At 38.5% G+C, this 144,179-nt stretch overlaps 1 protein-coding gene across 2 annotated transcripts; it reads left to right on the top strand.

Annotated features, from left to right (window-relative positions):
* The first annotated feature begins 36,608 nt into the window (after window positions 1-36,608).
* Window positions 36,609-135,512, top strand: RADX (RPA1 related single stranded DNA binding protein, X-linked). Of its 2 annotated transcripts, none has more exons than XM_006052774.3 (14): window positions 36,609-37,296; window positions 52,791-52,933; window positions 54,868-55,060; window positions 66,665-66,770; window positions 66,969-67,060; window positions 67,168-67,290; window positions 70,207-70,311; window positions 71,649-71,813; window positions 72,993-73,153; window positions 81,762-81,934; window positions 104,189-104,262; window positions 115,762-116,052; window positions 122,950-123,117; window positions 134,377-135,512. In XM_006052774.3, the coding sequence occupies exons 1-14, from the start codon at window positions 36,654-36,656 to the stop codon at window positions 134,505-134,507; spliced, it is 2,568 nt and encodes an 855-aa protein (XP_006052836.1). In that variant the 5' UTR covers window positions 36,609-36,653; the 3' UTR covers window positions 134,508-135,512. The 2 variants fall into 2 exon arrangements, with proteins under 2 accessions (XP_006052836.1, XP_025132995.1); XM_025277210.2 differs by having other exon boundaries at window positions 115,759-116,052.
* The last annotated feature ends 8,667 nt before the right edge of the window (window positions 135,513-144,179 follow it).

Below are 144,179 nucleotides of genomic sequence, written 5' to 3'. Positions count from 1 at the left end.
TGGGGATGAGTGATGACGTGACTCTGCCCACATACATGCTGGAAAAACTCTACTGAGATCATGGGTGGTTTTGTGGGGGAGCTTGATGGGGAGAGAGGCAGAGTCTATGGTTCATGTGCTGTGTGCTCAGTCTCTCAGTCATGTCGGAATCTATGCAATCCCATGGACTGTAGCCTGCCAGGCTCCTCTGTCCATGGGGATTCTCCAGGCAAGAATACTGTAATGGGTTGCCATGCCTTCCTCTAGGGGATCTTCCCAACCCAGAGATCGAACCCAGGTCTCCTGCCTTGCAGGCGGATTCTTTACCAACTGAGCCACCAGGGAAGGCCAGAACTACCATATGATCCAGCAATTCAACTTCTGGTTATCTATCCAAAGAAAGTGAAAACATTCACTTAAAAAGATATATGTGCCCCATGTTCACTGCAGCGTTATTTACAATAGACAAGACTTGGAAGCAACCTAAGCATCCATCAATAGAAGAAGATTAAATAAAATAAATAACACTTAAGATAGATAGAGACAGATAGATAGGTATACATAGATAATAAACCCAGCAATAAATAAGACTCTTAAAGAAGATAGAAGTTTATTTCTACTCACCTAAAGATCTGAGATAAGCATTTTGGGCTCAGAAGTTAAAGCGTCTGCCTCCAATGCAGGAGACCCAGGTTCGATCCCTGGGTCGGAAAGACCCCTGGAGAAGGAAATGGTAACCCACTCCAGTATTCTTGCCTGGAGAATCCCATGGATGGAGAAGCCTGGTAGGCTACAGTCCATGGGGTTGCAAAGAGTCAGACACGACTGAGCAACTTCACTTCAAACATCTGAGATAAGCATTTTAGGTCAACAGGAAGCTCTACTCCATGTTAGCATTTAGATATAAAGCTACTTTGGTCTCATTTCTCTGCCAAAGCAGATTGCAGAGTTTTTAACATGGAGCCCATTGACCCTTCAAGAAAACCTAAGGGTAAAATTCAAAGAATCTATAAATTTGAAAATTAAAAATTTTTATTTTTTATTTCAACAACCTCAAGCTGAGATTTAGCATTTTATTAGTTTACGAATATGGGCTAAGAACCACAGTAGTGGTAGCCGTACCTATAATTTTTGTCACAAAAAAGACAATACATATTACAGAATCATACATAACCTCAAGACATATTATAGTTGTAGAGATTTCAAAATACCATTTATACTTCCTGTTACTTTGGAAGATAGATATTGTTAGCATAAAAGCACACGTTACTGTATTCAGTGTAAGTGCCTGATATTAAGCTTTTGATTGCCAAGGCATCCAATTCAAAGACATCCATTTCAAATAAATACATTGTCAGCTACATGACAGCTACTAGCTACATAACTAGATAAGTACCCATATCACCCCCACCCATGATAACTATTAAGTTCTTCTTTTAGAAAGCTCTGGGTAACCCAGATAACTGACCAGGTAAGTGACTTCATTTTTCCCTTCCTATGCCAAATCCCCTCCTATGTTTTAAATACACCAATAAAGAGTAAATTTAGTCACCCTGCCCTTGGACCCTAATAAATGCAAACCTCAAGTTCATTTCTCTCTCTGTCTCTGTGTCTCTCTATTTATCTCTCTCCATGGCCTTGCTATGTGGTCCATGTGTGCTGTATACCCTCTAGGACCTGTGAGTAATTAACTTTGTTTTTTCAAAGTTTCCTGATGGTTGTTACTGAGGTACATGTTACAGTCATAATAAGAACCACAAGGGCCAGTCCAGCTACAACATTGGCTCTGGTTGGGGAAATGTCCATGGGAGTCTCCTCACAGGTAGTACCAGTGGGCGAGTGCTTTAGGCATTCCTAGCTGATAGGACTACTATTGACAGGATGAAACCAACCCACACTATATCACTAATTTGTCATTGTAGTATTTTTATAGTTATATTTCAACATTATCGGTGCCCTTTGTAATCCTAAATAACTTTTTGGCATTTAAAAGTTTATTCTGAAAAGAAATGCGTATTTTTCACCAGACTGCCAAAGAATTCTTCACTTACTTGGCAGTCAAAGCTGGATCCATGATGTAAGTCCATTATCTAGCTCAAAGGAGGTAGAAAGAGAATGGAGGAGGGACTCAACTGTTATACCCTGACCAGTAAATGTCACACATCACTTTCACTCATATTTAGATGATGAGAACTTAGTCTCATGGGCACCCTTAATTATAAGAAAGGCTAATAAATGTAATATATCAGGAAAGCCATGTGGCTATTACAATGGAGAGAGGAAAACAGAGTTGATGAATTCCATGAAATTCACACCACTACTGTTTTTATAAAAACTGAAGTATAGCTGACTTACAATATTATATTAGTTTCAGATGTACAGCAAAGTGACTATATTTTTGCAGATTATACTAAATTACAGGTTGCTATAAGATAATGGGTATAAATTCCTGTGCTATATACTATATTCTTATTGCTTATCTATTTTATATATACCACAACTCTTTGTATCCTCTTTCCCTTTGTTCTACAAGTTTACCCATAGATTTTTCTTGGTTTTTCTGTGTAGACAGGTTTGTTTCTCCTTTCCACAACATCTTTTATAATGTTTTTTTTTTCTTATCTAGCTAAGACCTCCAGTATAATGGTTAATAGAAACAATGATAGAGAAAATACTTGTCTTTTCCCCCAATTTAGCAGAAATTCTGCTGTAAACTTTCACTATTGAGATATTAGTAGAGATATTTTATGAATTAACCCTTATGAAGCTAAGGAAGTTATTTTCTATTCCTAGTTTGCTAGGATGAATGAGATTTACAAGGTGAATAATGGTCCTTTATGATTTGGCCACAGGAATGAATGGCTTGAATAAGGTTTAGCCTCTAACAAGATGCATAAATTATTTAAGGGACATTGTCTTGCGACTCTCTGACTTTCCTCTGGAGATACTGAAAATTCTCCCAGAACAACTTCTGTTCTTACTGGCCTCTGGGTGTAGAGTCTGTGCTAGAAAACAAAAGTCTGCAAGTCAGGGATCTCACCCTACAACCTTGGATCTGATACTGGCCCATTGTCTGATGTCAACCAACAATAGTAAAACAATATTAATAGGGCTGTTATCAGGCGTCAGGGTCAGCAATAAGCAAATTATATGCTTTGCAGCATTAGATGTTCACAAAAGCCTGATTACAGGAATGTTATTAATGTTCCCATTTTACAGATGAGAAAAATAAGATGTGCAAGGATAGAGTACCTTGTCCAAGGTCACAGAACACTGTCAATAGCAGAATCAGGATTGTAATGTAATTCCAATAAAACCAAATTCTATGTTATCAATGAATTTTCTACCCATAAGTCACTTTTCCTCTCTGAGTTTCCAATTTCTTATCCATAAAAACAAAATTTTAACTATACCAGGAGTAAGCAAACCTACATGCAAATAACACTGATGAGAAAAAAATTCTAGAAATGCTTAGGGACTACACATTTTTCTAAACAGTATATATTTATTTCAAATGGAAAGTATAATATCTGCAACAGCATTTACACATTTGTTATTGCTCTTTCTCTAAAGGGTTTCACCATAAGGCTAGAATTTCAGACAGTACATCATTAACAGTCACTGTATTATTCCTGTGTTCTGAATTCTAATACTGGGGCTTTGAATATGCATTGTCTCAGACGAAGTCTAGTGTGGTAAGTAAGGGTAGGATGGCATGCACAGGCAAGGGGAAGTTGTGGAAGGATCTAGTGATGGGAAGGTATCAAACTTTGGTGAGAGTGGAGACAAAAAACAGATTAAGTAGGACATTCATCATTGAGCAAATGGAGCGGGGGTGCACTACACTTCCATTGGGTCCACAACTTTCCCTAGAAAGTTTCCCAGTGCTTTTCTCTACAATCAACAACAATAAGGATTTATCAAATTGCATGGTAAAGTGAAAGGGAGTCATGTCAGATAGGCACAGAAAACTGACTTCAAGGATAGATTATAGCTTTTGTTCCTTTTTCACCAATATATGCCACAACACCCACTTCTCTTAAAGTCTTCACTGCCTTGAAATCTCCTGGGGTCATCCAAAGAGCTTTGTGACCCCACTCTTCTGTGGGAGAGCCAGGTTGACATCAAAAGCACCAGCAATGATAATAACAAAATAAATTGGACTACATCAAAATTAAAACCTTTGTGCATAGTATGTGCACTAAGGCCGTTTGTTACTCCAGGAGATCTTTCTGACCTAGAGATTGAACCTGTGTCTCTTGCATCTCCTGCTCTGGCAGGTGGATTCTTTATGACTAGCACCACCTAGGAAGCCCACTCCAGTACTCTTGCCTGGAAAATCCCATGGACGGAGGGGCTTGGTGGGCTGCAGTCCATGGGGTCACTAGGAGTCGGACACGACTAAGCGACTTCACTTTATTTTTTCACTTTCATGCATTGGAGAAGGAAATGGCAACCCACTCCAGTGTTCTTGCCTGGAGAATCCCAGGGACGGGGAAGCCTGGTGGGCTGCCGTCTATGGGGTCACACAGAGTCGGACACGACTGAAGCGACTTAGCAGCAGCAGCAGCAGGAAACTCTAAGGCATAAGGGTGGTATCCTAATTCAGTAGGATCAGTAACCTTATAAGAAGAGAAGGAGATAAATGTCTCTCTCCACATGCATGCACTTGAAGAAAGAATATATGAGGACATAGAGAGAAGCCAGGAAGCCACATCTGCAAGCCAGCAAGAAAACCCTCCCTAGAAACTGAATTAACTGTATCTTGATCTTGAACTTCCAAGCCTCTGGAACTGTGAGAGATAAAGTTCTGTTGTTTAAGACACCCAGTCAACGGTATTTTGTTATGGCAGCCAGAGCTGAGTTATACAATATGATAAAAATATTTATGTCATAAGAGTGCACCGAGTGTGTTCACCAAATCTTTGGGGAACTGTGATGATTTATCCAGGTGTGAGCAGGATATTCATGCCATTGTTACCCACCTCTCTGAAACTGCCTTCTCCCTTGAACTTTCCTGGATTCAACTAAAGAGTTGTATGAAAACCACCAACCACCCCCACTCACATCCATGGAAGAGCCAGCAACATGTACAGCTATGTTCAGCAGAGGAGGTCACTGTGTTATGAGGGTTAGGAGGATACCTGCTAGTGCCAAGTGAGAAGACACCATGAGCTTCTTCCTCTACCTTTAAATTATCTGAACACTGAATTTGAAATTGACATCTTAGAGTCATATTCTTAAAACATGCTTAATTCACCAAGTTTGAGGTTTGAGTATTGTCGATAAGGTCCAGCACCTTCTTTTGGATTTGCATCTCCGTTTGACTTTTGATCTCCTTCTCTGATGCAGAAACATTGGAAAGGTAGGATTTGGACATGTTTTGAAGTAATCCAATAACTTTACTATTGATTTCAGCCATTTCCCTATGAAGAGAGTGTTTCCCATTGGCAATTCCAGCTCCTACTTCAGAAAATTCAGCAACCAGATCAGTTGCTGAAAGCTCTGATGCATCTCTATCACTGGAGTATCTGTGAGGTTGAACTCCAAGCCCTCCAGGATCTCAGTTTGGGTGCCAGAACATGCCCTAAGGGATAGCATGGCCAAAGCTACAGAAATGCTCACAGAGGAGAAGATGATGCAATCCGGCATCGCCACAGTGAACTTGCAGTACAGTTGAATGCAATGGCAATCTTGTAGACTGGCATCTTATAAGAGTAGTACATTGTTGAGAGAAATGGGAGGTGGTTATTTTAACTTCAGAGCTGTTGAGTGGTACACAATGGATTGTATTTAGAAGTCCAGGTATCAAGAGAACCCAATAGAGGAAAAGATAGAGGCAAAAGCTGAGAGAATTCATCTCTTCAACAAATGCTAAAGGATCTTCTCTAGACAGGAAACACAGAACAGGTTTATAAACTCGAACCCAAAACAGCAAAGTAAATGGCAATGGGATCATACTTATCAATAATTACCTTAAATGTAAATGGGTTGAATGACCCAACCAAAAGACAAAGTCCGGCTGAATGGATACAAAAACAAGATCTTTATATATGCTGTCTACAAGATACCCACTTCAAACCAAGGGACACAGACAGACTGAAAGTGAAGGGGTGGAAAAAGATATTTCATGCAAATAGAGACTAGAAGAAAGCAGGAGTAGCAATACTCATATCAGATACAATAGACTTTGAAATAAAGGCCATGATAAGAGACAAAGAAGAACACTACATAATGATCAAGGATCAAGCCAAGAAGACGATATGACAATTATAAATATATATGCACCCAACATAGGAGCACCACAATATGTAAGGCAAATGCTAACAAGTATGAAAGGGGACATTAACAGTAACACAATAACAGTGGGAGACTTCAATACCCCACTCACACCTATGGACACATCAACTAAACAGAAAATTAACAAGGAAACACAAACTTTAAATGATGCAATGTTCGATGCATGATAAAGGATGCTCAGGGCTGGTGCACTGGGATGACCCAGAGGGATGGTATGGGGAGGAGGTGGGAGGGGCGGTTCAGGATGGGGAACACTTGTACACCTGTGGCAGATTCATGTTGATGTATGGCAAAATCAATACAATATTGTAAAATAATTAGCCTCCAATTAAAATAAATAAATTTATATTTTATAAAAATGGTGCAATGGACCAGTTAGACCTAATTGATATCTATAGGACATTTCACCCCAAAACAATGAATTTCACTTTTTTCTCAAGTGCACACGGAACATTCTTCAGGATAGATCACATCCTGGGCCATAAATCTAGTCTTGGTAAATTCAAAAAAATTGAAATCATTTCAGGCATCTTTTCTGATCACAATGCAGTAAGATTAGATGTCAACTACAGGAAAAAAAACTATTAAAAATACAAACATATGGAGGCTAAACAACAGATTTCTGAATAACCAGCAAATCACAGAAGAAATCAAAAAAGAACTCAAAATATGCATAGAAACGAATGAAAATGAAAACACAACAACCCCAAACCTATGGGATTCAGTAAAAGAGGCTTTTGAATGAGCTCTTATCAATTAATATTCCCCAGAGTCAGGAGTTCTCTGGTGTTCTCAGGTTTTGGGCTTAAGCCTCCTGCCTTTGGTTTGCAGTCTTATTCTTACAGTAGCCTCAAGACTTCTCCATCTATACAGCACCAATGATAAAACATCTAGGTTAATGATGAAAAGCTTCTCCACAGTGAAGAACACCCACATAAGTTCACAGAGTTACATGGAGAAGAGGGAAGAGGGAGATAGAGGTGACCAGGAGGAGAAATGGGGGAATCAGAAGGGGAGAGAGCAAGCTAGCCAGTAATCAATTCCCTATGTGCTCTCCACAGTCTGGAACCCTCAGAGAGGTTCACAGAGTTACACAGAGAAGAGAAAAGGGAGGAAGGAGACAGAGGTGACCAGGAGGAGAAGAGGGGAAATCAAAAAGAGAGAGACAGATCCAGCCAGTAATCAGTTCCCTAAGTGTTCTCCACAGCCCAGAACACACAAAGAGATTCACAGAGTTGGGTAGAGAGAAGGGGGTGGAAGGAGATAGAGGCAACCTGGTGGAGAAAAAGGAGAGTCCAAAGCGGGTGAGACCAATCGAGCCAGTAATCACACTCCCAAGTAAAAATGGGTACTGAAGATTGGGTTCTTAAAGGTACAAAATTGATAACAAATACCAAAAGGCAAAGATTAAAAATCTAGAGTAGAAGTTAGACTCTCAAAAATACAATATTAATAAAACAAAACAAAGTCACAAAAATTATAAAATATATATATATATGAAGTTTGCTTTAAAAAATAGGGTCTTTTTTTGCAAGGTAATAGTAGATTTTACGGAGAAGGCAATGGCACCCCACTCCAGTACTCTTGCCTGGAAAATCCCATGGATGGAGGGGCCTGGTGGGCTGCAGTCCATGGGGTCGCTAAGAGTCGAACACGACTGAGCGACTTCACTTTCACTTTCCACTTTCATGCATTGGAGAAGGCAATGGCAACCCACTTCTGTATTCTTGCCTGGAGAATCTCAGGGATGGGGGAGCCTGGTGGGCTGCTGCACTCTACGGGATCGCACAGAGTCGGACACGACTGAAGCAACTTAGCGGCTGCAGCAGTAGATTTTAAAAATGAAAATTAAATGAGTAATAGAGAACTTAAAAATAATTTTTTTTAATTTAAGAAATGATAATAGTAAAAATATATCTAGGAATTTCTCTGGAGCTGTTGCGGAGTTGTGGACAGTGTGGGGTCAGTGTTGTTTCAGATAGTTCCCTGATCCGGTTTATATATCAAGATCTTTAGGCCCCTTCCAATGTAGTCGGTGCTAACTACAGGGTTTTAATCTGTTGCACCTGTCACTTCCAAAGTGGTTCCCTCTGTTTATTTTAGCTTCTTCTATTTGCTGGTCTCTTCAGTGTCTAATTCCGGCCCTGACACAAGGGGGCGAAGGTGGTCACTTATTTAGGCTTACTTGTTCAGTCGTGCTGTGGGGAGGGAGGAACACTGCAAACAAATATCACTGGCGTGTGTGGGAAGTACTCGCAGTGTCTCGGCCACACTTTGCCCCCACTCACAGTGTGTGTGCTTTCCCAGTCTACACTTCTCAGGCTCTACGTTGCTCTTCCAGGGAACTGAGATGGGCCCTGGGTTGCGTGTACTTCCCAGGTCTAAGCTGCTCAGGTTCAGGTTCTCGGGTACTCCACAAAGGTGCAGGCTTGGTTGGGCCTGCATTTTGTGCCCTTCCCAGGTCTGAGCAGGTCAGAAGACGAGGTGCTTGGTGACTGCAGACTCCCCAGGTGGGGAGTGCATCTTATCACCCCCTTAGTCCCAGCCACTTGGTTTCCTGGGTGTCAGTTGGCGCACCTGTCTCAGGTGTGCCATGTTTCTCTTCTGGGGAGTTGATCTCTGGCTGCAACCCTCCCGGCAGATGTCAACCATCCAGAATCCCAAGAAGTCTTGGTTAGCAACTGGGTGCCTGCTTTTTGGTAGAGGATGCCTGTCTGGGGCCGAGATTGCCCCTTTCTGGCTCTGGCTGCCCTCCACTTGCCCCCCTATCTCTGGCGGGGGATGGCCCAGTCCAACAGCCGGCTAACTCTCCTCTAATATTCGCTCAGTCCTTTGTTCTGTGAGCAGGCTCAGCAGTGCCTTATGTTAGGGCTTTTTGCTGGATAGTTCTCTCTCTCTTCTCTCTCTCTCTTCTCTCTCTCTTTTTTTTTCCTCTCTCTCTCTTTTTTTTTCTCTCTCTCTCTGGTTATCCCACAGTTTGGGTTGCTATCTCACATTAGTTCCCTCAGATTGGCCTCAGGGCATTCAGGCCCCATCCTTACCCTAAGCAATGCAGTCCATGCCTCCCTGTTCAGCCCCACTTGCTGGTGGCAGATGCGAGCACTGGGAGTTGCTGTTAGGCATGTAATCTGTGGGTTTTATTTATTTATTATTTATCTTTCCTCCTGGTTGTGTTGCCCTCTGAGAATCCAAAAGTCCCCACAGACCCGCCAGTGAGAGTGTTTTCTGGTATTTGGAAACTTCTCCTCTTTTAAGACTCGCTTCCTGGGACAGATCTTCATCTCTACCTCTTTTGTCTCTCTTTTTATCTTTTATATTTTGTCCTACCTCCTTTCGAAGACAATGGGCTCCCTTTCTGGGTGCCCGATGTCCTCTGCCAGCATTCAGAAGTTGTTTTATGGAATTTCCTCAGTGTTCAAATGTTCTTTCGATGAATTTGTGGAGGAGAAAGTGGTCTCCCCATCCTATTCCTCCACCATCTTTGAACCGCTTCCCCTTGCATTCCTATACACTAACAATGAGAAATCAGAAAGAGAAATTAAGAAAACAATTACATTCACCATTGCAAGAAAAAGAATAAAATACTTAGGAATAAATCTACCTAAATAAACAAAAGACCTAAATATAGGAAACTATAGAACACTGACGAAAGAAATCAAAGATGACACAAATAGATGGAGAAATATACTTGTTCATGGATGGGAAGAGTCAATATAGTAAAAATGAGTATACTACCCAAAGCAATCTATAGATTCAATGCAATCCCTATCAAGCTACCAACAGTATTTTTCAGAGAACTGGAACAAATAATGTCACAATTTGTATTGAAATACAAAAAACCTCAAATAGCCAAAGCAATCTTGAGAAAGAAGAATGGAAGTGGAGGAATCAACCTGCATGACGTCAGACTACACTGCAAAGCTACAGTCATCAAGACAGTATGGTACTGGCACAAAGACAGAAATATAGATCAGTGGAACAAAATAGAAAGCCCAGAGATAAATCCACACACATATGGACACCTTATCTTTGACAAAGGAGGCAAGAATATACAATGGAGAAAAGACAATCTTTTAACCAGTGGTGCTGGGAAAACTGGTCAACCACTTGTAAAAGAATGAAAGTAGAACACTTCCTAACACCATACACAAAAATAAACTCAAAATGAATTAAAGATCTAAATCTAAGACCAGAAACTATAAAACTCCTAGAGGAAAACATAGGCAAAACACTCTCTGACATAAATCACAGCAGGATCCTCTATGACCCACCTCTCAGAGTAATGAAAATAAAAACAAAAATAAACAAATGGGACCTAGTGAAACTTAAAAGCTTTTGCACAACAAAGGAAAATATAAGCAAGGTGAAAAGACAGCCTTCAGAATGGGAGAAAATGAAGCAGCTGACAAAGAATTAATCTCAAAAATATACAAGCAGCTCAGGCAGCTCAATATCAGAAAAATAAACCACCCAATCAAAAAATGGGTCAAAGAACCAAACAGACATTTCTCCAAAGAAGACATATAGATGGCTAACAAACACATGAAAAAATGCTCAACATCACTCATTATCAGAGAAATTAAAATCAAAACCACAAGGAGGTAACATCTCACGCCAGTCAGAATGGCTGCTATCCAAAAGTCTACAAACAATAAATGTTCGAGAAGGTGTGGATAAAAGGGAACCCTCTTACACTGTTGGTGGGAATGCAAACTAGTACAGCCACTATGGAGAAAAGTGTGGAGATTCCTTAAAAACCTGGAAATAGTACTGCCATACGACCCAGCAATCCCACTGCTGGGCATACACATCAAGGAAACCAGAATTGAAAGAGACATGTGTACCCAAATGCTCATCACAGCACTGTTTACAATAGCCAGGACATGGCAGCAACCTAGATGTCCATGGGCAGACGAATGTATAAGAAAGCTGTGGTACATATACACAATGGAATATTACTCAGCTATTAAAAAGAATGCATTTGAATCAGTTCTAATGAGGTGGATGAAACTGGAGCCTATTATACAGAGCGAAATAAGTCAGAAAGAAAAACACCAATACAGTATATTAACACTTACATGTGGAATTTAAAGAGATGGTAACGATGACCCTATATGCAAGACAGCCAAAGAGACACAGATATAAAGAACAGACTTTTGGACTCTGTGGGAGAAGGCGAGGGTGGGATGATTTGATAGAATAGCATTGAAACATGTATATTACCATATGTGAAATAGATTGCCAGTCCAGATTTGATGCGTGAGACAGAGTGCTCAGGGCCAGTGTACTAGGACAACCCTGAGATGGGATGGGGAGGGAGGTGGGAAGGGCATTCAGGATGGGGGACATATGTACACCCATGGCTGAATTCATGTTAATATATGGCAAAAACCACTTTACAATATTGTAAAGTAATTAGCCTCCAATTAAAATTAATTAATTAATTAAAAATAAAGAAATAGACATGACTGAGCAACTAAGCAAAGCAGAGCTCAGTGGGGAGTCCTATCCCAAGGTCACAGGTGGGAGGCGCCAAAAGTGGAGCTCAGAATGAAGGTCATGTCCAGAACTGACTGAGCCCCACTGTTGCCAAAGCCCCTCTGATCATCACCAACAAGCTTCCTGACCTCAAATTAGGCAAAAATGCCTATCAAGGTACTCACCCTATAGCACCATAACCAATCACCTAATGATATTCTTCCAGCAGGAATGTTCTTTGTCTTGAGGCTATAAAAATTGGCTACTAACTCATGAAAATCACTGGCTCTCCCTTGAGCCAGTCCGCTGTTCTAACAGTGTCTGGTCAGCTCTCCCTGGTTTGTTAGGAGATTGGTCCACTGTGCTTACAGCATTATTTCTGCTCTTTGTTCTTAATAAACTCACTCCTTTCTGCAATACTCTGTGTCTAGACATTCTTTCCCAACACATATTCAGACTGCCATGACACTTAGACCTCTAGGGTTAGGAATTTGGAGCTCATGGTTATTTGAGATTCTGACTTGCTGACAGAGATGCTCAAAGTTTGAAAGGAGGAGAAAAAGATATTTACCGTATATGGCCAAGAAGCCACCTGCATCTCTCAGAAAGCAAAATCTTTCCATTTTTGTAATGTGCCATGTATTGCAAAAGTGGCGTGTTCTTAGTTACTCATCACCACCAGCATTAGCTCTGGGGTAATAGTTTCAAAGCCAATGTACAAAACCAAGGCCAAAAAGAGCAAAGTGAAAAATGGTAAGGATAGAACTTTGAATGATTGCTTTGCTGCCACATTTTTCAGCTATAACAAGAGAGGAAGAGGATGGTCTGAGCTGGCAGGGTCTGGGTTCATGCTAGGAAATGTGTCTTTTCAGCAGGCAGAATGAGGGCCAGGGGCAAAATTGCCAAGAGGCAGCAGGACAAAAACTGTTTTCCCATCACAGCCGAACAGTGCTGGGATCAGCAGCCTTTTAAGGGAAAGGTACACACGTGAAGAGACTGGGTAAGCTTCTGTAATAGGTGCTGTAGAAATTATTTATGCATTGGCTTGGAGGAGATGGTGTCAAAAGCAGCTTCCAACTCCAGACTTCCAATGCTGCACACATCTATGTCTGCTCAGGGGGAAACCAGTCCTGTCCTCTGCTTACTAAAATCCCCTGTTCTATCCCTTGGGCCCAGGACCCTAAGAAAGGATGCAGAAGGAGCCAAGAAGAGTGGAATCAAAAATTTCATCGTTAGATGTTCATTATGTACTGAACTGTGTGTTGCAAAGAAGCAGAGGGGGCCAAGAGCACTGGACTTGGTCAGGAGACCTGAGTTCAACCTTGCTTCTGCCAATTTCTAGTCCTAGTGGTAGAAGCAGTAGTAGCAGTAATAGTGAGACAGGCCTGGGACCTGGGACCCTTTGCTGGAGAGCTGGAATACTTGCACCTGGACACACCTCTCCTTGAGCAACAAAATACAAAGAAACTATATGGGACTAAAAATAACTGTGTGCACCAACAGTTGGGGCAAATTTTGGACCCAAAAGATACAAAGAGATCAAAATACCAACTGCTACTTTTGAGGGGCCTAGAGCAAAAGCTAAGGGTTGGGTGCAAAAGCAGGGTACTGCACATGACCCCAGCACTCAACTCCACCTAAGGGATGGGCAAAACACCAAAGCCACCCTTCTGGCCCACACCTGGACACACTCCTACCTTCACTCCATATAAGGAACATGTTTGTCCTTCCCCTACTGGGGAGGCAGTGAGCAACAGAACCTGCTGTTTGTTTTTACTCCCTCCTGCTGCAGCAGTTCAGTTTAGTCGCTCGGTTGTGTCCGACTCTTTGCGACCCCATGAATCCCAGCACGCCAGGCCTCCCTGTCCATCACCAACTCCCGGAGTTCACTCAGTTCATCGAGTCAGTGATGCCATCCAGCCATTTCATACTGTGTCATCCCCTTCTCCTCCTGCCCCCAATCCCTCCCAGCATCAGAGTCTTTTCCAATGAGTCAACTCTTTGCATGAGGTGGCCAAAGTACTAGTGGGATTTTAAAGAACAAAAAGAAAAGACAGGAGCTTGCATTTTTCCCTCTTCTGCTCTTACAATGTAACCATTCTTGCCTGAATTCCAGGGGCTTGCATCTCTCTCTTCTGTCTTTGCAATGTAACTATTGTTGCCTGAGCTTGAGAGGTTTGCATCTCTCTCCTCTACCTTTTGGAGAAGGCAATGGCACCCCACTCCAGTACTCTTGCCTGGAAAATCCCATGGATGGAGGAGCCTGGTAGGCTGCAGTCCATGGTGTCATGAAGAGTCAGACACGACTGAGAGACTTCACTTTCATTTTTCACTTTCATGCATTGGAGAAGGAAATGGCAACCCACGCCAGTGTTCTTGCCTGGAGAATCCCAGGGACGGGGGAGCCTGGTGGGCTACCGTCTATGGGGTCGCGCAGAGTCGGACACAACTGAAGCGACTTAGCAGCAGCAACAGCCTCTACCTTTGCAATGTAACTAATTTTGCCTGAGCTCTCAGAACTGCCTGATTCATCTGTAGTCCCCCAGACTTAAGGGAAAAAAAGGACCATTTTAAATTCAAGCAGGAAAACTATGTTCTGGTTCTACAGAAACTGGCTTATCTGGCTTCAGCTTGTGGGTTTAATTAATATAGATCTGTCTTTAGAGTCCTCAACATGAAGATTAATACTTTCACTGTACCTAGGGTTACTGAAAGTCAATAAGTGCATATTGTTTTTGTTATGAAATTTTCCAACATGGAAAACAACCTGATAAGATCAGATTTTAAAGTAAATGTAATGGATAAGAACTTTTTGGTAAACTCTATAGGATTAATTATGTTTTGGAAATATCCATCTAAAACAGTCTCTCCAAAGTTTGGTATTTGAAACTAAATTAAGTTAAATGAAAATAATTCACTGAATATCTAGGTCATTTCAACTAAGATAAAATTTTGGAACTTTAACTGCTAAATAGATCTAAATTTGCTTGCTTTTGTCTTTCTATGAGAGAGAAACTAAGGATGTTTGAGAATTTTTTTTTTTTAGTGAACTTTAGAATACTAATGTAGAAGACAGTTCATGGTTGCTTAAGGAAAGTACAAGGACTGCTTTCAGAAAAGAAGATATGAGGAATGGAAATATATTTTGCTAAAAGGAAAAAGGGTGATTTTGCTCTAGAGATGGTTATTTCTGAATGGAAAGAATAGAGGACAAATATGGCTGTGGGACTGGATTTGGTTTTTCTCTTTCATAAGAGAATGAAGTTTTCTTGGAACACTCCTTTTGATACCATATTGTGTGAGTTTCTTTAAGTGGACAGGACATCCAGCCTTTAAGTGATCTGTATTTACTTTTGATATCTTTTTTCCACCTTAGCTCAAGAAATAATGGTTTCACAGTGACCTATGATTCTATCTGACCAGATGTTTAAATTTTTTAAAAAAATTTGGACAGAATTCCCAAATATCAAATTCTAATTAAAATTCTCTTGACTTCCAGTTAAATTTGGGGTGCTTCAAGTGGCTCCTGGAATATCCCAAAGAGGTATCCTAAACTAATTACATTCATTTGGTATATTAAATTATATGGGAAACATTGTTCAAACCCACTACTGCCTGTGTCAGATGGATCTTCAGGCTTTCCCCTATCATGGCTGCCAAACAGATAGGGGAAAAGGTTTTAGATTTTTCTGCTGTCTAGTCTCTCACCTTACTTTATGTCCAAAAATTTCCTAGAGGTGGGAATACTCTCACCTCTAGGCCCTCAGGTCCTGATCTTGTGGCATTTTACACTGTGCCCAACTCCAGCTGGACTTAGAAATCTGTAAGGAGAGATTTGGCAGGTTCTCAGAGAACCCTGACAAGTTTAGGGATGAATTTATCAGGCTGAGGTTGACATCTCTCACCTGGCAGGACATCATGGTCTATAGTGACTGAGAGTTAACAGAAGAAGCCAATAGGGATAAGAGGCTAATAAAAGATAGTTCAGATTTTGGTTGCTCTGATTCACCCTCGAGGGGTCCCTGGAGGGCCAATATACATGGACCGTGCTTCCACAAGGTTTCTTGGACAGCCCCCACCTTTTTGCAAATGCGTTAGCAAGGGAACTGGGTCTTGAGAACGGAACTCTACTACATGTCAATGATTTATTGATAAGTAGTGGCCAAACAAGACTCAGTTCAAAAATACTGTTACAGTCCTAAGTTTTCTGGCAAATGGGATATAAAGTCTTTCCAACTGGATCAGAGACCAGTGGCTTATTTTTCAAAACAACTGAACTCAATGGCCCTGGGATGGCCAAGCTGCCTGCAGGCAGTAGCAGCTACAGCCCTGTTGGTTAATGAGGCTTCCAAGTTCACCCTGAGGCAACATTTAGATGAGTTAACCCCTCATCAGGTACAATCTGTGCTGGAAGTCAAAGGACATCATTGGTTGACTGAAGGAAAGTTAAGATATCAGGCCTTTCTAATGGACACCCTCAACATTGCCTTAAAGGTGTGCCAAACTCAGTAACTCTGCTTCTAAATATTGAGAATGGAAACTTAGTACCTCAGTGTATAGAGACCATAGAACAGACCTACTCCAGCAGGTCTAATCTTCTAGATGAGCCTACTGGCAGTCCTGAGGCAAATGATTTACCGATCGGAGCAATTTTGTAGAGATGAGAACCTGAAAGGCAGGGTATCCCATCGTTGGTCTAGATGAAATCATAGAAGCCAAGGCCCTGTAACCCCACACATCAGCCCAGAAGCCTAAACTAATTGTGTTAATGAGAGCTTTGTAATACTTTTATAACTCTAAGTATGGGTTCCATGTACTACATGCTCATGCTGCCATTTGGAAAGAAAGATGAATGTTAACTCGTAAAAATTCCTTTATCAAACATAAATATTTGATTCTGGCTTTTTTAGAAGCATTGCAGCTTCCCAATCAGGTAGCAGTAATCCACTGCAGGGGCCATCAGAGCAATGGGTCTTTTCTGAGCCAAGGGAACATCAGAGCTGATCAAATTGCAAAACAGGCAGCTCCAGCTCAACTGCAAGAACCTGAACAAGGTATGGCTCTAGTGATTAACCTCCTTGAGCTTCCTAGCCTCCCCCAGTATTCCCATAAGAACAAGAACATGCTGAGAAATTGGGCAATGGGAAGGTAAGCACAGTGTGGTATAAAAAGGAGGATAAGATTCTAATCCCTGAAGCCCAACAATAGAGATCCACTGAGAGCTTACATGATGCCACACACTATGGGACTTGAACTATGGGAGGCCTTTTCTTGCTTCTGACATTTTACTGGATGATGACATGAGCCAGGCCCTGAGATATTATTAATCTAGGGTAAGTTCAGAAGGCCCTGTGGGCATAGTCCTAGAGCTCCCACTAAAACTACAGAGGAAGGAACAATTCCTTCATAAACAAATACTGAGGACCAAGTTCTTCTTAAAACCTGGAAAGAGGAGTTCCCCTAACACCAACTTTTGCCAAAATGGAAGGGTCCCTATAAAGTACTTTTAACCACTCCCATTGCTGTCAAACTACAAGGGCTATCTAGTTGGGTACATTTGTCCGGACTAAAGCTTGTACCTCCAGAAACCCCGCAGGCCACAGCAGAAGAACAGTACACCTGTGAGCCCGTGGAAGATCTGAGATGCCTATTCAAATGATAGGCACCGTTAATAGATAAGTAAAATGATGGCATGGATGGGCTCCTATTTGAAACCTTAATGGGACTTGGGACCTCTCTTGTTTCCTTGGTTAATGTTCTTCTTAATTATCTGGCCCTTGATTGCCTTCTGGCAGAGCAAGGCAGAATGGTTTCATAATTTTGGCAGGATTGATATCACCTCTCTTGCCTGGTCAACAGTTAAGGAAGCTCAAAGTGGTTCCTTCCTTTATCAGGCCTTTTAATGGCTATTGTTGTTATTCTCCTTTTTAGCCCTTGTATGTTTAAACCTTTGGTTAGGTTTGTGTCTTTCAAGCTCCAACAGTTTGAAGTAGGGCTCATTCATCATGGCTCAAGGAATTCAGCCCATTCTAGCAGTAAGTGGCCCAGGTCCCTGCAGGTCCTTGGAACAGTCAGTGAGGGACTTCTGCACCTCTAGGACAGGTTAGGGTCTGTGGCCCCTGTCCCACAGGAAGAAGTTTCAGAAGAAGAGACCTTCGGCCCCTCACCCCTTACAAATAAAGGCGTAGAGTCTCTCAGGGGAATGAGATAGGCCTGGGACCTGGGACTTTTGCTACAGTGCTGCAGTGGTTATACCTGGATACACCTCTCCTTGAGCAACACAACACAGAGAAACTGGGATGAAAAATCATGCATGTGCAGCTGGGGCAAATTCTGCACCCAAACGATACAAAGAGACCAAAATAACCCAACTTCTACTTTTGAGGAGCCTGGAGCAAAAACAGGGTGTTGGGAGCAAAAGCAGGGCACTATCCATGCCTCCTGCATATAACACCACCTAAGTCACCCCTCCAGCCTGACCTCTGGACACACCCCTACCCTCATCCCATATAAGGAACAAGTTTGCCCCACCCCGAGAAATAGCGAACAAGGGAAACTGTTGTTTGTTCTCACTTCCCAATAAAGCCTTGTTCAAAGTACTTGTCTGGCATTTAGTCAACTTCTGTTGATTGCGGAAGGCCAAGAACCCTGGTCAGTCAGTGAGTGCAGTAGCAACAGCAACTCCAGAGTATTTACCATATGCAGGGTGTGATGTGAATCATCTCATTTCAGACACTCACTGCTTCAGGACTACATTAAAGATGTGTGCATGTTAAGAATGGGGGAAAGGGAGCTAGTTTGAGATAAGCCTAAGCCACAGTCTATAGTGGGACTTGGAAGTCAGGTTAAATAGTGCAAACTTTACCTAGAGGGCATTAGAAAGCCATTGGGGGATTTTGACAAGGCAGTGACTAGATAGAGGGTGATTGTACCATGACATTGTTTCTTCTCAAGCAAATAGAGTTAGTGGAAATGACCACACTTAGCACTGGGGTTTCAAAGTGAAGTTGCTCGGTCGTGTCCAACTCTTTGCAACCCCAGGGACTATAGCCTACCAGGCTCCACTGTCCATGAAATTTTCCAGACAAGAGTACTGGAATGGGCTGCCATTTCCTTCTCCAGGGGATCTTCCCTACCCAGGGATCGAACCTGGGTCTCCCACATTACAGGCAGACTGTCTGAGCACTACAGTTTACTGTCTGAGCCACCAGGGAAGCCCGGGGGTTTCAAAGCTGTATGCTAAATATCAGTAGTGAATCTGATGGGTCTTTCTATCTGACACTCACTCTCACTGTCCAAACTGAAAAGGACAGGGCACACCTCACATACTGAGGGGTCATGGGTGCATGTATCTTACAGCAAGGCAGTGGAAAGCTCAGGTCTATGATGCCATGGCAGGTTCATGTCCACTCCTAGTATACAAAACTTGGTACAGCTTGTTTTCTGCTCCATCTGATTCAGCTGAGATTTGCTAGTGGGTAGTACGAAGCAACTTAGCGGCAGCAGCAGTACCTTCAGAGTCTGTCAACATATGAGAAAGGCACATCTCCACCCATCCCCCACCCGCAGGAACCCTGTTTTGTGCATTGAAGTCAGAGGCACTGGACCTGTACAGACTTGGGATCCATTCTTATCCTGGTTATACCCTAAAAATCCCTAGCTTAGAATTTTGATGACCTTTCATCAAGAATGTCGCTGCTAGGTGCAGACTTATTGAGAATTCTACTTTGCTTCTTATATACCATTTTCATTTTCTAGGTCTCTGTTTTGCTACCCTCATGCTATCAACTCTAGTAAATATCTAGTAAGAAGATAGTATAGATGAAAAGGCATAGGACTGATATCAGGAAGATACATTGGTACCTTCCTATTTCTTTGCAAAGCATCTCTTTCAAGATCTCCAATTGCTAAATTACGTCTACCTGCAAAATGACACTGCCACATGATACTCTGTTTTGGACCTTCCTAATATTTCTTACCAGACAAGATTTTTCATATCTTTTTCTCCTTTTAGAATGTGCCAAAAGTTCCCATATGGGCATTTTTACTAACAGGAATTCTTGGATGAGAATCAGAGATAACTTTATATTAGGGACTTCTGGAAGGGAAATTAAGTAAACTACTTATAAACTAAACCCTGGTAATAGGTACTGGGCTAGATGCCCCTTTGGGATAATAGTTTAAAGCAGGCATTAATTTACCCATTTCATACATGAGAAAATAGAGTCTTAGAGAGAGGATAAATGATCTGCAAAATGCTACATGGGTGTTGAGTGTAAAAGCCAGAGTACAAATTATTCTCTGGTTGTATTTGTATTGATGCAGCTTAGGGAGTGAAGAATGAGCAAAATTTCCAGAAAGTAGAAAGTAGAGTTGCTAGTATCCTTGCAACTCTAGGACCCTCTGACTGAGAGATTTTATTGCAAACAGCAGAAATGACTCCTCAAGGACACAGGATTCCATCTAATTGAAATGTGATACTGCCACTTGGTCACTGTGGGCTTCTCACAGGTGAAGAGGCAAAAGAGAGAGCTTTGAGTAGAGTAAATTATAGTGTCATTAATTCCTGCCACACAATGGAGGCTAGAATAAATGTGGATAGAACTCAGGTTATTTCTTAGGATGCTTTTTAACACCACTATGACCAGTGTTAAAAGTATGATCTATCTGGTTCATTTAACTCAAGCACGTTGGAGATTTATCCTGGGGTTATTACTATTATGATTGTGCCTATAGAAGGGATATGAGAACCTTAAACTGGACCTCAATATATTTAATGTCTAACCATCAAACTCTGCATGCACTTGTAATTATACCAAGTTTTCTTTGATTCCTGGACCTAATAATTTTTTTCCTTAAAAATAGTTAAAGAAAAAATGATGTCAAATGGCAAGTAGGGAGTCCCAAGAATCTGTTCCTGAATGGAAGCAATTATTAAGATGCCAGAACTGTCAGAGTCAAATTTTTTGAACTCTGGTTGCTGTCCAGTCACTAAGTTATGTCTGACTCTGCAACCCCATGAACTGCAGCACACCAGGCTTCCCCGTCCTTCACTATCTCCCGGAGTTTGCTCAAACTCGTGTACATTGAGTTGGTGATGCCACCCAACCATTTCATCATTTGTCACCCCCTTATCCCTTATCCTCAATCTTTCCCAGCATCAGGGTCTTTTCAGTGAGTTGGCTCTTCGCATCAGGTGGCCAAAGTATTGGAGCTTCAGCTTCAGCATCAATCCTTCCAATGAATATTCAAGGTTGATTTCCTTTAGGATTGACTGGTTTGATCTCCTTGCTGTCCAAGGGACTCTCAAGAGTCTTCTCCAGCACTATAATTCAAAAGCATCAACTCTTTGATGTTCAGCCTTCTTTATCATACAACTCTCACATACATACATGATTACTGGAAAAATCATAGCTTTGACTATTTGGAACTTTGTCAGCAAAGTGATGTCTCTGCTTTTAATACACTGTCTAGGTTTGTCATAGGGCTTCCCTTGTGGCTCAAATGGCAAAGAATCTACCTTCAGTGCAGGAGACCCAGGTTCAATCCCTGCCTCAGGAAGATCCCCTGGAGAAGGGAATGGCAACCAACTCCAGTATTCTTATCTGGAGAATTCCATGGACAGAGGAGCCTGGTGGCTACAGTCCACGGGGTCACAAAGAGTCAGACACAACTGAGCAACTAATACAAACACACAGGTTTGTCATAGCTTTTCTTCCAAGGAGCAAATTCTTTTAATTTCATGGCTACAGTCACCATCTGCAGGGATGTTGGAGCCCAAGAAAATAAAATCTGTCACTGTTTACAGTTTTGAACTCTGGATTGTGAAAAAAAAAATAACTTAACAACAAATAGAATACTGCTTAATATGGAAAGAGGTTTCAAATTTCAGGAAATGAATGTTGTTGTGTCACCCACATTCCACCACATTCCATGGTGGATATGGGAATGACAGACTGAGTTCCTGGTACAAGTTGTTGGTACAGAGGGGAAATATGGACCTTTTTCTCATAGAATAGTAGTTGTGCATTTTGACCTTTCTGACAGTTTTCTGAGATGTCAGCTCATAGACTTGCCTTTGTTTTGCTCCCCACTTAGAAGTCTCTTAAGGCTGGGACAGTTGGTCAAAAACATTTAAAGGCATTTAATACCCACATTCACCTGAGGCAAGGGACTGGACATTTGTTTTTGTTGTTGTTGTTATTGAGTTGTAAGAGTTCTTTATATATTTTAGGTATTAACACCTTATCCAGTATATTTTTTGCAGATACATTCTCCCACTCCATAGGTTGCCTTTTCATTTTGCTGATTTTCTCTTTCTCTTGCAGAAGCTTTTTAGTTTGATGTAGTTTCACATTTTGAGTTTTGGCTTTGTTGCTTGTGCTTTAATGTCATGTCTGAAAAAAAATCATTGCCAAGACAACGTCAAGGACATTTTCCCCTAAGTTCCTTCTAGGAGTTTTATGGTTTCAGGTCTTCTGTTTAAGCCTTTAATCCATTTCAGGTTAATTTTGTGAGTAGGCAAGATAGGGATACAGTTTCATTTTTCTACCTGTGGTTATCCAATTTTCCCAGGACCATTATTGAGGAGACTATCCTTTCCCTATTGAGTATTCTTGGTTCCCTTGTCAAATATTAATTGACCATACATGCAGGGATTTATTTCTGGGTTCTCTATTCTGTTCCATGGATCTATGTATATATTTTTATGCCAGAATCATACTATTTTCATTACTATAGCTGTGTAGAATAGTTTGAAACCAAGAATTGTGATGCCTCTGGCTATGTTTTTCTTTCTCAGGATTGCTTTGGTTATTTAGGATCTTCTGTGATTCTATACACATTTTAAGATTTTTTTTTTTGCTATATCTATGGAAAATAACATTAGAATTTTGACAGGTTTGGGTAGTACGGACATTTTGACCATATCAGTTCTTCCAATCCATGATCACAGGATATCTTCTAATTTATTCGTCTTTCCTTCAATTTCTTTCATCAGAGTTCTATGATTTTTAGTGTACTGATCTTTCACTCTCTTGGTTAAGTTTATTCTTAAGTATTTTGTTGCTTTTATGCTATTGAAATTGTTTTCTTTATATCCTTTTCAGATATTTTGCTGTTATTGTATAGAAATGCAACTGACTTCTGTATGTTGATTTTATATCCTGAAGCTTTATTGAATTCGTTGATTAGTTTAACATTTTTTTTTTTTGGTGAAGTCTGTAGGATTTTCTCTATGTAAGATCATATCATCTACAAATATTCACAATTTTACTTCTTTCTTTCCTATTTGGATGCCTCTTATTTTCTCATCTTGCCTGATTGCTCTACCTAGAACTTCCAGTACTAGTAATATGTTGAATAAGAGTAGAGAATGGAGCACTTTATATGGTTATGGAGAATGTTCCATACACACTTGAGAAGAATGTGTATTCTGCTGCTGTTGAATAGAATGTTCTTTATATGTCTGTTTAGCCCACTTGATCTAAAGTATGGTTCAAGTTTAATGTTTCCTTATTTAATTTGTCTTAATGATCTGTGCATTGTTGAAAGCAAGTTACTGACACCCTCTAGCATTATTGTTTTATTGTCTATTTCTCCCTAATATCTCTTAGTATATTCTTAATATATTTAGGGATTCTGATGTTGGGTGCATGCATATTTACATTTGTTAAATCTTCTTGATGAGTCAACCTCTTAGTCATTATATAATGAACTTATTTGTCTTCTGTTAATCATTTTTGGTATAAAGTCTATTTAGTTTGGTGTCTTATAGCTTCCCACCCTTCCTTTTGGTTTCCACTTGTGTGGAATATCATTTTCTATCCCTTTTCTTTTAGTCTAAGATTGTCCATAGAGCTGAAGTGAGTTTTTTGTAGGCAGTATATAGTTGAGTCTTGTTTTTTAATCCATCCTGCCACTCTATACCTTGTGACTGAAGAATTCAATCTATTTATGTTTAAAGTAATTATTGATATGTAAGGACTTATTAATGCCACGTTATTGTTTTCTTGCTGTATTGTGTTTCCATTGTTCCTTTCCCCCCCACTTTCTTTCTACTTTTGTGAGTTGGTGCTTTTCATGGTAGCTTATTTCTCTGATTCACTTCTCTTTATATTTTCTGAAGCTGTGATGAGTTTTTGCTTTGTGGTTTTTAAGGCCTACATAAGACTTCTTATATTTTTCTTAAAAAATTACTTATTTACTTTTGGCTGTGCTTTGTTGTTGCACAGGCTTTTTTCTAGTTTTGGAGAGTGGGGGCTACTTTCTAGATGCAGCGTGTGGGCTTCTCATTGTGGTGTCTTCTCTTGTTGTGAACTTCAAGCTCTACGTGTGCAAGCTCCAGTAGTTGTGGCATGAGGGCTCAATAGTTGAGGTCCCCAGGCTCTAGAGCACAGGCTCAGTAGTTGTGGTACATGGACATAGTTGCTTCATGGCATGTGGGATCTTCTGGGATCTGGAATCCATGTCTCTTGCATTGGCAGGCTGAGTCCTTACCACTGAGTTACCAGGTAATCCAGAAACCTCTTATATTTTAAGTCTACTTTAAGCTGATAGTTACTCACTTTGATGACATACAAAAGTTCTCCCCTTTTATGTTTTTCATGTCACAATTTACCTTTTTGTATGGTGCATTCATTAACAAATTAGAGTCACTATAATTACACCTTATATTATTTTCCTTTAAATTTTATACTATAGTTAAGTGGTTAATACATCATCATATCATTGAATTAGAATTTTCAAAATTTGACTGTATATTAACTTTACCACTGTGTTGTATATTTTCACATGTTTTCATGCTAACCATTAGTGTTTTTTCATTTCAACTTGAAGGCAGGCCTCATGGTGATGAACTCCCTCAGCTTTGTCTGGGAAAGTCTTCATTTCTCTTTCATTCCTGAAGGACAACATTGACAGAGTAGTCTTGAATGGCATTTTATTCCTTTCAACAGTTTGAAGATATAATTCCACTCTCTATTGATCTGTAAAGTTTCTTTTAAGAACTATAGTGATTCTTTAATGGATATACCTGTGTGGGTTACAATCTTTTTTACTTCTTGTTTTTAGAATTTTCTATTTGTCTTTAACTTTTGACAGTTTTATGTGTCTTAGAGAAGGTCATTTTTGATTGAGATAATGGGGTGAACTATTAGCTTCATGAACTTGGACATCCAAGTTTCGCCCCAGGTTTGCGATATTCTGAGCTATTACTTCTTTAAACAAACTTTCTTCCCCTTCTCCTTTTCTTCTCCTTCTGGAACTTCAATTTTGCAGTGCTTCTTAGATCGCATAGGCTTTCTTCACCCTTTCATTCTTCTTTCTTTCTTCTCCTCTGACTAAGTTATTTTGAAGTTCCTGTTACCGATTCTATCTTTTGTTTGGTCTATTATACTGATGTCCTCTATTGCATTTTTTGTTTCATTCAATGAATTCTTCAGCTCCAATATTTCTGCTTGGTTCTTTTTTGTGTTTCTTTTTCTTTGTTAAATTTCATTTTGTTCATGTATTATTTTCCTGATTTCACTGAATCGTCTCTAAGTGCTTTTTGTACCTCATTTCATTTCCTCAAGATAACTATTTTGAATTTTTATCAGGTAAATCACAAAACTCCATGTCTTTGGGCCTGGTTACTGGAAGATTATTGTGATTTTTTGATGATGTCGTGTTTCCTTGATTTGTCGTATTCTTTGGAGTTTTCTGTTGCTGACTTTTGAATTTGAAATAGGAGTCACCTATTCTAATTTTTAATAACTGTCTTTAAGGGAAAAAAATCTTCATCAATCCTGCTATAAACTCTGAAGCTTTCTTAAACCTTATATGGATATACCTCCTCTCCATGCTTTTTGTTCTCTCTTGTGGCATAATTTTTAATCTTGTATGTCTTCATTCCATCTTACAACAAACCAGGCTGGCTGCTGATAGCCTGTTTTTGTTTTGTTTTGTTTTTTTCTGCATGGCATGTGGGATCTTAATTCCCTGACCAGGGTTTGAACTTGTATCCCCTGCATTGTAAGTGCATCTTAACCACTGGACCACCAGGGAAGTCCCTGATAGCCTCTTTTTTGTTTTCTCATAAGTGGTACTAGAGTTCACATTTGTGTTTTTTTTGTTTGTTTGTTTGTTTTTTTTGTCCCTTGCCATAGTCCATCTTCTGAGCATACTCCTTGTCTACCAGGACTTACTTTTGCTTTTACCCTTGAGAATATGGACAAGCAGCTGGTTTCAGACTGAGATGACGACTGGGCACTCAGGACATTGGGAGTGCTTGCAGGCCAGGTGGGGGGATCTTCCAGTGAGGTTTTCTCAACAGAAAAAATCCTGTGTGTTTGTAGTTGATTGATTTCCAAACAGAATCTCAAGAATGCCAATATTATCACCAAATGTGCTTCATTCTGAGGCCTCTTCTCTTAGCTGCTATCTCACTGTGTGCTCACATGACTTCTTCACTGTGCACACACAGTGAAGGAGGAAGAGAACAAGTTCTCTGGTCTGTTTTCCTGCTCAGTCACTTCAGTCGTGTCTGACTCTGCGACCCCATGGACCACAGCCCGCCAGGCTCTTCTGTCCATGGGATTCTCCAGGCAAGAGTACTGGAGTGGGTTGCCATTTTCTCCTCCAGTGATAAAGTTTTCTTATAAGAACACTAATCCTATCAGACCAGGGAACTGTCCTCCTGAGCTCCTCTAACTGTAGCTATTTCCCAAAGGCCCCATCTTCAAGTACCATCACACTGAGAGTTAGGGTTTCACCATATGAATTTAGGAGGGAAGACAAATACTCATAACGTTAGGCAACATTCAGGTGTCACATGAATTCTTTACATAATGACAACTTCCTAGATTTACCACTAAAAGGAGCTTACTAAGGAGTATTGGCAGCAGTAGGCACAAAAGTATATAATGGGTCTGTTGTACATACTTGTAAAAATGTATGGCTTTGATTAAAGAAATGATGGAACAAAATGAACAGGTAAGTTTGAATCTCAAATTAAACAGTGAAGATTCCAAATAGCAACAGTTAACTCTTACTACAAGTCATTACTTATAGTGCCCAGAAGTAAATTTTAAAACCAACTGCCTATATCTATATTGTTACTTATCTGTCTAGTGATATATACATCTTGGCATGGATGCCTTATAGGATTTTCTGAAAAGTAAACTAGTTGCATGATCATGGATTGGAATGGTTTAACTATTTTTAAAACACAAATGTTGTTACCTAAAAAAATTCATGTCAAACCTCAGTTACAGCTAAGTCTATGAGCCCCATCTAGAGTAACCTTCAAAACAAGAAACTATTAAGGAGTACTAATAACATAAGTGAATAAAACATTGGTCAATAGACAATGAAATCATTTTAATCATGCCATGAATAGTCCAATGGAGAAAAGGAGCAAGTAAAATTTTGCTATGTAAAGTGAAGTCAAATTTTAAAGAATTAAGGAAGAGGGATTTCCCTGGTGGTCCAGTGGCTAAGACTCCATGCTACCAATGCAGGGCCCTGGTTTCAGTCCCTGGTCAGGGACCTAGATCTCACATGCCACAACTAACGAACATGTGGGCTGCAACCAAGACTTGGTACAGCCAAATAAAAAAATAAATAATTAAAAAAATTTTTAATTGGAGGTTTACATTGTTGTGTTGGTTTCTGTAATACAACAACATGAATCAGCCATAGGTATACACACACACACACACACACATATATATATATATACATATACCCCTTCCTCTTGAGCCTCCCTCCCATCCCCACCTCCCCATCCTACCCCTCTAGGTCATCATAGAGCACTGGGCACCAGGCTGGGCTCCCTGTATTATATAACAGCTTCCCACTAGCTATCTATAGTGTATATATGTCAATGCTACTCTCTCAGTTCGTCCTACTCTCTCCTTCCCCTGCTGTGTCCACAAGTCCATTCTCTACATCCGCATCTCTATTCCTGCCCTGCAAATAGGTTCATCAGCACCATCTTTCTAGATTCCAAATATATACATTAATATACAATATTTGTTTTTCTGACTTACTTCAGAAAGTAAGTATAGCAAGATCTAGGTTCATCCACCTCAGTTCAGCTCACTCACATTCATTCCTTTCATGGCTGAGTAATATTCCATTGTATATATGTACCTCAACTTCTTTATCTCTTCATCTGTTAATGGACATCTAGGTTGCTTCTATGTCCTGGCTATTGTAAATAATGCTGCAATGAACACTGAGGTACTGGTATCTTTTCTGAATTGTGGTTTTCTCAGGGTATATGTCTAGTAGTGGGATTTCTGGGTCATATGGTAGCTTATTCCTAATTTTTTGAAGAATCTTCATACAATACATATTCTTTAAAAGGGAGGACTCAAATGTACAACAATTTACCCTTTGCACAACATATATGTATCTGCCTCAGTTCACCCTTTGTACTAATCAGATACACTATTACCCTATATTAAGTATACTATGATATCAAATTTTTTAAGGAGATGCAGGCCATAGTCTCTAAAATTAAGTAATTTAGGAGAGTTACTTAACAAGCTGAAGCCCCCCTGCTTGGATTAATCTTGATTGAAGACCAATTGATCAACATATTCTCTTCTATCATTCATTCTTTACTACCCTTGCTCTTGACCAACACTGGAGCTGGTTTAAGTCAATTACCTTTTGGGACAACCCAACATTTTATCTTCAAGGGGTTTGAGCCCTTTGTTGCCTTGCCATTATGATTCACTTTCGCTGTAATTGTTGTCCATTCACCGCTATCATCAGACATGGAATAAAGAGATCCCAGTGGATCATCTGAGTGACAAATATATTCTATCCTGCCTCCATTATGAAGCAGAAGCTCTAACTTCTCATGATAATCAGAGATAGTTATGCCCACTAGTAGAGTAACTCCTTTCTTTGCTTTCTCCTCTATCAAAATGAGAAGCCTAAAGTTACCACTGGTAGTTGTAGTTTCAGGTTAGGTAGAACCCTTAATGTGTTTCCTGGTGGAAGCATTCCCCGTGAGAAGCAGATTTGTGTATGTAGAAATAAGAAATACAAATTCTGTAAGTGAGTCACTGAGTTGGTTCCCGGACATGCATTCTAGATATTAGAAATACAATGCTACATATCATTTGTTGATATCTAAGTAGATATTATTCATTGTGAAGGACAATATCCCAACATTGCAAGGTGTTGTCCTCTGTCTGGTGCCTTAGCTGTGCCTTTAACCAGCCATTCAATCAGTTTATTGGACCAGTTAATCTTGAGGTATATGGTATATTAGAGGACCAATGGGTCCTTGTGGTCTTGTGGCCATTGCCACACCTTCTTCACCATAAAATGGATCCCTTGAATCAGGCATTTTGTCAATTTCACATTATGATGCCAGTAGAGAAAGCAAGCTAAACTCATATCTGGATAAGGTGTCAATTCTGTTAAGAGCAATTCACACTATCCTCCATGGCAGAAAGGTCTGAAATAATCAACTTGCCACCAAGATGCTAGCTTGTTTTGGTAGGTACTCCATGTTTTTGAGCCCATGTATAGCATCCATCCTTACCATCATGGCTATTCCACTTGTAGGCCCATTGTGCAAACACTGAGGTGGCCAAGGATGGAGGCTGGCTGACATGGACAGGACAAGTCAGAAATCAGGTTATTCAATGTTAGGCATCAAATATGTCTGCCACACCTGGACTCAAAGGTGTCTTTGCTAAATGGAGTCACCAGTCTCATATCCATGACATTGCCAGCAGCAACAGCAGCATGTCTTCCATCTCATACACACATTATGCATATCTAACAAGTCAATCTAATTGGCAGAACTGAATTTACCATCAGAACTCTAACTGCAATTAGGAAGACAGAATGGAGGTTGAGCTAATCAATCCACAATATTTACTATTATTTATTAGAAATGTATGTATTTTTACCCATAAATACAATTAGCTTATTATTTTGAATTATCTTTACAAGATTTGTGTTAAGGCTATGCTAGTTGCATAAAATTAATTCAATCTCTATGCATGTTTGTACAGGTATTATATCTGAACTAAGCATTATGGACTATGAGGGGTATGCCTTGAGCTATGCCTTGAGGGGTGTGCCTGCTTCTTGTCTATATAATTTTGGTGGCCTAAGAGTTGTTTTTAAGTCTTATGGCCTAATTTGACCCTGATGACGTAGAATTATTTTCATCCTGGTGGTCCAAGGAGTGGTATAAGTCTTTTTTACAGGCTTATGGTTTGTTTAACAGTTCCATTGTTTCAAAAACAGACTTGGTTTCAGTCAGCAACATGTGCCAATAACCACACCTGCAGATGTAGTTTTCAGATTTGCTATAGACTGTTTTTGTTTTTTCTTTCTTGCTCCCATATCTCCCCATTTCTTTAATGTGGATTAACTTGAGGTTGTCAGTCTTCTGTGGAAAAACCACATTAAGGTAATCTTTGACCTGAGTATTTTATTTAATACTAAATTAGTCTGACTTTCCCATGATACATTTTAATAATTTGAAACATTTCAATGGGTATTTGTCCTTGCAAAGATCTCTCAATCTTATTTTTTACAGTTTGAGGTTGAAATCCAGTTGGATTTTCCAACCATAAACTATTCCCCTTTATTTCTTAAAAAAGTTTTTTTATTGGTGTATAGTATGGCAACCCACTCCAGTATTCTTACCTGGAGAATCCCATGGACAGAGGAGCCTGGAAGGGCTACAGCCCATGGAGTCATGAAGAGCAGGGACATGACTGAGTGGTTAACACTTTCACATTTTATAGTTGATTTACAACATTGTGTTAGTTTCAGGTGTATAGCAAAGTGAATCAAAATCATTACAGAGTATTGAGTATAGCTCCCTGTGCTTCCTGGATAGCTCAGTTGGTAAAGAATCTATCTGCAATGCAGGAGACCCTGGTTCTCCAGTGGGAAGATCCACTGGAGAAGGGATAGGCTACCCACTCCAGTATTCTGGCCTGGAGAATTCCATGGACTGTATAGTCCTTGGGGTCGCAAAGAGTCGGATACAACTGAGTGACTTTCAGTTCACTCCCAGTGCTATACAGTAGGTCCTTATTAATCTATTATATATATACATATACACAATACTATATATATATAGTATTGTGTATATGTCAATCCCAGTCTCCCAATATTCCCCTTTATTTCTGCTTTCAAACCAGCTAATTCTTTCTTGAGCTATTCTTGTCAATTGAATTACTCAAGCTCTTCAGAGAAACAGAACCATTAAGATATACATATATATATATGTTATATGTATATATTATAGATAGAGAGATGGTGACAGAGAGAAAGAGAAACACACACACAGAGAGAAATTTATTGTAGGCTTATGCTATTATGGAAGCCATGAAGTCCCTCCATCTGCTATCTGCAAGCTGGAGGACCAGGAAAGCCAGTGATGTAATTCAGTCTGAAGGACTAAGAATTGAGGGGCTGATGGTGTAATTCCCAGTCTGAATCCCAAACTTAAGAACCAGGAGTGCTGATATCCAATGACAGGGGGGAAAAATGAGTGTTTTGTCAAAGCAGAGAGAGTGAACTGCCCTTTCTCTATCTGTCTGTTCTATCCAAGCCTTCAACAAATTGATAGATGCCTACCCACATTGGTGATGGTAGTTTTCTTCACTCAGTCTCCTGATTCAAATGCTAATCTGTTCTGGAGACTCCCTCACAGACACACCCAGAAATAAAGTTTTATCAGCTATCTGAGCATTTCTTATTAGCCTAATCAAGTTGACACATAAAATTAACCATCACACCAATCAAAGCCGGCAACTATTGATGAACAATGCCATCACTATGACAAATAGTACTAACATCTTATTTTCTAGATTATTCCCCATATTTTCCCACTAGCATTGCTTTCCAATCTCTTGGAGTTACAAATTTCTTAATTATATATGCTGAGTCTATTGCAAGTTACAATTTCACCACATTTTTGCCATTGAAAAATCCTACCACAAAACCACTTAGCCAATGTCATATTTCAGAGTTTTGTTGTGGCAGTACTCTACTTCCAGTACCAGTTTTCTGAAGTAATCAGGTTATAGTAAGCTAGGGTTTCCCAGGTGGTAAAGAATCCACCTGCCAAGCAGAATTTTGATCCCTAGGTTGGGAAGATTCCCTGGAGAAAGAAATGGCAATGCACTCCAGTATTCTTGCCTGGAAAGTCCCATGGACAGAGGAGCCTGGCCAGCTACAGTCCATGGGTTTGCAAAGAGTTGGATAGGGCTTAGTGACTGAGCATGCATACACATACAAACGTATGTTAACAAATAGTCCTATAATCTCAGTAGCTTAACAGAGCAAAAGTAGGCTTTTAACTCACACAAATCACACTATGGATTCAGGTAACTCTCCAGAGTTATCAGGTTTATTTGAATTTGAGAAGCTATAGCATCTGAACATAAAAAAAGGTGGTAAGAGAGTTGCATATTACCAATTAAGTGTTTTTACCTGGAAACAAAAGATATCACTTCTGTTCACATCCCCTTGGCCAGAACTCATTAGGTGGCCCTTACCGATTACAAGAACACTAAGAAATATATCCTTGCAATTCCGTGGACAGAGGAGCCTGGTGGGCTATGGGGTCACGAAGATTCGGACATGACCAAGTGACTAACACCACACACACACAACATGCATAAAATAGAAGAGAACCAAACATTTTTGAGCTTTCGTAATGTATACCTCAGATACTACCAGAAGCAGTATAGCTTATAGGTAAAGAGCACATCTGGAATCACAAACCTTAAATTCAAGCCCTAGCTTCGCTATTTGCCACCTGACAAATGGCTTAAACTCTGAGTCTTCGTGTAGATAATAATACCTATCTAACTGGATGGGCTTCCCTGGTGGCTCAGTCGGTAAAGAATCTGCCTGCAGTGCGGAAGACCTGGGTTTGATCCCTGGGTTGGGAAGATCCCCTGGAGAAGGGCATGGCAACCTATTCCAGTATTCTTGCCTGGAGAATCCCCATGGACAGAGGAGCCTGGAGGGCTGCAGTCCATGGAGTCGCAAAGAGTCAAACACGACTGAGCAACTAAGCACATCTAACTGGATAACTGTTTATCTTAAATGATATTATGCTTATACAATGCTTGGCCCAGTTCCTGGCACACAGGAAGCATTGAATCAATTGTTCTATACACTGCAGGGTGCACAATGACATGGTGATCCACTAAGCTGTGATTATGACCATTAACATCTGCAGCAGATAATCTCACTGACATCATGGCAGTACCACTTGTAACATACAGATTAAGACAGTTCTCTGTCATTTACCAGTTTCTGACAGACTGGGAAATTATTGACACCATTGCAACCTCTGCAACAGACTAAAGACTATGATGATTGGAATGTATTGACAAGAAGAAAATTAATGTGATAGAGGCTATTTCATTTTGCTGAAACATCATAAATTTTGTAGAACAATGGTCATTTACTATAATCAGGAGCTATTCCAAAATTGCAAGCTAAAATAGAAATTTGAAAAGGAAATACAGAGCAAAAGCAAGCAAATAACACTGAAGAGCCTCTCAAAAGAGCTGTTGGTATCATTCTTTTATCTGGCTTCTGCAAATGCTATATTACCATACCTCCTAAGTAATTTTATCCAACCGTTATCTGTCAGCAATTAGGATTTCTTTTAAATTAGAACCAATCCTTTTAATCATTGTAAGACAAAATGTTGACTGTGGTTTTCAAAATAATAAAGTATGTTTAACAATACAGAGCTCAATAAAATACTATACCTGAAGATAAATATTTAAAGGTACATTTTTGTGGCATTAATGTAAAGTATTTTTAAAACATAATTTACTTTGATTTTATCATTTTAATGTTTTGAATTTTGTGTAGGTTTTAAACGTACATAAAATTTTAGAAAAGAAATAAACATATAATTTATCATTAATAGATAAATATTTATCATCAATATTTTACCGGAAAGGGTGCATTGTTTAAAGAGTATGGAAATCACTCTTCTAATCCCAAGTTTCTAAAGTGTGTTCCTCAAAATGCCTCTGTGAAATACCAAATGATCTACGGGTGATTTCAAAGAAAAAATCATGTTTATTGCATCCATTTCACAAAGACTATATACAATGATGGAGAAAGAAATAGCACCCCACTCCAATATTCTTGCCTGGAGAGAGGAGCCTCGCGGGCTACAATCCATGGGGTCTCAAAGAGTTGGACATGATCAAAGCGACTTAGCATATGCAATAATAAATAAAACTTCATAACTCATATTATTGGAATGATGTTTGGCCCTTTTGGTGGAAGAAATGTATACTACAAATAGAAATTTTTCTGTGAAATGACTCTAAATTAAACATATGTTTGATGTTCATGTCACTGAATATTCAGGTTTATGCAATATATTAATTTTTCTGGGGCTTCCCTGGTGATCCAGTGGTTAGCAATTTGCCTTGCAATGCAGGGGACACTGGTTTGCTCTCTGATCTGGGAAAATTCCACATGCCTTGGGGCAACTAACCCCATGCACCACAACTACTGAGCCTGCACTCTAGAGCATACAAGCCACAACTACTGAGCCCAAGCACCACAGCTGCTGAAGCCTGTGCACCCTAGAGCCCATGCTCTGCAACAAGACAAGCCACCACAATGAGGAGTCCGTGCACCACAGCTAGACAGTAGGCCCTGCTTGCCACAACAAGAGAAAGCCCAAGCACAGCAGTGAAGACCCAGCACAGCCAAAAAATAAAAATATATTTTTACTTTAAGGTGATAAGTTAATTATAAGTTTTAAGCTTATATTAATAATAAATGATAATAAAATATATTTTAAACTATATATTCATATTAAATTAAAAGTTTTCAAATTTGTATATTTCTTCAATCTGTGATCAAATGTTCTTCCAGAATTATAAAATTAGCATGTGTTTACTGAAATCAATGAAATTAAATAATATGTTGATCTTATAAAAAAATATATAATTTCACCCCTTTTCCTTCTCCACCTGCAAACTCCAGATAACCTTCTATGTATTATTCCACACTTTTCTCATATTCAGTGTGTGTGTATGTATTTAGCTCAATATATCATGAATATTTCTTCTTCATTAACAGAGATATAATTCTCTGTAGTACAGAAAAGAGAAGAGATATCTTCTAGCCTTGTCATGTTGTTGAGAGCTTTGATTAGTCTTATAGGATGGGAGGAGAAAATGCATAAAAGATACACGAGCAGTCTGGCCATATTCCAGTGAAGTTCAGTATCCTTGAGACTGGCACTTTCCCTGCAGTTCAGTTATTAATAATATGATCATCTTCCTCCTGTTCCTCTGGCCTAACTAATATCCAACAACTTGGAGGTGAGACAAAATGACAGCCAATGAATAACAAATTATGATGCTTCAAAATTGGGTGGGGGGCAATTTTATAAGTAATTTTAATGGGCATTTTCTTGACTACTAAAGGAGTTAGGATACTTTTCCTATCATTATTTATTTATTTTTTTGTTTCTTTTTATAATATTTCTTTATTCATTTATTTATTTTTGGCTGTGCTGGGCATTCACTGGTGCATGGGGGTGGTGAGTGAGGAATACTCTTTAGTTGCAGTGCACAGGCTTCTCATTGTAGTGGTTTCTCTTGTCATGGAGCATGGGTTCTAAAGCACAGACTCAGTAATTATGGCACATGGGCTTAGTTGCTACACAGCATGTGGGATCTTCCTGGATCAGGGACTGAACCTGTGTCTCCTGCATTGGCAGGCAGATTCTTTACCACTGAGACACCAGAGAAGTCCTGATTATTTATTTTTCTTCTTTTTCTTCTTCTTTTTTTCGGTCATGCCATGCAGCATGTGGGATCTTTAGTTCCCCAAGTAGAGATTGAATCTGTGCCCTTTGCAGTACAAGTCCTGGAGTCTTAACCACTGGACTGCCAGGGAATTCCCTCCATTCCATTTTTAAAAAGAGGAACCAGGTTTGGAGAGTTTAGGTAACTTGGTCAAGATAAAACAAATAGTAAGTAGGAGAATGAGAATTTAAATTTGTGTTAGTCAAATTAAAAGCTAGCTTTGGCTCAGGTGGTAAAGAATCTGCCTGCAATTCAGGAGACCCAGGTTCCATCCCTGGGTCAGGAAGATCCCCTGGAGAAGGGAATGGCAACCCACTCCAATATTCTTGCCTGGAGAATTCCATGGACAGAGGAACCTGGCAGACTACAGTCCAGGGGATCACAAAGAGTCAGACACAAGTCAGACACGACTGAGCGACTAACACACTTCAATTTCTAGTTAGTTAAATTGGATGCAAACTATCAGTTCAGTTCAGTCGCTCAGTCGTGTCTGACTCTTTGCGACCCCATGAATCGCAACACGCCAGGCCTCCCTGTCCATCACCAACTCCCAGAGTTCACCCAAACCCACGTCCATCGAGTCGGTGATGCCATCCAGCCATCTCATCCTCTGTCATCCCCTTCTCCTCCTGCCCCCAATCCCTCCCAGCATCAGAGTCTTTTCCAATGAGTCAACTCTTCGCATGAGGTGGCCAAAGTACTGGAGTTTCAGCTTCAGCATCATTCCCTCCAAAGAAATCCCAGGGCTGATCTCCTTCAGAATGGACTGGTTGGATCTCCTTGCAGTCCAAGGGACTCTCAAGAGTCTTCTCCAACACCACAGTGCGTTACTGCCTAATAATAGTCCCTGGGATACAGAAGCCCGCCTGCCGAGGGGCAGGGCCAGAGAGCCGAAGCACACCCGCGTAAAGTCTTTGTAGCTCCGCGACGGGGCGGAGCCTTGCCTGCCCCCTGGGGCCGCGTACCATTTAAGGCGCGCGCGCGCAGTGTCTTATTCTTTTAGCTTCGGACCCGGCAAGCTGACTTTCGAAAGCGAAGAGGGTATGCAGCCACCTAGCAATGTCTGGTGAGTCGGGTCAGCCTCAGGCTGACCCATCCCAGGCTGGGGTCGATATGCCGCACCCTGAGAGAGCTGGGGCTGTAGTCCCGGGGCGTGTGGTTCGAAGGGTCGGTCCCTTAGGGCGCCGGTCCTGGATCCAAAAGGTTTTTCAGCAAGTAATAGATTCACCTCGCCGGTGGGTCACCCCATTGGAGGTGGTTCCTGTTGCAGTTTTGGCCGTCCAGAGATACCTGTTAGAGGATGAGCCACGTAACGTGGAACCTAAACCTCCGATTTACTGCTTTGATGTGACAATCTCAGACGGGGTGTACCAAGAGAAGTGCTACCTGGACCCCAGCCTGAATTCTCTCGTATATAAAAATATTCTCAAAGTTGGCATAGAAGTGAAAATTTTCAGAGTCTCGTGCATTTACAACGAGAGAAGAATAGGCCAGGGATTCTTGTGCATAGATGACGTTCTCTGTGGGGAGTTGCTGGAGTCTGTTTCTCTAGAAACTCCCTTCAGAAATAGTGCGCACCGAGAGGTCCCCGAGAGACCTTTAAGAGGCGGAAAAAGTCATTACCTGCCCCTGTGGAATAACGAAGATCCGTATGGAGATATCTGGCTAAACAATAAGCAACCAAAGGAGCACAATTTTAACAGTAAGTAATTGGAGGGAATGCCGGAGGGGTTAAAAAATAGTTTTTATTTGGCAAAACTAATACAGTTATGTAAAGTTTAAAAATAAAATAAAATAAAAAAAAGAAAAAAAAATAGTTTTTAGGAATTCACTTTAATGGAAAAGGAAACGAAGGTGTTTGGGTCTTGTTAATTATAAGCCGGGAGTGGTAAGAGACAAGCTTTGCAGGATGACGGAGAGACGGTCGCTTAATGAAATTTGCACAGCTTGTGTCTTGGGTTGATGGTAAAAAGGGGCCATTTCGGCAAGTGTCTTGCATGCGGTTTATTTTGTTGTTGTTGTTTATTTTTTATTTTTTTAATTTTATTTTATTTTTAAACTTTACATAATTGTATTAGTTTTGCCAAATATCTTGCATGCGGTTTAAATTTAATCTGACGAACGTAGTCTCATTGCAGTCAGTGTTCCTCATGTGTTTGTTATACATTTGACGGAGTGAAATTCATTTTAGTTCTATTCCCATTCCAGTCATGGAAGTAGTACTTTCTGTGTTGTTGGAAAGATTTGAATTCGGCATAAAAGTTGTAAAAATTTGGGGTTCGCCTTTTTAGACTTTGATTCAAAAAAGGATGTTTGGCGATTTATTCCTTAGTTTACATTTAATGAAATGCCATTTGTATACCATTAACTGTAGCAGTTACGTAAATACTGTTTTTGGAATGTGTGATTTTTGCGGAAAAGCTTGAAATTCTCATTTTTGTGTTTATTACTTACCACGAACAAAACTAATCTAAGTTCAGTTTCATAAGAAGGAAGTTAACCTGATAATGCTGGCTCCTTAGTCATCAGCCACTGCTCTAAAATACATTTTTATCTATAAGAGATGGAAATGAGCAGAATTATAGGTATGTAGGTATATGGAATGGAGAAGGCAATGGCAACCCACTCCAGTACTCTTGCCTGGAAAATCCCATGGACGGAGGAGCCTGGTGGGCTGCAGTCCATGGGGTCGCTAGGAGTCGGACAGGACTGAGCGACTTCACTTTCATTTTTCACTTTCATGCATTGGAGAAGGTAATGGCAACCCACTCCAGTGTTCTTGCCTGGAGAATCCCAGGGACGGGGGAGCCTGGTGGGCTGCCGTCTCTGGGGTCACACGGAGTCGGACACGACTGAAGCGACTTGGCCTCAGGTATATGGAAAGGGGAAGAAATAAAGTGCAAAAAATAAAGGTGAAAGTACTGGAGCGAGAAAGAAAATTTTCTGCATTTACTGCTTTTCAGGTTGTTTGTTTTTTAACATTGCAGTAGTAATGCTATAATGTGTAACAGCAACAGACTTTAAAAGATAATTGAGATGAAAATAAGCAATTAAAATAATATCCAGTTATAAGAAAAAGAAGATGGCTGTAGAAATGTGTAGCGAAGATGATTTAAAAAACTTAAACTTTAAAAACAAGATACTCATTTCAGGGATGAAATAATCAAATTATTTTTTTTAATCTCAAGCATGGAATAAAGCAGTAGTGCATTACTACTCTGTTGAATATTTTTATTTTTAGAACTGAATGTACAAATGAAAAATTGGTGCTCTAGAAGAACTGAGAATAATTTGTAAAAAGTTATTTCATTTCTCTGATTATGAAAGTAATATCTATTCATTATTTAAACCATATTTTTATTGCAAAAGGCAAGGTGCATGTACTAAAAATCCAAACTTTATATTTAAAAGTATATTGTAAGACCCAAGTACAGTAAAGTATTAATGACAAATCTAGAACTATTGGTGTTCTTTCAGGTTTGTTGTATGTTTGAAGTTTTTAATAATAAAATGTCTGTGGGAGAGGGTGAGGGTGGGATGATTTGGGAGAATGACATTGAAACATGTATAATATCATATGTGAAACGAACCACCAGTCCAGGTTCGATGCAGGATACAGGATGCTCAGGGCTGGTGCACTGGGATGACCCAGAGGGATGGTATGGGGAGAGAGGTAGGAGGGGGTTTCAGGATGGGGAACACGTGTGCACCCGTGGCAGATTCGTGTTGATGTATGGCAGAACCAAAACAATACTGTAAAGTAATTAGTCTCCAATTAAAATAAATAAATTTATATAAAATAATAATAATAAAATGGATGGAGTAAAAGACCCTTCTTACCTCCTCTTATGGCTTCAACTTTCCACTCAAAATAGGGAAAAATGATTATATTACATTTTATGATTTGTTATTTCTACTTCTCTCAAGTGTCTTTAACACACATATTTGTATACACTTTTCTATAGTGGGGGTGTACCATAATTTATATAATCATGCCCATTTTAATGGATAATTTATAGTTTTAGGCGGTTATTAGTTTTTCAGTTTTAGATCCAGTGCTGAATCTCATTAGGATATGCCCGTGTTTGTTTACTGTGTTCAAGTATTTCTGTTAAATGGACAGCTTCCTAGCAGTGAAATAAAGAGTATTTGAATTTTAAAATGGGTATTGACAAAGCGGTTTATGAAAAGATGGGTTCTTGCCTGGAGAATCCCAGGGACGGGGGAGCCTGGTGGGCTGCCGTCTTTGGGGTCGCACAGAGTCGGGCATGACTGAAGCCACTTAGCAGCAGCAACATATTTAGTAGAGTGCCCATTTCCCCATTTTATACTATTGTTTTTAATTATATCTTTAATCTAATTAATTTATAGGATTTCTTTGCTAAGGGCAGTAAATTTTTACCTGCTGTATATTGCAGGTTATTTTCTCCCACTCTCTCTTCTCTTAGATTTGTTGTGTGCTTTTGTGCTTTTTAAACTTTTCTATTCGGTATACTGTGTACACAGTAAAATAGAAAAATCTTAAAAACACAACTATATATATATATCTATGTAACCATCCCCCTAGATCAAGATATGGAGCATTTCAGGAACCCCAAAAATCTTCCTCTTCTGGTTCAGTACCCTATTCCAAAAGTAAACTATAATACGTCAGAGACAGCTTTTTAAAATGCCAAGTTAGGAGAATTCCCTGGTAGTCTAGTTGTTAGGACTCCACTTCCACTGTCCGGGTCCAGGGTTCCATCCCTGGTCAGGGACATAAGATCCTGCAAGCAGAGGGTGCAGGCAAAAAGTAAAATGGAAGTTGGACTGTGCCACTCTCCTGCCTAAACCCTTCCCCAGGGCTCCCCATTGCACTTAGACAAACATCTAGACCACCTACCGGGATCCACGTGGCCCTATGGTGGATGCAAACTCTCTGTAAAGAGATAGTAAATCTTTTTGTCTTTTCGAGACTTATGATTTCTGCTGCAGCTATTGAACTTTGTTTATGGAAAGTGGCATAGAAAATATGTAAATGTATGGGTTATTCTATTAACAAATCCTGGCTGCTGCTGCTAAGTCGCTTCAGTCGTGTCCAACTCTGTGCGACCCCTTAGACGGCAGCCCACCAGGCTCCCCCGTCCCTGGGATTCTCCAGGCAAGAACACTGGAGTGGGTTGCCATTTCCTTCTCCAATGCATGAAAGTCAAAAGTGAAAGTGAAGTCGCTCAGTCGTGCCCGACTCTTCGCGACCCCATGGACTGCTGGCAGCAGGCTGTATTTGTCCTGAGGACCACAGTTTGCGGAGCCCTGCTGTACACAACTGCAGCCTTCCTTACTTCTCTCCTGCACCATGTTGTTTCAGCATACCGGCCGCCATTTTTCCACCCCGCCCACCGGCCGCCATTTTTCCACCCCGCCCACCGGCCGCCATTTTTCCACGCCACCCACCAGCCGCCTTTTTTTTTTTTTTCCCCCTTGCCGTTTTCGGCTCAGACGGTAAAGAGTCTGCCTGCAATGCAGGAGACCCAGGTTCAATCCATGGCTCAGGAAGATCCCCTGGAGGAACTGGCAACCCACTCCAGTATTCTTGCCTGGAGAATACCATGGACAGAGGAGCCTGGTGGGCTACACTCCGTGGGGTCGCAAAGAGTCTGACACGACTGAGCGACTAACACACAAGCTTTAAACATCCAAGCTTTATCCTGCTGCAGGGACTTTGTGCCTGCTTTTTCTCTTTTTGGAAAGTTCCTTCCCATCCTCAGGTTTCAACTCAAATAAAACATTTTAAAAGGGTTATTTAAATATGTATTCCCTCCCCTTTTATTGTTATTGTGTGTGTGAGTCGCACAGTCATGTCTGACTCTTTGCGACCCCATGGGGTGTAACCCGCCAGTCTCTTGTCCATGGGATTCTCCAGGCAAGAATACTGGGGCCGGTAGCCATTTCCTTCTCCAGGGGATCTTCCTGAGCTAGGGATCAAACCTGGGTCTTGTGCATTGCAGGCGGACTTTTTACCATCTGAGCCACCAGGGAAAGAGTCCGCCTGCAACGCGGGAGATGCGGGAGAGGCGGGTTCAGCGCCTGGTTCGGGAAGATCCTCTGGAGAAGGAAATGGTTACCGGCCCCAGTATTCTTGCCTGGAGAATCCCATGGACAGAGGAACCTGGAGGGCTACAGTCCATGGCGTCACAAAGAGCGGGACACGACTGAGGGACTAACACTTTATTGTTATTACACCACTAGAACAGAATTGATAACATTCAGAAATTATTTTGTTTTCTTTCTCCTCCCTCTAATTTATAAGATCCTTGGGGGTAAGCACTCGTGTGTTTTTGGTTTTTTTTTTCCACTGCTGTGGTCTATTTTTCTTACAGCCAGGAAAATGTGTGGCACATAGTAGGCAGTTTAGAAGTGTTCATTGAATAAAGAATGAATGAAATAGATTACATTAATAGGTTTTCTGATGTTGAACCACTACTGTTTCTACTTGATCATGCTTGTTATTGTTATATCTATATATTCAAGTGAATTTGATCCATAAGTTTTGTTATATTTTAGGAAAGTACTATTTCAGTTCAATTTTGATACCAGATTAATCAATATTAGTCTAAAGAATGAGTTAGGAAGCTTTCCTGTTTTTCTGAACTTAGAGAAATAACATGTTCTTTGAAGGTTTGGTGGAATTTAGCCCCAAAACTATTTGAACCTGGGACCTTGGGTGAGCATTGGGAGTTCGGAAAATGTTTTCCTTTTCAATTTTTGAGAAAGTAGTAAAACCAGTAACGCTTCTTTTGAGTGCATTTTTGAGAGTTGACATTTCACTAGGAAATCTCATTTCACCTAAATCTCAGAGCTGTACATAATCTACATGTTTTAATCTCTATCTTGTCAGTTACATCCCCTGATATGTTCCTAATGTTCAAGTCTTCACCCTTTTTCGTGATCAGCCTTGGCAGAGGTTTGTCTACTTTCTTGTTATTCAAAAATAAAACTTTTAGCTTTACTAATTAAAAGTCTGTATCAGGGAGATGTTTCTACTTTATTTGTACTGTCCTCTTTAATTATTTTTACATCCTTTGTTCATTTTTTATTTTTATTTTTGGTACTTCCTTCTAGAGTTGAATGCTTGGTTTATTTATTCCCTTCTTTATTTCTTCCAAAAGCTTTAACAGTTCTGAAATTTAACACAGTTACTGTTTTGGCTGTATACCCCAGGTTTTGAAGTATAGAGATTTTATTACTCATTACTCATATTTTCTGATTTTAAATTTGAGCTTGTTTACCCCTAAAAGTTTAGAAAAAGTTTACTTATTAGCTATGCATTTCCTTGTTATACCAGGTTTTAAAATTTTTAATTAGAACATTCCATATCCTTATTTTAAAATCTATTTTATTTGCCCATTTCTTTGAGAGGAATATTGACTTCTTTTTAGGAAGGTGATTTTGTTCATTTCTGCTTATATTTCTAAAAGTTTTAGGTTTAGATCTTTCCGTAATACGCAAAATTTCATAACTTGAGTATATCTTGGTGGATTTTACACTTAACAACATAGAATTTCTCTTAGTCCCTTTTTGCCTCAAATTATATTTTGTCTAATAGTACTGTTTTCCACTTACATGGTCTTTTAGCATTTACAGCCATGATTCTCAAACCTGAGTGGGCATCCACATCACCTCAAAGTGAAAGTGAAAGTTGCTCAGTCGTATCTGACTCTTTGCAACCCTATGGACTATAGTCCATGGAAGTCTTCAGGCCAGAATACTAGAGTGGGTAACTTTTCCCGTCTCCAGGGGATCTTTTCAACCCAGGGATCCAACCCAGGTATCCCGCTTTACAAGAGGATTCTTTACCAGCTGAGCCACAAGGGAAGCCCAAGAATACTGGAATGGGTAGCCTGTCCCTTCTCCAGCAGATCTTCCGGCTGCAGAACCTGGGTCTTCTGCATTGCAGGCAGATTCTTTACCAACTGAGCTATGAGGGAAGCCATATGACCTCAGAAATTCAGATTGCTGGATCCTGCCACCAGTTTATGATTCTCAGTACATCTGCCCTAGAATTTACATTTCTAACACATTGATTCTGCTGGTGCAAAGGCACACTTTGATAACCACTGGCTTAGTGTATATTTCTTTGTTCATCACTTTATTTCCATTTTTTAAAAAATGGTTTTTGCCATACATTCACATGAATCAGCCATGGGTGTACATGTGTTCCCCATCCTGACCCTGCCTCCCACCTCCCTCCCTTCCCATCTCTCAGGGTCATCCCCATGCACCAGCCCTGAGCACCTTGCCTCATGCATCAAACGTGGACTGGCGATCTATTTCACATGTGATAATATACATGTTTCAATGCTATTCTCTCAAATCATCCTTGTTTTAGGTTTCTCTCTATAGCTAAGCTTTTTCTTTTTTACCCAAACAAATTCTTTTTCTTTCAAGAGATGAAGTTAATCAAGTTACGTTTTATGTAATTAATGATGTTTATACTTATTCTTGCAGTCCTACTTTATTATATGCCATGCATTATTTTTTTAAAAGTTTATTTATTTTAATTGGAGGCTAATTACTTCACAATATTGTATTGGTTTTGCCATACATCAACATGAATCTGCCACGGGTGTACACGTGTTCCCCATCCCGAACCCCCCTCCCTCCTCCCTCTCCGTACCATTCCTCTGGGTCATCCCAGTGCACCAGCCCCGAGAATCCTGTATCATGCATTGAACCTGGACTGGCTATTCATTTCACATATGATATTATACATGTTTCAATGCCATTCTCCCAAATCATCCCACCCTTGCCCTCTCCCACAGAGTCCAGAAGACTGTTCTATACATCTGTGTCTCTTTTGCTGTCTCACATACAGAGTTATCATTACCATCTTTCTAGATTCCATATATATGTGTTAGTATACTGTATTGGTGTTTTTCTTTCTGGCTTACTTCACTCTGTATAATAGGCTCCAGTTTCATCCACCTCATTCGAACTGATTCAAATGTATTCTTTTTAATGGCTGAGTAATACTCCATTGTGTATACGTACCACAGCTTTCTTATCCATTTATCTCCTGATAGACATCTAGGTTGCTTCCATGTCCTGGCTATTATAAACAGTGCTGCGATGAACATTGGGGTACACATGTCTCTTTCAATTCTGGTTTCCTCAGTGTGTATGCCCAGCAGTAGGATTGCTGGGTCATATGGCAGATCTATTTCCAGTTTTTTAAGGAAACTCCACACAGTTCTCCATAGTGGCTATACTAGTTTGCATTCCCACCAACAGTGTAAGAGGGTTCCCTTTTCTCCACACCCTCTCCAGCATTTATGGCTTGTAGACTTTTGGATCACAGCCATTCTGACTGGTGTGAAATGGTACCTCAATGTGGTTTTGAGTTGCATTTCTCTGATAATGAGTGATGTTGAGAATCTTTTCATGTGTTTGTTAGCCATCTCTATGTCTTCTTTGGAGAAATGTCTGTTTAGGTCTTTGGCCCATTTTTTGATTGGGTCATTTATTTTTCTGAAATTGAACTGCAGGAGTTGCTGGTATTTTTTTGAGATTAATTCTTTGTCAGTTGCTTCATTTGTTATTATTTTCTCCCATTCTGAAGGCTGTCTTTTCACCTTGCTTAGAGTTTCCTTTGTTGTGCAGAAGCTTTTAATTTTAATTAGGTCTCATTTGTTTATTTTTGCTTTTATTTCCACTATTCTGGGAGGTGGGTCATAGAGGATCCTGCTGTGATTCATGTCGGAGAGTGTTTTGCCTATGTTCTTCTCTAGGAGTTTTATAGTTTCTGATCTTATGTTTAAATATTTAATCCATTTTGAGTTTATTTTTTGAAAGTGTTCTACTTTCATTCTTTTACAAGTGGTCGACAAGTTTTCCCAGCACCACTTGTTAAAAGATTGTCTTTTCTCCATTGTATAGTCTTGCCTCCTTTGTCAAAGATAAGGTGGCCATAGGTGCATGGATTTATCTCTGGGCTTTGTATTTTGTTCCATTGATCTATATTTCTGTCTTTGTGCCAGTACCATACTGTCTTGATGACTGTGGCTTTGTAGTAGAGCCTGAAGTCAGGCAGGTTGATTCCTCCAGTTCCATTCTTTCTCAAGATTGCTTTGGCTATTTGAGGTTTTTTGTATTTCCATACAAATTTTGAAATTACTTGTTCTATCTCTGTAAAAATACCATTGGTAGCTTGATAGGGATTGAATTGAATCTATAGATTGCTTTGGATAGTATACTAATTTTCACTGTATTGATTCTTCCAATCCATGAACATGATATATTTCTCCATCCATTAGTGTCCTCTTTGATTTCTTTCACCAGTGTTTTATAGTTTTCTATATATACGTCTTTAGTTTCTTTAGGTATATTCCTAAGTATTTTATTCTTTTCGTTGCAATGGTGAATGGAATTGTTTCCTAAATTTCTCTATTTTCTCATTATTAGTGTATAAGAATGCAAGAGATTTCTGTGTGTTGATTTTATATCCTGAAACTTTACTATATTCATTGATTAGTAATTTTCTGGTGGAGTCTTTAGGATTTCCTATGTAGAGGATCATGTCATCTGCAAACAGTGAGAGTTTTACTTCTTCTTTTCCAATTTGGATTCCTTTTATTTCTTTTTCTGCTCTGATTGCTGTGGCCCAAACTTCCAAAACTATGTTGAATAGTAGTGGTGAGAGTGGGCACCCTTGTCTTGTTTCTGACTTTAGGGGAAATGATTTCAATTTTTCACCATTGAGGATAATGTTTGCTGTGGGTTTGTCATATATAGCTTTTATTATGTTGAGGTATGTTCCTTCTATTCCTGCTTTCTGGAGAGATTTTATCATAAATGGATGTTGAATTTTGTCAAAGGCTTTCTCTGCATCTATTGAGATGATCATATGGCTTTTATTTTTCAATTTGTTAATGTGGTGTATTACATTGACTGATTTGTGGATATTGAAGAAACCTTGCATCCCTGGGATAAAGCCCACTTGGTCATGGTGTATGATCTTTTTAATGTTTTGTTGGATTCTGATTGCTGGAATTTTTTAAGGATTTTTGCATCTATGTTCATCAGTGATATTGGCCTATAGTTTTCTTTTTCTATGGCATCTTTGTCAGGTTTTGTTATTAGGGTGATGGTGGCCTCATAGAATGAGTTTGGAAGTTTAGCTTCCTCTGCAATTTTCTGGAACAGTTTGAGTAGGATATGTGTTAGCTCTTCTCTTAATTTTTGGTAGAATTCCACTGTAAAGCCGTCTGGACCTGGGCTTTTGTTTGCTGGAAGATTTCTGATTACAGTTTCAATTTCCATGCTTTTGATGGATCTGTTATGATTTTCTATTTCTTCCTGGTTCAGTTTTGGAAAGTTGTACTTTTCTAAGAATTTGTCCATTTCTTCCAAGTTGCCCATTTTATTGGCATATAATTGCTGATAGTAGTCTCTTATGATCCTTTGTATTTCTGTGCTGTCTGTTGTGATCTCTCCATTTTCATTTCTAATTTTATTGATTTGATTTTTCTCCCTTTGTCTCTTGATGAGTCTGGCTAATGGTTTGTCAATTTTATTTATCCTTTATAAGAAACAGGTTTTGGCTTTGTTGATTTTTGCTATGGTCTCTTTTGTTTCTTTTGCATTTATTTCTGCCCTAATTTTTAAGATTTCTTTCCTTCTACTAACCCTGAGGTTCTTCATTTCTTCCTTTTCTAGTTGCTTTAGGTGTAGAGTTAGGTTATTTATTTGACTTTTTTCTTGTTTCTTGAGGTATGCCTGTATTGCTATGAACCTTCCCCTTAGCACTGCTTTTACAGTGTTCCACAGGTTTTGGGTTGTTATGTTTTCATTTTCATTCATTTCTATGCATATTTTGATTTCTTTTTGATTTCTTCTGTGATTTGTTGGTTATTCAGCAGTGTGTTGTTCAGCCTCCATAGGTTGGCATTTTAAATAGTTTTTCTCCTGTAATTGAGATTTAATCTTACTGCATTGTGGTCAGAAAAGATGCTTGGAATGATTTCAATGTTTTTGAATTTACCAAGGCTAGATTTATGGCCCTGGATGTGATCTATCTTGGAGAAGGTTCCGTGTGCACTTGAGAAAAAAGTGAAATTCATTGTTTTGGGGTGAAATGTCCTATAGATATCAGTTAGGTCTAACTGGTCTATTGTATCATTTAAAGTTTGTGTTTCCTTGTTAATTTCCTGTTTAGTTGATCTAGCCATAGGTGTGAGTGGGGTATTAAAGTCTCCCTCTATTATTGTGTTATTGTTAATTTCCCCTTTCATACTTGTTAGCATTTGTCTTACATATTGTGGTGCTCCTATGTTGGGTGCATATATATTTATAATTGTTTTATATTCTTCTTGGATTGATCCTTTGATCATGATGTAGTGTCCTTCTTTGTCTCTTTTCACAGCCTTTGTTTTAAAGTCTGTTTTATCTGATATGAGTATTGCTACTCCTGCTTTCTTTTGGTCTCTGTTTGCGTGGAATATCTTTTTCCAGCCCTTCACTTTCAGTCTGTATGTGTCCCCTGTTTTGAGGTGGGTCTCTTGTAGACAACATATATAGGGGTCTTGTTTTTGTATCCATTCAGCCAGTCTTTGTCTTTTGGTTGGGGCATTCAACCCATTTACGTTTAAGGTAATTATTGATAAGTATGATACCATTGCCATTTACTTCATTGTTTTGGTTTCAAGTTTATACACCCTTGTGTTTCCTGTCTAGAGAAGATCATTTAGTATTTCTTGGAGAGCTGGTTTAGTGGTGCTGAATTCTCTCAGCTTTTGCTTGTTTGTAAAGGTTTGAATATTTGAATGAGATCCTTGCTGGGTACAGTAATCTGGGCTGTAGCTTATTTTCTTTCATCACTTTAAGTATGTCCTGCCATTCCCTCCTGGCCTGAAGAGTTTCTATTGAAAGATCAGCTGTTATCCTTATGGGAATCCCCTTGTGTGTTATTTGTTGTTTTTCCCTTGGTGCTTTTAATATTTGTTCTTTGTGTTTGATCTTTGTTGATTTGATTAATATGTGTCTTGGGGTGTTTCACCTTGGGTTTATCCTGTTTGGGACTCTCTGGGTTTCTTGGACTTGGGTGATTATTTCCTTCCCCATTTTAGGGAAGTTTTCAGCTATTATCTCCTCAAGTATTTTCTCATGGTCTTTCTTTTTGTTTTCTTCTTCTGGGACTTCCGTGATTCAAATGTTGGGGTGGTTAACATTGTCCCAGAAGTCTCTGATGTTGTCCTCATTTCTTTTAATTCGTATTTCTTTTTTCCTCTCTGATTCATTTTTTTCTACCATTCTATCTTCTACTTCATTAATCCTCCCTTCTGCCTCCCTTATTCTACTATTTGTTCCCTCCAGAGTGTTTTTGATCACATTTGTTGCATTATTCATTATATATTGACTCTTTTATTTCTGCTAGGTCCTTGTTAAACCTTTCTGACCTCTTCTCAATCCTTGTCTCCAGGCTGTTTATCTGTGATTCCATTTTGTTTTCAAGATTTTGGATCATTCTCACTATCATTGTTCAGAATTCTTTATCAGGTAGATTCCCTATCTCTTCCTCTTTTGTTTGGTTTGGTGGGCATTTAGCCTGTTCCTTTACCTTCTGGGTATTCCTTTGTCTCTTCATCTTGTTTATATTGCTGTGTTTGGGGTGGCCTTTCTGTATTCTGGCAGTTTGTGGAGTTCTCTTTATTGTGGAGTTTCCTCACTGTGGGTGGGGTTGTACAGGTGGCTTGTCAAGGTTTCCTGGTTAGGGAAGCTTGTGTCGGGTGTTCTGGTGGGTAGAGCTGGATTTATTCTCTCTGGAGTGCAATGAAGTGTCCAGTAATGAGTTATGAGTTGTCAGTGGGTTTGGAGAGACTTTGGGCAGCCTGTGTATTGAAGCTCAGGGCTGTGTTCCTGTGTTGCTGGAGAATTTGTGTGGTATGTCTTGCTCTGGAACTTGTTGGCCCTTGGGTGGTGCTTGGTTTCAGTGTAGGTATGGAGGTGTTTGATGAGCTCCTGTCAATTAATGTTCCCTGGAGTCAGGAGTTCTCTGGTGTTCTCAGGGTTTGCACTTAAGCCTCCTGCTTCTGGTTTTCAGTCTTATTTTTACAGTAGCCTCAAGACTTCTCCATCTATACAGCACCATTGATAAAACGTCTAGGTTAAAGTTGAAAAGTTTCTCCACAGTGAGGGACACCCAGAGACATTCACAGAGTTACATGGAGAAGAGAAGAGGGAGGAGGGAGTTAGAGGTGACCCGAATGAGATGAGGTGGAATCAAAAGAAGAGAGAGCAAGCTAGGCAGTAATCACTTCCTTACCTGCGCTCCACAGTCTGGACCACTCAGAGATGTTCATGGAGTTAAACACAGAAGAGAAGAGGGAGGAAGGAGACAGAGGTGACTAGGAGGAGAAGGGGAATCAAAAGTAGAGAGATAGATCTAGGCAGTAGTCAGTTACCTAAGTGTTATCCACTGCCCGGAATACCCAAAGTGTCACAGAGTTAGGTAGAGAAGAGAAGGGGGAGGGAGGAGATAGAGGGGACCTGGTGGAGAAAAAGGAGAGTCAAAAGGGGGAGAGAGCAATCAAGCCAGTAATCACACTCCCAAGTAAAAATGGGTACTGAGGATTGGGTTCTTAAAGGTACGCAATTGATAACAAACACCAAAAAGCAAAGATTAAAAATCTAGAGTAGAGTTTGGATTTTCAAAAGTACAATATTAAAGAAAAAAAAAAGTCACAAAATTATAATATATATATATATATATATATATATGAAGTTTGCGTTAAAAATAGGGTCTCTCTTTTTTTTGCAAAGTAATGGTAGGTTATAAAAATTAAAATTAAAGGAGTAATAAGGACTTAAAAAAATTTTTTTTTAAATAAAGAATGATAAAAGCCTTTATTTTCTTTTTTTAAACTCTCCTTCTGAAGTATAGAGTGGAGTTTTCCAGAGGCTGCATGTCAAGGACATTGAAACAGACTGAATAAATGCCAAAGAAAATATGATTTATCCAGCTGTATTCTTTTAAGCTAGATACTAAAGAGATCTGCAAAAATGTAAAACAATACCACTCTTCCCACTACATTTTTGATTTTGAACAATGTAGTCATTTTTCAAAAATACATCTTTTTACTATGTATAACAGATTTATTGTTTTTGTTTTAAAGAAATTAATAAATATTTTTATTTCTTAGTTTTACTATGTAATATGATAAGTATTGGTAAATATTACCCACATACACAGAAGCTTATTGAGAAGGCAATGGCACCCCACTCCGGTACTCTTGCCTGGAAAATCCCATGGACGGAGGAGCCTGGTAGGTTGCAGTCCATGGGGTCGCTAGGAGTCGGACGTGACTGAGCGACTTCACTTTTACTTTTCACTTTCATGCACTGGAGAAGGAAATGGCAACCCACTCCAGTGTTCTTGCCTGGAGAATCCTAGGGACGGGGAGCCTGGTGGGCTGCCATTTATGAGGTCACACAGAGTTGGACACGACTGAAGTGACTTAGCATAGCATTGAGGTCTTCAGTAATTTTTTAAGACTATAAAGGGGTCCTGAGACCACCAAGTTTGAGAAACACTATTGCGTTGTTTACTAATTTTTATATTGACTATGTAGTCTATTATTTTCATTGTTTCTTTTGATAAAGAATCCACTTATTTCTATGAATTTACATGGATTCCCCATTGTCTATGTAATTTCTTTTTAACTTGTAATTTTTTTTAGATTTTAGAGATATGTATATTCTATGAAGTTAATGAGGGTTTTTTGTTGTTGTTTTTACCCAATCTGGGAAAATGTTCTCCAGGCAGATGTTTGATCATGGCTGTCTGGACTCAATTATAGCAGAAATAGTAGCTCTTACAGCTCTGGTTTTATAAAAGTGTGTAGCTTTTGAATTTATTCCACTTGTAAAGGAGGTGTATGTGCCTTCATTGGTCAAGAGTGTTCCACATACACTCTAGATAATTCAGAGCTGAGGTACAGTTTGTTTCACCATATTAAAAAGGAAATTACTTAATTGTGTCAGATCAAATACTAGTCTCTGTGATCCTGGACTAGTAGTTTTGGGAGAATCTGGAGGGAAATTTATACAAGATACCTAATACTGAAAATGGGGTGGGTATTAATGGTAGTGTTGTAATTATAAAAGGCCATTTAAACTCTTACTGAAAACAAATTACGAGAATACTTTTAATACCAAAGTTGAGGTGGTGATACATTATATAAATAAAAATGGAAGTGGAGGATGCCTTAGAGAAGTAAATGAAATGTTTGAACAAATACCAGTTCAGGTTTTAAAAGCTGGGACTGTAGGCTATGAGAACAAAATGTGGAGAAAATTGCAGATGGAATCCCTCTTAGCCCAAGGAAGAATAAAATTAGAAATACAAATTAATCTTCTAAAGATGATGAATAGCTTTTAAACAGTTTTGGCACTTACCAACAGGCTTGGAGATTAAAACATTTCCAAGTAAATTATATGGCATATAAAAATGTAATAAATGCCATTGGTAGGTAGAAAAATGGGATGGAGATAAGTAAGGGGATTAGTTTTCTATAGGGGGGTTAGAGCTAGCATCACTAAGAAAGTGACCTTTGAGCAAAACTTGAAGGAGAAAAAGTCACTCAGATATCTAAGAGAAAGACATTCCAGACCCAGGGAACAGCAAGTGCAAAGGCCCTGATACAGGACCGTGTCTGGAATGTTTGGGGAAAATTGAACTTACACATATGAGACTAAGGTGGGGGCAATAAAGAAATATATCATGAAAATTCTACAAATTAAATGTATAAGTGCTAAGTAGTGGGAAAATATTCCATGGTTTTGAGTTTTTTCTTAAGGAAGGTAAGTTTTGATCCAAGTCTTCCAGGAAGTAATTACACAGTTTGACAAGATAGAGAGTATTATAGATGGACAATTCCATCTAAATGTGTTAGTTAGCATAGGTATTTACCTATATTCCAGTAACATAGTAAATCATGGGTATGTGTGTGTGTGTGTGTGTGTATATATATACACATATATATATATTTAACCATTATTATTAAGGTTACTGTTTATTGCTAAGTTTTGTATGTGGGAAGTATATAGACTGGTTTAGCTGGTGAGAAGGAGTTGCTTTGGGTCTGATCTGGCTACCATTTTTAACTAATAAAATAGAATTTTGAAATCACTATGACATATTTTTTCTTTTTTGTATTCTAGATACCAAAATAATTTCCCTTTCTCACCTTGAGATGACCTGGTCTAAAACAAAGAATTTTCCTCCATTGCTTGTGAGAATCTTATATAAATCAAAATTGCGATACTATGGAAAACCCAATAAAAAGATAATTGAGCCATACCAGGTATGAATAGTGATAAGATGTTATATGTTAATTTATCAATCATAAATTATAACTTGCAGACCTGATACCTTCATTAGGATAATTTATGTTTAAATAACACGTTAAAAGTTCAACTTAGTAATGTATATAATGAACATAAATATATATTTCAGAGTATTTTTCTGTATAATTTCTTATACAAAATGGAATTATTTCTGTATTAGTGCTCTTTAGTTCCCTTGATCCAGCTAGTCTCCTTCACACCTTTTTCTGTATCTTCAGTGTTTTCCTTTTTTACTGAGATTTCTATACCAGCATATAAATATTAGTAATATATAGTCTGTGTGGGCATGCTCAGTTGCTTCAGTTGTGTCCGACTCTTTGCAACCCCATGGACTGTAGTCCTCTGTCCATGAAATTTTCCTGGTAAGAATACTGGAATGGGTTGTCATGCTCTCCTCCATGAGATCTTCTTGACCCAGGGATCAAACCCGTGTCACCTGCATCTCCTACATTGCAGCCAGATACTTTACTACTGAGCCACCATGGAAGCCCAGATATATAGTATAGTCTTCCATTTTAAAAAAGGAAAACAATCTTTGACATCAGGACACCTATATTCTCTCTCTCCTTCAGGCAAGCTCCTTGAAGAAGTAGTCTACACTAGTTGTTTTCACTGTCTTGCCTCCTGTTTACTTCTCAACACAATTAACTTGGCTCTTTTCTTCAGCTGGTCACTCACTATAGAGACCTTAATTGTCAAATCTATCTGACACTTCTCTGTTATCTTGACTGTGCATATGATGCTGATTTCTGTCCCATTTTTTTTAAACTTAACATTTTACTGTATTTCCACATTATCAAAAATTATTTTGAGTGCTTTGCTAAGCTTTTATAATAAAAGTTATACATACTTCTAGGGAATTTGCAAAGTGTATAAAGATATATAAAGCTGATAAATAATATCAACCCAAATCCTACCATTCAGTGAGAATCACTGTTAATATTAGTGTGTTTTATTCCCCCATTTTGTATGTATAGATCATATATATACATACATGTAGGTATCTCTCATAAATGCATATGTCTCTGATAGCATATGTATGTCATATATACCACATCTATGCATATATGTATTCCTGTCATGTATTTGTTGTCATTTAGTTACCAAGTCATGTCCAAATCTTTGTGATCCCATGAACTATGGCCTCCCAGGCTCCTCTGTCCATGGGATTTCCTAGGCAAGAATACTGGAGTGTGTTGCCATTTCCTTCACCAGGGGATATTCACGACCCAGGGATCAAACCCGTGTCTCCTGCATTGGCAGGTGGATTCTTTATCACTGAGCCACTAGGGAAGTCCCCTATCATATATTACATATGACTATGTAATATATCATCAGAGAAGGCAATGGCACCCCACTCCAGTACTCTTGCCTGGAAAATCCCATGGACAGAGGAGCTGGTGGGCTGCAGTCCATGGGGTCGCTATGAGTCAGACACGACTGAGTGACTTCACTTTCACTTTTCACTTTCACGCATTGGGGAAGGGAATGGCAACCTACTCCAATGTTCTTGCCTGGAGATTTCCAGGAACAGGGGAGCCTGATGGACTGCTGTCTATGGGGATCGCACAGTCGGACACGACTGAAGTGACTTAGCAGCAGCAGCATGTCATATATCATAGTAAATTTTCTTACAAAATGGGAATCATAGTATATATAACATTTTGTATCATTTAACATTTTCTTAAGTATTTTCTCACATTACTAAAAGTTCTTCATTCATAAGTTTTCATCATTACAGAGTCTCTTATATTACATCATAAATTACTCAGTGGTTCTCCTATAATTTTGCTTCCTCATTCTTAAAAAATAAAATTTGAACACCATGTAGGTAAAAGTAACTAATATGCATTTATTAGGTAAAATATGCTTTTACTTTTGTTTTTCCTAGACCTTTTTGGAAGTTGCTGACAGCTCAGGCACAGTGTCTGTGATTATGTGGAATACCCTGTGCCCTGAGTGGTACAAAAGTCTGCATGTTGGTTTAGTTCTTCTGCTTCAAAATTATTCTGTTAGAAAGAGTTATCCATTCAGGATGCAGCCTCTTCCTGTGGATCGACACATCAAACTGATTTCTACAATGGGTTAAGTATTCAGTGAATTTGTTATTTTATCAGTGTTTTGTTTGTATAAATTTGTAAAGTACCATATCAGTCAAAAGAACTTAAAAATTACTGAAGCTGTTAGAACCTGACAAACCTTTAAATTCCTTCATCCATAAAAAAATTTTGAGCAATCACTTAATAAGTGTATTTATTCATTTATTAAGGAAAAGCATCTGAGATATTTATTATTGATTAATGAATGAGTGCCACTTTGGATTTACTTATTTTTCTTTTCTTTCATTTTTGTATTAAAATATTAAATAGTGACTTGAATATAGTTTTTGTTACTTCAAGGTACCATTTCACAGGGCTTTTGTCAACATTCTATTTTGAAATAATTTTGAACTTACACACAGAAGTTGAAAGAATAGTATAAAGAACTCCTGTATACCCTTCACACAGATTCAGCAGTTGGCAACATTTACTTTATCATTTCTCCACTATAGATAGATAGATAGATAGATCTCACCTCTGAACCATTTGAGAGTAAGTGGCAGCCATCATATATACATATCCCTTTACCTCTAAACACTTTGGTGATATTTTACTCTCTATTTCCTAAGAACAAGAACATTCTATTACACAGTCACAGGTCACAGTATAGTTATCAAAACTAGGAAATTTAAAGTTGATATAATAATGCTATATAACTTATGATCAGTATTCAAATGTTGCCAATTATTGTAATCTTGAAAGGACTCTTCCTAATTAGTATTGAAATCACAGTATTGATATCTTGGCATCATCCTTAATATTTGGGGAACATTAGAATTAATATATTAAGTGATTGCTTAAGGTGTGGATATGACTTCTTTGAATTTCCATTTTTCAAAATTGTAGGACACATCAGTCAACAGTTTTAAGCACTGTTTTTGGTTTGTCATAGTTTTATATTGGACCTGTATTTCTATGTATTCTGAACTCCCTAGCAGACCTATTAAGGTTAATTACATAAAGAATGTTCAGATAATGTAGCCTTTGTTCACTGTTTACCGAAACATATATTTAGGACAATTTCATATGATTTTGTATTAGTGTCTACCGGCTATTGAAGGTAGACATCAATCTGGCTGGGTGAACAAGATATTAATTAATTTGGTACGACTAGTCCATTATCGCATTACTCTTTATCATAGGAGAAGATAAACTGATTGCTGTTGAGATTTAATTAAGAAAATGTAGTGAAAGTTGGCAAGAGGAAGCTAATTCTAAACGTGTATTATTGTGTCTGCCAACTTATAAATTCTTTCCCACAACCATGCATCTCCAAGTGACAAAATTGCTTTTTAGTAAAAATTGAGACATTCTTTGTCAATAGCAGATAAGGTAAGTGACTTTGTTGATGTCATATAATTGATCACTGGCATAGTGAAAATTGAAACCTAGTTCTCCTGATACCTAACCTAATGTTCTTTTTACTAAATACAGTGTTTTCTGATATAAAGAAAATTAACTTCAATCACAGTTTCTATGTGGCTGTGGACAAATCTAAAAATGAGTCTGTACTAATAGCTGCTTCTAAACCTTAAAAACATATGGAAAGTGGGCAATAGGCAGCATGTGGTCAGTAGATAAATAGTTATTAAAACATAGCAGTGAAAGTGAATTGAGCTCTATGCTACCTCTGCTACACAGAATTATAGGGCCAGATTTTGATAATATAAACTCTCTTTTTAAGATATGCTGCTGCTGCTGCTAAGTCGCTTCAGTCGTGTCCAACTCTGTGCGACCCCATAGACGGCAGCCCACTAGGTGAAGCTATTTTTACTTTTAAGTGAATAACTACAAATACAGAAATCATTTTTAAAATGAGAGCCTTAATGAGAATATGTTTAAAATGCACCTTTTAGTCTTTAGAACAGTTTTACTTATCAGTGTTAGCATCAGTCTCTGTTATCCCACACCTTTTTAATAAGTAACAGGACTTTTTCCCTCTTCATCAAGGGTCAGTGAGCTATTTCTACAAATAGCTGAATAGTAAATATTATAGGATGTATAAGCAGTATAGTCTCTTTCACAACAACTCAGCTCTGTCTTTATTGAGTGAAAGCAACCAAAGATAATATGTCAATGGATGGGCATAGCTGTATTACAGTAAAACTTTTATTTGCAAAACACAGGCAGCCATCTACAAGCCATAGTTTGCCTAGTGTTCCTGTATAAGTGGATCTCAATACTACTGATACATTAGTATCATTTCAGGAGCTTTAAAGAACCATGACCACCCCACTCTCAGAGATTTTGAATTATTAATAATTATTCTGAGGAGGGGACCACACATTGATGTATCTCTGAAACTCCTCAGATGGATTCTAATGTACAACCAGGGTTGAAAACTATTGATCTATGATTTTTAAAAATCTCAGTGTGATTAATCATCTTTTAAAGGGAAAAAAAAGTTCTGTAAACTGTGGTAGGCACAGGAAACACAAAGATAAGTAATATAGAATTCTACCCTTAGAATTAATCTAACACATAGATAGAGAACCTGTGGACACAGCGGGGGAAAGAGAGGGTAGGACAAATTAAGAGAGTAGCATTGAAACATATACATTACTCTGTGTAAAAAAGATAGCTAGTGGGAAGCTGCTGTATAGTACAGGGAGCTCAACTAGGTCCTCTGTGATGACCTAAGGAGTGGTTAGGAGGCTCGGGAAGGAGGGGATATATGTATACTTATAGATGACTCATGTTGTTGTACAGCAGAAACCAACACAACAATTATCCTCCAATTTAAAAAAATAATTAGTCTAGCAAGGTAACAGATATGTAAGATGAACAAATTACATTAACATGAAAGACTGCTGACAGTAAACAGTAAGAAAAGGATGAATGGAAGGGGAGAGGAAATGAACAGAAATGTAGTTGAGGAAAGAGTGAATGGTCTGGAGAGTAGGAGAATGGGTTGAATTGGAGAAAACGTAAGTAAGGGTTAGGAATAAGAACAGGGTAGTTTAAATGTTATGAGAGAATACATGAGAAAGAGTATGCAACTAGGGCCAGTTTGGTCAGTACAGAAATAAGGATCTGTGATACTATCACTGCCTTCTAGGTGTTGATGTTGGAACACAAACCATTGGGGTAATTTAGCTTGGTTTAGTTTTTCATGCTTACACATAATAGTTGTAAGTTATAGAAACTAATGTAATTTTAAAGAAACTAAATAAATGGAAGCTTGTGAAGATGAAAATTCTATTGTAAAAAAAAAGGACGTATTTGCTGGCAATGTATGATTTTTGTATATTGTCTTTTTGTTTATTGTTCTGTCCTATCTTATACAAAATAGTGTTCAGTTGACATACACAAATGATAAACCTTTTAAAGTCTTGAGATTTTCAGACTGTATTACATAATACATATTGAGGTAATAACCTTAGGTGTTTTGGGTTTGGGGTGAAGGAAGTTCTTAATTCATTTGAAATCCTAGCATTTTAGAGCTGGGAGGGACCTTGAGTATAACTGAATAACTATGGCTATGAAAGTGCTTTGTAAAATGCAAACTATTTTCTAGGTACAAGGTAATACCATGTAATACAAACTTTGTTCACTCATATGTGAAAAGGTAAAAGAGAATTTTGTAGTCACATGTTTGGTAATATGCAAAATGAGAAAGCAGTCATCTTCATTCTGGTTTAATCTTTGTTTGCTACATAGCAAATCCTTAGAAAAATATTGACATTAAGAAATAAGAAACCCAGATAGTTCTATAACTATTAAAGTGAATCAGAGGTTTAAAATAATCACTCACACACCCACCACCCACCCACCAGGCAGGTATCATTGTATAAGCAAATTCTAGCAAACATTGAAGGAATGTATCATTAGAGAATAAAGTAAGAAGGTATACTCTCTGACTTATTCTTTGCTACCAATATAACCTTGATAATTGAAACCAAATAAGAATTTTATGAATGTGGAAAACTAAAGGCTATCTTCAGCTATGAACATATATACAGATATACAAAATTGAAGGTTAGCAAACTGAATTGTTATATGTAAAAAAAAAAAATGATTACACATTGTGACTAAGCTGTATTGTTTTCCAGCAATGCAAAGTTGATTTTACTTACAAAAATAGACAAGTGTCACTGCCACATTAATAGATTAAAGAAGGTTGTCCTAGCAGAGCCATAAAAGTCATTTGCTAAAATTTTACACATATACATAAATTTTAAAAAGAAAATACCAAGAAAAGGAACTTTCCATAACTGATAAAGGATGTTTGCAAAACCAAATGAAAACAAACACAACTCTTAAGGGGAAAATTTAGAAACACTCCAAAATTTTTTTTTGTGGGGGGGCATGCCTTGTGTCATACCAGATCTTAGTTCCCCAACCAGGGATTGAACCTGAGCCTTCTGTAGCAGAAGGGCAGAATCTTAATGACTGGACTACTAAGGAAGTCCTGAAACACTCCTTTGTAAAATGGGGACCATTGATGGTCTCTTATTACTATTTCTCTTTAATGTTGTACAGGCTGCCCTTGCCAATGTGGGGATGCGTGAGTGCCTGTGTGCTCAGTTGTGTCTTGATTCTTTGCGACCCCATGGACTCTAGCCCACTAGGCTTCTCTGTCCTTGGAATTCTCCAGTCAAGAATACTGGGGTGGGTTGCCATTTCCTCCTCCAGGGGATCTTCCCAACCCAGGGATCAAACCCGCTTTGGCAGGTCAGTTCTTTACCACTGCACCACCTAGTGAGAAGATAAAATCCATTAAAAGCATAAGAGCTTTTTATTGAGGTATAGTTGATGTATTGGCCTCCTGGATAGCTCAGCTGGTAAAGAATCTGCCTGCAATGCAGTAGACCCCCATTTGATTCCTGGGTCGGAAAGTTCCCCCGGAGAAGGGATAGGCTACCCACTCCAGTATTCTTGGGCTTCCCCAGTAGCTCAGATGGTAAAGAATCCTGCAATGCAGCAGACCTTGGTTTTATCCCTGGGTTGGGAAGATCCCCTAGAGGAAGGCATGGCAACCCACTCCAGTATTCTTGCCTGGAGAATCCCATGGACAGAGGAGCCTGGCTGGCTACAGTCCATGGAGTTGCAAAGAGTCGAACACAATGGAGCAGCTAGGCACAGCACAACACAGTTGCTGTATTGCTGTACAATATGTTAGTTTCAGGTGTCCCACATAGTGACTTGACATTTGCATACATTACAAAATGATCACCATAAGTCTAGTGACTACCTGTCTCCAAAGCAAGTTATTATAATGTTTTTATAAAGTTATTATAACTTCTTATTTTGTATATTTGGAGAAGGCAATAGCACCCCACTCCAGTACTCCTGCCTGGAAAATCCCATGGACAGAGGAGCCTGGTGGGCTGCAGTCCGTGGGGTCGCTGAGGGTCGGACACGACTGAGCAACTTCGCTTTCACTTTTCACTTTCATGCATTGGAGAAGGAAATGGCAACCCACTCCAGTGTTCTTGCCTGGAGAATCCCAGGGATGGGAGAGCCTGGTGGGCTGCCATCTATGGGGTCACACAGAGTGGGACACAACTGAAGTGACTTAGCAGTAGCAGTATTTTGTATATTACATCCCCTTGGCTTACTTATTTTATTATATAACTGCAAGTTTGTACCTCTTAATTCCCATCACCTATTTCATCCCCCAACCCCTGGCAACAGCTGATTTATTCTGTGTATCTGTGAGTCTGTTTTTGTTTTGTATGTTGAATTTATTTTAAGATTCTGCACATACGTGAGACCATATGGTATTTATATTTCTCTATCTAGCTTATTTCACGTAGCATAATATCCTCTAGATTCATCCATGTTTCAAGTAGCAAGATTTCATTATTTTTGATGGCTGAGTAATATTCCACTGTGTGTATATGTGTGTGTGTGTGTGTCTGTCTGTGTGTGTATGTTTGTCACACACACCACATCTTCTTTATCCATTAGTCTGTCAATGGACATTTAGGTTGCTTCCATGTCTTAACTATTGTAAATGACACTTCAGTGAACACTGATGTGCATATACCTTTTTGAATTAGTGTTTTTGTTTTTTCAGGTAAATAGCCAGAAGTAAAATTGCTGGGTCATATGGTAGTTCTGTTTTTAACTTTTTGAGGAACCTCTATATTGTTGTCTGTAGGGGCTGCATCAATTTACAATCCCAACAGTGCACAAAGGTACCCTTTTCCTTTACATACCTGCCAACATCTGTTATTTGTTGTCTTTTATGATGATAGCCATTCTAACAGGTGTGTGGTGGTATCTCATTATGGTTTTGATTTGCAGTTTCCTAATGATTAGTGATGTTGTGCATCTTTTCATGTCCATTGGACATCTTTGTGTTGTCTGAGAAAAATAAATATCTATTCAGGTCCTCTTCCCAGCTTTTAATTTAGTTTTTTTTTTTTCCTTTAATATTTGTATAAATTCTTTGTCTATTTTGGATATTAACCCCTTATTGAATTATCATTTGTAAATACCTTCTCCCTTCAATGGGCTCTCTTTTCATTTTGTTGATAGTTTACTTTGCTTTGCAAAAGTTTGACGTGGTCACATTTGTTTATTTTTGTTTTTATTTCCCTTGCCTGAGGAGACAGATCCAAAAATATATGCTAAACCAATGTCAGAGAGCATAGGGCCTCTGTTTTCTTTTTTTTTTTTAATTTTATTTTATTTTTTAACTTTTAGAAGTTTTAGGGTTTTAGGTCTTACATTTAAGCCTTTAATCCATTTTGAGTTTTATCTTTGTATATGGTGTGAAAAAGTAGTCCAGTTTGATTCTTTTGCATATAGCTGTCCAATATTCCCAATGTCATTTATTGAAGAGGCTGTTTTTCCCCATTCTTGCCTCCTTTGTCATGGATTAATTGACCATATAAGCATGGATCACAAGGGCTATATGCTTAGGGGTGCCTCCTATGCCGGTTGTGTGAGCCCTCCTATTGTGAATGACTACTGTGGACATGCTGGTAGGCAGGGCAGCCCCTGGCCTGGTTGGCTGCCAGACCCTACCTTGTGTGGAGGCTGCTGGCCACTGGAAGGTGGGAGCCAGTCCCTGGGCAAGGGATGGGATTGTCAAGTGGGTCCATGGCTAGTGCCAGCCTGCTGGTGGGTGGGCCTGGGTTACTGCAGGAATAGCTGCTTGGAGAAGGAAATGGCAACCCACTCCAGTGTTCTTGCCTGGAGAATCCCAGGGATGGGGGAGCCTGGTGGGCTGCTGTCTATGGGGTCACACAGAGTTGTACACAACTGAAGCGACTTAGCACCAGCAGCAGCTGCTTGGTATGGAGGTGTCCCAGGACTGGTGCTGACCAGCTGGTGGGTGGGTAAGCCAGAGACTTCTGCCATAGGGCAAAGGCCCAGTCACACCTGACCCACAGACTCTGCTGTGGACCTTCAAGGATGCAGCAGAGAATGGGGGAGAGGCTGCCCTGGCAAGGTTTCTTTCACCTTAAGTACATTTTCTCTTCTCTAGTCTGTGTCATCCCTAACTTTCACTCTTGAGAAAACACTAAATACTGGAGGATCAGAAAGAGGGCATCTGGTGTATTGAGACACCCATTAGCATTTTGATAAGTCCCCCAAGGTGCACCTCGAGGTCTCTTGATGTTTTCCATTTGAGCAACTGATGCAGTTCCAGTTCAGGAGTTTCTCCCTGTAGACAGGGCACCCAGTTTGTAAGGTGCTGCTTTGCACAAATGTCACAGGCTTAGTGGGACTTGGAAGTCACATTTGGGGCATTCTTGCCATTTGGTTTTTTGAATTTCTGGGCATCTCTTTGCCATTTGCTTTTTTGGAGTAACTTCCTGCTGGCGTGATTCGGTTTGGTTTGTTTGCTTTGAGTGCACAGATATTTTGTACTAATTGCTTCCTCTAAGGTTCCATCTCCAAGTCCCCTAGGAAAAGTCCTAAGTGATTGGTAGACCTATCATTATGATCCAATGAGGAGAAAACAAAAACTTGAAACTTTAACAAAGGCTTTCTAGGGGGAAACTTGCATTTCTGTCTTTGAGATGTAAATGTTGTATCTTATCTTCCTAGGACATTCTGTTTGTGTGTTTGTATGTATGTATGTATGTGTTTTGAAAACTCTGACCTTTTGGACAAAGGTCACAGGTCTAATGGAACTGGGAAGCCATGTTAATGTGACTCTCTGGCTGGCTAGGTTTTGGTTTATTCTGGTTACTTTGGTAACGCATAGACATCTGGTACTAACTGCTTCCTGTAAGGCTTCCTCTACTTTTCTTGTTTCTTTCTCCTCAAATCCCTGCGAACAGGCTAGTGGCTATGGAAGCAATTGAGGAACTCTGGCCAGGGTTACTCTCTGGTGTATTCCAAAGGCCCTGCAGCCCACTGTGCCACAGTATCTGCCACCCAAGCAAGTGAAGGCTCTCCTTTCCTTCTGCCTTAAGTTGAGAGCCAGGCCAATTAAAATTGTGCAAGCACAGGTCAGGCACTTAAAAGCCATTAGGGTGCCTGCTGCTTGAAGACTCCCTTGACAGGATAAGGGGGATCACGGAATGGACCAGGCTACTGGGGTATCCACCCCCAACAAGACAACTTCCGTGCAATACCAGACACATCTGGCTCAAGCATAACACTGAGCCCACTTTTCCCTGGTCACTGCCTTCCTGGCAAGACTATGAGATGGATTCCTCAGCCTATCTTTCCTATTACCTTCACCTCTTTCCCCCTTGGTACAGATTGATTTACAGGAGGCTAAGTGTTGCCTCTGAGCCTTCCCAAGAGGCCTTCTTCCCTAAGCTAGAAAGGGAAAAACTTTCCAACATAGGTAAATTGGTGTGTCAGTCCTTCAGTTTCATTGAGGTAGCCACACAATTCTTTTTTTTTAAAAAAAGTAAAAACAAAACAATCCTTGTTTTACAAATGTAATCTTTACAGGACCAGAAGGGTGGCTCCAAAATTAATCCAAAGCCCACCAGTCCTTTTACCACTTCCCAAATCCTCCATGTTTATCTTAAGAGGCTTGTAAATATTTTCAAAAAGGGAAACAAAGTCATCCTAGGAAGAACTTGCCTGTATCTTTAAGATGCAAGTGTCCTATCTGGTCTTCTCAGGACCACTCATCTCTGCTGTCTCTTAAAATGCAAATTTTAGAGGGGGTAAACTAGAAGTTGGCTTGTCCAAGGTAAATAGAAATCCTAAATGCTTTTTCTGCAAATATTTAGCCATCTAGCCAAGTGAATTTGACTTGTTTCATCTGTCAGAAACCCAATTTTAATACAACTTCTTTTGTAAACTGATGGGTTTTACATTGCTGAACCTGACTCAGGGCTGAAATCTTAAAATAAGAACTAAGGTCTCTGTGTGTGTATGTATCTTTGACTTTGGATAACATTGCCTTGGTTGATTTGTAAAAGAGCTCTATTTAATTGGCTTAAATATAAGTAAGTACTTACAAACCAAACAATTCAAAATACAAAAGAAATTAAGCTAAGTGAGTTTCAGGCTCACATGAGCTGGGAAGTATTTAGAATCAAATTAATATCTGAAATTAATGTTTGTTATTACACATTTGTCATCAAGGAAAGGAACTTGGTATGAAGAAAATTTTAAGGACAGAAAATGTAAATGAAATAAGAGCTTTAGATAAATTCTATTAAGGGTAATAGTGGCATAGTGGTAAAGAATCTGCCTGCCAATGCAGGAGATTCAGGTTTCATTCCTGGCTTGGGAAGATTCCCTGGAGGAGGAAATGTCAACCCACTCCAGTATTCTTGCCTGGAAAACTCCACGGACAGAGGAACTTGGTGGACTACAGTCCATGGGGTCGCAGAGTTGGACACGACTGAGCATACAATATTAAGAGAAAAAAAATGACATTATATTCCTATATCACACCTATAAAAATCAATGCCAGAGATATCAAATGCTTAAATATGAAAGGCAAAACTTTTAGAAGAACTTACAGAAAGTATCTGTTTGCCTTTAGGATAAGGAAGCAACTTGTGGATAGCACTAAGAAATGGTAACCATAAAAGAAAGATTAATAAGCTTAACTACATTAAAATTAAGAACTTCTGGGACTTCCCTGATGGTCCAATGGCTGACTCCATGCTCCCAGTGTAGAGGGCCCAGGTTCTATTCCTAATCGGGAAACTAGATCCTGCATGCTGCAACTAAGACCCAGCAGAGCCAAATAAATAAATAAACTATTTTTTAAAGGATAAAACAAAAATTAAGAACTTTTGTCCATCAAAAGACACCCCCCAAAAATTCAAAAACTGGGTGAAGATATTTGCAATAGTATAATCAACAAAGGTATTCAATATATATAAGCAACTAATACAAATAAGAAAAAGACAATCTAGTAGAAAAAATGTTCAAAAATATTAGGAGTATTTCACGAAAGAGGATGCATAGATGAACTATAGGTATATGAAATGTTGTTGAACGTAATTAGTAGTAAGAGAAGTACAAAATAAGACCACAACAAATTGCCATTTTGTATCATTAGATTGACAAAAAATAAGAAAGTTAGGAATTTCCCTGGCTGTCCAGAGATTAAGACTCTGTGCTTCCACTGCAGAAGTCACAGGTTCAATCCCTGGTCAGGGAACTAAGATTCCATATGCTGCGTGGTACAGCCAAAATAAATAAATAAATAAATTTAACAGAACCAAAATTTGGAGAGGATGTGGCTCAATGGAATTCTTGCACATTGCTGCTGAAACTGTTAATAGTTTAATATTTAGTAAATATTAATAAATATTTATAATATTAATAAACTAAGTGAAGAGTTAATAAATACTACTTTAGAATAGTTTGGAATTATCCTATAGAGTGACTTCCCTGGTGGCTCAGACAGTAAAGCATCTGCCTACAATGTGAGAGACCCTGGTTCGACCCCTGGGTTGGGAAGATCCTCTGGAGAAGGAAATGGCAACCCACTCCAGTACTCTTGCTTAGAAAATCCCATGGACAGAGGAGCATGGTAGGCTCCTACAGTCCATGGAGTCACAAAGAGTCGGACATGACTGAGCGAATTCTTCATCCTATACAGTGGAACATTTGCATATTTTATAATCCAGGTTTTCTCTTCTGGATATAATACCTTAGAAAGTATTTGCCTGTGTGTACAAGGAGATATGTCGAAAAAAATTCATAGTGACTGTTTGTTATGACAAAAGCTGGAAATAACCCATATGTCCAGCAATATGATCAAGAGTAAATAGAATTGTAGTATATCAACACCCTGGAACATTATTCTCAGTAGAAATGAGAAAAAAAAATGCTACATGCAGCTGCATGGATGAATTTTAAGACCATAATGTTAAGTGGGGAAAAAAGTAGCCGTAGAATACTACATTATGGTATTACTCCATTCTTTAAAGTTCAAAAACAAATCCAAATAGTGTACTATTTGGGCAAAAACACTTAAGTGATTTTTTTTAAACCTTTTTAAAAATTTAAGTATATGGTAAAACACAAAGATAAGTGGATGTGATAATGTCAGAATAGATAGAAGAAAGCTATTGAAAATGATCTAGTTCTTAGGTTTAGTGGTGGACTCAAAGCATTCAATCTTTTTGCTGTGTGATATATACATGTGTATATTATTTTATATGTATATCATATTAAAGTAATATATTTCTTTTTCAGAAATCTGCCTGAATATTCGAGATTTTCCTAATATAATTATCATCCCAGAAAAGCAGGTGAAACCAGAATGGAGATTGCCAAAATTAAATAACCGTTTTGTTACGAGGTAAAATAGATTCTTGTAAAATATCTCAAATATTAATTTTCACTGTTAGTCACTGAAACAAGGTATTATAATTTGCTCAAAATCTACCCCAAATTATGCTGTAGCAGTTAAATATATATGTATTTTCATTCATATTTGTAGAATGCTTTTTTGCTATTTAAAAATAAAATATCTATTTAATAATTTTCCTTCTTTTAGATCAGAACTGGATAAGATGCCAAATAATTCTATCTGTGATGTTATTGGAGTTTTGGTTTTTGTAGGAAGGGTCCAGCGGTCAAAAAAGAAGGGTAAGCTTCTGATATTGAAAGTCATAAAATGTATTTCAGTGAATAATTCTGTGTTCATATGTGCATAATCCATTGTCTTCATTTATTCTAATATTCTATCCATATAGATAGCCGTGAAGATTTTCGGTCATATCGCTGGATTCACATTGCTGACGGGACATCAGAACAACCATTTATAGTGGAGCTGTTTTCAACATCTCAGCCAGAAATCTTTGAACATATTTACCCAAGTACTCAGTTCAAATATTATTATCATTTTATATTTGGAAATGGGAACATTAACTGAAAAAAATAGCAGAGTATACTAACTTACAGAATGCCATGATACTGAGCTAGCAAATTCAAGCAGTCTGATAGCACATATAAATTTTTTTCTATATTAATATTATAAGTGGTATTATAGATATTAACTGTCTTCTGGTTTTCTATTCAGAATTAATTTGGGATTGAAACTAGCTTTTCAGAAAACAGGTGCTCTTATTAATTCTCACTTTTAGCATTTTAGACATAAAAACTTGAAATTCTGTGAAACTAAAGCATAGACCATTTCCTTTGTATCCGTTTGGAAACTGAATTAATAGACCCCATTTAAGACAATGAAGACTTTATTAATGTAGAATTAACTGGTAGAGGATTGGGAAACTATGTAATTAAATAATGACAGTGGTAAGTATGATGTCATTTGAGTATGAAATTAATATTAGGTTAATGGTGTTATACCACCTGGTCAATATTTTACTTACTTTGGTGTTGATTTTTCCCCTTATATTTATTCATATACATAGGTATTTTTTCCACTACTTTCAAGACATTTAAAGTATGTCCTACTATGTATTTTATGTAACAACTTAGTCTACAGATCTATTTTGATGAGGAAAAATATATTTAATACTTTCTTATAACAACTTCAGTGAAATTTTTCCTTGTTTGAATTTGTAACATAAATCTATTTTAGATATGGTGAGCTGTTTTCCAAATAAGTATATGAATGAAATACTGATTGTTAAATGCTTGCCAAAATTGGGGAAATTCCCAATCTTGACTACATGTATTTTTTTTTTGATCGGCAACAACATAGAAATGGTAGAATATCAGGATACCTAGAGACCATATACAGGGCTGTTCTGCTACCCCTTTATTCTCTATTGTAAAATGGTATTACCCACTATTCAGATATTACTTCATTAGAATCCACCTTATGCTTGTGAGATTAAAATTTTAAAATATATGTATATGAATAGAACTAAACATTACCCCAACTATGATTGGAGGGGAGACCAGAAAGAGAATTTTGACCAAAACCAAGGTACGGGTTTCCAAGGTAAGTGGGGCTATGACCTTTCATATAACTTCTCTCAGGGCATAGATGGTTGATAGTGATGATCGCTCATGACAATTTAGATGGGTTTTATGGCCAGATCCCTCTCTCTTTATAGCCACTATAGCTGTTTTAATAGCTAACTGACACAGGTTTTGGCAAATGATTTTTCACAGAAATGTTGCCATGTAGTCACATTCTATTTCTTATGGAAACATGAAATATATCTTTTAAGAAAAGTTTATATGGAGCCTAGTGAGATTTACTCTAGTACAAGAGTTGACAACAATCACTATTCATTTTCATCTTTTGACCAAGAGTGAAGGAAAAAATTGTGAAATAAATGGTGAACATTAAGGAAGCTTCAGGCCTATGAAGGAGAACATAACTAAGGATCTTCTGGAACAGTACCAGAATCCTTTGGTAGTAGGGCATCTGTTTTACTTTATGTGTGTGTGCTCAGAATCACAGGCTTTGGCGATACATGGTGCTGTGGAAGGCCCATGGTGTGTGCATGCTGGGGCACCACTGGCCCAGGGCCACTTTTTTTACTTTTCATTAAGGAAAGTGAAGAACTAAGGGGAAAACTTTTTCACTGCTTACTATATATTAGTTGCTCATAGATGTTACTTAATTTTGTACTTACAGTTACCTTTTGAAGAGGTGATGTTTTTTACAAATTTATGGGTGAGGAAATAAAGGTCAAGAGAGATTTTAAACAGCTAGAAGGTGTTAGGTTCAAATACCGTATTTTTAGCAACCATGAACTTAGAATTAGAGATTTCTTTAGTATTCTTATGTCAGCATATTTAATAATGAATACTCACATCTTTGTATAGTTTTTTAAATAAATGAAAAACAATATAAATCAAGAGAATTATTCTTAGTCATTTGAACAGATTTTCTTTCTTTTCATTGCTCCAAAATAAAGAACTAGTAAATGAGAGATATAGGAAATGAATTTATAGATATTATCATGCTCTAGGAAAATATTTATTCTCAAATGAGGGCTTACTGTTGATAGGAAATTGCAAGTATTTATATTTATTTCTTCATTTCCTGATTTGTAAGACAACTGTTTTGGGACACATAAGTTAAAATTTTAAAGATATTTTTGCTTAAGTAAACTCTTCCTAAATAACCTGATAGTTACAAAACAGTTGATAGCTTTTGAAAGTGGTTGAAATCTGAAGACATGATGATCTCATTTTCAAGGATTCTTTTTAGTCTATCTAGTTGGTGAGGAAAGCCAACAGAAAAGAATACGTGGTAGAAGCCCTGTCTTTGAGATTTAAAGTCTAATTGAGATAAACACAATTAAAACACTTGCATAAACAAGTTCACATTAATAGTGTGTAGCCCTATCTAATGGAAAGAGTGAGAGTAATTTCGGGGATCAAGGTTAGATTGGGTTAATCAGTGAAAACATGGAGAAGCTCAGTGTTTTTTTTTCTCTGTAGGAAATAACGGTTCACACTCAGTTGTATGGCCAATTAAAAGACTTTCACTCTTCAGCTGTCCAGCAAGCAGGGCCTTCGGTTATGTGCAGCTGCTGTATTAATACTTGCTAAAGGAAAAGTGTTAGATCCTTGTTGCTCCAAGTGTGGTCAAAGGGCTAACAGCACTAGTATCACTCGTGCTAAGATCTCACTAAGCAAAGAATTTCAGGCCCCACACTAAAACTACTGAATCTGAATTTACATTTTAACAATTATCCCAAGTGATTCCTGAGTTCAGTAAAACTTGAGAAGCACTCTGTTAGATTGTGATCTAGGTATTTCCCTTTGAAATGCATAAATAATTTCATAAGTATTTTCTTTTCTTGCAGTGACATATTTCACGTGTACACAGCTGAAAGTTGTCAGAAAAGATGATCAAGTACCTAAACTGCTTTACCTCACCACTACAAACGAGAGTCACGTGTTTATGACTAGTAAGCAATTTCTTTGTATATATTTAATTGGAAATCTAATATATTTTCTCTTCATTAAATTAAATTTTATTATAACATTCAACCACAAGATAGCCTTATTTTGAACTCCTTCACTATAAGATTGGTTTAACAAAGAGTATGTGTGTGTGCGCACAGTAGTTGCTCAGTCGTATCTGCCTATTTGCAACCCCATGGACTAGCCCACCAGGCTCCTCTGTCCATGGGGTTCTCCAGGCATGAATACTGGAGTGGGTTGCCATTCCCTTCTCCAGGGGATCTTCCTAACCCAGGGATCGAACCCGGGTCTTCTGCATTGCAGGCAGATTCTTTACCATCTGAGCCACCAGGAGGCCCCAACAAAGAATATACAGCTTATGAAATCTATTGCTTCGAGGTTATTTACAATTCAAGCAACAATTTTCTGACTTTCTGAAGAATTTTATGTCCTTTGGTTAACTTTAATTCCTGCTTAATGTTAAGTTAGATAATCATAAATGGCTTCACAGATTGAAGACTTGTTTGGCCCTGTATCACAATAAGGATTCAACTAACAATAGTTTTAAAATGTTAAAATGAAAATGTATGTTAAATTTTGGTCCCCAGACTTGCATTTTACTTAACATAGCAAGCAAAGTCTCACTGCTTATCTACAAGTTTATTATTTTTTTCCATTCTCTCTAATAATGTGGGCAAAAAAATCAGATGAGTGAGAGAGTACTGTGGAATGTTTTACTTACTAGAATGCTACCATCTTGGTAATTAGGAAATTTGTCAAAGAAGAGTCCTAGGAAGGATGTAATACACATCTTTGTTTATACCTCATTTTATAAATATGAATAATATCAGATCTAATATATACTAATAATATCAGATGTAAATGACACTTATGTACATTTCTAAAGCATGAGTTTAAATGCTGAGCTATATTCACAGAAAATTTAGTTCATATGTGCTATCATACCTTCAGGGTAATACATAAAAATTGGTTTTCTAAGAAGATGCTAACCAGTTGGATAGCTAGAAAAGTCCAGACTATTAGTTTTCTTTTTCTTCTGGCTTTTTTTGGTGTCCTACAGACAGCTACAGTGTAGTCCACAGAAACTGTAATATGTTTGATTTCCTTCTAGATTTCGGATTTATTTACCATCTTTGATAATTTTGTATGCATATTCAGTATAATTATGTGCTACATAGTGAATAAGTTGACTTCTTTTCTTGGTGACATAAGATTGATCTTATATTAAAATGTTTTTATACACAAAAAAGTCCAGGCGGTTTACTACAGTGATTTATTTGTTTTTTGTTTTTCCCTTATTTTTTACCCTTCGTGCAATGAGGTCATAAAGGCCAGCTGCATAACGATGATGCCAAGGTAAAAAATTTTATTCGGTGGGTTAAAGAGAAGAACTATTCTGGCGAAGGGAAGAATACTGTTATAGGTGGATATTACCCCTATCCACCAGTGCCAGAGACATTTTGGAAGTATAGTAGTTCTCGTAAAGGTACTGATGAAATTACTAGTCGTTTATGATTATATGCTATATGTATGGTATATGCCTTGTCATTTAGTCATCTTTACTCTTTAATTTGAGTAGGCCAAAGTGTAGCAATACTCACTGTTAATAATTTGATCTTTATAAATATATAAAAACATATGTCATGTCCCATAAAGGTGGATATTTTTATTTTATTAGACTGTAAGGAAAAAGGAATATAGACTGACTAAATGGAGATATCTTGATTTAAGGTCTTTGAGATCAAATCTGAGTTGTTATTAGATCCCAACTCTTATAATATTATTTAAATTAAACATATGAAAGGATACATTGGACAATTTGATATCAAGATACAACTGTATTAGGCCACTTTTATGAAATGATACATAGATATCCCTTGGTATCCATAGGGGATTGGTTCAAGGAGCCCCATGGATACCTAAATCTTCAGATGTTCAAAAGCCTTACATAAGGGATATACAGTGATTACAGTTGGCTCTTTGTATCTGAAGGTTTGCAAAACTTATAGATATGTGTATTGCAAAACTTGTGGATGACTGTGTATTGGATATAACACGGCTGAGGCTCCACCTTTAAATAAAAATGATATCAAAATTAGTGAGATTCAGAATAAGTACTGATGAGAGACACTAATTTATTTTAGTAGAATTAAAATATGATAGTTGAAAAGTTTAGCATATATTCTTTTTGAAAAGCCGTGGGATAATTTCACAGCTTTGGAAAAAAAGAAACTTTGAATTACTGATCTATCATTAGCTAAATATTGGCATCCTTCTATACTTCATAATGCCAGCAATATGTAGTATATGCTATATATAGCATATAGAATACAGAAAATATTAACATGTGTGCTTCTATGCAATGGCTAAGCAACACTTTATAGTTTGAAGTATGATATATAAATTGCATTCAATATGTAAAATTTCTGTTTCAAATTAAGACACCAGACTAGAAGATGGTATAACAATTTAACTGAAATATATTTTGCCAGTTTTACCAACATCACGTAAGGGGATGCCAAATATAAACACAAAGTCGCACATATTTAAGTTATTAGCAAGTTTATAATTTTCATGTTGTGAAATTACGTTGCAAATCTAATTCTTATTTTTGTCATTTCAGTTCTTTAAAACTTACAATTTCCTTGGAATTACTCTTTTGCAGCTGAATCACTCTTGACAGCTATAAGGGAAGTAAAGGTGGAGATTGAAGATCTGCAGTATAGGGAACAAAAGCGCATTGCAATTCAGGGAATAATTACTGTTATAAAGTATGTCCCACATCACAGTGCAACTCAAAGTGCCTCAGCATCTGAAACACTATGGGTATGGTGGCAGAGAATTAATAGTATATCTCTGAAAGCACTCTGATTCTAACCACAATTAGATTTATATCTTTTTTTTAATTTAAATTTATTTATTTTAATTGGAGGCTAATTACTTTACAATATTGTATTGCTTCTGACACACATCAACATAAATCTGCCATGGGTGTACACGTGTTCCCCATCCTGAACCCCACTCCCACCTCCGTCCCCGTACCATCCCACCGGGTCATCCCAGTGCACCAGCCCCAAGGATCCTGTATCAAACCTGGATTGGCTATTAGCTTCATATATAATATTATACATGTTTCCATGATATTCCCCCAAGTCATCCCACCCTCTCCCTCTCCCACAGAGTCCAAAAGACTGTTCTATACATTGGTGTCTCTTTTGCTGTCTTGCATACAGGGTTATCGTTACCATCTCTCTAAATTCCATATATATGCATTAGTATACTGTATTGGTGTTTTTCTTTCTGGCTTACTTCACTCTGTATAATAGGCTCCAGTTTCATCCACCTCATTAGAACTGATTCAAATGTATTCTTTGTAATGGCTGAGTAATACTCCATTGTGTATATGTACCACGGCTTTCTTATCCATTCATCTGCTGATGGACATCTAGGTTGCTTCCATGTCCTGGCTATTATAAACAGTGCTGTGATGAACATTGGGGTACATGTGTCTCTTTCAGTTCTGGTTTCCTCGATGTGTATGACCAGTAGTGGGATTTCTGGGTCATAAGGCAGTTCTATTTCCAGTTTTTTAAGGAATCTCGACACTGTTCTCCATAGTGGCTGTATAGTTTGCATTCCCACCAACAGTGTAAGAGGGTTCCCGTTTCCCTACACCCTCTTCAGCGTTTATTGCTTGTAGACTTTTGGATCACAGCCATTCTGACTGGCGTGAGATGGTACCTCATTGTGGTTTTGATTTGCATTTCTCTGATAATGAGTGATGTTGAGCATTTTTATGTGTTTGTTAGCCATCTATATGTCTTCTTTGGAGAAATGTCTGTTTAGGTCTTTGTCCCACTTATTGATTGGGTTGTTTATTTTTCTGGAATTGAGCTGCAGGAGTTGCTTGTGTATTTTTGAGATTAATTCTTTGTCAGTTGCTTCATTTGTTATTATTTTCTCCCATTCTGAAGGCTGTCTTTTCACCTTGCTTAGAGTTTCCTTTGTTGTGCAGAAGCTTTTAATTTTAATTAGGTCCCATTTGTTTATTTTTGCTTTTATTTCCACTATTCTGGGAGGTGGGTCATAGAGGATCCTGCTATGATTTATGTCGGAGAGTGTTTGGCCTATGTTCTCCTTTAGGAGTTTTATAGTTTCTGGTCTTACGTTTAGATCTTTAATCCATTTTGAGTTTATTTTTGTGTATGGTGTTAGAAAGTGTTCTACTTTCATTCTTTTACAAGTGGTCGACAAGTTTTCCCAGCACCACTTGTTAAAGAGATTCTTTTCTCCATTGTATATTTTTGCCCACTTTGTCAAAGATAAGGTGGCCATAGGTGCGTGGATTTATCTCTGGGCTTTGTATTTTGTTCCATTGATCTATAGTTCTGTCTTTGTGCCAGTACCATACTGTCTTGATGACTGTGGCTTTGTAGTAGAGCCTGAAGTCAGGCAGGTTGATTCCTCCAGTTCCATTCTTACTTCTCAAGATTGCTTTGGCTATTTGAGGTTTTTTGTATTTCCATACAAATTGTGAAATTATTTGTTCTAGCTCTGTGAAGAATACCTTTGGTAGCTTGATAGGGATTGCATTGAATCTATAGATTGCTTTGGGTAGTATACTCCTTTTTACTATATTGATTCTTCTGATTCATGAACATGGTATATTTCTCCGTCTATTAGTGTCCTCTTTGATTTCTTTCACCAGTGTTTTATAGTTTTCTATATATAGGTCTTTAATTTCTTTAGGATGATATATTCCTAAGTATTTTATTCTTTTCGTTGCAATGGTGAATGGAATTGTTTCCTTAATTTCTCTTTCTATTTTCTCATTATTAGTGTATAGGAATGCAAGGGATTTCTGTGTGTTGATTTTATATCCTGCAACTTTACTATATTCATTGATTAGCTCTAGTAATTTTCTGGTGGAGTCTTTAGGGTTTCCTATGTAGAGGATCATGTCATCTGCAAACAGTGAGAGTTTTACTTCTTCTTTTCCAATCTGGATTCCTTTTATTTCTTTCTCTGCTCTGATTGCTGTGGCCAAAACTTCCAAAACTATGTTGAATAGTAGTGGTGAGAGTGGGCACCCTTGTCTTGTTCCTGACTTTAGCAGAAATGCTTTCAATTTTTCACCATTGAGGATAATGTTTGCTGTGGGTTTGTCATATATAGCTTTTATTAAGTTAAGGTATGTTCCTTCTATTCCTGCTTTCTGGAGAGATTTTATCATAAATGGATGTTGAAATTTGTCAAAGGCTTTCTCTGCATCTATTGAGATGATCATATGGCTTTTATTTTTCAATTTGTTAATATGGTGTATTACATTGATTGATGTGTGGATATTGAAGAATTCTTGCATCCCTGGGATAAAGCCCATTTGGTCATGGTGTATGATCTTTTTAATATGCTGTTGGATTCTGATTACTAGAGTTTTGTTAAGGATTTTTGCACCTATGTTCATCAGTGATATTGGCCTGTAGTTTTCTTTTTTTGTGGCATCTTTGTCAGGTTTTGGTATTAGGGTGATGGTGGCCTCATAGAATGAGTTTGGAAGTTTACCTTCCTCTGCAATTTTCTGGAAGAGTCTGAGTAGGATAGGTGTTAGCTCGTCTCTAAATTTTTGGTAGAATTCAGCTGTGAAGCCGTCTGGACCTGGGCTTTTGTTTGCTGGAAGATTTCCAATTACAGTTTCCATTTCCGTGCTTGTGATGGGTCTGTTAAGATTTTCTATTTCTTCCTGGTTCAGTTTTGGAAAGTTGTACTTTTCTAAGAATTTGTCCATTTCTTCCATGTCGTCCATTTTATTGGCATATAATTGCTGATAGTAGTCTCTTATGGTCCTTTGTATATCTGTGTGGTCTGTTGTGATCTCTTCATTTTCATTTCTAATTTTATTGATTTGATTTTTCTCCCTTTGTCTCTTGCTGAGTCTGGCTAATGGTTTGTCCATTTTATTTATCCTTTCCAAGAACCAGCTTTTGGCTTTGTTGATTTTTGCAATGGTCTCTTTTGTTTCTTTTGCATTTATTTATGCCCTCATTTTTAAGATTTCTTCCTTCTACTAACCCATTTTTTCCTTTTCTAGTTGCTTTAAGTGTAGAGTTAGATTATTTATTTGACTTTTTTCTTGTTTCTTGACGTATGCCTGTATTGCTATGAACCTTCCCCATAGAACTGCTTTTATAGTGTCCCACAGGTTTTGGATTGTTGTGTTTTCATTTTCATTCGTTTCTATGCATATTTTGATTTCTTTTTTGATTTCTTCTGTGATTTGTTGATTATTCAGCAGCGTGTTGTTCAGCCTCCATATGTTGGCATTTTTAATAGTTTTCTCCTGTAATTGAGATCTGATCTTACTGCATTGTGGTCAGAAAAGATGCTTGGAATCATTTCAATTTTTTTTAATTTACCAAGACTAGATTTATGGCCCTGGATGTGATCTATCTTGGAGAAGGTTCCATGTGCACTTGAGAAAAAGGTGAAATTCATTGTTTTGGGGTGAAATGTCCTATAGATATCAGTTAGGTCTAACTGGTCTATTGTATCATTTAAAGTTTGTGTTTCCTTGTTAATTTTCTGTTTAGTTGATCTATCCATAGGTGTGAGTGGGGTATTAAAGTCTCCCACTATTACTGTGTTATTGTTAATTTCCCCTTTCATACTTGTTAGCATTTGTCTTACATATTGTGGTGCTCCTATGTTGGGTGCATATATATTTATAATTGTTTTATCTTCTTTTTGGATTGATCCTTTGATCATGATGTAGTGTCCTTCTTTGTCTCTTTTCACAGCCTTTGTTTTAAAGTCTATTTTATCTGATATGAGTATTGCTACTCCTGCTTTCTTTTGGTCTCTGTTTGTGTGGAATATCCTTTTCCAGCCCTTCACTTTCAGTCTGTATGTGTCCCCTGTTTTGAGGTGGGTCTCTTGTATACAACATATATAGGGGTCTTGTTTTTGTATCCATTCAGCCAGTCTTTGTCTTTTGGTTGGGGCATTCGACCCATTTATATTTAAAGTAATTATTGATAAGTATGATACCATTGCCATTTACTTTGTTGTTTTGAGTTTGAGTTAATACACCCTTTCTGTGTTTCCTGTCTAGAGAAGATCCTTTAGTATTTGTTGGAGAGCTGGTTTGGCGGTGCTGAATTCTCTCAGCTTTTGCTTGTCTGTAAAGCTTTTTACTTCTCCTTCATATTTGAATGAGATCCTTGCTGGGTACAGTAATCTGGGCTGTAGCTTATTTTCTTTCATCACTTTAAGTATGTCCTGCCATTCCCTCCTGGCCTGAAGAGCTTCTATTGAAAGATCAGCTGTTATCCTTATGGGAATCCCCTTGTGTGTTATTTGTTGTTTTTCCCTTGCTGCTTTTAGTATTTGTTCTTTGTGTTTGATCTTTGTTAATTTGATTAATATGTGTCTTGGGGTGTTTCGCCTTGGGTTTATCCTGTTTGGGACTCTCTGGGTTTCTTGGACTTGGGTGATTATTTCCTTCCCCATTGTAGGGAAGTTTTCAACTATTATCTCCTCAAGTATTTTCTCATGGTCTTTCTTTTTGTCTTCTTCTTCTGAGGCTCCTATGATTCAAATATTGAGGCATTTAATATTGTCCTGGAGGTCTCTGAGATTTTCCTCATTTCTTTGAATTCATTTTTCTTTTTTCCTCTCTGATTCATTTATTTCTACCATTCTATCTTCTACTTCAGTAATCCTATCTTCTGCCTCCCTTGTTCTACTATTTGTTGCCTCCAGAGTTTTTTTTATCTCATTTATTGCATTATTCATTATATATTGACTCTCTTTTATTTCTTCTATGTCCTTGTTAAACTTTTCTTCCATCTTCTCAATCTTTGTCTCCAGGTATTTATCTGTGATTCCATTTTTTTGTCAAGATTTTGAGTCATTTTCCCTATCATTATTCCAAATTCTTTATCAGGTAGATTCCCTATCTCTTCCTCTTTTGTTTGGTTTGGTGGGCATTTATCCTGTTCCTTTACCTGCTGGGTATTGCTCTGTCTCTTCATCTTGTTTATATTGCTGTGTTTGGGGTGGCCTTTCTGTATTCTGGCAGTTTGTGGAGTTCTCTTTATTGTGGAGTTTCCTTGCTGTGGTTGGGGTTGTACAGGTGGCTTGTCAAGGTTTCCTGGTTAGGGAAGCTTGTGTCGGTGTTCTGGTGGGTAGAGCTGGATTTCTTCTCTCTGGAGTGTAATTAAGTGTCCAGTAATGAGTTATGAGATGTCAGTGGGTTTGGAGAGACTTTGGGCAGCCTGTATATTGAAGCTCAGGGCTGTGTTCCTGTGTTGCTGGAGAATTTGTGTGGTACGTCTTGCTCTGGAACTTGTTGGCCCTTGGGTGGTGCTTGGTTTCAGTGTAGGTATGAGGTGTTTGATGAGCTCCTGTCAATTAATGTTCCCTGGAGTCAGGAGTTCTCTGGTGTTCTCAGGGTTTGGACTTAAGCCTCCTGCTTCCGGTTTTCAGTCTTATTTTTACAGTAGCCTCAAGACTTCTCCATCTATACAGCACCATTGATAAAACGTCTAGGTTAAAGTTGAAAAGTTTCTCCACAGTGAGGGACACCCAGAGACATTCACAGAGTTACATGGAGAAGAGAAGAGGGAGGAGGGAGTTAGAGGTGACCCGAATGAGATGAGGTAGAATCAAAAGAGGAGAGAGCAAGCTAGGCAGTAATCACTTCTTTACATGCGCTCCACAGTCTGGACCACTCAGAGATGTTCATGGAGTTAAACACAGAAGAGAAGAGGGAGGAAGGAGACAGAGGTGACTAGGAGGAGAAGGGGAATCAAAAGTAGAGAGATAGATCTAGGCAGTAGTCAGTTACCTAAGTGTTATCCACTGCCCGGAATACCCAAAGTGTCACAGAGTTAGGTAGAGAAGAGAAGGGGGAGGGAGGAGATAGAGGGGACCTGGTGGAGAAAAAGGAGAGTCAAAAGGGGGAGAGAGCAATCAAGCCAGTAATCACACTCCCAAGGGAAAATGGGTAGTGAAGATTGGGTTCTTAAAGGTACAAAATTAATAACAAACACCAAAAAGCAAAGATTAAAAATCTAGAGTAGAGGTTGGATTTTCTAAAATACAATATTAAATTTAAAAAAGTCACAAAAATTATCACACAAAAAAATATATATATAAAGTTTGCTTTAAAAAATAGGGTCCTTTTTTTGCAAAGTAATGGTAGGTTATAAAAATGAAAATTAAAGGAGTAATAGAGGACTTTAAATTTTTTTTTAAATTTTAAAAAAGAATTATAGTAAAAATAGTAAAAATATATCTAGGACTTTCTCTGGTGGTGTTGTGGGCAGTGTTTGGTCATTTCATTTTCGGATAGTTCCTTGGTCTGGCTTATATTTCTCAAGGTCTATATATGCCCCTTCCTATGTAGTTGGTACTAACTACAGGGTTTTAATCTATTGCATCTGTCACTTCCAAGGCGGGTCCCTCTGTTTTAGCTTCTTCTGTTTGCTGGTCTCTTCAGTGTCTGATTTCCACCCTGACACAAGGGGGCAGTGGTGGACACTTCTTTAGGCTCACTTGTGTTGCGCTGTGGGGAGAGAGGGACGCTGCAAACAAATAACACTGGCGTGTGCTTGCAGTGTCTCGGCAACACTGGGTTTGCCACCACTCATGGCGCGTGTACCCTCCCTGCCTACACTGCTCAGGCTCTAGGTTGCTCCGCCGGGAACCGTCTGAGGCCAGCCCTGGGCTGCATGCAGCTGCCAGGTCTAACCCGCTCAGGTTCAGGTGCTGGGGTAGTCCTCAGAGGCACAGACTTGGTTGGGCCTGCGTTTTGTGCCCTTCCCAGGTCCGAGCAGTTCAGGTGATCAGGTGTTTAGTGAGCACGGTCACTGTGACTTATCGCCTCCCCCATCCCTGCCGCTCAGTTTTCTTGGTGTACATACAGCGCACCTTCTCAGGCACATGTTGACCATCGAGACCCCCAAGAAGTCTTAGTTAGCAAAGAAGCCTGCTTGCAGTTTTGTAGATAATGTCTCTCTAGGGCTGCGATTGCCCCCTTCCGGCTGTGGCTGCCTGTCACCAGAGGGGGATGGTCTGCAGTGGGCTAGCTCTGTTCAGTCCTTTGTTCTGTGAGTGGGCCTGGCAGTGTCTTAGGTTAGGGCTTTTCGCGTGGTAGCTATCCCCCAGTCTAGTTTGCTATCCCAAGTTAGTTCCCTCAGATTGCCCTCGGGGTATTCAGGCCCGGTCCTTACTCTAAACAATGCAGCCCGGGCCTCCCTGCCCAGCCCCCGCTTGCTAGTGGCGGATGCAGGCATCTGTGCTGCTTCACCGCTGGGGGAGTTACCACTGGGCATGTAATCTGTGGGTTTTAATTATTTATTTATTTTTCCTCCTGGTTATGTTGCCCTCTGTGGTTCCAAGGCTCGCCACAGACTCAGCAGTGAGAGTGTTTCCTGGTATTTGGAAACTTCTCTGTTTTTAAGACTCCCTTCCCGGGATGGAGCTCCATCCCTACCTCTTTTGTCTCTTTTTTTGTCTTTTATATTTTTTCCTACCTCCTTTCGAAGACAATGGGCTGCTTTTCTGGGTGCCTGATGTCCTCTGCCGGCATTCAGAAGATGTTTTGTGGAATTTACTCAGCGTTTAAATGTTTTTTTGATGAATGTGTGGGGAAGAGAGTGGTCTCCCCATCCTATTCCTCTGCCATCTTAGGACCACCTCCCCAGCATTATATCTTGTACAATTCATTCAGAACTCAAATGTATTAACTCTTAATGATGTAAACCTAAAAGTAAAAGCTTCATTTTCAGTTTGTTTTCTTTTTATGTCATTTATTTTGGAGCAGTCTGGACTAAAGTCACAGCCTCTGATATTTCCCTAGGCCCTCCAAACTTGGTATTTTGTTTTTGCTTTCTATGTAATATGAGCCTGTCATGATAGCGTTTATTTAGATTTCCAGGTCGTATTTTTTACTACATTCATTTCTTACCTTATGTCCAGGCCGAAAGTATATGTACATTCCCACTGGAAGTTTTTAGCTCTATTGTCAGACTTGGCAGTTCTACCCAAATTTTATTAAGAGGTAGCAATGACTCTTGGAGGATAAATGCTGTAGAAGAGGCCACTTCTGAACTCTAGGCAAAATCAAGACAAATTAATTTTTTCCATGAGTTTGTGTTTTTAAAAGTTATTTCTAAGATTACTATTCTTATGGAAAGAAGCATCTAATCCAACTTTACAGTTACATAAGAAAGACTTTTGTTTATCTTTTTGAAGTATGTTATTAGCAGTTAGATTAAGATAAATCAACTTTATAAAAGCATTGTTATGATTACAAAGTTTTGTCACAACTCAAGTTACGAAAAATGGATATGCTAAAAGTGTAGAGTCTTTTAAGAGAGAAATAATTCTTGTGAATTAGTTTAAAATGTTTTCTTCAAATTTTTGGTTTTAGGATGCTGACCAACCCTCAACATCCGAAGCAGCTAGAAAAGAAAGTCAACGTCAGGAAAAAGATGGTAAACGTCATCACGATGATGGTTCTGGGAGATCTCAATGTCATTCTGCATGTGCAAGTTCAAACCCTGTCACGAAGAAAAGAATTACGCAAACCCCAAGTGGCAAACAGTAAGTCATTTGTATTAAGTATATACATAGCATATGGTTTTTCATTTTTTCTATCGTATAAAATGAGCAGTGCTACTAGAAGTTGTATAGTTTTCTACAGCTGCCAAAGTCCAAGATCAAGGTATAGGCAGGGTGGGTTCCCTCTGAAGGCTATGAGGAAGAATCTGTTCCATGCATCTCCTTTAGCTGCTAGTGGTTTAGTGGCAATCTTTAGCATTCCTTGGCTTATGGAAGTTATCACTTGAATCTCTGCCTTCATCTTCACATGGCATTCTCCCTGTGGGTATATATGTGTCCAAGTTTTTCTTTAAGGACACCAGCCATATTGAATTAGGGACCCACTCTGGAGTACCAGTCTACTCTAGTATGAACTCATCTTAACTGATTACATCTTCAATGACCCTACTTCCAAATAAGGTCATATTTTTATGGTCATTGAGCATGTAATTGGTTACATATTGGTAGTCAGGGTGGTGTTTGGCAGGAACATAATTCAGTCCATAACAGTCTGCCCTCTAAAAACTCATGTCCTTCTCACATACAAAATACATTCACTCCATCAGAACATCCCCCAAAGTCTTAATCTATACCAGTATTAACTCTCATTCCTAAATATCATATAAATCTTATATGGATGAGATGCAGGGTGTTTCATCCTGGAACAAAATTCTTTTCCATCTGTGAGCCTATGAAACTAGACATATTACCTTCCAAAATACAATGGTGGGACAGACATAGGATAAGTATTCCCCATTTCAAAAGGGATAAATTGGGAAGAAAAAGGAGGTTATGGGCCACGGGCAAATTTGAAACCTAGCAAGGCAAATACCATTTGGCTTTAAGGCCCCAGAATTATCCTCTCTGGCAGAGTACTGTGTCCTTTGGGCCCACTGAGATGGCAGCCCTACCCCCATGGCACTGAGTGGTGGCCCTGCACTCTGGAACTGAGAAAGTGGCCCTGGCTTCTGGAATTCAGGAGGTATCCCTGCTTTCTAGAATGGAGGAAATGGCCTCACTTCTCGGGATCATTTTCCCATTTTCTTGAAGGATAATACTTGATCACAGCTAGATATCTCTGTCAACTCATTTCCTGACTGTAGAATCCCAGAAGTCCAATGGCATTGCAGTCCTGCATTTCTTCCCACCTATGTTCCTTTCAGTTGAAGCTAATAGCATGCCTACTGAGTTGGTTGACTGGATCCACAAGTCGTAATCTCTTGGGCATATGGTTATCTAGCAATGTTCTTAGTATGCTTCCCAAAGCAAGCTTTCATATGTTTTCCAATATGAAAGGCTGATAATTTTTCAAGTATTGATGGTTCTTTTTTTTTTTTTTTTCATTTTTATGTCATTTTTTAATTTTTTGGCCATGCTGCACAGCTTGTGGGGTCTTAGTTCCCCACCCAGGGATTGAACCCAGGCCCTTGGCAGTGAAAGTGTGGAGCCCTAACCACTGGACCTCCAGGGGATTCCTTGATTCTTTTTTTTCTTCACAATTCCTTTTCAACTCTTCTCCCTTCTTGTATTTTACTATAAGCATTAAGAAGAAACCAGACTGTGTCTTCAACACTTTGCTTAGAAATCTCTTCATCTAAATATACAAGTTCATCTTATACATGTTTCACTTTCCATCCAACAGAACACAGTTTGGCCACATACTCTGCCACTTTGTATCAAGGATTATCTTTCACCCAGTTTCCAATAACATTTCTGTCTGAAACCTTACCAGAAGCACATTTTACATTCACATTTCTAGTTCTGTTCATGACACTGAATGTATTCTCTTAGACAGAGGAAACTTTCTCTACCACTCCTTTTCTTTCAGAGCCCTCAAGAGATTCTCCTTCAAAATCCATATTTCTACCAACATTCTCTTCAGGGCTTTCTAAGCTTTTTATGTTATGCACCTCAAAAATCTTCCCAACCCAGGGAATGAACTCACATCTCTTGGCATCTCCTGCATTGTACATGGATTCTTTACTACTTAGCCACAGGGAAAGCCCCCTTCACTTAATACCCAATTCCAAAGCAACTTCTATGTTTTTATGTATTTTTTATAGCAGCACACCACTTACTGATACAAAAATCTGTATTAATTTTCTAGGGCTGCTATAACAAAGTACCACAAACTGTTTGACTTATACAACAGAAATTTATTGTTTCACAGCTTTTTAAGTCCAAAATCAAAGTGTCAGTAGAATGGATTCCTTTTGAGGGCTGTGAGAAAGTCTGCACCATGCCTTACCCCTAGCGTCTGGTGATTTGCTAGCCATCTCTGGCTTTCCTTGGCTTGTATAAACATCACTCCAATCTCTGTGTCCAAATTTCCCCATGTGATAAGGGCATCAGTCATTGGATTAAGGGCCCACTCTACTCTAATATGACCACATCTTAACTAAATTACATCTTCAATGACCCTATATCTAAGTAAGGTCAAATTCCAAGGTAATGGGGATTAGGACTTCAACGTGAATATTGAGGGGGCATACTTCAACCCATAACATAAGCTCTTATCTGCCATATTCAGCATGGAGTAATTGAATGTAGGTTTAAAGTAGGGAATTACAAAAAGGAAATAACCATTTTTGTCTTTTTTTAATTCTACATATAAGGGAGATCATATAGTATTTGTCTTTCCTAGTCTGACTTATTTCACTTAGTATGGTAATCTCAGGGTCCATCCATGTTGTTACAAATAATAAGATTTCATCTTTTTATGGCTGAGTAGTATTCCACTGTATATACTACATCTTTATCCATCTGTTGATGAGTACTTAGATTATTTCCATTATCTTGGCTGTTACCAGTATTGCTGTTGTGATCATAAGGGTGCATGTATCTTTTCTATTTTTTAAATTTTTTGACCATGCCATGCATCTTGCAGGATCTTAGTTCTGCAAACAGGTATCAAACCCGTGTGCCCCCTTGCAGTGAAATCACAGAGTCTTAACCACTGGACCACCAAGGAAGTCCCTGCTATCTTTTTGATAATAGATGTTCTGATAGGTGTGAAGGTTTGAAATGATAATCTCATTGTGGTGTTCATTTGCATTTCCCTGATAATTAGTGATGTTGAACATCTTTTCCTGTCCCTGTTTGCTATCTGTATGACTTCTTTGGGAAAAAGTCTGTTCAGGTCCTCTGCTCATTTTTTATTCAGATTGTTTATTTTTTTGAAGCTGAGTTGTATGAGTGTTTTATATATTATGTATCTTAACCCCTGATGGGATATATGATTTGCAAATACCTTCTCTTATTTGGTAAGTTGTCTTTTCATTTTGTTGCTGGTTTTCTTTCCTGTGCAGAAGCTTTTTAGTTTAATGTAGTTCACATTTGTGTTTATTTTTGGTTTTGTTTCCCTTGCCTGAGGAGACCTATCTATAAAGATAATTCTAAAAGCAAGGTCAAAGATCATACTGCCTATGTTTTCTTCTATGAGTTTTATAGTCTCAGGACCTACATTCAAGTCTTTACTCTATTTTGAGTTAATTTTGTGTGTGGTGGGGGATAGTGGTCCAGTTTCATTTTTTTGCATGTGACTGTCCAGTTTTCCCAATACCATTTATTGAAGAGATTTCTCCCACCACTCTATGTTCTTTGTTCCCTTGTTATAAATAAGTTGTTCATATATGTATGAGTTTATTTCTGAGATCTCAGTTCTGTTTCATTGATTTATGTGTCAGTTTTTCTGCCAATACCATACTGTTTTGATTATTATAGCTGTGTATATAATGTGAAATCAGGAAGTATGATAACCTCCAATTTTGTTCTCATGATTGCTTTGGTTATTTGGGGTCTACTGTGGTTCCAAATAAATTTTTTAATTTTTTGTTCTATTTCTGGGAAAAATGTCTTTGGGATTTTTATAGGAATTGTAGTGAATCTGTAGATTGCTTTAGGTGATATGGACATTTTAAATTAGGAAGCATTCCCTTCAATTTTTTGGAAGAATTTTAAAAGGTATTAAATCATCTATGGATGTTTGGTAGAATTCACCTATGAAGCTGTCTGGTCCTGGAGTTTTGGTTTGGGGGTGGTTTTTTATTACTGTTTGATCATTTAACTGATCACTATACTAGTGATCAGTCTACTCAGATTTTCAGTCATTGAAGCTTGTATGATTCTAAAATCTGTGCATTTCTTCTAACTTGTCCAATTTTGGGAATGAAGTCTATTTTGTCTGATATAAGTATGGCTACACCTGCTTTCTTTTGTCTGCCTTTTGCTTGAAGCACCATCTTGCATGCCTTCATTTTCACCTTGTATTTCTCTTTATAGAGTTGAGATGAGTCTCCTGGATGCAACAAATAATTGTGTCCTGCTTTTTTTAATATAAATTTATTTATTTTAATTGGAGGCTAATTACTTCACAATATTGTATTGGTTTTGCCATATATCAACATGAATCCGCCACGGGTATACACATGTTCCCCATCCTGAACCCCACTCCCACCTCCCTGCCTGTACCATCCCTCTGGGTCATCCGAGTGCACCAGCCCCAAGCATCCTGTATCATGCATCGAACCTGGACTGGTGATTTGTTTCATATATGATATTATACATGTTTCAATGCCATTCTCCCAAATCATCCCACCCTCTCCCTCTCCCACAGAGTCCAAAAGACTGTTCATACATCTGTGTCTCTTTTGCTGTCTCACATACAGGGCTATCGTTAGCATCTTTCTAAATTCCATATATATGTGTTAGTATACTGTATTGGTGTTTTTCTTTCTGGCTTACTTCACTCTGTATAATAGGCTCCAGTTTCATCCAGCTCATTAGAACTGATTCAAATGTATTCTTTGTAATGGCTGAGTAATGCTCCATTGTGTATATGTACCATGGCTTTCTTATCCATTCATCTCCTGATAGACATCTAGGTGGGTTCCATGTCCTGGCTATTATAAACAGTGCTGCGATGAACATTGGGGTACACGTGTCTCTTTCAACTCTGGTTTCCTCAGTGTGTATGCCCAGTAGTGGGACTGCTGGGTCATAAGGCAGTTCTGTTTCCAGTTTTTTAAGGAATCTCCACACTGTTCTCCGTGGTGGCTGTACTAGTTTGCATTCCCACCAACAGTGTAAGAGGGTTCCCTTTTCTCCTCACCCTCTCCAGCATTTACTGCTTGTAGACTTTTGGATCACAGCCATTCTGAGGGGCGTGAAATTGTACCTTATTGTGGTTTTGAGTTGCATTTCTCTGATAATGAGTGATGTTGAGCATCTTTTATGTGTTTGTTAGCCATCTGTATGTCTTCTTTGGATAAATGTCTGTTTAGTTCTTTGTCCCACTTTTTGATTGGGTCGTTTATTTTTCTGAAATTGAACTGCAGAAGTTGCTTGTATATTTTTCAGATTAGTTCTTTGTTAGTTGCTTCATTTGCAATCATTTTCTCCCATTCTGAAGGCTGTCTTTTCACCTTGCTTAGAGTTTCCTTTGTTGTGCAGAAGCTTTCAATTTTAATTAGGTCCCATTTGTTTATTTTTGCTTTTATTTCCACTATTCTGGGAGGTGGGTCATAGAGGATCCTGCTGTGATTTATGTCAGAGAGTGTTTGGCCTATGTTCTCCTTTAGGAGTTTTATAGTTTCTGGTCTTACGTTTAGATCTTTAATCCATTTTGAGTTTATTTTTGTGTATGGTGTTAGAAAGTGTTCTACTTTCATTCTTTTACAAGTGGTCAACCAGTTTTCCCAGCACCACTTGTTAAAGAGATTCTTTTCTCCATTGTATATTTTTGCCCACTTTGTCAAAGATAAGGTGGCCATAGGTGCGTGGATTTATCTCTGGGCTTTGTATTTTGTTCCATTGATCTATAGTTCTGTCTTTGTGCCAGTACCATACTGTCTTGATGACTGTGGCTTTGTAGTAGAGCCTGAAGTCAGGCAGGTTGATTCCTCCAGTTCCATTCTTACTTCTCAAGATTGCTTTGGCTATTTGAGGTTTTTTGTATTTCCATACAAATTGTGAAATTATTTGTTCTAGCTCTGTGAAGAATACCTTTGGTAGCTTGATAGGGATTGCATTGAATCTATAGATTGCTTTGGGTAGTATACTCCTTTTCACTATATTGATTCTTCTGATTCATGAACATGGTATATTTCTCCGTCTATTAGTGTCCTCTTTGATTTCTTTCACCAGTGTTTTATAGTTTTCTATATATAGGTCTTTAATTTCTTTAGGTTGATATATTCCTAAGTATTTTATTCTTTTCGTTGCAATGGTGAATGGAATTGTTTCCTTAATTTCTCTTTCTATTTTCTCATTATTAGTGTATAGGAATGCAAGGGATTTCTGTGTGTTGATTTTATATCCTGCAACTTTACTATATTCATTGATTAGCTCTAGTAATTTTCTGGTGGAGTCTTTAGGGTTTCCTATGTAGAGGATCATGTCATCTGCAAACAGTGAGAGTTTTACTTCTTCTTTTCCAATCTGGATTCCTTTTATTTCTTTCTCTGCTCTGATTGCTGTGGCCAAAACTTCCAAAACTATGTTGAATAGTAGTGGTGAGAGTGGGCACCCTTGTCTTGTTCCTGACTTTAGCAGAAATGCTTTCAATTTTTCACCATTGAGGATAATGTTTGCTGTGGGTTTGTCATATATAGCTTTTATTAAGTTAAGGTATGTTCCTTCTATTCCTGCTTTCTGGAGAGATTTTATCATAAATGGATGTTGAAATTTGTCAAAGGCTTTCTCTGCATCTATTGAGATGATCATATGGCTTTTATTTTTCAATTTGTTAATATGGTGTATTACATTGATTGATGTGTGGATATTGAAGAATTCTTGCATCCCTGGGATAAAGCCCATTTGGTCATGGTGTATGATCTTTTTAATATGCTGTTGGATTCTGATTACTAGAGTTTTGTTAAGGATTTTTGCACCTATGTTCATCAGTGATATTGGCCTGTAGTTTTCTTTTTTTGTGGCATCTTTGTCAGGTTTTGGTATTAGGGTGATGGTGGCCTCATAGAATGAGTTTGGAAGTTTACCTTCCTCTGCAATTTTCTGGAAGAGTCTGAGTAGGATAGGTGTTAGCTCGTCTCTAAATTTTTGGTAGAATTCAGCTGTGAAGCCGTCTGGACCTGGGCTTTTGTTTGCTGGAAGATTTCCAATTACAGTTTCCATTTCCGTGCTTGTGATGGGTCTGTTAAGATTTTCTATTTCTTCCTGGTTCAGTTTTGGAAAGTTGTACTTTTCTAAGAATTTGTCCATTTCTTCCATGTCGTCCATTTTATTGGCATATAATTGCTGATAGTAGTCTCTTATGGTCCTTTGTATATCTGTGTGGTCTGTTGTGATCTCTTCATTTTCATTTCTAATTTTATTGATTTGATTTTTCTCCCTTTGTCTCTTGCTGAGTCTGGCTAATGGTTTGTCCATTTTATTTATCCTTTCCAAGAACCAGCTTTTGGCTTTGTTGATTTTTGCAATGGTCTCTTTTGTTTCTTTTGCATTTATTTATGCCCTCATTTTTAAGATTTCTTCCTTCTACTAACCCATTTTTTCCTTTTCTAGTTGCTTTAAGTGTAGAGTTAGATTATTTATTTGACTTTTTTCTTGTTTCTTGACGTATGCCTGTATTGCTATGAACCTTCCCCATAGAACTGCTTTTATAGTGTCCCACAGGTTTTGGATTGTTGTGTTTTCATTTTCATTCATTTCTATGCATATTTTGATTTCTTTTTTGATTTCTTCTGTGATTTGTTGATTATTCAGCAGCGTGTTGTTCAGCCTCCATATGTTGGCATTTTTAATAGTTTTCTCCTGTAATTGAGATCTGATCTTACTGCATTGTGGTCAGAAAAGATGCTTGGAATCATTTCAATTTTTTTTAATTTACCAAGACTAGATTTATGGCCCTGGATGTGATCTATCTTGGAGAAGGTTCCATGTGCACTTGAGAAAAAGGTGAAATTCATTGTTTTGGGGTGAAATGTCCTATAGATATCAGTTAGGTCTAACTGGTCTATTGTATCATTTAAAGTTTGTGTTTCCTTGTTAATTTTCTGTTTAGTTGATCTATCCATAGGTGTGAGTGGGGTATTAAAGTCTCCCACTATTACTGTGTTATTGTTAATTTCCCCTTTCATACTTGTTAGCATTTGTCTTACATATTGTGGTGCTCCTATGTTGGGTGCATATATATTTATAATTGTTTTATCTTCTTTTTGGATTGATCCTTTGATCATGATGTAGTGTCCTTCTTTGTCTCTTTTCACAGCCTTTGTTTTAAAGTCTATTTTATCTGATATGAGTATTGCTACTCCTGCTTTCTTTTGGTCTCTGTTTGTGTGGAATATCCTTTTCCAGCCCTTCACTTTCAGTCTGTATGTGTCCCCTGTTTTGAGGTGGGTCTCTTGTATACAACATATATAGGGGTCTTGTTTTTGTATCCATTCAGCCAGTCTTTGTCTTTTGGTTGGGGCATTCAACCCATTTACGTTTAAGGTAATTATTGATAAGTATGATACCATTGCAATTACTCCATTGTTTTGGTTTCAAGTTTATACACCCTTGTGTTTCCTGTCTAGAGAAGATCCTTTAGTATTTGTTGGAGAGCTGGTTTGGCGGTGCTGAATTCTCTCAGCTTTTGCTTGTCTGTAAAGCTTTTTACTTCTCCTTCATATTTGAATGAGATCCTTGCTGGGTACAGTAATCTGGGCTGTAGCTTATTTTCTTTCATCACTTTAAGTATGTCCTGCCATTCCCTCCTGGCCTGAAGAGTTTCTATTGAAAGATCAGCTGTTATCCTTATGGGAATCCCCTTGTGTGTTATTTGTTGTTTTTCCCTTGCTGCTTTTAGTATTTGTTCTTTGTGTTTGATCTTTGTTAATTTGATTAATATGTGTCTTGGGGTGTTTCGCCTTGGGTTTATCCTGTTTGGGACTCTCTGGGTTTCTTGGACTTGGGTGATTATTTCCTTCCCCATTGTAGGGAAGTTTTCAACTATTATCTACTCAAGTATTTTCTCATGGTCTTTCTTTTTGTCTTCTTCTTCTGGGACTCCTATGATTCGAATGTTGGGGCGCTTAACATTGTCCCAGAGGTCTCTGATGTTGTCCTCATTTCTTTTAATTTGTATTTCTTTTTTCCTCTCTGATCCATTTATTTCTACTATTCTATCTTCTACTTCACTAATCCTCTCTTCTGCCTCCCTTATTCTACTATTTGTTCCCTCCAGAGTGTTTTTTTTATCTCATTTATTGCATTTAGTTCAGTTCAGTTCAGTTCAGTCGCTCAGTCATATCTGACTCTTTGCGACCCCCTGAATCGTAGCACACCAGGCCTCCCTGTCCATCACCAACTCCCAGAGTTCACTCAGACTCACGTCCATCGAGTCAGTGATGCCATCCAGCCATCTCATCCTCTGTCGTCCCCTTCTCTTCCTGCCCCTAATCCCCCTCAGCATCAGAGACTTTTCCAACAAGTCAACTCTTCGCATGAGGTGGCCAAAGTACCAGAGTTTCAGCTTCAGCATCATTCCCTCCAAAGAAATCCCGGGGCTGATCTCCTTCTGATTGGACTGGTTGGATCTCCCTGCAGTCAAGGAACTCTCAAGAGTCTTTTATGCATTATTCATTATATATTGACTCTCTTTTATTTCTTCTAGGTCCTTGTTAAACCTTTCTTACATCTTCTCAATCCTTGTCTCCAGGCTGTTTATCTGTGATTCCATTTTATTTTCAAGATTTTGGATCATTTTCACTATCATTGTTCAGAATTCTTTATCAGGTAGATTCCCTATCTCTTCCTCTTTTGTTTGGTTTGGTGGGCATTTAGCCTGTTCCTTTACCTTCTGGGTATTGCTCTGTCTCTTCATCTTGTTTATATTGCTGTGTTTGGGGTGGCCTTTCTGTATTCTGGCAGTTTGTGGAGTTCTCTTTATTGTGGAGTTTCCTTGCTGTGGGTGAGGTTGTATGGGTGGCTTGTCAAGGTTTCCTGGTTAGGGAAGCTTGTGTTGGTGTTCTGGTGGGTGGAGCTGGATTTCTTCTCTCTGGAGTGTAATGAAGTGTCCAGTAATGAGTTATGAGATGTCAGTGGGTTTGGAGTGACTTTGGGCAGCCTGTATATTGAAGCTCAGGGCTGTGTTCCTGTGTTGCTGGAGAATTTGTGTGGTATGTCTTGCTCTGGAACTTGTTGGCCCTTGGGTGGTGCTTGGTTTCAGTGTAGGTATGGAGGCGTTTGATGAGCTCCTGTCGATTAATGTTCCCTGGAGTCGAGTTCTTTGGTGTTCTCAGGGTTTGGACTTAAGCCTCCTGCTTCCGGTTTTCAGTCTTATTTTTACAGTAGCCTCAAGACTTCTCCATCTGTACCTCACCTTTGATAAAACATCTAGATTAAAGATGAAAAGTTTCTCCACAGTGAGGGACACCCACAGACATTCACAGAGTTATATGTAGACAAGAATAGGGAGGAGGGAGTTAGAGGTGACCTGAATGAGATGAGGTAGAATCAAAGAGGAGAGAGCAAGCTAGGCAGTAATCACTTCCTTATGTGCGCTCCACAGTCTGGACCGCTCAAAGATGTTCATGGAGTTATACAGAGAAGAGAAGAGGGAGGAAGGAGATAGAAGTGTCCAGGAGGATAAAGGGGGAATCAAAAGGAGAGAGACAGATCCAGCAAGTAATCAGTTCCCTAAGTGTTCTCTACCATCTGGAACACACAAAGAGATTCACAAAGTTGGGTAAAGAAGAGAAGGGAGAGGGAGGAGATAGAGGTGACCCGGTGGAGAAAAAGGAGAGTGCAAAGCGGGAGAGAACAGTCAAGCCAGTAATCTCACTCCCAAGTAAAAATGGGTACTGAAGATTGGGTTCTTAAAGGTACAAAATTGATTACAAATACTAAAAGGCAAAGACTACAAATCTAGAGTAGAGGTTGGATTTTCAAAAATTATCATATTAAAGAGAAGAAGAAAAAGTCACAAAAATTATAAAAAGTATATATATATATGAAGTTTGCTTTTAAAAATAGGGTCTCTTTTTTTGCAAAGTAATAGTAGGTTATAAAAATGAAAATTAAAGGAGTAATAGAGGACTTAAAATTTTTAAAAATTAAAAAAATAGAATGATAGTAAAATATATCTAGGACTTTCTCTGGTGGTGTTGTGGACAGTGTGGGGTCAATTCATTTTCGGATAGTTCCTTGGTCCAGCTTGTACTTCTCAAGGTCTATAGGCCTCTTCCTATGTAGTCGGTACTAACGACAGGGTTTTAATCTATTGCACCTGTCACTTCCAAGGTGATTCCCTCTGTTTTAGCTCCTTCTGTTTGGTGGTCTCTTCAGTGTCTGATTTCCACCCTGACACAAGGGAGCCATGGTGGACACTTTTTTAGGCTCACTTTTTCACTCGCGCTGTGGGGAGGGAAAGACGCTACAAACAAATAACACTGGCATGTGCTCGCAGTGCCTCAGCCACACTGAGCCTGCCCCCTGCTCACAGTGCATGTGCCCTCCCTGCTCACACTGCTCAAGCTCTAGGTTGCTCTGCTGGGAACCGTCTGAGGCCGGCCCTGGGCTGCATGTACCTCCCAGGTCTAAGCCGCTCAGGTTCAGGCACTCGGGTAGTCCTCAGAGGCGCAGACTCAGTTGGGCCTGCGTTTTGTGCCCTTCCCGGGTCCGAGCAGCTCAGGTGATCAGGTGTTTGGTGAGCGCGGTCGCTGCGACTTATCGCCTCCCCCATCCCTGCTGCTCAGTTTTCTGGGTGTACTACCGGCACACCTTCTCAGGCAGATGTTGACCGTCCAGAATCCCAAGAAATCTTAGTCAGCAACAAAGCCTGCTTGCAGTTTGGTAGATAATGCCTCTCTGGGGCCGCGATTGCCCCCTTCTGGCTCTGGCTGCCTGTCAGCAGAGGGGGATGGTCTGCAGCTGGCTAGCTCTGCTCAGTCCTTTGTTCTGTGTGGGGGCCTGATGGTGTCTTAAGTTAGGGCTTTTCACGTAGCTCTCTCATCAGTCCTTTGTTCTGTGAGCAGGCCTGGCTGTGTCTTAGGTTAGGGCTTTTCGTGTGGTAGCTATCCCCCAGTCTGGTTTGCTATCCCAAGTTAGTTCCCTCAGATTGCCCTTGGGGCATTGAGGCCCGGTCCTTACTCTAAGCATTGAAGCCTGCGCCTCCCTGCCCAGCCCCCACTTGCTAGCGGCAGATGCAGGCGTCTGCGCTGCTTCACTGCTGGGGGAGTTACCATTGGGCACGTAATCTGTGGGTTTTAATTATTTATTTATTTTTCCTCCTGGTTATGTTGCCCTCTGTGGTTCCAAGGCTCGCCACAGACTTAGCAGTGAGAGTGTTTCCTGGTGTTTGGAAACTTCTCTCTTTTTTAAGACTCCCTTCCTGGGACGGAGCTCCATCCCTACCTCTTTTGTCTCTCTTTTTGTCTTTTATATTTTTTCCTACCTCCTTTCAAAGACAATGGGCTGATTTTCTGGGTGCCTGATGTCCTCTGCTGGCATTCAGAAGTTGTTTTGTGGAATTTAGTCAGCGTTTAAATGTTCTTTTGATGAATTTGTGGGGGAGAAAGTGGTCTCCCCGTCCTATTCCTCCACCATCTTAGGACCGCCTCCTGTGTCTTGCTTTTTAATCCATCCAGCCATGCTTTTTAATCCATCCAGCCACTGTATCTTTTGATTGGTGAATTCAATCCATTTGAGTGATTTAGAGTGATTATTGATAGATGAGGATTTAGTTACTGCCATCTTATCTTCTGTTTTTTGATTGCTCTGTTGTTGTTCAGTCGCTCAGTCCTGTCTGACTCTTTGTGGCCCAATGGACTGCAGCGTGCCAGGCTTCCATGTCCTTCACTACCTCCTGGAGTTTGCTCAAACTCATGTCCATTGCTGCTGCTGCTGCTAAGTCGCTTCAGTTGTGTCCAAGTCTGTGCAACCTCTCAGACAGCAGCCCACCAGCTCTCCCTTCCCTGGGATTCTCCAGGCAAGAATACTGGAGTGGGTTGCCATTTCCTTCTCCAATGCATGCATGCATGCTAAGTTGCTTCAGTCATGTCCAACTCTATGCAACTCTATGGACAGCAGCCCACCAGGCTCTTCTGTCCACAGGGTTCTCCAGGCAAGAATACTGGAGTGGGTTGCCAGTTCCTTCTCCCCATGTCCATTGAGTGTCATCCAACCATTTCATCCTCTGTCACCCGCTTCTCCTCCTGCCCTCAATCTTTCCCAGCATCAGGGGCTTTTCAAATGAGTCGGCTCTTCACATCAGGTGACCAAAGTGTTGGAGGTTCAGCTTCAGCGTCAGTCCTTCCAATGAATATTCAGGGTTGATTTCCTATAGGAGTGACTGATTTGATCTCCAAGGGACTCTCAAGAGTCTTCTCCAGTGCCACAGCTCGAAAGCATCAATTCTTTGGCACCCAGCCTTCTTTATAGTCCAACTCTCACATCCATACATGACTACTAGAAAATCATACATAGCTTTGACTAGATGGACCTTTGTTGGCAAAGTGATGCCTCTGCTTTTTAATATGCTGTCTAGGTTTGTCATAGCTTTTCCTCCAAGGAGCAAGCATCTTTTAATTTCAGGGCTACAGTAGCCATCCGCAATGATTTTGGAGCCCAAGAAAATAAAGTGTCACTGTTTCCATTTATCCCCATCTATTTGCCATGAAGTGATGGAACCAGATGCCATGATCTTAGTTTTTTTGCATGTTGACTTTTAAGCCAGCTTTTTCACTCTCCTCTTTCACTTTCATCAAGAGTCTCTTTAGTTCTTCTTCGCTTTCTGCCATAAAGGGGGGTGTCATCTGCAATATCTGAGTTTATTGATATTTCTTCCAGCTATCTTGATTCCAGCTTGAGCTTCACCCAGCTCCTCTTTTTACATGATGTACTCTGCATTTCAGAGAAGGTAAAGGCAACCCACTCCAGTACTCTTGCCTGGAAAATCCCATGGATGGAGGATCCTGGTAGGCTGCAGTCCATGGGGTCGCTAAGAGTCGGACTTCACTTTCACTTTTCACTTTCATGCACTGAAGGGGGAAATGGCAACCCACTCCAGTGCTCTTGCGTGGAGAATCCCAGGGACAGGGGAGCCTGGTGGGCTGCCGTCTATGGCGTCGCACAGAGTTGGACACGACTGAAGCAACTTAGCAGCAGCAGCAGCAACTCTGCATATAAGTTAAATAAGCAAGGTGACAATATACAGCCTTGACATACTCCTTTCCCAATTTTGAACCAGTCCATTGTTCCATGTCCAGTTCTAATTGGTTGCTCTGTATCTCCATTATTTCTTTTTCATTCTTTTTTGATCTACCATTTTGTTTCGTGGTTTTCTCTGATATTTTTCTCAGTTTCTTTCTCTTGTTTTTGGCTTTGGTGGGTCTTCGTTGCTGAACTTTGGCTTTCCCTAGTTTGGCTAGTGGGGGCCACTCTTTGTTGTGGTGTGTGGACTCTCATTTGGTGGTCTCTCATGTTGCAGGGCACAGACTATAGGTGCGCTGGCTTCAGTAGTTGCAGTGTATGGACTCAGTAACTTTGGCTCACAGGCTCTTGAGCACAGCCTCAGTAGTTGTTGGGCACAAGCTCAATTGCTTTATGGCATGTGGGATCCTCTTGCCCCAGGGATTGAAGCAGTGTCCCCTGCATTGCAGGACAGATTCTTAACCACCAGACCACCAGAGAAGCCCTCCTGCCTTTTTTTTCTTTTGTTTGGTGTCTCTGCTTGTTTTTTTTTTTTTTTTCTGCTTGTTGTTAAGTTGCTAATTCATGTCTGACTCTTGGCATCCCCACCAACTGTAGCCCACCAGGCTCTTCTGTCCATGGGATTTCCCAGGCAAGAATACTGGAGTGGGTTGCCATTTACTTCTCCAGGGATTTCTTCTCAACCCAGGGATCAAACCCTCATCTCCTTCTTGGCAGACAAATTCTTTACCACTGAGCCACCAGAAAATTTTCTGCTTTAGATTTATGTTTTATGGTTACCAAAAGGTTTGTATACAACATCTCACAGATAAACTAGTCCTTTTTCTGTTGATAGCATCTTATCTTCATTTGCCTATATAGGTTATGTCCTTTTCCCCATTCTTGTTCATGTTTTTGTTTCTCAAATTACCTTTCTTTATGTTGTGAATTTGTTACCAAATTGAAGTAGCTATAGTTATGTTTCCCTCTTTTCTGCTTTAACATTTATGCTAAAATAAAATGTTAAAAAGCCTATTTTGATGTAGTTACAGTTTTATGATTCTATTACCTTACTCAAACTTTCGTGAACTTTTTTGCCTTTTTGTTTCTGGTAGAAGAACTCTTCTCAGCATTTTTTGTAAGGCATAGCTTTTGTTTGTCTGAAAAACTCTTTATTTCGCATTCATATCTGAATGATTACTTTGCTGGATAGAGTATTCTTGGGTGACAGTTTTTATCTTTCAGTATTTTGAGAATGTCAATTCCACTCCCTCCTGACCTGTAGAGTTTCTGCTAAGAAATCTGTTGATAGCCTAATGTAGGTTCCTTTGTAGGTTACCATCCTTTTCCCCTGCCTTTGAAATTCTTTCTGTGTCACTGACTTATGAAGACAACTTTGGTACAATGCATCTTGCAGAAGATCTTTTTGCATTGAGGCAACAGTTCTCCTAGCTTCATGGACTTGTATATACAGTTCCTTCTGCAGACTTGGGAAATTCTCAGCTATTATTTCTTTCTTCTCCTTGCTCCTTTCTCCCTCTCTTTTCCTTTTGGGATATCCATTATCCTAATACTGCCCTTCTTAAAAGAGTCAGCTAGCTTTCTTTGCACTTACTCACTTTAAAAAATATTTCAATTCTCTTTTCTCCTTGTATCATCTATTTCTATCTTCAAGCTCACTAATTCTGTCTTCCGTATGGTCTGCTCTATTTCCAGTGTTTTGTAATGCATTCTTCAACTCATTTATTAAGTTCTTTAGCTCCAGATTTTCTGATTGGTTCATTTTACTTTCAGTGTCTTTGGTAAAGTATTTCTTGTGTTTATTAATTTTATACCTGAACTAATTGGTATCCTGATTTATCTTGTAGCTCATTGAATTTTACGATAGCTATTTTGAATTCTCTTATCAGTTAGATCACAATATTCTGTGATTTTTAATTTTGGTTTCTGGAGAACTGTCATTTTCTTTTTGTGGTGCAGTGTTACTGTGGTTTTTTATGGTGCTTAATGAGGTGTTACTCTGCTGGCCCATTTCAAGTGGCAGAAACCTTTCTTCTTTTTTTTGTTGTTGTTTTAGTCGCTAAGTCGTGTCTGGCTCTTTTGAGACCCTGTGGACTGTAGCCCTCCAGGTTCCTCTGTCCATGGGATTTCCCAGGCAAGAACACTGGAATAGGTTGCCATTTCCTTCTCCAGGGAATCTTCCTAACCCAGGGATCAAACCTGTATCCCCTGCATTGCAGGCAGATTCTTTACCATTGAGTGACCAGGGAAGCCCCTTTCATTTCTAGGTAAAACTTTTTGTTTCTGATAATTCAACAGATTGCTGCTGCTAAGTCACTTCAGTCGTGTCCGACTCTGTGTGACCCCAGGGACGGCAGCCAAGCAGGCTCCCCTGTCCCTGGGATTCTCCAGGCAAGAACACTACTGGAGTGGGTTGCCATTTCCTTCTCCAGTGCATGAAAGTGAAAAGTGAAAGTGAAGTCTCTCAGTCGTGCCCGACTCTTAGCGACCCCATGGACTGTGGCCCACCAGGCTCCTCCGTCTATGGGATTTTCCAGGCAAGAGTACTGGAGTGGGGTGCCATTGCCTTCTCCGATTCAACAGATTAGGCCTTTCTTTTATCTTCCAGTAGGTGGTGCTATAGCACAAGTTTTTGGCTTCTCTTACCTGCACTGCCTCTGGTTATATTTAACAGTCAGCACTTTCCACTCTTAACCACCTCCATCAGAGGTATCTCCCAGTGCCTTTGTTGTTACTGCTTATGCTTCCAGGGTCATTGGTGCTATGCTGCTGGTGGTGTGGCTGGTGTCACTCCCTGGGGCACCAGGATGGTGGACAGTTCTGCCATGTCTAGGATTTCCTGAGGCGCAGACTTTCCCACTGCAGGTTGGGGTGGCACAGGTGGCACAGGAACCCTGGCCATGTTCAGTGTTGTCAGATGAGGACTCTGTGGCTGTAAGCGAGGGGAGGGGTCAGAATCATGGGTACCTCCACGGCTAGAGAGGCAAGGTCCCAGACCCTACTACCACTGCCATCCAGTTAATCTGTGGCTGTTGGGCACCGCTGTAGCCAGGAGGCCGGAGTTGTATCCACTGCTTACCTTGTTGCCAACGAGTTCTCCAGGACTGCAAGTTCAGCTGCCATGGCTTGGGGGACCAGGATTACAGGCACCAACTCCACTGTTCCCCAAATTCCACATACTCTATAAGTCTAGTCCACCCACCTTTAGATATACAGCTATGTTGAAATCTCCAGTGCTCTGGTTTGTTGGGCAGAAGCACTTTTGTTGAGTTGTGGATGTTTTACTGGTTGTAGATAGGAGAGAGACAAAGAGAGCATCTTCCTTTGCCTTGATGCTGATATCACTCTGTTCAATTTTAATGAAACTAATGATACAGTCCCCAATTTATGTTTCGATTTACTATTTTTAAACTTTATGATGGTGTGAAAGCAATACAAATTCAGTAGAAAACATACTTTAAATTCTGAATTTTGATCTTTTCTTGGGCTAGTGGTATGCAGTACTATACTCTCTTGTGATAAAGGCAGTGGCAGTGAGCCACACCTCCCAATCAAATATGCAGTCACAGGGGTAAAGAACTGATACACTTATAATCATTCTGTACCCAGACAGCCATTCTGATTTTCACCTTTAGCATGGCATTCAATAAATCACATGAGATATACAATACTTTATTATAAATTTGGTTTTGTGTTAGGTGATTTTGCCAAACTGTAGGGTATTGAAAATGTTCTGAGCATGTTTAAGGTGGGTTAGGCTAAGCTATGATATTGGGTAGGTTAAGTGTATTAAATTCATTCTCAAGTTACTATATTTTCAACTTATAGTGGGTTTATCAAGACTTAACCCCATCATAAGTTGATGGAGACCTGTACTTTGGGCTTATATCAATTTTTATACTATTTGTTTAATCAAATAGTTTTCATTATTCAATTTCCCCTCTTTTAATTTGATATATGTTCTTCAGTAGTTACTCTATAAATTACAACCTAAACACTTGACTTATTGTAGATAAATACAAATTATTTAGAGCTTCCCTAGTGGCTTAGTGGTTAAAAAAAAAAAAAAATCTGACAGTGCAGGAGACACAGGTTTGATCCCTGGTCTGGGAAGATCCCACATGCCACAGAGCAACTAAGCCTGTGCCACAACTATTAAGCCTGTGCTCTAGAGCCCGCGAGCCACAACTACTGAAGCCCATGTGCCCTAGACCCTGTGCCTTGTAACTAGAGAAGCCACCGCAATGAGAAGCCCACGCTCCACAACTGGAGAGTAGTTCCCGCTTGCCGCCACTAGAGAAAAGCCCCCACAGCAACGAAGACCCAGCACAGCCAAAGATAAATAAAATAAGTAAATAAATAAATGCAAATTATTTTACCATTTCCTGATAATGCTAGATCTTTAGGATAATTCCATTTATCTCCATTTTCATTACTTTTGCTTTATATTTTAATTCTACATATTATTTTAAATTCTAAGACTCATTGTTAATATTGTTTTTCTTATATGGTTAGTATTTATTTATATTTAACCACAGTTTTTTTTTTTAAGTTCTCTTCATTCCTACTTATATTTCCATGCTTCTCTTTGGGATCATTTTCCTTCTGAATGAAGAATTCCTCTCAGCATTTATTTCAATACAGCTTGCTGATGATATATTCTCTATTTTTGCTTGTTTAAAAACATCTTTATTTCACTTTTACTTCTAAAAGGATATTTTCAGTTGGTTGCAGGTTTATTTTTTGAAGTCTGAAACTACTGTTTTATTGCTTTCATTGTTTCTATTAAGAATCAGACTAATGCCTTCTGATTGTTCATTCAAAGATACTGTATTTTTTTACTGTGAGTGCTTTTAAGATTTTCATTTTGATTTTCAACTGTTTGTATGTGATGTGCCAAGGAGTGGTTCTCTTTGTTTTATACTGCTTTGAGGTTACGAAGCTTCTTGAGTCTGTTTATTGATATCTTTCATCAGTTTTGGAAAACCATCTGCCATATTTCTTCAAATATATTTTCTTCCTCATTATTTCCTTTTTTCCCATGATTCCTACTTCATATATGTTAGCACTTCTGACTGACCAGCAAGTTTCTTACACTGCATTTTTTACTCATATACATATTTCATTTCTATTTTTGATTCTGTGTTTCAGTTTGGACCTGTCACTCCATTTACTCTTTTACTATGTCCTGTGTGCTATTAAACCTATCAGTTAGGTTCATTGAGCTCTTGTGGGGTTTCCAATCCAACTAGCCATACTGTGATTGAGTTTTAATACTAATAACCAGATTTAACATCAGATTCTTAAGGGCTTAGTCCTCCTCAAGATTGACCTTACCTCATGTGCTAATGGCCACAGTTCAGCTGGTCCCCAGGTCCCCCTCACTTCCAATCAACTGGCTACAAATTCAGGAGTTCCCATGACCCCCTCAGAGTCAGTAACTCACTAGAATGAAAAATACTATACTTAAAATCACAGTTTTATTGTAAAGGTTACAGATCAGGAAGAGCCAAAAGAAGAGACACATAGAGAAAGGTCTGAGAAGAAACATGGAGCTTCTGTGCACTCTACTTGTGGAACCTGGGCATGCCACTCTTCTGGCACATTGTTGTGTTTTAAATCCTGGCTTGCTGACTCCAGTGTCTGTATTACCCATTGGTCTGTTTCCACTGGTACAATTTATGGTAGTAATAAATATGACCATTTAAGAGGTTGTATCAATGAACATGGGAGCTAGTGACCCATGGTGCTCTCTACTAGATAGTAAAATGTAGTCAAAGTATATCAACTCATTCAAAATTTAGCACTTAGAAATAAAACATAATAAATGGGACGTTAAAACTTATTTGTGTTCTCTTGGTTGTATTTACTTCATAAAGCAAGAAAGTACACCATATCAAGGTTATATGAATCCTTAAAAATCATTATCAGTGTCCCCTAAGAAAGGAGAAGGCACTATTGGAATGACTTTTGTTGTGCATGCGTGCTCAGTCATGTCCAAATCTTTGCCACCCTCCTCTGTCCATGAGATTTTCCAGGCAAGGATACTGCAGTAGATTGCCATTGCCTCCTCCAGGGAATCTTCCTGACCCAGAGGTTGAACCCATGTCTCCTGCATTGGCAGGTGATTCTTTATCACTGAGCCACTGGGGAAGACCACAGAAAAGACTACAATATTAATTATAATACTGTTATATCAATGAGGGCATGGCATACTATACAATCTATGTGACTTTTATCTAAGGCCAATAAGTTGATGAAGAGTACAGCTTATTGCCTCTGACATAATTTTTATACTATTCAGCTACTATCCACCATATTTAACATTATTGTCTTAGCCATCTGTTCCCTTTCTTTCCTCAGGCATCCTGTTATATTTCTTATGCTTTAAGTTTTCATCTCTTTTTTTCACTTTCTTCAGTTGGTACCCATAGACATTGATATCTCCACTTCTGTCATTTAGGCCCTCACCTTTAAGACACTTAAGGCATATAAATGAATGATTGTATGTTTCGGTAAAAATTTCCTAAGCCACTTACAAAAAATTCTATACAATATAATGATGCTGTCAGAATTTGGAAAACTACTTCTAATTTGTTTCAGATGAAAAAAATCACTTTATAACACCATGTATTTTAAAGTATATGCTGCTGTGTGTGCTCGGTTGTTCAGTCATGTCTGACTGTTTGCAACTCCATGGACTGTAGCCTGCCAAGCTCCTCTGTCCACGGAATTTTCCAAGCAAGAATACTAGAGTGGGTTGCCATTTCCTACTCCAGGGTATCTTCTCGACCCAGGGATCAAACCCACATCTCCTGCATTGGCAGGCAGATTCTTTACCACTGTGCCACCTGGGAAGACCCTATTTAAAAGTATATACATACTGTTTAATGATCTCAAAATACATGTAATTTAACTATTTTTATTTATTTAAATATCTCTGAGAGTTGATGTTATCAGTTTATTAATTTTTAGAAATAAACCATTTTTTGATATTCAGAAAAAAGTTTTAATTACAACAATAAAACGTATTTGTATTTCCTGGAGTTCTTTAAATGAAGTCTTCCTTCATGAAAGCTTGTTCTTTGCATTCATTAAGAACTCATTCATAAAATGAAGAATACTACTATTGTAACAGACATTTCTATTGCTGAAGTAAGCTGAGCAGTATTATGCAGTATTCTACAACATGACACTTCTGTTTTGCTTTATGCTTTTAGTTTTGGAACTACAACAGCAGAAAATACTCATCATAGAAATTTACTGAAAGTTTTTAAGAAGGAGGTCTTTGTTATAAGTGCAAGTTTCTCTCGTCAGCTTCAAAATAAGATGCTTCCTTTTCACTTATTTTTCTTTCAATAAACAATTATTGAGTGGCTATTCTGTGGAGATACAAAAATAGATAAAGTCTATGTTTTTGTAGAGCGAATAGAATCTGGTATAGGAAATAAACTGAAAAGGCAGTAATTTTAATACCATGTGGTGAGTGGTATGATAATATTTATTCTTAGAGCTATTACAGCATAAATAAGGATTAGTGAACCTTGAGTAGAGATCAAGGATGGCTTCTTATAGAAAATAATGCTACGAGCTAAATTTTGAAGGCTGAATAAGAGTTAACCAAGCAAAGGAAAGGGGGAATGTTTTTCTGGCTGAAGGAAAAACGTGATGTTTTGAAGCAGCATGAGGCTTATAGAAAACTCTGAAATGAGGTTGGAGAGTTAGGCCAGTTTGTTTTCCAGAATATTTGAACAAAGCAAATATGAAAGGAGGCCATTGAATAATTTAATTTATATTGTAGGGAATGAAATATATATATATCCATCTTTAGTGTCAACTAATTTAATAAAAGTTGAATACTTTCTTTTGTGTAATACTCCTTAAAAAAACATATAACTCTGTTTCAGTATTTGAATTATGTTAGTATGGATATTTGTTTAGAATTTGAATGTGTTTTCCTTACATTTCTAATGCATTACTTTCAAGAAACTAAACCTATAAATTTTCTAATTGTATTGGATTAGAATAAATTCCAAATGGAAACAGTTTTCCCATTAAAGTCTGTTTTTATAACTGTTATCTTTTTTTAATCTTTTGCAGAATTCCTGTACCTCAACCAGAAACTTCTTCACAAACAAAAGAAAGTAAACCAAGCATGCCAAGCTCCTTCCACTGTATGTTGGTTTGATAATGATAATGATTTTATGAAGACTTTGTGGAACACTATTATTATATACATACTGCTGTTTGATTTGATTGTGCATTTTTGGGTTGTGCCTGCCACTGGCATAATATAAGTACTTTAAATAGATATGTAGCTAGTTATTTTTGTTTCTCTTTTTATTTATATTACCTTAAATCCTTGTCAAAAGTACTAGTCCAAAATTGTTCTGAATTTTGCACCAGTACAACACTTAATTCCCTAAGAAAAATAAATGCAAAAAAGCAAAATGGTTGTCTGAGGAGGCCTTACAAATAGCCGTGAAAAGAAGAGAAGCGAAAAGCAAAGGAGAAAAGGAAAGATACTCCCATTTGAATGCAGAGTTCCAAAGAATAGCAAGGAGAGATAAGAAAGCCTTCCTCAGCAATCAATACAAAGAAATGGAGGAAAACAATAGAATGGGAAAGACTAGAGATATCTTCAAGAAAATTAGAGACACCAAGGGAACATTTCATGCAAAGATGGACACAATAAAGGACAGAAATGGTATGGACCTAACAGAAGCAGAAGATATTTAAGAAGAGGTGGCAAGAATACACAGAAGAACTGTACAAGAAAGATCTTCACAACCCAGATAATCACGAAGGCGTGATTACTCACACTCACCTAGAGCCGGACATCCTGGAATATGAAGTCAGGTGGGCCTTAGGAAGAATCACTACGAACAAAGCTAGTGGAGGTGATGGAATTCCAGTTGAGCTGTTTCAATTCCTAAAACATGATGGTATGAAAGTGCTGCACTTAATTTTCCAGCAAATTTGGAAAACTCAGCAGTGGCCACAGAACTGGAAAAGATCAGTTTTCATTCCAATCCCAAAGAAAGTCAACGCCAAAGAATACTCAGACTACCACACAATTGGACTCATCTCACATGCTAGTAAAGTAATGCTCAAAAATCTCCAAGCCAGGCTTCAGCAATATGTGAACCCTGACCTTCCAGATGTTCAAGCTGGTTTTAGAAAAGGCAAAGGAACCAGAGATCAAATTGCCAACATCAGCTGGATCATCAAAAAAGCAAGAGAGTTCCAGAAAAACATCTATTTCTGCTTTATTGACTACGCCAAAGCCTTTGACTGTGTGGATCACAATAAATTGTGGAAAATTCTGAAAGAGATGGGAATACCAGACCACCTGACCTGCCTCTTGAGAAACCTGTATGCAGGTCAGGAAGCAACAGATAGAACTGGACATGGAACAACAGACTGGTTCCAAATAGGAAAAGGAGTACATCAAGGCTATATATTGTTACCCTGCTTATTTAACTTATATGCAGAGTACATCATAAGAAATGCTGGGCTGGAGGAAGCACAAGCTGGAATCAAGATTGCCAGGAGAAATGCCAATAACCTCAGATATGAAGATGACACCACCCTGATAGCAGAAAGTGAAGAGGAACTAAAGAGCCTCTTGATGAAAGTGAAAGAGGAGAGTATAAAAAGTTCGCTTAAAGCTCAGCATTTAGAAAACTAAGATCATGGCATCCGGTCCCATCACTTAATGGCAAATAGATGGGGAAACAGTGGCTGATTTTTTTTTTCTGGGCTCCAAAATCACTGCAGATGGTGATTGCAGCCATGAAATTAAAAGACGCTTACTCCTTGGAAGGAAAGTTATGACCAACCTAGACAGCATATTAAAAGGCAGAGACATTACTTTGCCAACAAAGGTCCGTCTAGTCAAGGCTATGGTTTTTCCAGTAGTCATGTATGGATGTGAGAGTTGGACTATAAAGAAGGCTGAGCGCCGAAGAATTGATGCTTTTGAACTGTGGTGTTGGAGAAGACTCTTGAGAGTCCCTTGGACTCCAAGGAGATCTAACCAGTCCATCCTAAAGGAGATCAGTCCTGGGTGTTCATTGGAGGCCCTGAGGTTGAAACTGAAACTCCAATACTTTGGCCACCTGATGGAAAGAAGTGACTCATTTGAAAAGACCCTGATGCTGGGAAAGATTGAGGGCAGGAGGAGATGGGGACAACAGAAGATGAGATGGTTGGATGGCATCACTGACACAATGGACATGGGTTTGGGTAGACTCCAGAAGTTGGTGATGGACAGGGAGGCCTGGCGTGCTATGGTCCATGGGGTCAAAAAGTGTCGGACACGACTGAGTAACTGAACTGAACACTTAGTAAATTGGTTCCCTGGTAGTACATTCCTTCAGATGTACTGTTTTTAATTAAGAGAAGAATGAAGTAGGAAGTTTAATTTTTATTTGACAATAACCGTAGTTAAAGCTTAAAAGATAGTTGTAGTTTCAGTTTTTGGGCTTTTTTTTCTGAAGTGACACAAATTTTATGACACAAATTTAGTTCTGGCAGGGTATCCTTAAAGTGAGTTTGTTTAAAGCAGATCTTATAAGGAGTCGTCTCTGTAGACATTTTAATACTTTAGATCCTTCTTGCTTTATGAGTTATTCTTATTTGAGAATTGACTTCTAGTCAGTCTGACAGATTAAGAACCCACAAAGGGATTTGGATTGTACTCCCCCCCAAATAAAAGATAGAAAATAAGAGGGAAATCATTGTAGTATAAATATATAACCAAGTTGAAAGCAAGAATTAAAAATCCCTAAGTGGCAGAAACAAAAAAGATTAAGTGGTGAATAGGAACTAAAACTAAAACTGCTCATGGACATTTAAGAACTAGAGGCCTAAATGATCATAGACTGAGGTGTAATAACCACTTAGAAAACAGAGTCCAGAGCACAGGCCTCTTGGATTTGAAGTAGAACCAATATAAACTTGAAAGGTTATTAATGGTCAGATAAATTATTGCCATCAACATGGGGAAGTATCAAGGAGTTTCCTGTAGTCCCTGGACAATGAATAGGAAAAATTGCATTGACTTAGTATCCACTGAATTGAAAACCATTGTTAAATATCAAATTCTCTTTCACTGGTCTATATGTATGTCCCTATGCCAGCACCACAGTGTTTTGATTACTATAGCTTTGTATCAGCTGTTGAAATTGGGGTGTATGAGCCCTCCAACTTTGTCCCTGTTGTTCAAGATTGCTTTAGCATTGAGGAGTCTTGTAATTCCATATAAAATTTAAGGATCCATTTGACCATTTCTGCAAAATAAGCTTTTGCGATTTTGATATGGGTTGCATTGAGTCTGCAGGTAGTTTGGATAGTATTGATGTCTTAATAATATTAGTTCTTCTAGTCCATTAACATGGGATTTTTTTCTGTTCATTTTTAGGTATTCTTTAATTTATTTCAACAATGTTTTGTAGTTTTCAGTATAGAAGTCTTTCACCTCCTTGCTTAAATTTTATTCCTAGGTATTTTCTTCTTTTAGTTGCTATTTTAAATGGAATAGCATTTTAAATTTTCTTTTGAATCTCTTTACTTGCTATCAGATCAGATCGGTCCCTCAGTCGTGTCCAACTCTTTGCAACCCCATGAATCGCAGCACGCCAGGCCTCCCTGTCCATCACCAACTCCCAGAGTTCACTCAGACTCACGTCCCTAGAGTCAGTGATGCCATCCAGCCATCTCATCCTCTGTCATCCCCTTCTCCTCTTGCCCCCAATCCCTCCCAGCATCAGAGTCTTTTCCAATGAGTCAACTCTTCACATGAGGTGGCCAAAGTCCTGGAGTTTCAGCTTTAGCATCATTCCTTCCCAAGAAATCCCAGGGCTGATCTCCTTCAGAATGGACTGGTTGGATCTCCTTGCAGTCCAATGGACTCTCAAGAGTCTTCTCCAACACCACAGTTCAAAAGCATCAATTCTTCAGTGCTCAACCTTCTTCACAATACCAACTCTCACATCCATACATGACCACAGGAAAAACCATAGCCTTGACTAGACGAACCTTTGTTGGCAAAGTAATGTCTCTGCTTTTGAATATGCTATCTAGGTTGGTCATAACTTTCCTTCCAAGGAGTAAGCGTCTTTTAATTTCATGGCTGCAGTCACCATCTGCAGTGATTTTGGAGCCCCCAAAAATAAAGTCTGACACTGTTTCCACTGTTTCCCCATCTATTTCCCATGAAGTGATGGGACCGGATGCCATGATCTTCATTTTCTGAATGTTGAGCTTTAAGCCAACTTTTTCACTCTCCACTTTCACCTTCATCAAGAGGCTTTTTAGTTCCTCTTCACTTTCTGCCATAAGGGTGGCATCATCTGCATACCTGAGGTTATTGATATTTCTCCTGGAAATCTTGATTCCAGCTTGTGTTTCTTCCAGTCCAGTGTTTCTCATGATGTACTCTGCGTATAAGTTAAATAAACAGGGTGACAAGATACAGCCTTGACGTACTCCTTTTCCTATTTAGAACCAGTCTGTTGTTCCATGTCCAGATCTAACTGTTGCTTCCTGACCTGCATACAAATTTCTCAAGAGGCAGATCAGGTGGTCTGGTATTCCCATCTCTTTCAGAATTTTCCACAGTTTATTGTGATCCACACAGTCAAAGGCTTTGGCATAGTCAATAAAGCAGAAATAGAGGCTTTTCTGGAACTCGCTTGCTTTTTCCATGATCCAGTGGATGTTGGCAATTTGATCTCTGGTTCCTCTGCCTTTTCTAAAACCAGCTTGAACATCTGGAAGGTCAGGGTTCACATACTGCTGGAGCCCGGCTTGGAGAATTTTGAGCATTACTTTACTAGCGTGTGAGATGAGTGCAATTGTGCGGTAGTCTGAGCATTCTTTGGCATTGCCTTTCTTTGGGATTGGAATGAAAACTGACCTTTTCCAGTCCTGTGGCCTCTGCTGAGTTTTCCAAATTTGCTGGCATATTGAGTGCATTACTTTCACAGCATCATCTTTCAGGATTTGGAATAGCTCAACTGGAATTCCATCACCTCCACTAGCTTTGTTCGTAGTGATGCTTTCTAAGGCCCACTTGACTTCACATTCCGGGATGTCTGGCTCTAGGTCAGTGATCACACCATCATGATTATCTGGGTCGTGAAGATCTTTTTTGTACAGTTCTTCTGTGTATTCTTGCCATCTCTTCTTAATATCTTCTGCTTCTGTTAGGTACATACCATTTCTGTCCTTCATCGAGCCTATCTTTGCATGAAATGTTCCTTTGGTAGCTCTGATTTTCTTGAAGAGATCTCTAGTCTTTCCCATTCTGTTGTTTTCCTCTATTTCTTTGCATTGATCACTGAAGAAGGCTTTCTTATCTCTTCTTGCTATTCTTGGGAACTCTGCATTCAGATGTTTATATCTTTACTTTTCTCCTTTGCTTTTCGCTTCTCGTCTTTTCAAAGCTATTTGTAAGGCCTCCCAAGACAGCCATTTTGCTTTTTACATTTCTTTTCCATGGGGATGGTCTTGATCCCTGTCTCCTGTACAATGTCACGAACCTCATTCCATAGCTCATCAGGCACTCTATCTATCAGATCTAGGCCCTTAAATCTATTTCTCACTTCCACTGTATAATCATGAGGGATTTGATTTAGGTCATACCTGAATGGTCTAGTGGTTTTCCCTACTTTCTTCAATTTAAGTCTGAATTTGGCAATAAGGAGTCCATGGTCTGAGCCACAGTCAGCTACTGGTCTTGTTTTTGCTGACTGTATAGAGCTTCTCCATCTTTGGCTGCAAAGAATATAATCAGTCTGATTTCAATGTTGACCATCTGGTGATGTCCATGTATAGAGTCTTCTCTAGTGTTGTTGGAAGAGTGTGTTTGTTATGACCAGTGCATTTTCTTGGCAAAACTCTATTAGTCTTTGCCCTGCTTCATTCTGTATTCCAAGGCCAAATTTGCCTGTTACTTCAGGTGTTTCTTGACTTCCTACTTTTGCGTTCCAGTCCCCTATAATGAAAAGGACATCTCTTTTGGGTGTTAGTTCTAAAAGGTCTTGTAGGTCTTCATAGAACAGTTCAACTTCAGCTTCTTCATCATTACTGGTTGGGGCATAGACTTGGATTACTGTGATATTGAATGGCTTGCCTTGGAAACGAACAGAGATCATTCCGTCATTTTTGAGATTGCATCCAAGTACTGCATTTCGGACTCTTTTGTTACTTGCTATAGGTCTGTGGAGATTTTTTTTCCTTTTTTTTCTTTTGAATGAGTTTTGGTAATTTTTTTTGCTTTTATGAATTTGTTTCAGCTCATTTTTCTAATTTATGGTGTATGATTGTTCATAGTATTCTATTTTAATTCTTCTTATCTCTGTAATGAATCACATTGTATTTCTGAATTTAGTTATTTATGTCTTCACTCCTTGGGTGTGTAGAGGTGACGATTATCAATTTTGCTAGCCTTTACATAGGACAAGCTTTTGCTGTCTTAGATTCTATTAAGTTTTTTATTCTCTATTTCATTTATATTTACTTTAAGCATAATTACTTCTATCACTCCTAGTTCCTTTAAGTTTAATGTTACATTATTGAATATCTTTTTTAATATCAGTATTTATGTTATAAATTTCCCTCTGATCACTACTTTCACTGAATCCTAAAAGTTGTTATGTTGTATTTTCATTTTTGTTTATGTACCATAATACTATACCTCAGGGTTGGTTGGTTGGTTGTTTTTTAACTTATGTGAACAGAGGCAACTCAGTTAGTCTATATGTCAACCTACTCATCTCTGAAATTGACATCGGGCTTCCCAGATGGCTCAGTAGTAAAGAATCAGCTGCCAGTGCAGGAGATGCAGGTTCAGTCCCTGGGTCAAGAAGATCCCCTGGAGGAGGAAATGGCAACCCACTCCAGTATTCTTGCCTGGGAAATTCCATGGACAGAGGAGCCTGGTTGGCTACAGTCCATGGCATTGCAAAGAGTTAGATGGGACTCAGCGACTGGCATGCACTCAAAAGGGATGATAGCATCCCTTTATTTACTTAATAAAATTAGCCTAAGACTTTTAAACAGATGTTCGAAAGTACTTTTTAAACTGTAAATGTTTCTCAGAGTTGTCACATTTGTATAGCATCCCTCTACAAAAAAAATCTGGAAACTAAGTAAAAATAATCAGTTAATTCTTACAGATTATGTGAGTATAAACCCTGGGATGTGTTACCATATGAATGACTGGTTTAATTTTTTACTTTTTTTGAATCTATATGATTTTCATAATAAATTATTTTGCCCAGGCTTATAAATAATTGCCTTTAAATTTAATTTCTCTTTATTTTTTCTTGATTATTATCAATATTTAAAATATATTGATAACTTTTAGCTATTCAGAGCAAGCAAACCTTAAAGAAACTGATAATTAAATTTAAATGGTCAGAATTGTTAAAAAAAAAAAATAGAGAAATGTAACTAGAGTGTGAGCAAAAGATCAAATCTTATTCAGTTAGTGTAGTGTCCCAAATCCCCAATATGGCATTCCTGTTAACAAGATAGTTTCTCAAGAAGTGTCCGATACATGAAGTTGATAATGGTTCTTCCTAATTTACAGAACTCTTTTACATTTTTTCTTTTTTAAATTGAGGTATAATTAGCATATAATATTATATTAATTTCAGGTGTACAGCATATTGATTTGGTATTTGTATGTATAGCAGAATGATTACCACAATAAGTCTAGTTAACATTCATTACCATACATAGTTATAAAAATTTGTTTTCTTGTGATGAAAAAGATCTACTCTTAGTAAGTTTCAGATATGCAGTATGGTATTAACTATAGTCACCAAGCTGTACATTACATCTCCATGACTTATTTATTTTATAACTTTTGACCCACTTCACCCACCCCCTCCCAAACCCTTGTTTCTGGCAACCATCAGTCAGTTTTCTGTATCTGTGAGCTTGTTTTTTTGAGTGGTCTTGTTTTTATTCCACATATAAGTAAGATCATATATTTGTCTTTGTCTGACTTACTTAACTTAGCATGGTGTCCTCAAGATTCATCCAAGTTAAGATTTCCCTTTATGACTGAATAATATTCCTTTGTATATATACCACATTTTCTTTATCCATTCATTCATTGATGGGCACTTAGGTTTTTTTCAGGTCTTGGCTATTGTAAATAATGCTACAGTGGACATGGGGGTATATATATCTTTATGAGTTAGTGTTTTTTATTTCTTTGGATAAATACCCACTAGTGGAATTGCTGGATCATATTGTTGTTCTATTTTTATTTTTTTGAGGAACCTCCATACTGTTATTCATAGTGGCTGTACCAATTTACATTCCCACAGTGCATAAGGGTTGACTTTTTTCCACATGCTCACCAACACTTGTTTATTCTTGTATTTTTGATAATATCCATATTAACAGGTATGAGATGATACCTTGTGGGTTTTATTTGCATTTTCCTAGTAATAATGTTAAACGTCTTTTTATGTACCTGTATGCCAACTGTATGCCTTTGGGAAAATGTCTATTCAGATCCTCTGCCCCCTTTTTAATCATATTGCTTATTTTTGTTTACTGAGGTAAACAAATTATTTATATATTTGGATATTAATCCCATATCAGATACATGATTTGCAGTCATTTTCTCCCATTCAGTAGGTTGCCTTTCCTTTGTGTTGATGGTTTCCTTTGCCATGCAGAAGCTTTCTAGTTTTACATAGTCCCCTTTGTGTTATTATACTTCAGGCTTAATGAATGAATTTGGATCTATATGTGTTAACATGGTTACTAATGTATTCCCAGATATGTTTCATGTTAGTTTTGGAAATTATTATGTGTGTAAATTCAAAAGTACTCATTTTGTGAATATATAGCTAATTTGTGTATGCAATTTGATTGTGTTAGGTATTTTGAAGATTACAGAGTTTAACATCGTATCCTTTGTATCTGGTAACATAAGTAAATGAGACATACACTGAAAATCTAGCAATAAACAGTGATAGTACTACTGAGATCATAAGACATTATAAGTAGCTTCTGACTTACACCATCCTTTACAAAGTCTTTATATGTTTGCTACCAAGCACAGACCTGATCACTGACTGGAATACCCTGTTTTTTTCCAGTCTTGTAGCTCTTGCACCAGCATGGGGTCATTGAAGGCAAGCAGGAAAGAGGCAAAGGAAATAGCTCTTCCCACTCCCCTATGCCTTCATACACCCCTACCTGTCACTCTTATCCACACAATGAAATGCTTAGTGTAGATTCAGTGAAGAAACAAAATCACCACACATACACATTTATATATACAATGACCTTTTTCAACTCACAACCTAAATGTGGTATTCTGAAATTTTTATTCATTAAAATATATATCCATTCTCATCAGGAATAAGGGTAAAATGATTCACTAAAATAAGAATGATTACTATAATTCTGATAAATAATTATATATATGTGTGTATAATTTTGCTAGGTAATTAAGCTGTATCTTAGATATGTGCATATGTGCATGCTCAGTCATTTCAGTCGTGTTTGACTCTTGGTGACCCTATGGACTGTAGCCCACCAGGCTCCTCTGTCCATGGGATTCTCCAGGCAAGAATACTGGAGTGGGTTGCCGTGCCCTCCATGGGATCTTCCCAACCCAGGAATCAAACCTGGGTCTCCTGCTTTGCAGGTGGATTCTTTACCACTGAGCCACCAGAAAGCCCATCTTAGTTATGTTTTGGGCCTAAAGCATAATGTGTTTTGTATGGTAATATTAGTAATATTCAAGCTAAAAATTAAAGAATTATAGTATATGATTTTCCATTTTTAGAAAAACCTGAACTCTAGATACATTTTGTCTCTTTCCTAATTGTTGCCCTTGAAATCTTACTATTTATAACCAGTGACTGCCAATATCTCCTGTACTGATTTCATACCCATTTGTATTAATTTTGAAACATATAATTGAGATAGTTACAGCCCCAAGTTACTAAATTAAAAAACTATACATTATTTTTTTCAGAAGAACTTTTTCATGTGAGCATTAAACCTTGCCAGTTCTTAACACTCAAATGAGAACACAAGCACAGAAAATATATCAGACTATCAGACTTATTCTTATAAGACAGTGTGAATTAGAGGGTTTTTTTTCCTATGGAGTAGATGAAATTATTTAATTTTTCAAAATTGGAATGGCCTATAACTTGTTCTTTGCATATTTTAGAACAAATCAGTCAGGAATTCTCACTATATTGGGTTGTAATATCTACTTATTGCTGATCTGATTATGTACTTTTATTAGTTTAGATAAGAGGAATTCATTTCTAGAAGATAAAAGGATTAAATCCATTGCCCAATCTCCAGTTTAGTCCTATTAGAGTTTTCCTCTTGGCTTTTATTGAGTCCTTTCCTTTTCACATGTGATTATATGTTCTATCCTTTTTGTTATCAAGCAGTATTATAAGGAAGTTAAGTGTGTTCATCAACTAAATTTTGAGAATTAAAAAGAAACTCTTTTGTAATATGGCAGTATTTTAAATTCCTGGTAAGAAGTTCAACTTCTTCATCTTCTGTCAAAATTCAGCCTAGTATTTTACCTTGTAATAAATGTTCAGTCTCTGTCTAGGGTTAAGAAACCAAGAAAGTAGTCTGGGGATATGGAATAAAGTCCAAAAGCAGAAGTGATATATTAACCACACTGAAACCTCCCTGTTGAAACACCCTTCTGTCTCAGCAAGGTCTTTTATATTAGGAAAATAACGAACGCCAAGGCACGAGCAGCATACAAGGAAGCAATTCAGCAACCTTATTAAACTTAGGAATGAAGTTCTGAAAAAACAATTTGCTTCAGGTTGTCTGAGCTAGCAGAACTGACAAAATGAGAAGTGCTAAAATCTGGCTTTTTTACTGGTTCTACTCTATGTCTTCAGATTCCGGTGTATATTATTAAATTAAAATGTTATTTTACCAAATTCCTCAGTGCAGTATCTGGTACATAATAGGTGTTGCTGAGTGAATGAATATCACAGTGTGTAAGAGATAAATTATATTCTGCCTTAGAAACTAAATATGTTAAGTAAGTTGTACATAAATGATAAATGGACTTGACGACAGAGAACAATCAAGAGTTGAAGTGGTCTTTCAATTTAGAAAGGAATATCATATAAATGGTCCTTTTGAAAGAGTGTTATATCCAAGAAATAGACTACATTTTGTATTTGTTCAGGGTACTTTTAGCAAAAGTTAACAAAATTTATTTTAAGCTTACCTTCCACAAGTAGTGAGGAGTGGTTCAATCTCTAAATGTTCTTATTCTCATGAATTTGACTTAACTTGAATTTATCACTGAAAATAAAAGGAATGTTTGTTTGTTTAAGAACATTTAGGAAAGATAGAAAAAGTATAAAGAAGATAATTAAAAATCTCATTAATTCCAGCAACAGAGAAAACAATATTTTTAATACTTTGGAGTAAAAGTTTATTTTGAAGGTGAATTTTAGTTCATTCCTCACTTTAATAAGATTTATCTTTTGGACATTCAGTTTATGTTTTCTAGGTTGCTGTTTGATTCTTACAGTTAATTAAGCTATTTCTTATTAATCTGCTTCTTTGTACTGAATTACCTGATTTCATTAGTTTATAAGTCAATTGTGTTTATCTCATTGTTTCTTTAGCAGGTCGAGAAAACCCCAGTCATACCTTCGTAGTGAGAGCCAAAAAAACTTTAAGTGATAAATGGGAAAGTCAGCTGTGGAGAGACAAGAAGTTCAGCTTGATAGATCACCTGCGTTACAGCCAGGTTCATCCTGAAAGTATTCCACGAAAATTTAGTTCCGAGCACAGACATTTTCTTGGTCAGCAGTTTAATTCTCAGCCTGCAAAATACGTACCACCAGAGGGAAAGGTCCCAAAACTTGATCATTTTAAGAGTGCCCGAAGCCTTGGACATTTTGAATTAACCATCTTAGGTGAGTCACCTGTTCTTTTCTTTGAATGTTACTGTCTCCTTGTGCTTTGTTGCTCAGTCATGTCCTGCGAGCCCATGGACTATAGCCTGCTAGGCTCCTCTGTCCATGGAGATTCTCCAGGCAAGGATACTGGAGTGGGTTACCATGCCTTTCTCCAGGGGATCTTCCCAACCCAGGGATCCAACCCAGGTCTCCCGCATTGCAAGTAGACTCTTTACCATTTGAGCCACCACGAAAGCCCTTGTGAATGTTATTTACTTGACATAATTTAAATACAGATATTATTTTGCTTTAAAAAAAAAACCAAAAACTAAACATTTCACCTCCACCCATCCAAAAAAAAAGTTAAACCCAAAGAGCTCCTGTTTGGCTCAAACCAAAGGAATGGGAACACATCCTAGAATACATGAAGCTTTAATTGTGGGCTTTTAAATATTGGCAAATCCTTGGAAAGTATTTGAGGAGAGAAGAGTGGGAACCAAGGGAACTTTTCTATTCCCTGACTGACTGTCTCTAAAACCGATTCTCTTCTCCTTTAGCCACCACTTTCTTGCTCATATTCTCTGCCTTTCTTTCTCAGTGCATCTGAACCACTGAAGGGTAAAATGTCGGTTAAAGAGAAAGGGATAATTAAGAGAAGATCCTATGAACTTCTGTCTGTTTAGCCTGTGAAGAAAATAAAATTCTCAAGTAACTTAGGTTGAAAAGAAAGAAGCTACTGAAAAAAACTATCTTGTCTTTTCTCTTTTTTTGGCCATGCCGCACAGCATGCAGGATCTTCGTTCCCTACCAGGGATCGAAACCGAGCCCCCTACAGTGGAAGCTCGAAGTCTTAACCACTGGACCAACCAGGAAGTCCCAAAACTATATTGTCCGATAAGTGACAATAAACTTATTTTCTCAGGTTGTTCTAAACTGACATGTAGCTATGGAACTTATAAAAATTTAAAGTCAACACATTTTTAAACTTCATTTTTAAATTTTGTTTCTCATGAATGAAAAATGTACACAAAAGTTAATTATGAAATAAAATCTTAGCCAAAGTGAGATACTCTCTAGATTAAGGGAAACTTTTTATTTGTACTTGAAAGGAAGATCTGATTACCTTAAGTGAAAGAATGATGCAATGCCATTAGCAAATTAATTTAATGCCTGAAAGAAAATGTATTTCACAGATTTTTATATCTCTAGTACTGGAATGAATTACCTTGACCTTTATCAAGATTCCTTTTTCCCCCTTACTCTCTCCCACTCTTCTTCCCTACTTCCTCACATATAAATATTACATCCACGTGATTGTATATGTATATAATTTATGAAAAGTATGAATTCCCACTGACTGTTAGACAGTCTCAGATCTAAGTTTCAAATGCTTCTTTTTACTCGACTGCATTGCTTGGTCTCTTTGGGTAGTTTGTCTATCTTAGTTTTATATCCAGGAAACAAAAATTACAGCAGAGATTTCCCATACATCACAAGAAGTAACCATAAAATCATGAGTTCATTTGGAGTCATAGAAATTGAATATTTTTCTTCTTTTCAACATGTTACTGATCCTCTAAACATTTCAGCTATCTTATGTGTCACTGAAAAGCAAGAATCAGATGTAAAGGAGGCTAATTTGTTGTTATGCCTAACCAGCTGTAATTCATGTTAGAATTGGACTGTTTTATATCCTACCATTTTTCAAGGGCGTAAGTGGATTTACAGGGATAAAAACATTGAAAAATAAGCTACATGTGGATTAAATAAAACAGAACATTTAAAATAAAACAAATAAAATTTTAAAAAAAGAAAAGTAAATAAATAAAATAAAACAGAAAAAGTTAAGTATTACTAGGTGCCTGTAAATAACAAATTACCAGCATTCAGTAGTAATTTTCTGTGAGTTTTCTTGCAGGAAGGGAGAAAAGGGATTGTTCCTGATGAGGTACTTAATTTTAAAGATAAAAGAATCCTGAATATCTTCTAGTCTTACCTACTAGATAGGTAAAAGTCAGGCCATGATGAGAAATCATGTCTTAATTCCTTACCCTTATAATGTCCCTCCCCCTTCTCTCTTCCCCCTTCCCATAACAACTAGTTTGTTCTCTATATCTGTGTCTGCCTCTTTTTTGTTATACTCACTAGTTTGTTTTATTTTTTAGATTCCACATATAAGCAATATCATATAGTATTTGTCTTTCTCTGTCTGACTTATTTCATTTAATATAATGCTCTGCAAGTCCATCCATGTTGCTACAAATGGCAAATTTTTAATTCTTTTTTATGAGTGAGTAGTCTTCTATTATGTATGTATACCACATCTCCTTTATCCATTCATCTGTTGATGGTCACTTATGTTGCATCCATATCTTGGCAGTTATCAATAATGCTGCTGTGAACATGGGGTGTGTGTATCTTTTCAAATTAGTGGGGTTTTTTTATATATATATAGCCAGGAGTCATATGGTAGCTCCATTTTTACTTTTTAATGATGGCTGATCTGACAGGTGTGAGGTGATAATTCATTGCTCTGCTGTTTTAGTGTGAAAGCAGTCATAGACAATGTGTAAATGAATGTGCCTGACTATGTTTAACTAAAACTTTATTTATAGACAGTTAAATTTGAATTGCATGTTATTTTCATGTATCACGAAATACTTTTTTTTCCAACCATTTAAAATGAAAAAAAAAGTTTCCTAGGCCATGGATCCTTTGAAACCAGGTAGAAGCTACATTTGATCCCTGCCCCCAGCTCGTAGTTTGCTGACCCCTATTCTAGATCCCTGTTTTCAGATATAACTGGCTAAACCAATGAAGGCAGATAAGTCTGAATGATTTTTAAAGTTCTTCTGACATTAAGAGTGTACAACCTACACTGATACTACCTTCTAGTAGTTTATTATCCTTCAGCTTTATCTTGCTGATCTCTGAAGGGCCCAGTAATTTTGAAGTGTCTTATTCTGGGAGCCAGAAAGGTTATTCAGACCATAATCCCGTTACTTGGTCGTTAGCTCTGACTGCTCTAGGGTAAATCATTATTGAAAATACTGCACAGAATTATTAATCTTCCTTCCCACAATTCAAATGGCTCCCAACAACCAATTGGGTACTGTGGCAATATCAGAAACCTATCCCAAAAGTACCAATTCTTGTGTTAATAATTCTTTTATGCCATCTCACTTGACTCAAATAAGTAGATAGTATGTGCTAAAATCTCAGCCCATTGCCTATTACATAATAACATACTTGAAAGAGAAGATATTTGAATGAAGTAAGATGAAATTTTCAATGCATTTAGCCCAAGTATAAGCTTTTTAATCTGTTGGTCAATTTTAAGAATTGTTTCTCACTTAAAATATTAAGAAGATACTTCTCAAAAGCTTGATCGGACTCAAAGATGGCATTAGTACATCATTGATTCTGCAAACACTAATTTATTAATAGTTGCTCATGAAATGCTATGAGTCAATTAAAGCTTCAGTTTGCATTTGACTTAGACAATAAGGAAAATAATTACTCACCCAACCTTTAGTAAACCTCTGAAAGCCATCTGTTTATCTCTTGGATATCAAGAGATACAAACTCAAGTAACAATAGGTATAATTTAAGGAGAATGTTCGGAGAAGGCAATGGCACCCCACTCCAGTACTCTTGCCTGGAAAATCCCGTGGATGGAGGAGCCTGGTGGGCTGTAGTTTATGGGGTCGCTAAGAATCAGACACAACTGAGCGACTTCACTTTCACTTTTCACTTTCATGCATTGGAGAAGGAAATGGCAACCCACTCCAGTGTTCTTGCCTGGAGAATCCCAGGGACAGGGGAGCCTGGTGGCCTGCCATCTATGGGGTCGCACAGAGTCGGACACGACTGAAGTGACTTAGCAGCAGCAGCAAGGAGAATGTTAAGATAGTGTTTTGTGGACTTTTTAATCAGGATTTTTTTTGTCAAAAAATTTTGTATCATTCTTTTCCTTTTCTGAAAAATGCATTTAAATCATTACAAATTGTAAGTAAGTAATTGCATTAACTAACATCAAAGTAATGTAATATGCTGTAGTTACATGGAAATCATAAGGCTTTACTTATCTTGATTTTTTTCTCTTGTTAAAGCAACTAAGCAGAGCAACATAATCCCTGCCCTCCTTGGCACTAGCCTGCAGGCTCAGGACCAATTATTTGTAGCTCTGAGGTATGCCTCCTTCCGTGTTGAAGGCTACTTGAACCATTAAAATCTGAGTAGAACTGGATTCCCTTACTCTTGGTTTCTTCACTGGCTGTATCCTTAGGATATCCTATTCCAGTGACATGCTTCTCATTCTTGTATCCCAAATGGAGCAGCACACTGAATTGTATAGGTTACTGTTGCTACCCCTTAATTCTGTCCCTTATTCCATTGCATAATAAAAGTAATTTAATCCTTAAACCTTAAGTACCTACTGTCAGATTTCATCAGTGTAAGACACACTTTTTTCTCCATATGTTAACATCTTTTAAAATGTATATGGATCTTAAAATTGATGCCATGCCTTTGTTTAATTGGTAGTATTTTTTTTCCTTAGTGGTGTAAAAAATAATGATCATCTTAAAAAACAATGATATTTTAGATTTCATAAAATATAGCATATACCAAGTACTATGCTAGGTGGTGGGATCCTACCCAACACATACACACACACACACACAGACTTTTATTGGAAAAGGAATACAGTAATAATGAAGAATTTGAGAGGAAGATATATAAATTGCATACAATACACTTTACAAAAGAGGAATATGAGCTTATTTGTTTGATTTTCTATTTCCCTCTAATTTTTAGTATAATCCACATATATTACCACACTTACCTAGGTAGTATGTTGCAAGTTACTTAAGTAACACATAAATTGTCACCATTGAAGTGCATTATACCTGTACATTGTGGGGAGGATATTTGTGTTCATCTCTTTTGCTATTGTGAATATGGATGAATTCGTATTTGAATACAGTGCACAAATGTCCTAAAGTCTAAGTAGTTGAAAACTGTACATTGAAATGCGCACGTATACTTTCTTTTACTCAATTTCACAAATATTTACTGAGCACCTAAGGCATGCTCAGTGCTGCTCTGGGGACTGAGGTTACATGAGTTAATGCAAACGATAACAGAGCCCTGTGGTGAAATGAGGTATAATGATCAATGCTAGAAGAAAGGGGTTGGAGAGTGCTGTCATTGGAAATGGCTAAATTTTAAATGGAGTGGTCAGGGAGGTCTCCCTAAGAAAATAACATTTCACCAGACACCTAACAGAGGTGAAGGACCAAGCTGTGTGTTTATCTGGGGAAAGAGCATTCTATGTACAGGAACATCAAGTACAGCGGCCTTGGGCATATTTGCTTATACATTTGCACTCTGAACTCTAGTTTAACCAAACAACTCATGACAAATTTTACCAGTAATGTTGAAACTAAACCCACAGTATTCTATAATTTAGAAAGCAACTCATAATAGTGTCAATGACACAATGATAATAAAGCTATCTTCCTAAAAATCAAGGTTTCCAACTTGATATTTTCTCAATTCTAAAGCACTCTTTCTCTTTTTTTACATTTGCAAGTTGGAATGCATCTTATGGTCAATGGGTACATTTAATGCAGTGTTTTATTTTTATTAAAAACCCATTATTAAATTGATGGTATGCCTTAGATTTGGTATTAGAATCAAGGAAATAGAATACCAGTATGCACACTGACATGAGTTTTGCAGCATTGCTGAGTTATGAAGGAATTACAATACTGAATTGGAATCCACAGTAAATTCTAGATGGTATGACTATTTTAGTTTATGAATACCAGATTTTAGTAATCCTTAAAAAGCTTTAAGTAGCCCTTAGTTGTTTGTTAAGTTAAAGCTATGGAACTTAATGTTGTTTACCCATAAAAAAACAAAGAATGGACTTGAGTTTCTAGATCAGTTTACAGCTTAACTGGAAGGACTTGTTTACACATCATTGGCTCATGCTCTATACTTAAGAATTGCTATGGGATGAATAGGGTAGATACTGAAGTCATAGAATCTATAGGACTTGCTGACTAAATATCAGGGAAGAATGAAAGGGAAGAGTTAAGGATAACTTCTAAGTTTCTGGTTTGAGTGGGTAGAATTCAGAGTTTTCAAGCTGTGCTCTGCATATTTTTCCTTCATCCAGTCAAGATGGTTTCCTTACTCTGGCCTGTACTTTTGGCTTCTTCCTGCCCTACCTGAAATACCCTTCTCTCTATTTAAATGCTACTCATGCTTGAATACCCAGCTGAAACCCTTGCCTGTCAGAAGTCTTTTTTTAATCCACCCTAGCTGACACTGACCCTCATAAAGAGACAACAGACATAGGTCAGGATGCATGGTGGTGGTTCCCCAAAGCTGCAACTTTTTCTCGCCCTAATGGTGAGTGACTGAAATTTTTCTTGTATGTTTGAGGACAAATGGAACCTTGGTACTTCCATCCCTGGCCTTTCTTGAGTCTTATATCCATAAGTCCAAAATGGCAGTAAGAGAACCAGTAGTTATCTCTGAATTCTCCTGTCCTGTGATGGCATCTATCATAAATGATGATGAAAATTCTCTACATGTCTTCATTTTTGTGACTAGGCTGTTCTCTAGATATTAATATTTAAGCCATCCATCAATATTTAAAAGATTTGGGACTGTTATTTCCAGCGATGATGCTAGATTGCTCTAAAGTGTCTCCTCTTTCAGTCAGTAGAATGTGTTTATAAGCATTTGCACAGCAAAGGGCTTAGTCCCTTAGTTTTGAAAGTTATTTTTTTACAGTTTTGAAGCTATCTGGCACATGTGAGGATCAGACCATCAGATCTGGCCTCATTAGCACCATGTTACTAACTACACTTTTAATAATGTCTGATTTTTCTGTAACAGGTCTGAACCATGAGATAGCAATCGATGTGGCTTTCCTCCCCATGTATTCTCTACAAGATGCCCAGACATCTCAAGTAGACACATTATTAACCTGCATGAATTACAGCTGTGTGTATCCACAGACATCAACCAGCAGTGAAAAAACTACAGGTTCAAGAGTACTTGCAGGTAAGACAATCTCAGGATCTTTGCAGTCAGAAAATGAAATTAATTAATAATGCAAATGGTCCCAACCTTAAGATGTTACTATATAAACAGTTCTAGCTTTAACATTTGATACAGTTTAAAGAGTTATTTGGTAAAGGTACCCAAAGATAAATGAGAATATATTTAAAAATAAAAGTGGATAGATTAATGGTTTCTATTCCAGGCAGGCATTAAGAATGTTCTTTTATAATACATTTCTAAATGTAAGTATTCGCTAAACCGAAGTGGTATGCATATGGAACAGTGCAGCTTCTACTCCTCTCTCCTTTTAATTCAGGCAAGACAGTTTGTCCTTTCACCTTATAATTGCCTGAAATCTCAGTGCCTCCATACTGTGTGCTTAGTCACTCAGTCATTACCAATTCTTTGTGGCCCCATGGACTTTGGCTGCCAGGCTCCTCTGTCCATGGGTATTTTCCAGGCAAGAATACTAGAGTGAGTTGCCATACCCTCCTCCAGGGGATCTTCCTAACCCAGGGATAGAACCCAGGTTTCCCACATTGCAGGCGGATTCTTTACCATCTGAGCCACCAGGGAAGCCCAGGAATACTGGAGTGGGTAGCCTATCCCTTCTCCAGGGGATCTTCCTGACCTAGGATTCAAACTGGAGTCCCCTGGATTGCAGGTGGATTCTTCACCAGCTGAGCTACCAGGGAAGCCCCATACTATAGTACAGTACAATTGTTTTCTCTTATAAATAGTTATTCAAGTGCTATGCAATAAATTCCTTGGGGACTGCTAAGCATGTGTGTAATCCCAATAGTGAAACCCTTCAACCAACGAATTGTTTAGGCTGCTATTTAACATCCTGAACTTTAAATCATTTTTATATATATGAGTAAAATTACATGTCCAATTATAATTATCCTATTCACTTTCTTCTGTCATTTCTATTTCCTAAGCATGTGGTAAGGTTTCTAGCAATTTTAATTGAGATTATATGAATATTCCCTTTAAAAAAGCACTAAAGAAAGGCCTTATTATCTTGGGATTTTGTGGTGGGTCTTTCTAAGCTGATGAAACTCTTGAGTGTATGTTGTTTTTAAACAAGTCTTAGGAGTTGTGCCTGATGATGAAGTAACTTTTGGCAGTAATGGTTACTGCAAACTGAACTTCCCTGGTGGCTCAGATGGTAAAGAAACTGCCTGCAATACGGGAGACCTAGGTTCAATCCCTGGATTAGGAAGATCCCCTGGAGAAGGGCATGGCAACCCACTCTAGTATTCTTACCCAGAGAACGCCATGGACAGAGGAGCCTGGTGGGCTATAGTCCATGGGGTCACAAAGAGTCGGACACAACTGAGCAACTAACACTTCACTTCAAACTGAACTTAAGTATCCAATTTTGTAAGAGATAAGGTTCTTTATTTTTCCCACAGTCCATTTTAAAGATGATATATTAACTTGCAGTATTACTTCATACGGGACTTCCCAGGTGGCTCAGTGGTAAAGAATCTACCTGCCAATTCAGGAAACACAGGAGATGTGGGTTTAATTCCTGTGTCAGGAATATTCCCTGGGGGAGGAAATGGCACCCCACTCCAGTATTCTTGCCTGGGAAATCCCATGGACAGAGGAGGCTGGCAAGCTGCAGTCCATGGGGTTGCAAAAAGTCAGGCGCAGCCGAGCATGCATACACATTACTTCTTACTCAGTTTCAGCTCCTTAGACTGTTAGTAACTCTGGATTTGGTAATTAGGACCCTAATCTGTACTTTAAATCTTTGTGGAACTCTTGCTCTTGCTTCATTGCAGTATCCACTTCTGTCATGTTTCTTCTGCTGTCTGTGTATGTTATTAACGATATAAAAAAATGAAGACAAAATTCACAGTTACCCACTACTTGCTAGAGCCAGCGTTCTTCCAGCAGTCACTTAACATGATCATGTGAAAATACCTGGTACCATTCTGCCAGAGCAGTTAATATTTGGGACATGAAGGGCAAGAATCACTAGAAGAGAGAAGTGATATAATCAAAAGCAAGGTAATTCATTTCAAACATGGAATACCATATTTTTCATGGCATAATGATAGTGTCCATTTAGCTCTCTGCAAAGCATTGTGCCTGGACATTTTACATAAGTTACAACTAATCCTAACAAGAAGAGCCTTGCAAGGTAAACAGTATTATCCCCTGTTGATAGATGATTAAACTGAAGATCAGAGAGATTCATCAGCATAGATAAGAGCTAGGATTTGAGCACAGATCAATTTGGTTCAAAACATTTCCATTCTCTCCATAATTACAAACGGAAAGATACACAAAAGAGACACAGATATAAAGAACAGACTTTTGGACTCTGTGGGAGAAGGCGAGGGTGGGATGATTTGAGAGAATAGCATTGCTATGCTATGCTAAGTCACTTCAGTCGTGTCCGACTCTGTGCGACCCCATAGAAGGCAGCCCACCAGGCTCCCCCGTCCCTGGGATTCTCCAGGCAAGAACACTGGAGTGGGTTGCCATTTCCTTCTCCAATGCATGAAAGTGAAAAGAGAAAGTGAAGTCGCTCAGTCGTGTCCGACTCCTAGCGACCCCATGGACTGCAGCCCACCAGGCTCCTCCATCCATGGGATTTTCCAGGCAAGTGTACTGGAGTGGGGTGCCATTGCCTTCTCCGGAGAATAGCATTGAAACATGTATATTACCATATGTGAAATACATGACCAGTCCAAGTTCAGTGCATGAAACAGGGCACTCAAAGCTGGTGCACTGGGACAACCCAGAGGGATGGGATGGGGAGGGAGGTATGACCGGTGTTTGGGACGGGGTACACATGTTCACCCATGGCTGATTCATGTCAGTGTATGGCAAAAACCACCACAATATTGTAAAGTGATTAGCCTCCAATTAAAATAAATTAATTAAAAAAAAGAATATACAGAATAAAGTAATGCAGTGGCTTACAGTATAACATTGGTATCATCTTTTCAACATTTTTATGAACTAGTTTTTTATTATAAACGCTATCCATGTTCATAATTTAAAAATTCAAATAATACCAAAAGGTACAGGGTAAAACTGAAAGTTTCCCTCCCTGCCTTTGAAGGTTCATCCCTTTCTACTGGCCCACCCACTCTCTGGAGATAACCTTTATTTGAATCCTTTAAGAAATTATTTTTACATTTGACAGTATATTCTTTCTGTCTCACATACACACGCACGCATGCACACATACAGTCTGTTTCTCTCTCTCCAGATACATACATGGAATTATACTATACATGGTTTCATAACCAACTTTTATCTTTTAACACTTGAATAGTTTTTCATGTTAGTATCAATATATAGAGAGCTACCTCTTTCGTTTTAATAGCTATAAATACTCCACTGTGTAGCTATACTGGTATTTACTTAATTAGTCCCATACTGATGGACATTTAGATTGTTTCCAAATGTTTTTTATACTGGCAAACAGTACTGAAATGAATATCTATATCTGTCTGTGTGTATGTATGTTGGTGGTGTTCAGTTGCTAAGTTGTGTCTGACTCTTTTGTGACCCTATGGACTGTAGCCTGCCAGGCTCCTCTGTCCATGGGATTTCCAAGGCAAGAAGACTGGAGTGGGTTGCCATTTCCTCCTCCAGGGGATCTTCCTGGATTAGGGATTGAACTCGCATCTTCTGTGTTGACAGGCAGATTCTTTACCGTTGAGCCACCAGGGAAGCCCTGTGTATATATATATAATCTATAATCTTTGCGCACTTATATATATCTGTAAGATGAATTCTTCAGTTCAGTTCAGTCGCTCAGTCATGTCCAACTCTTTGTGGCCCTATGGACTGCAGCATGCCAGGCCTCCCTGTCTATCACCAAGTCCCGGAGCTTACTCAAACTCATGTCCATTGAGTCGGTGATGCCGTCCAACCGTCTCATCCTCCATCCGCCCCTTCTCCTCCCGCCTTCAATCTTTCCCAGCATCAGGGTCTTTTCAAATGAGTCACTTCTTCCCATCAGGTGGCCAAAGGATTGGAATTTCAGCATCAGTCCTTCCAATGAATATTCAGGACTGATTTCCTTTAGGATGGACTGGTTGGAGCTCCTTGCAGTCCATGGACTCTCAAGAGTCTCCTCCAACACCACAGTTCAAAAGCATCAATTCTTCAGCACTCAGCTTTCTTTATAGTCCAACTCTCACATCCATACATGACTACTGGAAAAACCATAGCTTTCACTAGACAGACCTTTGTTGACAAAGTAATGTCTCTGCTTTTTAATATACTGTTTAGGTTGGTCATAACTTTTCTCCCAAGGAATAAGCATCTTTTAATTTCATGGCTGCAGTCACCATCTGCAGTGATTTTGGAGCCCCCCAAAATAAAGTCTGTCACTGTTTCCACTGTTTCCCCATCTATTTGCCATGAAGTGATGGGACTGGATGCCATGATCTTAGTTTTCTGAATGTTGAGTTTCAAGCCAACTTTTTCACTTTCCTCTTTCACTTTCATCAAGAGGCTCTTTAGTTGTTCTTCACTTTCTGCCACCAGGGTGGTGTCATCTGCATATCTGAGGTTATTGATTTTTCTCCCAGCAATCTTGATTCCAGCTTGTGCTTCATTCAGCCCAGCATTTCTCATGATGTACTCTACATATAAGTTAAATAAGCAGAGTGACAATATACAGCCTTGATGTACTCCTTTACCTATTTCTTAGATGTCACCAAATTTAAAATTTTGGTGTAAGTGAAAAGTGAAAGTGTTAGTCACTCAGTCGTGTCTGACTCTTTGTGACCCGCGGACTGTAGCCATGAGGCTTCTCTACGCAAGGGATTTCCTGGGCAAGAATACTAGAGTGGGTTGCCATCTCCTTGTCCGGGGGATCTTCCCAACCCAGGGATTGAACCTGGGTCTCCTGCATTGCAGGCAGATTCTTTACTGTCTGAGACATCAGGGAAGCCCAAAATTTTGGTAGGTATTGTCAAAATGTCCTTCAAAAAGGTTATAACGATTCACACTTCAACCAAAAGAAAGAGTGCCACTTGACTCACTCCTTTAAAAATACTGGATAGTATCAGTCTTGTTAATCTTTGGCAGATGATAGGCAAAATGTATTGCTATCATTATTTTCATTTGCAGTTCTGAATTATTTCTAAGGTTCAATATCTTCATATATTTATTGGCCATTTATATTTTTCTGTGAACTTTCTAGAACTTTCTATGCTACTTTTTTCCATTTTTCTATGAGTTCTTTTTTAAATTAATTTGTAAGTTCTTTCTGCATATTGAAAGAATTTAGCCTTCATTGTGTGTTGCAAATACTTTTATCAGTTTGAAATTTATTCAATGGGAATCTTGTTTTGATTTGTTAAGCAATTTTATGTTTATGTACTCAAATATATCAGTCTTTCATTTTTGTGGCTGTTGATTTTATGTCAGACTCAAGAAGACATCACTCAGTCCAAGATTTTTTTTAAATTCACTGTTTTTTTTCTGATACTTCTATATGTTTTTTTACTCACATATAATTTGTATTTTAGTAAAATATGCATAACATAAAATTACCACTTTAACCATTTTAAAGTGTACAATTCAGTGACACTAAGTACATTTACAGTGTTGTGCAACCATCAATGTTAACCATTTTCAGAACATTTTCATCATCTGAAAACAGAAACACTATACCTGTTAAACAATAACTCCCCATTCCCCCCTCTCCTTAGCTCCTGATAACCTCTATTTTACTTTCTGTCCCCATGAATTTCCCCATTCTAGATACTAAGTGAAGTAATGCAGTTTAGTCCTTTTCAGTCTGACTTATTAACTTGGTATAATATCCTCAAGGTCCATCCATGTTATAATATATATCAGAATTTCATTCTTTTTACATCTGAATAATCTTCTGGTGAATGTATGCACCACATTTTTTTATTCATTTGTCTGTTGATGGACGTTTGGGTTGTTTCTATCTTTTGACCACTGTGAATAGTTCTGCTATGTAAATTGGTGTGCAAGCACCTGTTTAAGTCCCTGCTTTCAGTCGTTTTAAGAATATCCCTAGGGTTGGAATTGTTGAGTTGTATGGTAGTTCTCGGAGAAGGCAATGGCACCCCACTCCAGTACTCTTGCCTGGAAAATCCCATGGACCGAAGAGCCTGGTGGGCTGCAGTCCATGGGGTCGTTAAGAGTCGGACACGACTGAGCGACTTCACTTTCACTTTTCACTTTCATGCACTGGAGAAGGAAATGGCAACCCACTCTAGTGTTCTTGCCTGGAGAATCCCAGGGACAGAGGAGCCTGGTGGGCTGCCATCTATGGGGTCGCACAGAGTCAGACACGACTGAAGCGACTTAGCAGCAGCAGCAGCAGCATGGTAGTTCTATATTTAACTTTTTGAGAAACCAGCAAACCATTTTCCACAGCAGCTGTACCATTTTACATTCCCATAAGCAATTCACGAGGATCCCAATTTCTCCACATTCTCACCAACACATTATTTTGGGGGGTTTTTTTGGGGGGGGCTCTGCTTTTGATTGTTTTTTTTTATAACAACCATCCTACAGTGATATCTCATTGTGGTTCTGATTTGCATTTCCCTAATTACAAATGATAGTGAGCGTATTTTTATGAGCTCATTGGCCATGTGTATATCTTCTTTGGAGAAATGTTTATTTAAGTCCTTTGCCCATTTTTGAATTGGGTTGTTTGGGCGTTTTGTTTTGTTTTGTTTTTTGCTTTTGTTAATATGGTTTCATTTTTATAGTTTAAAATTTTAATCCATTTGGAATTTATTTTGGTATACAGAATGAGATGGGGGATCCAGCTTAATGTTTTTCCAACAATTAGCCATAGTTCCCAAATCATGTTGAATAATACTGATACGATATTGAAATTGCTATTATACTTTTAACTATTAAGTACAAGAATATATGTATGTGTATACACACACACATATGCATGCCACCCCTTTGAAAGCAGTTTCCATTGATAAACATTTCAGAAGCGTAACATGGTATGAAAAGGTTTTAACACATCTAAGAAAATAATTGTATTATCTTCTAGGTAACCCGGATTTCCGATATTATGTTCAGAGAAAGGAATAACACACTGTATTACACGAGAGGTTAGACTGTGCTGCAGTACAAAGCAATTCCAAAGTCTCAGTGACTTAACACAGTAAAAGTTTGTTTCTTGCTCAAGTCAAGTCTGATGCAATCAGTTATTAGCTTTCTCCCCAGCAGTGATTCAGGAATGCAGCCCGCTTCCATCCTGCTGCAGCTCCAACAGGAACAAATGACTTCTAGGGTTGTCTAGGCAGAGGAAGAAAGGGATGAAAGAGACTGGCTTGTAATTGTGTTGGAGCAAAACTGCTACATCATTTCCACTCACATTCTCATTTGCCAGAACTTATTTACATGATCTCGACCTAACTGGTGGCTCAGTTAGATGGTAAAGAATTTGCCTGCAGTGCAGGAGACCCAGGTTTGATCCCTGGCTTTTGAAGATAACCTGAAGAAGGGAACGGCAACCCTTTCCAGTATTCTTGCTTGGGAAATTCCGTGGACAGAGGAGCCTGGCAGGCTACAGTCCGTGGTGTTGCAAAGAGTTGGACACAACTGAGCGACTAACACTAACCTAACTAAAGGGAGGCCAGGACACTTTGTCTCCCATATGACCATGAATAGGAAATGGAGAGGTAAACACATAGCATTCCTTTGTCACACTCACCTTATGCATATATGATGTTCCTAAAAATACACAATTTTTGTAATTCCAACAATTTAAAATGAGATGTAGAGAAGCTCATTTTATAGGTAAAATCTATAACCCTCTTAAAACAATTCCTTTGTAATATAAATGAGAACATTATAATTTAATAGCAGGGTATTTTTTAAAGCAGGGCATCTATTAGTTCTTTTTACTTAAACTTATTTACATGATAGCAAAATTTGCATACAACAATAAGAGTGAAGTTTATAGTATGAATTGCTTGGATTACGTAAAGCACTTTTTATAGACAACTGTGTAAAGCACATTTTATCTATTTAAAACTTTTAAGACACTTTGTTTTACTGCCCATCAAAACACATTTATAAATAGAAAAGAAGCAGTATGATAACAAGAGAAGCAATATTACATTTAATGAAAACCTCCAAAAATTTGTAATTTAATACCAGTTTTTCTTAAGTAGAAAATGATGGTTGCTGACATTTAATTGTTATGTCAGCTACCAAAGTGCTTTTTCATGCATTTAATCCTCCTATGATGTAGTTACTGCATGAGCAGATTGAAGCACAGAGAGGCTGTCATTTACACAAGTAGGCAGAGTCACCTAAACAGAAGACTTACTTATACATTTTGTTGCAGGTACTGTGTAACTCAATATTTATAAATGACATGATAGCAATTAGAATTAGTAAGGTTTGGGTTTCTGTTGTTAGCATCAAATCTGAAGATCTTAAAATCTTTCCAAAGCACCTGGATTAAAGTCCATTCCAATCAAAGAAGAAGAAAACTATATAGTACTAGCAAGTTTTGTTTTTTGTTTTTTGTTTTTTGTTTTTAATTTTGACTGTGCTGGGTCTTCGTTGCTGCATGGGCTTTTCTTTAGTTGTGGAGTGAGGAAGGATGGCTACTCTCTAGTTGCACTGCACGGGCTTCTGTTCTGGTGGCTTCTCTTGTTTTAAAGCATGAGCTCTGGGGCACAAGGCCTTCAGTAGTTGCAGCACATGGGGTCAGCAGTTATGGCTCCCAGGCTCTAGAGCACAGGCTCAGTACTTGTTGTGCACAGGCTTAGTAGCTCTGTAGCATGTGGGATCCTCCCGAATCAGGGATCAAAGCCAGGTCTCTTGCATTGGCAAGTGGATTCTTTACCACTGAACCACCAGGGAAGACCTGGCACTTTTATTATATTCATTGTGTGTTAGTGAACTTGCACACTTTTAAATAATTCATCAGGGGCTTCCCTGGTGGCTGAGTGGTAGAGAGTCCACCTGCCAGTGTGGGAGATGTGGGTTTGATCCCTGGTCCAGAATGATTCCACATACCTCGGAGCAACTAAGCCCGTGCAGCACAACTGCTGAGCCCATAGGCCACAGCTACTCAAGCCCACATGCCTAGATCCTGTGCTCCACAACAAGAGAAGCCACCGCAGTGAGATGCCTGTGCACTGCAACTAGCCCCCACTCTGTGCAACTTTAAAAAAGCCCATGCAGCAACAAACACCTAGCAGAGACAAAAATAAATAAAATTATTAAAGATTAAAAACAATCATCCAATTTTGTGGCAGATGTGGCTTTTGTGTGAAGCTGATGAAATCTAAGCTTGAGGAGTTCTCACTTGCATAAATCCCTTCCGAGGCCCTTCTGGGGTTTTTTTTGGAGGTATTTTTCTTTCTGTTTCATAAAGAGGGCCCCCAAATACTGTACCTTTTCAGGCCCCATAAAATGTAGATGCACTGCTAGCCTTTTAGCATAATTTTTTAGAGAAGTAGCTCTAGCACAGAAGTTTCAGAGCCCATACTTTAATGCCAGACTGTCCAGTTTAGAATGACCCTGTGACTTTGGTTATTTTACTTAACCTCTAAATGTTTTCATCTTCTCATATTTAAAATGAAATCTTTGTCATGTGTAGTCACAGAAATCTGTGATACAGTAGCTTAGTAGTGGTCAGGTAGTGTTTTGAAAGAGATTCCTTAAATACCATTTTACCCAAGAAAAGGAAGAAAAGAAAAACAGCACTCTCTCATTTTTTGCAGATTGACTCTGTGTTGTGGCGCCCCTTTGGTGCTTTGTTGTTGTTTAGTCACTCAGTTGTGTCCAATTCTTTGCGACCCCATGGACTGTAGCCTGCCAGGCTCCTCTGTCCATGGGATTCTCCAGGCAAGTATACTGAATTGGTTTGCCAGGCTGTGCTTCTCCAGGGGTCTTCCCCACACAGGAATTGAACCTGCATCTCCTACATTGACAGATGGATTCTTTACTACTGAGCCATCAGGGAAGCCCCTTCAGTACTTAGCGAGTTGTTTATGATCCTGTCTTAGCCCTCACTTCTGCTCTGCAGAGACTGATGGTTACCCAGAGGTGAACAGTGAGTGTTTTCTCAGGCCTTTTCTGAACATGCTTCCAGCACTGGGCATATAAGTGGCCACCTTGATTCCTTCAAATACGCAGGAAGTCTTAAAAGCCAATAATACTCCCCCCACATCTCTTCCCAGCTCCTTCCTCCCCAGGCTTTTTGGTCTGTCTATTGCTTGTCCCAACTTTATCCCTTGCTCTATCTGCTCTGATTGATCAGTGCTTTTGCTTTCAGCAAAAGCCACTGGGAAAGCTACCCTAGTCGTGGGGGTGCTCCAAACTGGGTAAAACAAAAGCAGTTTATTGCATCTGACCTTGAGGGAGCTGCCTAAGAGATCAAAAATATACAACCACATCTTTGAGAAAAAGGCCAGCATTGCTGCCTCTGATGCTAGCAGCCTGTACCAAGAGGGCAAGCTGCCATCTTCATGACTGTTGCTGATTTGGGGAGTAGGTGGGCAATTCAAAACAAGCACACTCTTACCATAGTGCAGCAGAATCTCTATTCATTAATCTTTCACCAGGTTGTTAAGTTTTGTTCTAAATTCCAGAGTTCTGCAAAAGCTGATCTGAGAGCTTTTTGCCAGCTTATAAGTTGCTTTAGTGGAGGGAGAGAGCCCTGAAATTCTGTACTCTGCCATTTTCATCAATGTCTTACCCAATCCCCTCTTGATAAAGGTGCTTAAGAATATCCATAAACAAAGGCAACATCAAACCATTAAAAAAAAAAAAAAGAATATCCAAAGCTAAGTTAGTTAATAAAGCTACTTCAAAGGAAATATACTTTAAAAGCAGCTTCAATTATTATTCTTACTTCACTTTATGTCTTAGAAGTTTTGTAAATAATTGATAATTGAATTTCAAAATAGAAAAGTTTATTCTTTGTATTTCCTTGAGGAGTACTAGGAAACTGTTTACTTGGCACTTAAATGACCTTGAAAATACGTAGATTTATTTAGTTAGTTAATTAATTAATTATGGGGAGTACCAGCTTGTATCTTGACATTTTTTGTAGCATTTGTTTGATGTATTTACTGTTGTCTGCAGAAATTACTGTGACATAACTCGATGGATGTGTGTGATGAATTGGAGGGAAGAGGGAGAAAATCAGAGACACTGTTAATTATAAGAAAAATCAGCTTTTGTTGATACTTAATCTGAGTAAATATTTATCTATTTTATAATACTTTCCATCTGTTTTACTTTTAGGTGATATTGTCAAAGCAGTATCTAAAATGGATAGAGAACATGTCATCTGTATCTTGGATATCTGCAGTTTGGGGAACAATAAAGCAGAAGTCTGCTTGCACAAAATTTACAAACCAAATAAAACTTATTAAAAATTGGCAAATGCAATTACTGAAGGTTATAAATACAGCATTGCTTTAAAGATATTCTGTTATTTTGTTTGTGATTTCAATAACCGTTTTTCAGCAAGAATATTATGTAAATTCTAAAGTGGTTTTCTGTTCATCTTGTATTTGGAGCTAACACACTTCATTTTAAATTCATTACTTGAAAAGATCATCAAAACAATTCTTGTGTATCAAGAAAATTCATGTTACTTGTTTCTATATGAGTATTATCTTGACTTAGAATTTGTGTTCACTGTTGTATTTGTGAAAGTGTCCATCATGACCGACTTTGCCACCCCCAGAGACTGTAGCCCACTGACTCCTCTGTCCATAGGGTTCTCCAGGGAAAATACTGGAGTGAGTTGCCATTCCCTTCCCTATGCAGATTTTTTTTTTTTTTTAACCATCTGAGCCACCAGGGGTGGCTATTTGTGTAGCCATTTTATTCTACAGCCTCATCATTAAGGCATCCCAGCTTACAAGAGTAACTTTTCATGGACATTTAGCATCCTTCCATTTTAAATTGGGTTATGATGGAATTCTCCCATCTAAGTTCTAACCAGAAGTTTGTGGTCATAAGCTAACCATACTCTGACCGTGCTTAGCTTCTGAGTTTGGACAACATCAGGCACAGACAGGTGGTATGGCCATAGACTACAGTGGAAAATTCTAATTTGAGGATTACATTCCCCTAAAGTGGTCAACCTGCATTTCTCATAACCGAGGTAGTTTCTGTCATTTTCAAAAGCACATGTGGATTGTTATATTCCAGTTGCCTTGGCCTTTAGTTTGGTCAGCTGTACAATGAGCATACTGAATTCAGTTGTTGTAAGGTTTTCCACTCTATTGTGACTTCATACCCTTTGAATTTCTAAATGTTTTGACCAGTGTGTGGTCTTTTGTTCTTAAAATTGTGTTTAAAGTTAATTAAAGTAGTGAATCCTCCTCATGTTAAAATTTTGAATGTGTTATTAAAGAAGTTAAAACTTGTCTCTTTCTGAATGTATTTGATGTCTTTCCTCCATATTTTTGACCTATAATAGACCTACATGTACTTGCTAAATGAGCCAGTATGATTCTTCCATATGGGTTGAAAACTGTTTTTTATCAAATAGAATCTGGGTTTTCATATTAAGCTATTAGAAACTTAAATAAGCAGTTCAGTTTTAGTGCCACATAAATGTTGGAGAAGGGAAAAGTTAATACTTAAGTAACTGTTGACTAAAAATTCCTCAGGCTGAGATTGCAAAATTACACACTTTAACAGGTGTGATTTCTGTTCTCATATTGAATGAGAAATAGGAAATATTTTTTAAGATTCAAGATCTTTAAAAACAACTTCCATGGCAATTTATTTTATAGTAATGTTTCTATCCAAATTTGGAGTTTTAACATCTGTGTCTACATTTCCAGTTACAGAAAAATTGGATAGGTACTGTGGTGATTTCCTAAGGAAAATAGCAAACATCAGAAGACCTTATCTTCAAGTGACAGTAAGCGCTGATTCTTCCCAAATCAACACAAATACACTACTATGGTATCACTTTTATATTAAAAAATTGGTTTGTAAATTACAAAATATTACATAGTCTACCACAAGACCACAACCTTTCACTGAAGTTTCTAATTTTAGATGGTACATGAGATCTACACATTTAAATCCTTTGGTAAGCTATTAAGAATCTGAGCACCTTTATGTTCTGTCACTTTTATGTCTTTGTTGGACTTATCCTGCATTAATTTTATTCACATTAAGACTAGGTCTTTAAAGAAATTTGAAACCCTTATTTTGTGACACTGGTAGCATTTGATGTTATTAAATCTAGCTAGGTACCTTCTGCCAACATGGACTATCCATGCTGCGTCCTTGCTCAGTTGCTCAGTTTTGTCCGACTCTTGGCGACCCCATGGACTGTAGTCCATCAGGCTCCTCTGTCTATGAGATTTTCCAGGCAAGAATACCGGAGTGAGTTGCCATTTCCTTAGGGGATCTTCCCAACCCAGGATTCGAACCTGCGTCTCCTGCATTGGCAGGCGGATTCTTTACCACTGAGCCACCTGAGAAGTCCCTTCAGAGCTCTAGGAAGCCAGTAAATGGTTTGTGGCCACTGATATGCTTTGATTGGATTTATAATGTTTTAGAGCGGTCACTGTATCCTGGAAAGAGAGTGGAATATAAGGAGGTTAGCAGAGACTGCTAGCTGTATCCTAATACCTATTCTTCTCATAGAGTAATACTTCTGTCCATTTTTAGCTAAGCAGATAGCTACCTAGAATAAAGAATACTTTTCCTTGCTTCCTTTGTGGCCGGATATGGCCTTGTGACACCTTTATTTGGGTTGGGCTAATATTAAAGTTAACTTATTTGTTTTAAGTGGTGCTGGGAAAACTGGTCAAACCACTTGTAAAAGAATGAAACTAGAACACTTTCTAACACCATACACAAAAATAAACTCAAAATGGATTAAAGATCTAAATGTAAGACCAGAAACTATAAAACTCCTAGAGGAGAACATAGGCAAAACACTCTCCGACATAAATCACAGGATCCTCTATGATCCACCTCCGAGAATAGTGAAAATAAAAGCAAAAATAAACAAATGGGACCTAATTAAAATTAAAAGCTTCTGTACAACAAAGGAAACTCCAAGCAAGGTGAAAAGACAGCCTTCAGAATGGGAGAAAATAAAAGCAAATGAAGCAACTGACAAAGAACTAATCTCAAAAAAATACAAGTAACTCCTGCAGCTCAATTCAGAAAAATAAACGACTCAATCAAAAAATGGGCCAGGAGAAGGAAATGGCAACCCACTCCAGTGTTCTTGCCTGGAGAATCCCAGGGACGGGGGAGCCTGGTGGGCTGCCGTCTCTGGGGTCGCACAGAGTCGGACATGACTGAAGCGACTTAGCAGCAGCAGCAGCAGCAGCGTTAGGAAAGTAAGTGATATGAAACAGCTTTTCTGTCCTGTGTGTTGACCTGGCTGTAGGTGTGTTCTGTTGTTTGAGGAAAGATAAATCTTAGGAACCCTTACCTCACGCTTTTTAAAACACAGGGTACCACTTAGCCGCCAGGAAGCCCATTAAAAGACAGGGAGGTCCAGTAATCAGTCTTTTAGGAAACTGGTAATGATGTCACCTAAACTTGAAGCATTAAAAAAAAAAAAGTGTTCTCAACTATTTAAAATCTTTCTCCTCCTACCTTCTCAAATGTAATCCTAGGAATTTTGCCTGTAAACAAAGCATTTCTGGGCCAGAAATACTTTCTCTCTTTATAGCAAGGCTTCACATTATATTGAGTGCCACAGGTTCCATCATTTTTAAATGACAGAAACATAAATGATAAATAATGGATATAAAAATATTACAATCTACCACCTCAAAAAATATTGTTTATGGAGCTTGGAGATTCAAGTATTGATTGCAGTTTTATTTTGAAAAGAATGCTACAACTTATGTGGTTTTTCTTCCTCATGTTTATATTAAAAGAAAAGCTAATAAACTCTATTTTAATTAAAAAAAAAAAAATGGGCCAAAGAACTAAACAGACATTTCTCCAAAGAAGACATACAGATGGCTAATACATGAAAAGATGCTCAACATCACTCATTATCAGAGAAATGCAAATCAAAACCACAATGAGGTACCATTTCACGCCAGTCAGAATGGCTGCGATCCAAAAGTCTACAAGCAATAAATGCTGGAGAGGGTGTGGAGAAAAGGCTTACACTGTTGGTGGGAATGTAAACTAGTACAGCCACTATGGAGAACAGTGTGGAGATTCCTTAAAAAACTGGAAATAGAACTGCCTTATGACCCAGAAATCCCACTACTGGGCGTACACACCGAGGAAACCAGAATTGAAAGAGACACGTGTACCCCAGTGTTCATCGCAGCACTGTTTATAATAGCTAGGACATGGAAGCAACCTAGATGTCCATCAGCAGATGAATGGATAAGAAAACAGGATGGGGAACACATGTATACCTGTGGCGGATTCATTTTGATGTTTGGCAAAACTAATACAATTATGTAAAGTTTAAAAAAAAAAAAAAGCTGTGATACATATACACAAAGGAGTATCACTCAGCCATTAAAAAGAATACATTTGAATCAGTTCTAATGAGGTGGATGAAACTGGAGCCTATTATACAGAGTGAAGTAAGCCAGAAAGAAAAACACCAATACAGTATACTAACACATATATATGGAATTTAGAAAGATGGTAACGATAACCCTGTATGCGAGACAGCAAAAGAGACACAGATGTATAGAACAGTCTTTTGGACTCTGTGGGAGAGGGCAAGGACAGGATGATTTGGGAGAATGGCATTGAAACATGTATAATATCATATAAGAAATGAATCACCAGTCCACGTTCAATGCAGGATACGGGATGCTCGGGGCTGGTGCACTGGGATGACCCAGAGGGATGGTACGTGGAGGGAGGTGGGAAGGGGGTTCAGGATGGGGAACACGTGTATACCCGTGGCAGATTCATGTTGATGTATGGCAAAACCAATACAATATTGTAAATAATTAGCCTCCAATTAAAATAAAAAATAAAAAAATAATAAAGTTAACTTACTTGTTTTGAACATACACCAAGTTAGTCACCCAGCCCAGAATTGGAAGTTTGCTATGAATAATCAAGGAGTATCTGTATTAGATACCATTCCTGTATCTAGTAAGCCCTGTACTTCATCTATAAATGATAGGTTTGTCATAGCTCTTATTCAATCATATGGAAAAATCTGAAATTTTTCTTGCTTAAGGGAAGTAATTCCCTTCTCTATGCCTTTATTAGTATTACATACCTTTGCTAAGATTCTTGATATGTATTAAGGTACTTAATAAAGGTACAAGCAATAGGAAAAGTCCAATAGTATCAAATGTTTGAAACACAATAGTGGTTCTCAAACTTGGCTTCATATTGGTATCACCTGGGGAGTTTCAAAAATGACTATGCCAACGTGCCACCCACCCCAAGTTCTGATCTGGGTGTAGCCTGGACATCAAGATAGGTAACAGCTCCCCAAGTGATTCTAATGTGCAGGCAAGTTTGCACACCACTAAAGTTATATAGCACTAAATGGGTAGAGTCCCGTTTCAAGCACTTGTTAGTTTTATTAGAGCTCAAGCTTTACCCAGTACATGGAACTTAACCTCCTATCTAGGCACTGTAGTTTCATCTACACTCGATGCAGCTTCATCTTGAATTGTTCTGATAAGAAGGAAAAATTAAAACCTCATAGTTTTGAAACAACTTTCATTTTTGTAAGAGTCCTAGCATGTCAGATCCAGAAAAGACTTGATAGGTCAATTCTAATCCAACCTCTTTCATCGTGTCAATGAAGAAAAAATCCTGGAGAACTTACTGTTTTCCTGAGGATATAATACTAGCTGCTGCCCTGTCAGCACATGCACAACCTTTTGTCTTGTAAGAGAACTTCAGGAATGTTAAGAGAAGCACCTCAAGTACAAACAAACATCAAACCTTGGGGAGAAGGAATAGTCAGGGAGTTTGGGGTGGACAGGTACAGCTTGGGATGGACAGTTACACAGTGCTACATTTAAAATGGATAACCAAAAAGGTCCTACTGTATAGCACAGGGAATTCTGCTCGATGTTATGTGGCAGCCTGGATGGGAGGGAAGTTTGGACAAGAATGGATACATGTATGTGTATGGCTGCATCCGTTTGCTGGCCACCTGAAATTATCACAACATTGTTAATCAGCTATACTGCAATATAAAATAATTAAAACATCAAACCGTTATAGATTGGAAGTGGAAGCACTATGAGGTTGAAATTAAATGACAGCAGCTAATCTGTCAAAACTACAACTAGACACCACACTATTCTTCATGTACAACTTGTATCATCTAAAGTTCTTAAATTGTATATTAACATATATAATGAAATCTAGAAAGATGGTACTGATGAACCTATCTGCAGGGCAGCAGGAGATGCAGACAGAGAACAGACTTGTGGACACGGGTAAGGAGAGGGTTGGACAAATTGAGAGAGTAGCAATGAAACCTATACACTACCATATGTAAACTTAGACAGCCAGTAGATATTTGCTGTATGATGCAGGGAGCTCAAATCCAGTGCTCTGGGACAACCTGGAGGGGTGAGATGGGATGGGAGGCCAGAGGGAGATTCAAGAGGGAGAGAACATACATATATTTATGGCTGATTTCTGTTGATACATGGCAGAAAGCAATGCAATAGTGTAAAGCAATTCAGTTCAGTTCAGTTGCTCAGTCGTATCCGACTCTTTACAACCCCATGAACCGCAGCACACCAGGCCTCCCTGTCCATCACCAACTCCCAGAGTCCACCCAAACCCATGTCCATCGAGTTGGTGATGCCATCCAACCATCTCATCCTCTGTCGTCCCCTTCTCCTGCCCTCAAACTTTCCCAGCATCAGGGTCTTTTCCAATGAGTCAGCTCTTTGCATCAGGTGGCCAAAGTATTGGAGTTTCAGCTTTAGCATCAGTCCTTCCAATGAATACCCAGGACTGACCTCCTTTAGGATGGACTGGTTGGATCTCCTTGCAGTCCAAGGGACTCTCAAGAGTCTTCTCCAACACGGCAGTTCAAAAGCATCAATTCTTCGGTGCTCAGCTTTCTTTATAGCCCAACTCACATCCATACATGACCAGTGGGAAAACCATAGCCTTGACTAGACGGACTTGTGTTGACAAAGTACTGTCTCTGCTTTTTAATATGCTGTCTAGGTTGGTCATAACTTTCCTTCCAAGGAGTAAGAGTCTTTTAATTTCATGGCTGCAGTCACCATCTGCAGTGATTTTGGAGCCCAGAAAAATAAAGTCAGCCACTGTTTCCACTGTTTCCCCATCTATTTCCCATGAAGTGAGGGGATCAGATGCCATGATCTTCGTTTTCTGAATGTTGAGCTTTAAGCCAACTTTTTCACTCTCCTCTTTCACTTTCATCAAGAGGCTCTCTAGTTCTTCTTCACTTTCTGCTATAATGGTGGTGTCATCTGCATATCTGAGGTTATTGATATTTCTCCCGGCAATCTTGATTCCAGCCCGTGCTTTATCCAGCCCAGCGTTTCTCATGATGTACTCTGCGTACAAGTTAAATAAGCAGGGTGACAATATACAACCTTGACATACTCCTTTTCCTATTTGGAACCAATCTGTTGTTCCATGTCCAGTTCTAACTGTTGCTTCCTGACCTGCAGACAGGTTTCTCAAGAGGCAGGTCAGGTGGTCTGGTATTTCCATCTCTTTCAGAATTTTCCACAGTTTATTGTGATCCACACAGTCAAAGGCTTTGGCATAGTCAATAAAGCAGAAATAGATGTTTTTCATTACCTCCAGTTAAAAATAAATTTAAAAAATAATGTTCTTAAATTGAGTGCATGAGAATTACCTGGAGAGCTATTTAAAATGTGGATTCCTAGATATTTCCCTCTGATTTTGATTCAGGATGACTGGTAGTAGGACCCAGGAATCTTCACTTTTGATAAATTTCCAAATGATTCTACTGTAGGTGTTCACAGAGAAAATCTTAAAAACACTGAATAAATACTAGACTACTCATCCCCCAGCAAATTTACTTGAGTCAACTGGAAAATTGCACTGATGGGTATTTATTGTTCTAGGACTAATTTTACTTAACTGCAAAATTTTAAAAACAATTTAAAATTATCTTTGTAAGGTGTGACTCTCTGAAAGCTATAAAAGGAAACATAAAGGCATGTATATACAAGGTATATAATGCTGGCTACCATTTAAAGTCACGCACTTCAACCATCAGAGCAATTTAAAATAGTTTAGCAAAGTTTTCTCATGAGCACTGCCACAAGTGTCATGCAAAGCTGTCATTTAAAATCATACAATGATTTTCCTTTTAGAATCAATTACCAGATAATCACGAGGGTGTGATCACTGACCTAGAGCCAGACATCCTGGAATGTGAAATCAAGTGGGCCTTAGAAAGCATCACTACGAACAAAGCTAGTGGAGGTGATGGAATTCCAGTTGAGCTATTCCAAATCCTGAAAGATGATGCTGTGAAAGTGCTGCACTCAATATGCCAGCAAATTTGGAAAACTCAGCAGTGGCCACAGGACTGGAAAAGGTCAGTTTTCATTTCAATCCCAAAGAAAGGCAATGCCAAAGAATGCTCAAACTACTGCACAATTGCACTCATCTCACATGCTAGTAAAGTAATGCTCAAAATTCTCCAAGCCAGGCTTCAGCAATATGTGAACCATGAAATTCCTGATGTTCAAGCTGGTTTTAGAAAAGGCAGAGGAACCAGAGATCAAATTGCCAACATCCGCTGGATCATAGAAAAAGTGAGAGAGTTCCAGAAAAGCCTCTATTTCTGCTTTATTGACTATGCCAAAGCCTTTGACTGTGTGGATCACAATAAACTGTGGAAAATTCTGAAAGAGATGGGAATACCAGACCACCTGATCTGCCTCTTGAGAAATCTGTATGCAGGTCAGGAAGCAACAGTTAGAACTGGACATGGAAGAACAGACTGGTTCCAAATTGGAAAAGGAGTTCGTCAAGGCTGTATATTGTCACCCTGTTTATTTAACTTATATGCAGAGTACATCATGAGAAATGCTGGGCTGGAAGAAACACAAGCTGGAATCAAGATTTCCGGGAGAAATATCAATAACCTCAGATATGCAGATGACACCACCCTTATGGCAGAAAGTGAAGAGGAACTACAAAGCCTCTTGATGAAAGTGAAAGTGGAGAGTGAAAAAGTTGGCTTAAAGTTCAACATTCAGAAAACAAAGATCATGGCATCCAGTCCCATCACTTCATGGGAAATAGATGGGGAAACAGTGGAAACAGTGTCAGACTTTATTTTTGGGGGCTCCAAAATCACTGCAGATGGTGACTGCAGCCATGAAATTAAAAGACTCTTACTCCTTGGAAGGAAAGTTATGACCAACCTAGATAGCATATTCAAAAGCAGAGACATTACTTTGTCAACGAAGTTTTGTCTAGTCAAGGCTATGGTTTTTCCTGTGGTCATGTATGGATGTGAGAGTTGGACTGTGAAGAAGGCTGAGCGCCGAAGAATTGATGCTTTTGAACTGTGGTGTTGGAGAAGACTGTTGAGAGTCCCTTGGACTGCAAGGAGATCCAACCAGTCCATTCTGAAGGAGATCAGCCCTGGGATTTCTTGGGAAGGAATGATGCTAAAGCTGAAACTGCAGTACTTTGGCCACTTCATGCGAAGAGTTGACTCATTGGAAAAGACTCTGATGCTGGGAGGGATTGGGGGCAAGAGGAGAAGGGGACGACAGAGGATGAGATGGCTGGATGGCATCACTGGCTCGATGGACGTGGGTTTGGGTGAACTCCGGGAGTTGGTGATGGACAGGGAGGCCTGGCGTGCTGTGATTCATGGGGTCACAAAGAGTCGGACACGACTGAGCGACTGATCTGATCTGATCTGATAGAAGGTTAAATCTCTAGAACTTTACTAATGAATTATCTGTTGAATTGATCACAGATGTCTATTAGCGATCAGCAGACTAATCATTTTGACAATAATACTTCTGTTTTCAGTTTGATAGTTTTCTTTGTCTAGTGAGTAGTCTTTATTATGAGTTTTGACGTCAATATGATAGCGCTAATAGCAAAATCAT

The sequence above is a fragment of the Bubalus bubalis genome, chromosome X (genome assembly GCF_019923935.1).
Source record: "Bubalus bubalis isolate 160015118507 breed Murrah chromosome X, NDDB_SH_1, whole genome shotgun sequence".
In the NCBI taxonomy this organism is placed as follows: domain Eukaryota; kingdom Metazoa; phylum Chordata; class Mammalia; order Artiodactyla; family Bovidae; genus Bubalus; species Bubalus bubalis.
The sequence above is the reverse complement of the archived record's forward strand: the minus strand, read 5'-3'. Positions and strand labels throughout refer to the sequence as shown.

Bases quoted from the DNA above. Each gene is read 5' to 3' on its own strand.
- RADX (XM_025277210.2), top strand. From the start codon at position 36,654: ATGTCTGGTGAGTCGGGTCAGCCTCAGGCTGACCCATCCCAGGCTGGG. The intron at 67,291-70,206 runs GTACTCAGTTCA...CTTTTCTTGCAG, and splicing joins CTTTGAACATATTTACCCAA to TGACATATTTCACGTGTACA. The intron at 81,935-104,188 runs GTAAGTCATTTG...AATCTTTTGCAG, and splicing joins CAAACCCCAAGTGGCAAACA to AATTCCTGTACCTCAACCAG.